This window comes from Acomys russatus, chromosome 7 (genome assembly GCF_903995435.1).
Source record: "Acomys russatus chromosome 7, mAcoRus1.1, whole genome shotgun sequence".
Classification (NCBI taxonomy): Eukaryota; Metazoa; Chordata; class Mammalia; order Rodentia; family Muridae; genus Acomys; species Acomys russatus.
In genome coordinates, this window is record NC_067143.1 from 34,942,254 (window position 1) to 35,083,954 (window position 141,701).

The 141,701-nt window shown below is 49.3% G+C and overlaps 2 protein-coding genes across 6 annotated transcripts; one reads left to right on the forward strand and one right to left on the reverse strand.

Moving 5' to 3' along the window:
- Positions 1–22,292: 22,292 nt before the first annotated feature.
- Znf710 (zinc finger protein 710) lies at positions 22,293–90,937 on the forward strand. 5 transcript variants are annotated; one of them, XM_051148773.1, is made up of 5 exons: positions 22,293–22,414; positions 80,672–82,160; positions 85,932–86,123; positions 86,472–86,646; positions 90,452–90,937. In XM_051148773.1, exons 2-5 carry the CDS (start codon positions 80,700–80,702, stop codon positions 90,619–90,621), a joined length of 1,998 nt encoding a protein of 665 aa, XP_051004730.1. In that variant the 5' UTR covers positions 22,293–22,414; positions 80,672–80,699; the 3' UTR covers positions 90,622–90,937. The 5 variants fall into 5 exon arrangements, with proteins under 5 accessions (XP_051004730.1, XP_051004729.1, XP_051004727.1 ...); XM_051148772.1 differs by lacking the exon at positions 22,293–22,414 and adding an exon at positions 23,832–23,918; XM_051148770.1 differs by lacking the exon at positions 22,293–22,414 and adding an exon at positions 24,917–25,405.
- Positions 90,938–94,969: 4,032 nt separating this feature from the next.
- Idh2 (isocitrate dehydrogenase (NADP(+)) 2) lies at positions 94,970–119,857 on the reverse strand. Its single transcript, XM_051148775.1, has 11 exons — positions 119,690–119,857; positions 104,785–104,876; positions 101,381–101,546; positions 99,619–99,779; positions 99,393–99,536; positions 98,617–98,753; positions 98,284–98,435; positions 96,122–96,234; positions 95,916–96,013; positions 95,728–95,820; positions 94,970–95,326 (listed from the first exon to the last, which is right to left on the reverse strand). The coding sequence occupies exons 1-11, from the start codon at positions 119,802–119,804 to the stop codon at positions 95,239–95,241; spliced, it is 1,359 nt and encodes a 452-aa protein (XP_051004732.1). The 5' UTR covers positions 119,805–119,857; the 3' UTR covers positions 94,970–95,238.
- Between the last annotated feature and the right edge of the window lie 21,844 nt (positions 119,858–141,701).

Below are 141,701 nucleotides of genomic sequence, written 5' to 3' on the forward strand. Positions count from 1 at the left end.
TTCCTGCCCTGACTTCCTTGCATGATGGACTCCCAAGCTGTAACTGAAGCAAACCCTCTCCTCCCCAAGTTGCTTTTGTTCGTGGTGTTTTATCACAGCAATAGGAATCCTAACTAAGGCATCACTCAGTTCCCTCAAAGGGCTTTATGAGATAGGAGGGTTCCTCCCCCTCCATTTGACGGAGGAGAAAACTGAAGCCTACAAGACTGAGGAACTTGCCACCAGCACAAGCTTGTGCGTATCAGGAAGATAGGGCCCAGACCTAGCTGACTCCTGGGTCCAGACCTTTGGCCACCTCTCCACCTTACCAGCTGGGTTCACCGTTCCTCAATTTCTCTGTTTCCGAAGACAGGATGGGGTGCGCAGGCCCAGTCAGCTTGGCCTGGCTTTCCAGGCTCTGTGGTTCTGCCTGAGACTGTCTTTGCTTCCCTGTAGAAGAACTGTCTGGATTTCAGGATGGAAGCCAGTTGACAGCTAGAGTTTCTGCTAGAACCCTGGGAACATATGTGACACATCTATTTGGAGGCACAGAGGAGACTAGAGCTCAGACTATTTCAAAACAGTTCCTTTCTCTTCCATGAGATGTATGTGCAGCATTCATCTTCTAAAAAGGAGGAGGAAACAGCATAAAATCAATGTTGGGGACTCGTGAGTTGGCTATGGAGCTCCCTCACGTAGGGGTATGTGGATGCTAGAGACAGAAAACAGGCCAGGAAGGTATCATTTGGGCTGCAAGCAACAGAAAACCCAGGCCAAACGAGTTCACGCAAAAACATGCATTGATTGACAGAGCAGAAAACTCAGGAGCAGGTCCATCTTCAGGTGTAGACTGATCAAGAGGTCAAGAAGGCACCAAGGCCCACCTTCCGGGTTCCACTCCTGTGCATTGGCTTTGCCTTCTCTCTCAGAGTAAGATGGCTGCCATGTGAGGTGCTGTTTCCTCCTAGTAACCCAAACACCAGCAACTCCAAGGAGGACTGACTTGTTTGAACTCACAGATGCAGACTTCCATCCATGGATGCTTGGGCAAAGCACGCTTGTGGCATAAGCCTATGTAGGCAAAGTGGCTCACCTTAGGACAGAAGGAAGCAGAGAGTGTTAAGAAAGGGCCAGGACAACCCCACCACCACCCACCCACCCAAAGGAAATGCTGTCTTCCTCTGGGTAGAGGTCTCCTCTTCAGGTTTTCAGAACCTCCTAAAACAGTGTCACAAGCTAGGGACCAAGTAGTTACCATATGAACCTGGAGGGATATTTCATGTCCAAGCCTTATCTCCTCTCAGGAAAATGTGTTTCCAGTAAGTAGAGTTTCCCTGGCTCTACGTGTCGCAATAATGAACCAGGAAAATGTGATGTCAGCCAAATATGTTAGCACAAGCATGTGATCCTAGCACTTGAGTCTACATGACCTGAAGCCAGTCTAGACTACATGAGACCTTATGGCGGGGGGAACTCTGCTATTAAGGTCAAAGTCTGGCATCTCTGGATAGCCTCTGAGCTGGGTATAAGATGATGGACTCCCTTTCAGCTGGGTTTTCCCTCTTCGACTGATCTGGGAAACCCCAGATCTTCTAAGGAGCATCATTAGCCCTCAGGGAGATTACAAACCCAACCCTTTCCCAATAAGAAACCTGTTCAAAGCCAGGTGTGGTGGTGCATGTCTTTAATCCCAGCACTCGGGAGGCAGAGGCAAGCAGATCGCTGTGAGCTCAAGGCCAGCCTGGTCTACAAAGCGAGTCCAGGACGGCTAAGATAACATAGTGAAACCCTGTCTCAAAAAAACAAAAAGAAAAAAGAAAAGAAACCTGTTCAGCAAGCACCTGAGGATTCCTGGAAACACCCACCCCATGCTAACAAGATGTCTTGGTGTCTTTAACCATACCTGTAGTCTCACACACACACACCCATAGGATAATTAAGTACTGTGCTCCACTTTGTACAATAGGACTGAAGTATCCCAGGAGCAGCACCTAACTCCAGAAAATCAAACACATTCACCCTCAAGACCCCTCCCACTGCCCAAGATTAGTAAGTCTCTGTTTCACACCAAAAATCATGTGGCACTCATCATTTTTTCTGGAGAGGGAAGAGCTCCCTTTCTCCCTGAAGAATTTGTCACTGGATCCCTGGTGACTGACTGTTCAATTAGCTTCAAGCTTCCACCATTCACCGTGCTACTGCCATCTTCCTAGCACAGCTCCACCCAACCACAGCACCAATCACCAAGCAGCTACCGCTTGCCCAAGTCAGGTAGGCCCTCGTTGCCACCTGGCTCAGATTCCAGAGCCCTGAGCCCCTCTGACTCTGAGCTTCACCATTTTCCACCCAGAGTTTCATTATCCCCCCCCCCCCCCCCCCGCCCCGCACAGAGCCCAGGTTCCCGGCAGAGGGGGGGCGGGAGGGAGACAGAGAGAGAGAGAGAGAGAGAGAGAGACAGAGAGAGAGAGAGAGAGAGAGAGAGAGAGAGAGAGAGAGAGAGGCTCCTTTTTACTGCTGGGCCTGGGTACCTGGGAGTAGGCCAAAAACATCAACCTCACAGGTAACAGGCCTTCGCTGGAATGAGGGAAGTGTTCTCAGACAATAGTAAAGTGCCTTAAAAGAAGCAGGATCAGCCAGGCTCAATGATACAGGCCTGTGAGGCTGAGACAGGAGGATCACAAGTTAAAGGCCTGCCTCAACAGAGTAAGTTCAAGTCTAGTCTAGTCAACTTATCACAAACCTGTCTTAAAACGAAAAGTGTCGGGCTGGAGAGATAGCTCAGTGGTTAAGAGTGCCACCTGCTCTTCCAAAGGTCCTGCGTTCAATTCCCAGCAACTACATGCTGGCTGACAACCATCTGTACTGTGATCTGATGCCCTCTTCTGGCCTGTAGGTGTACATGCAGGCAGAACACTGTATACATAATAATAAATAAATAAATCTTTAAAAGAAAGGCGGGGGGGTGCAGAGAGATGGCTCAGAGGTTAAGAGCACTGACTGCTCTTCCAGAGGTCTTGAGTTCAATTCCCAGCTACCACATGGTGGCTCACAACCATCTATAGTGAGATCTGGTGCCCTCTTCTGGTGGGCAGGCACACATGCAGGCAGATCGCTGTATACATAATTAATAATATTTTTAAAAAGAAAGAAAGTGTGAAGAGGCTGGGGATCTAGGCCAATGGTAGATTGCTTGCCTAGCATGAGGAGGGCCTCAGATTCCATTCTCTCTCACCTCCCTGCACCACATATGCGGAAAGCAGCCGAAAGGATGAGAAGAGGAACATGGAAGATTAAAGGCAAGAACCAAGGAAATAAGGAGAAACAAGGAGAGGGTGGAGGAAGGAGCATAAACAGGCAAGAACTCCACTTGGGATTAAAAGCAAAGTGACAAATGGATTCCACAGAGGGTGTGCTCAAAAGTTCATTTATTAATCTGTTTGGAAGTCAGCACATTTTACCTGTATATGTTGGTGGAAGTGGGGAGGGGAGGCAGTTTTTCATTATAAATAGCCCAGGCTAGTGTGAAGAAATATTTCATCTATAATGTAGTGGAGATATTATTTGCAATGAAAAGTAGAAATCAAAATGTACAAGGCTGGGTGACAAGTTGGAAAACTACTGGGTGGGAAAGTCTATCTGTGTTTGTTTGCAGTGCTGGTGCTCGAGAGATAGCAAGCTTAATTAGTGGGCACCGGCTGGCAGATGGAGGCTCCAGTGGGGACCCGGAGAGGACTTCGGAGCATTTCCAAGGTCTCTGAGGTTGACAGTGGGGCTCTCTGTTACGCAGAATTTTGCCTTCTAGGCTGTGGTTTTGCTTTCTCTTGGTAGAGATGAATCCAGAACATTCCTCATATCTTTTCTTCACAGATGCACTAAAGGAGTCATGACCCAAACCATGACTCCTGTCATTGTGGGTCACAAATGAGATCCATGGAAGGACCAGGAGAGCAGGAGGCTGTCCCACAGCTCCTGAGCCAATGGTGGTGTCAGAGGTGGCAAAGGTCAAGGAGAGCTTTGTGGACCACAAATTGGGAGGGGGCGGTGTAAAAGACTGGTTCTTGCAGGGAACAGCCTGTGTCTGCCTATGGAAGTAGACAGAGCTGTGATGCTCTTCCTCTCTAAAAGATATTCGGCTTGCCAGTGATGGAGCACGCCTTTAATCCTAGCACTTGGGAGGCAGAGGCAGGAGGATCTCTGTGAGTTTGAGGCCAGCCTGGTCTACAGAGAGAGAGTTCTAGGACACCTAGAGCTGTTACACAGAGAAGCCCTGTCTCGGGGGAAAAATTCAAATCCAATCAAGGGGAGGGCTGCTGAGGGTGTTAGTTCAATGGTAGGGCACTTGCTTATCATGTTCAAGGCCCTGGCTGGATATCCAGCGCTTTAAAAAACAAAAGGGCAGGGACAGAGGTGGGGGAGGCTTTTTTATCTGGAAAGGTTATTTATATTGTTTGTTTGTTTTTGTTTTTTTGAGACAGGGTTTCTCTGTGTAGCCTTGGCTGTTCTGGACTTGCTTTATAGACCAGGCTGGCCTCAAACTCGCAGCGATCTGCCTGCCTCTGCCTCCCGAGTGCTAGGATTAAAGGCGTGTGCCACCATGCCTGGCTTATTTACATTTGCTTTTAACCAAAAGACCAAGAAGTGATGTGAGAGGATTTATTTATTTGTGTGCCTAGGCATGTCTGTGTCCTTGTCCATGTGTTTGGCCCCCCTCTATGTGTCTGTGTGTATGTTTGTGTGTGTGTGTGTGTGTGTGTGTGTGTGTGTGTGTGTGTGTACACGTTCATCTGTGTGTGCACCTGGAGGCTGTAGGGTGACTCTGGGCACCTTCTTGCATCACTCTCTACCTTTTTTGAAAACAGACTCTTGCTGAAGCTGGAGCTAGCAGTTTGGGGTAGCCCTTGAGATCTATCTTTACTTCTATCTGTAGTGAGAATTTTGGAATTTTGGATTCTTTAAAAACACAGGCTGGGGCCGGGCGTGGTGGCCCATGCCTTTAATCCCAGCACTCAGGAGGCAGAGGCAGGTGGATGGCTGTGAGTTCGAGGCCAGCCTGGTCTACAAAGCTAGCCCAGGACAGCCAAGGGTAACACAGAGAGACTCTATCTTGAGAAACAAAAACAAAACAAAACAAAAAACATAGACCAGGTGGGTGTGGTGGCGCATGCCTTTAATCCTAGCGCTCAGGAGGCAGAGGCAGGTAGATTGCTGTGAGTTCGAGGCCAGCCTGGTCTACAAAGCGAGTCCAGGACAGTCAAGGCTTCACAGAGAAACACTGACTCAAAAAACCAAACCAAACCAAACCACATAAATATTATAAGAATATGTTTTTGTTTTAATCCCCAAGTCTGGGGATATGAGGCTGCTTCAGAGCAGATGACTATGAATTGCTTCATGCTTTAGCAGGGGCATGATTTGCCAGCTGCAGATATTTTCTGAGATTGTGTGACATTTGGAATTCTGGGGACTTTTTAGAGGGTCCTGAGAGGTGAGGTGGTGGGTTTGTTGGTTACCGTTGCTTGTGGTTTGTTAAGTAATCATGAGCAAAGAAGAAGGAAGAAGAAGAAGGAAGAGGAAGAAGAAGAAGAAGGAGAAGGAGGAGGAGGAGGAGAAGAAGACAACCTGACGGTAAAGATCAAATTTGCCCCAAGGAGCTGGAAGCCCCTAATCAGCAGGAAGTAGTCTAATGATAAAGCTGCCCCCCTTTCCCCTCTACTCTTTTTTCTCTCCTATCTAGTGTTAGGTTAAAAGGGTGGAAGAAAGAGGAACCCACAAAGTAGCTACACTTATGCCCATGGGAGTTATGAACCAGCACCACCCTGCCCAGCTTTTACATGGGTGCTGGGGGCTGAAGCAGAACCTCTGCCAACTTAGCAGGCTCTGTGCTCACTAAGCCCTGAGAAATAGTCTTCAAAATCAGGAGTCTAAACCAGGCGGTGGTGGTGCATGCCTTTAATCCCAGTGTTTGGGAGGCAGAGGCAGGCAGATCTCCGTGAGTTCGAGGCCAGCCTGGTCTACAGAGCGAGTTCCAGGGCAGCCAGAGCTATTACACAGAGAAACTCTGTCTTGAAAAACCAAAAACAAAAACAAAAAACCAGGAGTCTAGGCTGGGGCAGTGGCTCAGCTGGTAGGACATTTGCCTAGCATGCACCACAAGCACACTAGCACCACAAAAGCAGGTCAGGGTGGTGCACACTTGTAATCTCAGCACTCAGGGGGCAGAGGCAGAAGGATCAGAAGCAAGGCTAGCTTGGACTGAATAAAACTATCAAAAAGAGCTGGGCAGTGGTGGCTCATGCCTTAATCCCAGCACTTGGGAGGCAGTCGGATGGATCAATTTGAGTTCAGGGCCAGCCTGGTCTACAAAACGAGTCTAGGACAGCCAAGGCTACACAGAGAAACCCTGTCTCAGGGGGGAAAAAAAAAAAAAAAAAAAAAAAAATATATATATATATATATATATATATATATAACAAAACAAAACAAACAAACATCCAGCACTCAGGAGGCAGAGGCAGGGGGATCTCTATGAGTTCAAGGCCAGCCTAATCTACAAAGTAAGTCCAGGACAGCCAGGGCTGTTACACAGAGAAACCCTGTCTCGGGGGAAATCAGTCTTGGATGTTAAAGAGCATGGAGATGGAGGCTGGAGAGATGGCTTAGTGGTTAAGAGCATTGACTGCTCTTCCTAGAGGATCCAGGTTCAAATCCCAGCACCTACATGTCTGTAACTCTGTGATCTGACACCTTTACACAGATACACCTGCACACAAAGCATCAATGCACATTTAAAAAAAAAAAAAAAAAAAGAGCATGGAGGAGAAGGAGCGTCATGTTTTCAGCTGGTTCTAGAAAGACATTGGTACTACTGGATGAAGCCCAATGTGAGACAGGCTTAGCATGGAAGCTGGCAGGAAGAGGAGAGCTCTGTTTTACACAGTGATTCATCAGGAGAGTGTACAGGTGGAGCGGGCCAGCAGCCAGGAGCCACGAAACTCAGATCTCATGAGCTCTTAGCCATGGCTGAGGGTAGGCCCACGGGAAGTGCCAGCTCCCATCTGGTAGCAAGGCCTGTGTGGTGCCTGAGCCTTAACTGTAGCAGCCCTTGAGGGGCCATGGTTCTCTCTCTCTCTTTTTTTTTTTTTTAATTTTTAAAATTAATTTGTTCTTGTTACATCTCAATGGTTATCCCATCCCTGTATCCTCCCATTCTTCCCTCCCTCCCATTTTCCCCTTATTCCCCTCCCCTATGACTGTTCCTGAGGGGGATTTCCTCCCCCTGTATATGCTCATAGGGTATCAAGTCTCTTCTTGGTAACCTGCTGTCCTTCCTCTGAGTGCCACCAGGTCTCCCCCTCCAGGGGACATGGTCAAATATGAGGCACCAGAGTTCGTGTGAAAGTCATACCCCACTTTCCACTCAACTGTGGAGAATGTTCTGTCCATTGGCTAGATCTGGATAGGGGTTTAAAGTTTACCACCTGTATTGTCCTTGGCTGGTGCCTTAGTTTGAGCGGGACCCCAATGGTTCTCTTTAGAAAGAGAAACAAAATTCAGATAGGTTCCATGATTTCCATCTAGCAGGTGGTAGGTGGGTCTGGATTTAAATCCTGGTCCACTGGATATGGAGAGCTAAGCCTTCCCCAGTCTGTTTGTTCTGTGTGAGCGAACAGTGGGGAATCTGTGCAGCCTAAGGGAAGGTGCCAGTCTCCAGCGGTTGCAGGCTGCACTGCAAGCCTACCTGTCAGGCTGGTGAGGTGGCTTGGCAGGGAAAGGTGTTTGCTGCCAAGCCTGACAACAATCCTTACATCCCCGGAACTCACATGCTGGAAAGAAAGAAGCAATGCCACAGGCTTTCCTCACACCCTGTGGTACTTGTGTGCCCGGATACTTGTACACATACACACACAAACACACACCGTAATTTTTGTTGTTGTTGATTTTTTGCTTTTTCGAGACAAGATTTCTCTGTGTAGCCTGGGCTGTCCTAGACTCACTTTGTAGACTAGGCTGGCTTCAAACTCAGAGCGATCTGCCTACTCCTGTCTCCCGCACAAATGTAATTTTTTGTTTGTTTGTTTGTTTGTTGAGACAGGGTTTTTTTGTGTAGCCTTGACTGTCCTGGACTCACTTTGTAGACCAGGCTGGCCTCGAACTCACAGAGATCCACCTGCCTCTGCCTCCCGAGTACTGGGATTAAAGGCGTGCGCCACCACCGCCCAGCTACAAATGTAATTTTTTAAAGCCACATTTGTTAGCATTAGGGGAGGCAGAGGCAGACAGGTCTTGTAAATTCAAGGCCAGCCTGGTCTACAATGTGAGTCCAGGACACTAAGGCTACACAGAGAAACCCTATCTCCAAAACCAACCAAACAAACAAACAAACAGAAACCAAAACCATTTGTTAGGCAGGCTCTGTGGTGCACAACTATAATCCAAGCACTCCAGAGGTTGAAGATCAGTAGTTTAAGGCCAGTTAGAGATACACAATATTAACTAATTAATTAATTAATAAATAAACAAACAAATGAATGAATACTTAAGTAAATCTCACTGCTCATCTGCCTTAACCATGTTCCCTTCATTTTCTCTGGGGTCTCAAGGAAGCTACAAAGTCAATCTCTTCCTGGAAGGGACACCTGTCTCAGAGTGTGGATGATAGACATGAAGGTCTTTCTTTTCCTTTTTTTTTTTTTCTTTTTTCCTGCAGTTCTCCCGTGCACCCCTGTGACAGAAAGGCCAGGGGAGTGAGGGGCTGGGGATAAGAGAAACAACCACAGTGGAGTCACTAAGGAGACAGCACTGCTGGTTTCTCTACTTTGAAGGATTTGGGTGAGGGATTACTTTTGCTACTGTCCCTTTGCCACTCCCTTCTGTTGTGGGACCATTTCCCAGGTAAGGTGGATTCTAGGGCCCAAATGGGAGGTGGGAAGGAGAGAAGAAAGCAAACAACCGTAGTTTCTCTTGAGCTTGTGATCAGGAAAACTTATTTGGGAGCAGTGGCGGATCTGAGACAGGGTTTTCTATGTACCAGCCCTGGCTATCCTGGAACTCACTTTGTAGACCAGGCTGGCCTTGAACTCACAGAGCTCTGCCTGCCTCTGCCTCCCCAGTGCTGGGATTGCTCTAAATGACCCAGAGTGTATACATTTCCTGTATTTTGTTTTGTTTTTCGAGACAGGGTTTCCTCTGTGTAGCCTTGGCCGTCCTGTACTCGCTTTGTAGACCAGACTGGCCTCAAACTCACAGCGATCTGCCTGCTTCTGCCTCCCAAGTACTAGGATTAAAGGCGTGCGCCACCACACCCAGTGACCATTTCCTGTATTTTTGTTGTTGTTGTTGTTGGGTTTTTTTTGTTTTTCGAGACAGGGTTTCTCTGTGTAGCCTTGGCTATCCTGGACTCACTTTGTAGACCAGGCTGGCCTCGAACTCACAGCGATCCACCTGCCTCTGCCTCCCGAGTGCTGGGATTAAAGGCGCGTGCCACCACGCCCAGCTTCATTTCCTGTATTTTTATTTTCTGGAATTTTCCCTTGAGTAACCCGTCTTGTGGTATTTCTTGATTACCTGTTGAGATTTTACAGTAAATGTGTAAGTGTCTGTGTACATATATGTAGGGGTATAGATGATGTATGTGTAACCTGCGTCTAATAAAAAAGTAGCTTTAGAAATAAAGTAGTCTTCCTTTCTGCTTGTCTTGTCATTTTTGGGGGGCTTTTGATAGAGGGTCTCATGTAGGCCAGCGTGGCCTCAAATTTATACGTTATTGAGGCTGGGCTGTAAGTCCTGGTCTTCCAGTCTTTAACCCCCAAGGGCTGAGGTTACAGGCCTGTAGCGCCACACCCAGATCACCTCCCCCACCTGCTTCCCTCATTCTTCCTCTTCCTCTTCTTTCTTCCTCCTCCTCCCTCTTTTTTAGATTTTTGAGATAGGATATGAAGTAGCCAAGACTGGTCTTGAACTCGTGATCCTCTGTCTCTACCTACCCAGTGCTAGGATTATAGTTGTGTCTCATCATAAACATTTGCACTCTTGTAGAAGACCTAAATTTGGTGCCCAACACCCACATCAGGTGGCTCACAATTGTAACTTCAGTTCTAGAGAAGATCAAATCCCCTTTTCTGCCATCTTTGGGCACCCAACATATGTACACACACACACACACACACACACACACACACACACACACACAAATACATATCAAACACTATCTTCTTTTCTTTTTTTCATTTTGTTTATTTGGTTTTTCCAGACAAGGTTTCTCTGTGTAGTCCTGGCCTTACTTTGTAGACCAGGCTGGCCTTGAACTCACAGAGATCCACCTGCCTCTGTCTCTTGAGTGCTGGGATTAAAGATATGAGCCACCACTGCTTGCAATTTTCTATGATTTACAACATGGCCGTAGTTTGATCTTATGATTATTTACTGTGAATGGAATTTACTTGTTTCTTCTTCTTCTTCTTCTTCTTCTTCTTCTTCTTCTTCTTCTTCTTCTTCTTCTTCCTCTTCTCTCTTTCTTTCTTGGTGTTGTCTGTGTTTTACTTTGTTTTGCTTTGGTTGGTATGGTGATGGGTTCATGCCTTGGTAATCCCAGCACTCAAAGGGGTTGAGGCAAAGGGATGGCCTTGACTGTGAGGAGCTGGGGCCATATGTTGAGAACCTGTCTGAAAGGGGAAGGGTGCAGTGTGCAGTTCAGATGGTGAAGTGATTGCGCAGCAAGAAGGAAGCTCAAGTTTCCTCCCCAGTGCTGAGTAAATCCATGCGCTTGTGTGGGCTTGTGATGCCAGCAGCAGGGAGGTAGAGGCAAGAGGGTCAAGAGTTCAAAGTCATCCCCAGCTATAAAGCACCTTGGAAGCCAAGCAGGGCTGCATGAGACCTTGTCTCTAGAGGAGAAAAAGGGGGAAGTTCTTCATTGCATTTGGATTTTTTGTTTGTTTGTTTGTTTTGTTTTGTTTTTCAAGGCAGAGTTTCTCTGTATAGCCTTGGCTGTCCTGGACTCACTTTGTAGACCAGGCTGGCTACAAACTCAAAGTGATCTGCCTGCCTCTGCCTCCTGAGTGCTGGGATTAAAGGCATGTGCCACCATTGCCCGGCTCTTTTTTGTTTTTTGTTTTTTTGAGACAGGGGTTCTCTGTGTAGCCTTGTAGCCTTGGCTGTCCTGGACTCGATTTGTGGAGGAGGCTGTCCTTGAACTCACAGACACCCACCTGCCTCTGCTGCCATGAGTGCTGGGGTTATAGGCGTGCACCACCACAGCCCAGCTGACACTTTACTTTTGATTTATCTCTTTTATCCCAGAGCTACCTCAGAGAATCCAACAAAACCAGTTCATCACATTAATTTCCAGTTGTAGCATTTTTGGGAACCGGGAATATGGTTCAGATGACATCTGCATTTTCAAATTTATTGGGATTTTTCCCTGTGGTGGAAAATGAGAGCCTTGTTCAAGAATTTTTTTTTTTTTAACTCCAGGGAAAACTTGTCTGGGTAATTTAAGGGTGGGAGCCAACAGCCAAGCTAACAAGAGGAAGTGGAAAGAAGAGAGAAATGGGAACAGGAAGTAAGTTTCCGAGAGGAACTGATCTTGATAGCCCAGGGACAGAGGCTGGTGCATGCTGGGAGGTGGGGCTCTTCGGTGTGGGAAGTGAGCCTTTGGAGGTCACGATAGTTGATTCCTGATAAAGACTCCTTCCTTCTTCCTAGGTGAAGCAAGCTTTTTTTTTGTCTGTTTGATTATTTTGTTTTGGGCAGTCTAAAGAGAAACTGTTTCAAAGCAACGGAACAACCAAAGCCGGAACAAATGTAACAACAGCAAAAACAGTAACCGGTTCTCTGTAGCTTCGGCTGGCCTTGACTCACTGTGGGCCCAGGCATAGCGTCAAACTCAAGGCAATTCTAGATCAGGTGAAACCTTGCCTGTCAGGCTGCGGGTATGGCTCAAGGCCTGGTGGAATGAAGCTCTGGATTAATATCCAGTGCCAGCTGGGCAGTGGTGGCGCATTCCTTTAATCCCAGCACTGGGGAGGCAGAGGTGGCAGGGTCTCTGTGAGTTCGAGGCCAGCCTGGTCTACAAGGGAGTCCAGGACAGCCAGGGCTACACCGAGAACTCTGTCTCAAAAGAGAGAGAGAGAGAGAGAGAGAGAGAGAGAGAGAGAGAGAGAGAGAGAGAGAGAGAGAGAGAGAGAGAGAGAATTTAAGCCAGGCGTGATAGTTCACACCAGTAATCCCAACACTCTGGGAGGCAGAGAGGCAGACGGGTCTCCAGATCAGCCTGGTCTACAAAGTGAGACCAGTTCATCCAAGGCTACACAGAGAAACCCTGTCTCGAAAAAACAAAACAAAAACGGAAAGAGAATTTATATGCAGAGAGTTCCCAAGCCAGGCCTGGTGACTTGTCCTTTAATTCCAGCACAGCTCCAGAGTGAGAGGCTTGTGGGTTTCTGTGGGTTTGAACTCAGCTGGATCTGCATGGGGAGTTCCAGAGAGGGACACATAGTCTGGGAATCAATCTAGCACAGGCAGAACATCTACTGGGGAGAGGCAGAGGCAGGAGGGTCTTGTCAAGTTCAAAGGCAGCCAGGACTGCGTAGGAAAACTGTCTCAAAACCAAACAAAGGATTAAAACCCACAAACAAATCTAAACACTAACAACTGACCCAGAGAAATCCTTGCTTCCTTCCTTTTGATATTTATTTATTTGTTTATTTATTTATTTATTTATTTTGAGACATGGTTTCTCTGTGTAGCCTTGGGTTTGTAGATCCGCTGGCCTCTGCCTCCCAGACTGCAGGGACTAAAGGTATGGGCCACCACACCCAGCTCTCTGGCTTAGGCTCTTATACCACAAGCAATTTGCCTGCTGCACCCTCTTCTGGCTCTCCCCAGCCACCCCTTGTCTCGGATAGAATTTCACTCTGTGGCCCAAACTGGTCCGGGATTCATAGCCATCCTCCTGCCTCAGCCCCCTAATTGCCATGGTTACAGGAGTGAAGCCACTATACCCTCATCTTCAGCCTATTTACTGAGTGGTTTCAAGGAAATGCCGAAGAGTGATTCTAAACACACAGCTTCCTCAAAAGGACAATGACTGTTTACTGCGCCTGTAAGATGGCACAGAGTCCAGTGCTGGCCTGGACTCACAGACCCGGGGGCAGGCTGAGGAGGACAACTTGCTGGGACCTTCCAACCGCCTGGCTTGAAGTCGGCATCGCCCGCTGGATGGCTAGTTCTCAGGCCCCTCTCCGGGAACTCTCTGCCAGCGCTGCCTCTCCCTCCCCCCCACCCTCCCCCTCCCCCACCCTCCAACCTCTTTATCTCCCTTCACAAAAAGCTCCATTCTCTTTTTACACAATGCACTTCCACAATAGATACTCTATTCGATCCAGAGCTTAACTCAGCAACCAAAAGGCTGGTTCCCCTTTTCCGCCCAGTTCTCCAAACATTTCTAAATGAGAAGTAATTGCACTACACAAACGTAGCCTCTATTTGCCGGCCAGCCTGCTTCTCCTGCAAACTGGAAGCTCCCTGAAGACTCCCAGTGGGGCTTTCCCCACTGACTGAAGAATTCAAACGAAGTCTAGACCTTGTTTTCTAAATGTTTAAGCCGTTGTTTCGGAATAATGAAACATGAAAACAAAAATAATGACCATGAAAACGAAACAAGGATAACCTGGTAAGTTCTGGAGGGGACAGATGTGCTTGTGAAATCACCTTGGCTACTACGACCTAACATAGCACACACATGTACAAACCTACCAAGATTTATTCATGAATTATGTGCAGCCTTTATATACCAGTTAGATATATATGGTTTTAGCAAAGCTAGATGTGGGAGGAAAAAAGAAAAAGAAACACCTCAATCCAAATAAATTTTTCTTTCTTTTTCTTTTTTTTTTTTTTTTTTCTTTCTTTTTTTTTTTTTTTTTTTTTTTTTTTGAGACAAGGTTTCTCTATGTAGCCTTGGCTGTCCTGGACTCACTTTGTAGACCAGGCTGGCCTCGAACTCACAGCGATCCACCTGCCTCTGCCTCCCAAGTGCTGGGATTAAAGGCGTATGCCACCACCGCCTGGCAGTAGAAATTATTTTTAATGTACATTTTCTTGCAGGTATATTTTGTATATTATATTACATATTTTTGGATAAGATACATGTATACACAAAATGTTACAAAAATGCAATTCTGATTCATGTGTAATTTGCTGTCTTACTCAGGGTGTTACAAACATTCCCCACTGTTTAGTATTTTTAAAACTTGCCTGTTAGGGCTATGAGTCAATGGCTGCGCATTTGCCTAGGTCCCCATAGTGTGGGATATTAGGCTCTCTCTTTCCTTCAATTTCCTTTTGGTATTTTCCACTTTTATCAATGTATATAACACTTTTTGTTTGTTTGTTTTTCTAGACAGGGTCTCTCTGTGTAGTCTTGGCTGTCCTACACTTGCTTTGTAGACCAGGCTGGCCTCTAACTCACAGCGATCCACCTGCCTCTGGGATTAAAGGTGTGTGCCACCACGCCCGGCTATATCACCTTTATAAAGATTGTTTCCCTGGTCCCCTTTGGTTTTTTGAGACAGGGTTTCTTTGTATAACAGCCCTGGCTGTCCTGGACTCACTTCTTAGATTGGGCTGGCAGCAAACTCCACCTGCCTCTGCCTCCCAAGTAGATTCTTTCTTTCTTTCTTTTCTTTTCTTTTTTTTTTTTTTTTTTTTTTTTTTTTTGAGACAGGGTTTCCCTGTGTAACAGAGCCTTGCTGAAGATTCTTACAAGGAAGATTGATCAATTCTCTCAGTTTTCTAGAACTTTCAGGGCCTGGTGCTGGAGGCCTGTAATCCTAGTTATTAGAGAGGCAGTGACAAGAACAAGGACAGCCTGGCGTACAGAAGGAGTTCAAGGGCATCCTGAGGAATTTAGGATGACATTGTCTCCAGGTTTAAAAGCAAGGGGCTGGAAAGCTTAAAGCAAGGGGCTGGAAAGCCGGTTCAGCAGTTAAGAGTGGTTGTGCTTACAGAGAACTCCCAGTACCCACGCTGTGCAGCTCACAACTGTATATAACTCCAGTTCCAGGGGATCGGAAATCTTCTTTTAGCCTCCAAAGACATCTGCACACGGTGCACATTCAAACACTCAAGAGACACACACAGAGCTGGGCGGTGGTGCACACGCCTTTAATCTCAGCACTCGAGAAGCAGAGGCAGGCAAATCGCTGTGAGTTCGACGCCAGCCTGGTCAACAAAGTGAGTCCAGGACAGCCAAGGCTACACAGAGAAACCCTGTCTCAAAATTCCCACAGACTCTTAGAGATGGAAGTGAACATTCAGAAAGGCCTGGAACACAAATGCTCTTTGCTCAGAAAATAATGACTTTTTTTTCCAAGACAGGGTCTTTCTCTTGAATCTTTTCTGTTTGGTTTGGTTTTGGTCTTGGTTTTTCGAGACAGGGTTTCTCTCTGTAGCCTTGGCTACCCTGGACTCACTTTGTAGACCAGGCTGACCTCGAATTCACAGAGATCCGCCTGCCTCTGCCTCCCGAGTGCTGGGATTAAAGGCGTGCGCCACCACGCCCCAGCTTCTCTTTTGAATCTTAAGACACATCTACCTTCAAATTTTAGCTAAGAGAGACCACTTTGGGCTTCTGAAATACTGGAAAGAGGTCTCCTGCATGTGTGGATTGTTACAGAAACAGCTGGTTGCTCTCTAGGGCAATCTGGAAAGTTCTCTGCTGCTTAGAATAAATCAGGATATTGGGCTAAGCAGTTATATCTTGACCTTGGGCCCTCACTGGGATCTCCTGACATTCAAAGAGCCTTTACAGTTTACAAGACACAGTAGCCCTTGTTGTCTGTCACAACTTACCCGGTTTCATTTGTTCCAGCAACTCCAGGAACTGAGTATTAGTTATTTTAGTTACGAAGGTGTCAGGAATTAAAGGTGGGGCGTCTGGCCAGACAGGTTCTGTCAGGGAGGCAATACATGAGAAAGATAATGGGGAGTTGCTTGTGGTCTAGGAAAGACTGGGGGGATGGTGGCAGGAGGACTAGTGTGAGGCAGAGAGGATCCTGAGGGACCCTGCTGTGACCAGGCCAGGCACAGAAACTCAGGCTGTAAAATGTGGCTTTAGTTATGATAAAGTGCTGTCCAAGCCCAGCACAGAAAAGACTGTGCATCTGGCCAGGTGTGGTGGCTAATGTCTGTCATCCCAGCAGAGAAGCAGGAGGATCTTGAGAGTTCCAGGACAGCCTGGGTTATATAAGTTCAAGGCCAGCCCAAGACACCTAGTAAAACTTTGTTTCAAAAGACACAAGAGGCCAGGCATGGTTGTACACGCCTTTAATTCCAGCACCCGGGAGGCAGAGGTAGGTGGATCGCTGTGAGTTTGAGGCCAGCCTGGTCTACAAAATGAGTCCAGGACAGCCAAGGCTACCCAGAGAACCCTTGTCTCAAAAAACAATGCTTATCATTGAAGTTTCTTTCTTTCTCTTCTTGGTTTTTCTGGGTTTTTTTGTTGTTGTTGTTTTTGTTTTCCTTCAAGACAGGGTTTCTCTCTCTAGCCTTAGCTGTCCTGGACTCACTTTGTGGATCTGGCTGGCCTCAAACTCATGAAGATCTGTCTGCTTCCCAAGTGCTGGGACTAAAGATGTGCACCAGCACCACCCGGCTTTCTTTGGTTTTTCAAGACAGGGTTTCTTTATATATCTTCGTCCTAGAACTCACTCTGTAGACCAGGATATCCCCTTGAACTCACAAAGAGCTGCCTGCCTCTGCCTGCCTCTCCCGCCCTAAGTGCTGGAATTAAAGACATGAACTACCACTGCCCAGCTTCATAGCAGTTTCATAACACTGAAAATGTGCATTTATCCCCATCAGTCCAACAGTTTCTATGCATAGATACCATGGACTAGTACAATTTGTTGTGAATGATACTGCAGGTGTTTACAGACTTTTGGGTTGGAGAGATGGCTCAGAGGTTAAGAAGAGCCTTGGCTGTTCTTCCAGAGGTCCTGAGTTTAATTCCCAGCAACTACATGGTGGCTCACAACCATCTATAATGGGATCTGGTGCCTTTTTCTGGTGTGCAGGCAGAACACTGTATCTGTAATAAATAAACACACCTTTTTAAAAAGGCGTATTTCTTTATTATATTGTAATTTTATTTATTTATATATGTATATGGTATATGCTTGTGTGTTCTTTAGTGTGTGTGTGTGTGTTGATGCCAATTGTTTTCCTCTATAGGTCTCGACTTAAAAAAAAAAGTTCATGTATATGTCACCTGCATGTAAATGCTTTCAGAAGCCAGAAGAAGGCATTGGATCCCCTGGAGCTGGCATTGCAGGTGGCTGTGTGCTGCCAAATGTGGGTGCTAGGAATCAAACTTGAGTCCTCTAGAAGAACAGGATGCCCTCTTAATGACAGAGCCAACAGTCCAGACTAGCGCTTATCTATATTGCCAGTTATTTAATAACATTTATTTTGTGTAGTTTTTTTTTTTTTTTTTTTTTTTTTGGTTTTTCGAGACAGGGTTTCTCTGTGTGTAGCCTTGGCCATCCTGGACTCACTTTGTAGACCAGGCTGGCCTCGAACTCACAGCGATCCGCCTGCTTCTGCCTCCCGAGTGCTGGGATTAAAGGCATGCGCCACCACGCCCGGCGTTGTGTAGTTTTATTATATGCATTTACATGTAAAAATGGGGTATTGAAATGCCTACGGCTATACACTAAACATAATGTCTCTCTGTGGTGGTTTTCATTTTACCCAGTTGATTTTCAACTTCCTCTTCTTCTTTTTTTTTTTTTTTTTTGAGACAGGGTTTCTGTGTGTAGCCCTGGCTGTCCTGGACTCTCTTTTTAGACCAGGCTGGCCTCGAACTCACAGAGATCCTCCTGCCTCTGCCTCCTGAGTGCTGGGATTAAAGGCGTGTGCCACCACTGCCTGGCTGATTTTCAACTTTCTCATAATGTATTTGTGCTACAAAGAAAGAAAAAGTCAGGTTTGGGGTGGCGTACACCAATAAGCCTGGCACTTGGGACAGGGAGTCAGGAGGATCGGAAGTTCAAGGTCAGTTTCAGACCAGCCTGGGCTCCATGAGACTGTGGAGAGGGCAGAGAAGGCTCTGTAGGCACGAGGGAAGAGGCAGTCTGGAGATACTGACTTGGCATGTAGGGGCCTTGAGTTCCATTCCCAGTACTTTGATAAAGTAAACTACAATACAGAAGTGCATAAATATCCATGAGGGAAGGAGTGGAACGCTGGTGTCTGGTCTGATCCCTGGATCCACAGGGCATTTTGCTGCTGCAGTGTTCATCTTCAGTGTTCCTGGGGCACTGGACCCCCGCAAAGGACTAGGAGTCTTAGAGAGATTTAACTGAACTCTAGAGAACTGGCGACTCCCTTTCCACCCTGTGTGAATTGGAATTTGTTTCTTTCCCTGGCCCTGGGCGCCTTTGTTGACTTCTCCCGGCCTGTCCTCCACTGATTCATATTCGCCAGGTAGGCGGGAACGCCAATGATCAGGCTGGCATGGTCCCAAGGTGACACCCTGGCCATCTCGGTCAGATGTGGGTGTCCCCCCATTCCAGCCACCCACTGGGACACAAGGCATCTTTGATGGGATGGTTCTGCCTTTGTAGCCTGTGTGTCACTCTGGTTTCAACCCGTCTTGTCATTTCTAGGTTGGAAGAACACCTCCCTGCCACTCCCTTATTTTATAGCAATAATGAATAATCGCTACTATGTATTGCTGGTGCTTATGCACAAAAGAGCACAAAAGGTGTGGGTTCTTTTAGGCCTCACTGCACACTGGGAAGCAGGTATATATACCCCCGTCTTACACATGACATCAGTGGTTGCCTCAGCCACTGATGTATGGCATGTAAGTCTGGGCATTGGAACATAAAGACAATAAAGCCCATAGGTCTACCCAACCCCACACCCACACAAGCACAATTGGCCCCTCCCTTCAATATTTTGAAACAGGACCTCACTATGTAGCCCAAGCTGGCCTGGAACTTAGATGTGTGTGTGTGTGTGTGTGTGTGTGTGTGTGTGTGTGTGTGTGTGTGTGTGTGTGTGTGTGTGTGTGTGTGTGTGTGTATGGTGGCTCACTCAGTGCTCAACTACTAAGCTGCATTCCAAGCCCTCTTTCTTTTTTTAAAAAAATGTTTATTTATTATTATGTATACAGTACTCTGCCTGCATGTACACCTGCAGGCCAGAAGAGGCTATTAGGTCACATTACAGATGGTTGTGAGCCACCATGTAGTTGCTGGGAATTGAACTCAGGACCTCTGGAGCAGCAGTCAGTGCCCTTAAAACCTCTGAGCCATCTCTCCAGCCCCCAAGCCCTCTTTCTTATATTTTAATTTGGGCATGGTCTCCACAGCTTGCCCAAGTTAGCCTTCAACTTTTGATCCTTCTGCCTGAATCTTCCAAGTAGCCAGAATTACAGTTCTGTGTCTCTCACCAGCAACTTACTAGGCAGACCAGGCTGGCCTCACCAGATCCCCCTGGTTCTCAGTGCTAGGGTTAAAGGTGTGCAGCATCCATTTTTATAAGGCAGGAAAAGGGGGGTCTCAGTTATTTAGAGAACATGCTAATCACTTCAGTTCAGGAAGCCAGCAAGTGAAAGGAGATACACTTTGACCATTTCCCTGCACTAACCCTGTCCCCTGCCTGCCCTGGAAGCCACTCCATTCCTAGCAGGTACTCTATACTGCTTCAAGTACTTGAATTCCTCTTTATTTTTATTTTTCCTTCTGACGGGACTACTTGACATAACCTTGGCTGGCTTGGACTCCTTATGTAGACCAGGATGCTTCAAAGTCAGAGATCTGCCTGCCTCTGCCTGTTTTCCTCAGAGCTGGGATTAAAGGCAGCATGTACCTACCACCTGGCTGTTAGAACTTAACAGTTCAACACTCGGGAGGCAGAGGCAGGTGGATTGCAGTGAGTTCGAGGCCAGCCTGGTCTACAAAGTTGAGTCCAGGATGGCCAAGGCTACGCAGAGAAACTCTGTCTCAAAAAACAAAAACAAAAACAAACAAACAAAGAACTCAACAGTTCTTTGAATTTAGAAGAATTTGCCCTGTAAACAAATTGTTTGCCTGGTGTGGTGGAGCACACCTTTAATCCCAGAACTTGAGAGGCAGAGACAGGCAGATCACTGTGAGTTTGAGGACAGCCTGGTCTACAAAAGTGAGTCCAGGGTGGCCAGGACTGTTATACAGAGAAACCCTGTCTCAAAAAACCTAAAACAAGAAACAAACAAACAAACACAAAAACAAACAAACAAAAAACCCCACAAAAATCTCTCTTCCATGCTTTGTTGTTTTTGAGGTAAGGTAGGAGTCCTGTGTGGTCCTGGCTGTCCAGAACTATGTAGACCAGGGTAACCTTAAATTAAGAAAGATCAGCTGGGCATGGTGGCACGCACCTTTAATTGCATCACTTGAGAGACAGAGGTAGGTGGATCTTTGTGAGTTTGAGGCCAGCCTGATCTACAAGTGAGTCCAGACAGTCAAGGCTAGCACAGAGAAACCCTGTCTCAAAAAACAAAAATAATTCACAAAGATCTGCCTGCCTCTGCCACCCAAGTGCTGGAATTACAGGTCTATGCTACCCCATCATGTTGTGTGTTTGACACGTTTTCTTCATGTAGCTCTAGAACTCTCTAGAAGGAGGGTGGCCTTGAATTTACAGAGATAGGCCTGCCTCTGATTCCTGAATGCTGGGATTAAAGGCATGAACCACTACCGCAAGCCTCTCCCAGGCTCTTGAGAGGCACAGGCCCAGTTTCTAGATGTGACCTCTAGGAGGCCTTCACTGACCAGCCTTGTTCTAGCTTCCTCATATGGCACTCTAGCTGCCTGTTGTCCCCCCCCCCCCCCCCCCCCCCCCCTGCGACAAGGTTTCTCTGTATAACTACCCTGGCTGTCCTGGGCCACAACTTGTTTAGTAGACCAGGCTGGCCTCAAACTCACAGAGATCTGCCTGCCTCTGCCTCCCGAGCGCAGGCCAGGCAGGAACTGGCTGTGTAGCTCAGGCTGGTCTAGAACTTCTAACCTTCCTGTCTCTACCTCCTAGACTCCAGCATTACAATATGGAGCCTCCATTCCCCACCCCCATCCCCCACAGGGTTTCTCTGTGTAGCCTTGGCTGTCCTGGACTTACTCTGTAGACCAGGGTGGCCTCAAACTCAGTGATTCACCTGCCTCTGCCTCCCGAGTGCTTGGATTAAAGGCATGTGCCGTCACCACCAAGCCGGGCTATGCCTTTTTTTAGTTTTATTGAGACAAGGTCTTGCTATAATGGTCCTGGCTATCCTGGTATTGAATACGTAGCCTAGCTGGCCTTAAACTCTCGCCAATCCTACCTCAGCTTCTCACATGCTGGGATTACAAGTACGCACCGCGATGCTGAGGTCCAGCTCTCTGGTTCCTTCTACCAGTTTGCAAGGCTAGAACAATGAACTGCTCTGGCTGGTGGTTAAGTCCTTAGCACCAGGCAAGGGAGCAGGTGCCTAGCAAATTGTGTTGAATGAATATTTGCCTCTCAGTTGTTTATTTTTGGTGTTTTGAGATAGTTTCTCTGTGTAGCCTTGGCTGGCTGGCTTGGAACTCAACTCTGTAGATCAGGCTGGCCTTGAACTCACAGAGATCTGCTTGCCTTCTTGTCTCGGCCTCTCAGAGTGCTGGGATTACAGGGGTGGCCACAGTGCCGGGTTTGACTTTGTGTTTTTTTTTTTTTTTTTTTTTTTTTTTTTGAGGATATGGCTTGGGAGTTCTGAAGAGGGGTAGACCTGTGATTTCCTGCATTTGCTTCTAAAAGGGTGTCCTGGGAAGTAGCTGGGGGCCACTAGAGGCTCAAGGTGCTGGGCTGAAATCATGGGGTCCTTCTTACTGAACCAAACTCTCTGGCTTCTGTTTCTTCACTCCTTGCCAGGAATAAATCATGTTCTGAGTGACTGGAGTCATTGCTTACAGCTCCGTGAGAGAGAGCTGGTGTAGGGTGGGGCGAGGGGCAGTGGCCTTGGGGCTCCTGTCAGTAAAGGCCTAGGCCTTTGGGTTGGGGGGATGGGAAGGAGTGGCTGGTCCTATCCCTGGGAGGCTGCAGTCATTGCTGGGGGGGCTGGGTGGTTGGGGGGGGGGAGACAATGGGGCTCAGCATCTGCTCCTCGCTGGGAGAAGGGACCCTCCAGTGAAAAGCCAGGGAGAGCAGGGAAGTGTGGGAGGAATTGATGAGAAGGGGTGGAGCCAAGGAGATGCAGCGGGGAGGAAGGAGGGTAGGGGAAGGAAGAGCGCTGGGAGGGGAGAGGATCCAGGCTTCTCTTCTGCTCGGTGACCTGGTCCGGAGCCGCAGCTTCCCTCGCTTTGTCTGGGCCCGCCGAGACCCTCACTTTTCTCGCCTAGCTGCAGCTCCAGTCCAGGGGCTAGGCATCCAGCAGGTGCTCAATACTTACTTGGGAAAAATAAGAAATGTGGCCAACTTTGCTCTGGGAACTTTTCCCCTGTGTTGTCTCCACTCCTCCGGAGAAGCCGAGGACAGAGCTGGTCTTGGGAGCACGCCCAGGCGCCCCATGAATAATTGACCCTTGGTGGCGACACTGCCCGGCTCTGTCCGCGAGCTCTGCACCCGCCCTGCGTCGGAGTCGAGCCGCGCAGCTATGAGTGGCGGGTGTCCGGGAGGTTGGAGGCGGGGTGTCCGGCCTGTCCCAAAGCTGAGAGGAGGCCAGCTATGCCGAACCCCAGGCCCTATGGGGACCCACAAGGGCCCAGACTTCAGCGAACGACCACGCCTCGGCGCCTCCCAGCCGTGCACCCCGGGGCCGAACCCAGGCTATGGGCTTGACGAGGCCGCGAGGGGCCCAAACTCCTCTGAACCCCTTAACACCCGGCGATCGCAGCCGGTCCCTCGAGTCTGACTGTCCAGGGCTCTGCGAACAGCTGTTCTCCCCCCCCCCCCCTTACTGTTCAGGGCTCTGCGGCGACGTTTGCTCCAAGCCCCATCTGCCCACTTAAAAAATATTAAGCGAAGAGCACCCCTACCTTCCACCCCTGGCTGGGGAGGGGGCGGACTCAGTTCTACCCGTATTTCGGAAGGAATGGGCACCCGGACCTCCATTCCCAGTGGCTCTTCTTTGGGTTAGGACACCCCAGACTTCCTGTGCGGGGGGGTTGTTTTCTCGGGCCCCCTTTGTGCCTGGCAGGGACAGCCCCCCATTTCCATGCGAGGTTCTGACGCTCCCTTCTCCCCCCCCCCCTTGTTAATCTTTGTTCCCCTTTTCTGCTGAGAGGAGGGGGAAAAAGAGGGAGAGGGAGAAAGAAAAGAAGGAAAAAGGCGTGACTCGATTTTCAAACGAAACTCCCACAGCAAACAAAACCCTTTTAGAGAAATAAGAAAGGAGGAAGGAGGAAGAAAAGAGGGAAGGGGAAGAGAGAAAAAAAAGAGAGAAGCCTCCAGGCTTGCAATTCGAGTAGGAGAGTTGCACCAAGAGAAAGAGAAAGAAAAGAAGAAAAATCCTCTCTGCGGTAGAAAGAGAAAAAGAAAACTTGGGCCGACAAGAGGGGGGTGCTGGGGGGGTGGAAGGAAGTGAGAAAACAAAAGAGAGATAAAAGGCTGCTTTTCTGTCTCTCTTCCTCTGCGAGCCGGCTTAGGAGGAGCTGTTTAGCATCCCTTCACGTCAGCCCTGCCTCATTCCCTTCTTCCAGGGAGGGAGAGCGCGAGCGAGAGAGAGAGAGAGAGAGAGCGAGCGCGAGAGAGAGCAGGAGGGAGAGAGAGAGGAGGGGGGGAGAGAAAGAGAGGAGCCGGAGGGAGGGTGTCAGAGCAGGGCGGGCGCGCGTGGAGGCGGCGCGCAGCAGCAACCCGGGCGGTGGGCAGCAGGAGCCCCCGGCCCGCCCGGCCCGGCCAGCGGAGGGCCCCCAGCGCGAGGAGCCGCGCCCGGAGTCAGGGTGAGTGTCCCGCGCGGCCCGCGGCCCCGCCAGCCCCCGGGGTGGCCCGCGACGGGGTAGCTGGGGGCGCGGGGGTGGGTCGCTGCGGCCGCGGTCGACCCGCCCCCCGCCTCTCCCCGGGGACGGCGGCGCGCAGGCCCGCAGCCGCGCTGCAAACATGTCGTCTTTTCCTTTCACTTCCACATTCCCTCATGCCGGAGAGCTGGAGCGAGAGAGGGAGAGAGCGGGGGAAAGAGGGAGAGATGGCGTCTCGGGGGGTGGGGAGGGAGAAGGGGGGAAGGGAGGAAGAGAGGGAGGAGAGCGCGCGAAGGAGAGAGGGAGAGGGAGAGAGAGAGAGAGAGAGAGAGAGAGAGAGAGAGAGAGAAGCGAAGGCAGAGAGAGACAAAATGAAAGGAAAGCGCGGCGGCGCGGGAGGCCAGGGAGGCGGCCGCGGTCTCCGGCCCACACGTGGGTGTCGCGGCGCTCGGGGACGCTCCCCCCGCACCCGGCCCGGGACTCAAAGTTTCACCCCTCGCCGCCCCGCCCCTGCGGCTGCCCACAAACTTTTTACTCCGGGAGCGGGTGGGGTGGCCGCGCGGCCGGCCCAGCGGGGTGGCGAGGGCGCAGCGCGCAGCTGGGGTGCCGGGCGCCCCTCGAGGGCAGCGGGCGTCTCTTGCCGGGTGCCGGGGACTCGGGCCCCCGTCGGTGGCCCCGGCTCCGACCTGTTGAAGGCGCTCGCCGGGTGCAGGGAATGGGTGGGCAGATCCCCACGGTTGGTCTCGAGCCTCCCGAGGCTCGGCCTCCCTTCCTTGCCGCCCCCTCTCCCTCTCCTCGCGGTCATTTTCCTAATTGGACGGTGCTGTGGGGCGTGATCGTCGGCGTCAGACTGAGGAGGTTCCCCCCCCCCAACCGGGTGGTCTTCCTTCCCCGACTCTCAGACCCCACGAAGCTGGGCTCTGTGCCACCCCCACTCCCAGCTGGGGACTTGCTAACTCGTGCGTAGCGGGTTGTTGGTTTCCTTTTTTTTTTTCAACTTGCCTTTCAAGATGACTTTTATGGTCCCTGCAAATGCTTCCCTCCAGTCTAAACTGTAGTTTGGGAAGATTTAAGAGGCCAGGGAGGTGCTTGTGTGGGCTTTAACTAATCCAAAACGGTCGTTAATGTATCTCTACGCCCTGCGAGATGGTTCCGGCCAGGCCAAGCAGTAGCCTGGGTGTGTTTTCACCCGGACACTGCGGAGTTCCTTCACGGTCTTAGCGGCCAGCCTGCCAGTGAGGGGACACTTGACCTGTGGGCCCTGTGCCCTATCTTCGAAGGGCACCCTGAGCGTCTTTCTTTACGTTCACAATGGAAACTCTCCGACACTGTCCACCTGAAGCCGTAACTAGTCCCCGGGGGTTCCTTGGAAGCTTACAAAACTCCCCCACAGGTGTGCGGAGGACTTTGTGCTTTTGGGGGTCATCCAGCCAGCTTTGACGTTGCCCTCTCAGCTTTGCCTTTGTACGTGTGTAAGTAAAAGCAAAATTCATTTCTGCCAAAGAGATGTTGTGTGGGAATGGGGTCGCGGGGGGGGGGCGGCGGGGGAGGGCATGGATCACCTTCCTAGGGAACTTCCAAGAGCCAGGGAGCTGGTGTGGGAAACTCCGGGGGGGGGCGGTGCGAGGAGGGGAATAGTCCTGTCTTTAGCTATAAACATGTTCTTATCAAAGCTGAGGGGCCGCCTGTCTGCTCTTGGTTTTAAGATACAGCATGAGTGTCACCTTTTCACTTGTTTTAAAGCAGATTTACCTGTGAGACCTTTGCTTAGTGGTTTTGTCCTCCTCTCACCTCACAAGTAACCCAGGGCCAGGCACCTGCTCTTCTTGGAGCACAGCCTTGACTCTATCACTTACAGCTCTTCCCACCTTGCAGAGCTGGCTTTACTGCCTCAGGGCACTGGGTAGAGCTGCTCTCTTTGGGGTAGGGGGAATGGACAGTCTGGTCTGCTTTCCTGCGTGACCATGTGCCAAGAGTGTCAGTGTGACGACGGGGGGGGGGGGGGGGTGGGGGGTCGGTGGAGGACGACGGACAGACTGCTATGTTCTGAGCTGGCCCTTGGTCCCACGGTGTACAAGGCATTTGTTTTGTACTCAGGTCACTTCTGTCACAACCAGGCGTTTTATTTTAGGCTCCCTGTTTAGAGACAAGGAGACAGGCAAGGCCTAGAATATCTTTGGGGTTGGAGGAAAGTAATGGGATTGCCAGAGTTTGCCTAGCTTCTAGTTTAGGTTTGCCTTGTGGCCTAGAGACATTTTGAGCTTGGCTGCTCTCCTGAAGAATACCCATTTCCTTCTCTTTTGAGACAGTGTATCCCTACCTAGCCCAGACTGGCTTTGAACTGCTGATCCTACTGTCTGAAGCTCTTAAGTGCTGAGATTACAGGCTTCTGCCACCATGCCTGGCTCTAGGATAGCTTTTTTCTATGGGTCTTGACCCTTTAGAGGTTGCTTATTAGATATTGTGTATATCAAATATATTCATAACAGTAGCAAAATGAGAGTTATGAAGTAAGTAGTAATGACACAATTTTATGGCTGAGGGGGGGTCAACACAACATGAGGAACTGTATTAAAAGGTCACAGCATTAAGAGGGTTGAGAACCACTGGAATAGTAGAAAACTAAAAGGAAGATTATTATTTATTTATGTTTGTTTATTTGTTTTGCTTTTGAGACAGGGTTTCCCTGTGTAGCCTTGGCTATCCTGGACTCACTTTGTAGACCACGCTGGCCTCAAACTCACAGAGATCCACCTGCCTCTGCCTCCCAGCTAGGAAGACTATTTCATTCCGAAGGAAACTGTGAAAAGGCACACCATTCTCCCACGCCACTGCTGCTATTTGGTACAGGTTCCTCCTTTGGCTTGGTCACCCACAGATTCATTCCCACACTCCTTTTACCAGGGCTTGGACCCAAGGTTGTTACTCAGCTTGTAGGAGAAAGGATTCTGAATCCCCAAGGCCCCTCTGTGAAGGGCCGGTGGACCATTCCTTCCACTCAAACACTAGAAGACCTTCGAGAGACTGTTTAAAAACAACCAAGGCAGGAAGAACACCCTATTGACCTTACAGTCAGAAGTAGGCAAGTCAGTCAAATCTGAGCCTCTGGCATCTGTTTTCAGTACTCTTTCCACAAGGCCATTTAGCTTTGCTGCTCCTGGGGCTCCCCAGCCACACTTAGTTCAAAGAGCGTGGCTATGAGGACATGAAACTATGGGCTGGTAGGACATGTCCAGGCTGAAGAAACACCACCTTATTTTCCAGGCATGCTGGACAGGCCAGGGCAATTATTGGGAGAGCTTGCTGCTATTTTCACACTGACTTCTTTAAAGTCTAGCAGTTCAGCAGGGTAGAAGTTTAGTCATCAGGATGTTCCTAAATTACCGGGTTTTGATCCGGAATACTTTCTTCATACTTTGTACTTGTGAGTGTTTTTTTTTTTTTTTTTTAGGGCTGGCCAAAGGGGAAGGAAGAATGAGGACAGAAGGAAGTGCCTCAGCTAGCTGGTCTCCACTCAACAGTTTGGAGCTGCTAGATCATTTAGTGCGGCAGAGATCTTGGCTATATATGGATTTCCCCCTGCTGCCATCTTATTTCTTTATTTATTTATTGCTTGTTTGCTTTGTCCATTGCTAAGCCCTTGTAAGACTAACATATAGTTGGTCTTCCATAAGTACTTGTTGAATGATGTACTGGGCCTTAGGAAAAGCATTTCCCCTCCTAGGGGGAGCTCAGAAATGACACACAGAGGCAGGGACAGGGAGGTGATTGATGGGAGCTGCAGAGTTGTGCTGTGATTCATTGTCTCAAACAGGCTCCAGACAGGTAAGGCAGGAGGGGGGTTGGGAAAGAGTGGATCCTGAATGGGTGAAGCCACAGGGTGGGGACTTCTGCAAAACAATAGAGAGGTTTTGCATTGGACTCAGACACTGGGAGGAGGTTGTGATCTGGTGTTCTGGGCCAGGGTGATGCTGAGTTATCTATGTCACGGCTGGCCGATAGTCCTCGCAGGTGCTGGCGGGCCCATCGCTGTTCTCCTTTGGTAGCCTGGGAAACGGCACAGAGGCTTTAAGTCACCTGCCCAGGGGCCCGAGCTGCTGTCTTGAGCCTGACTTCCCTAGAACAGTGGTCAGGCCCCTCATGTGAAGGAGCTGAGTCCTCAGCCTTTATGTCCCCCTTAAAGGATATCGGGAAAGAAGCTAAAAGAGAAACTGTCAGTCTGCTGCAGAATGAGGGTCCTCGCAGTGCCTGGTGATGGTTCAGCCAGTGAGGACTGAAAGGGTGTGCTTATTTTCCAGGCCCTAATTACTCCCCAGTAGCAGTACCAGATCAGGACTCATTGTACACGTGAACACAAGGAATGCCAGGAATCAAATCCAGGCTTTCGCACAAGAGCCAGTACCACTGAGCTACACTGCTGCCCTATTGGGATATATTTAAACTGGCGGGAATTTCAAAGCTAAGGAATGGACTGTTCAGGGCTGGGGAAGTGGCCCAGGCAGCACAGTGTTTGCGAGTTAGATGTTCAACACCCGTGTGAGCTCTGTCATGGTACACACTCGTAACTCCAGAACTGGAGCGGTGGAGACCAGGGGTGAGGTGGGATGGGGGGATTTCTGGGGCTCCCTGGCTGGCCAGCCTAAGTAATCCAGGAAACTTTATCTCAAAAACAAGGTGGGTGCCACCTGAAGAATGACACTCTGACCTCCACCTGCATGCAAACATGGATAGGTGCACCTGCACACACAAATGCACCCATAGCAAGGAGGTCTCCAGCAGATGCCCCACACATGTAAAGTCCAGCCTGCTAGCCCAGCAAAGTGCAATCCATAGCAGCTGCTTGTTAATGGGTTTGTGGCGTTCTAGGCCCTATGCTGTCCCATCCTTCTGGAGCTTGCAGTCTGTCTGGGAGAGACAGACATTAAACGAATAATTACACAAATACTCTTTAATTACAGTTGTTATAAATGCTTCAAAGGAAGAGGTTCAGAGGCATAGGAGCCAATAATTAGCGAGGGAGGAGTGAAGGGACAGTTCCTGAAGAAAGGGCATTTGAAAGCCTCCTGACGGGAAGGAGGGCTTTAACCAGGGTGGGATATTTTGTTGCTCTTTTTTCTTTCTTTGGAAATAGAGTAAAGAAAAAGGCACTCTGGGTAATTAATAGAAGGGGTTAGACAGCTTGTACATTTCTAACTCAAAAGCCTTGATAAAACATTTTTTTGTTTGTTTTTCGTTTGGTTTTTCGAGACCAGGTTTCTCTGTGTAACCTTCCCTGTCCTAGACTTGCATTGTAAAACCAGGCTGGCCTCGAACTCAGAGCAATCCACCTGCCTCTTGAGTGCTGGGACTAAAGGGCATGTGCCACCATGCCTGGCGACAAACATTTTGTTACTTTACTATGTATGTGTTTGAGCACAAGGATGCCATAATGCACTGTGTGGAAGTCAGAGGACAACTCATAGGAGGCCACACACGTGGATCTCAGGGGATTGAACTCGGGTCATTGAGCTTGGCAGCAAGTGCCTTAACCTGCAAAACTGTCCTACTGACAGCTTCTCTCTCTCCCTTACTGGTGGGTTTTGTTTGTTTGTTCTTAGTAACTAAGGCTGGCCTCAGCTTGCTTTGAAATACTGACCTTGAGCACCTGAAACTCCTTGAGCCAGCTAAGTGCTGGGGTTGGAGGCATGCAACACCACACTATGCTTGCCTTAAATTCACAGCCATTCTCCTGCCTCTGCCTCCCCAGTGCTAGGATTAACAGGCACCATAGCATCAGGCCTGGCCTGGTCTGTTCACTTTGATATGAATCTTGCTATTCTCGGTGGGAATGGTGTACCAGCACCATCAGCATTACCTGGGAGCTTCGTAGAAATGCAGGCTTCTGGGCCCCTCCGCAGATTTGCTGAGGCTGCATTTTAAGAAGATTGCCAGGGAGGTACGCAGGAGACCGCCGAGTCCTGAACTATGCCAGCAAGGAGTGGTGTGACATGGAACAACTTCTGTCAAGTAGCAGGGAAATTAGGCAAGCTCACAGATCCCTTCTGTCGTCTCTGACCTTTGGCTTTTGGAGCTTTGTGCTATCTCCAAGCTTGTCGCCAGCCAGGGCCTCACCCCTGCATTGCCTTCCTGGGGGCTCTCCTTTCATTTCAGCAAGCACTCGAGCACGCTCAGAGTTTCTGAGGAGTAACAGAGTAAGTTGTAAAATGTTTTGGAGCTTTGTGCCACAGGCCCGCAAACAAGAAGATATAGCCTGAAGTAAGAAAAACCCTGCGGGGTCAGAGGGCTTTAGGGAAGAAAGGTTTCTGCCCCAAGTGGAGGTTTACAGGGGGTGTGTGGGGGGGACCCTGCTCAGTGGTTCCCCAGCTGCAAACTTGGTCTTTTCAGAATTGCACTGGACCTTTGTACCTGGCTTCCTGACTCCACTGTAGGGTAGGGGATAGGCAGGGGTGGGGTTTTAACTGGAAGCCATGCAGGTTATGTGTGTGGTGCGCCATTCTGGAAGAGGATTGTACTCATTAGCTTCAGAGGAGCTCTTGGCTCTAGAGGCACAGCTGTTCATTTTATTTGGTTTTGGTTTTGGTTTGAGACAGGGTTTCCTCTATGTAGCCCTGGCTGTCGTAGACTCGCTTTGTAGACCAGGCTGGCCTCGAACTCATGAAGATCCGCCTGCCTCTGCCTCCCGAGCGCTGGGATTAAAGGCGTGCGCCACCACTATCCTGCCTATCGGATATTACATTACAGTTCATAAAGCCAGGCTTGGCGGCGCATGCCTTTAAACCCAGCGCTTAGGAGGCAGAGGCAGGCACAATTCTACGCATGTTACATATTATCTATTAGCTTACTTTTTTATTCATTCATTCATTTTGTGGGGAGTTTGGGGGGTGGAAATGGAGACAGAACTCCTGTAGTTCAGGCTGTCTTCAGCTTGCTGTGTAGCTGCAGCTCGCCTCAAACTCTTTTTTCTTTCCTTTCTTTTTATATTATTTTATTTTAAATTTTTTAATTTTTGGTTTTTTGAGACAAGGTTTCTCTGTGTAGCCTTGGTTGGTCTGGACTCCTTTGTAGACCAGGCTGGCCTCAAACTCCCAGAGATCCACCTGCTTCTGCCTCCCAAGTGCTGGGATTAAAGGAATAAGCCACCACCGCCTGCCCATCTGGCTTCAAACTCTTAAAACCCTTTTCTACACTTTCTGAGTGCTGGGACTGAAGGCATGCACTACTCTGTGGAGCTCTGTTTAAATATTTAGCTCCCTTAAGTAGAAGAACTTCCCTGAAGTCACCTGTAGCAAGCATAGGAGCAAGCACTGGGCCCAGGTGAGATCCTTTTTAGTAGTGGAGATGGAGGTTACAGGGCATACCCCCCCCCCACACCCCCATTAGAAAGCATCTCCTGGTCCATGTATGTGACATGTGACAGGAAGAATTTTCCTAAGGAAACAGAGCGGGATGGAGCCAGGTTCCCAGACTGGGTCCAACTTCCTCTTATTTGCAAAGCAAAGAATTAGCAAACAAGATTACTGCAGCCTTGAAGACTAAACCTTCTGGAAGGAAAGCCTTTGAAGAATCACACCCTCGAGTTAGGGGAGGGGGCTGCAAGAGGAAATTGGGGTAGATCCCCAAACGGAACAGATTAAAGGGTGTTAGAGCCAAAGCTAGCCAAATGCATGTCAGCGGCATCATAAGGTGAAATAACTGGTTTTATTACCTCCTAATTAATGTGTGGTGCTCCTAGACCTTTCCTTCTTCCCCCTCCCCCCTCCACAGTGCTTTACCCCAGCACAGAGGCCTTTTGTCTCCTCCTTTACTCATTCTAGTGCTATCTGAATTTTCATGCATATGATTTTTCTTCATAACATGTATGTGCATGTTTGCAAATGAGGTCAAATCACTACCAGAAGTGGGCTAGCCTCTAAAGAGGGTTTCAGTTCTGTCTTTCACACACGCCATTGTACGAGTTTCTGGGATTAAATATATATATATGTATGTGTATATATATATATATATATATATATATATATATGTATATGTGTGTGTGTGTATATATATATATATATATGCATGCTCTATTGTGTGTTTATTTCTGGGAGTGCGCAGAGAGCTCTGGGAAATGTGAGGATTTTCTGAGCAGTCAGAACTAAGCATGAGAGATCACTGTGGCCCAACTGTCTTCCCTCCAGTTGGAGTACCCTGGTTAGGAACTACAAAATCAAAAGAAGGTTGGGGAGATAGCTACAGACAGCAAGAACGCCCAGATTTAAATGAGAAACTAACATTGTGATTGACTCTTGTTTGTACATGGATTGTCTGGGGTTGGAGGAGGATGTGTGCCCAGGTACCACCCCGGTGACCATCCCATTTCCAGTAGGACAGTGATGGCCTAGCTTCCTGGTTGTGAAGGCAGTTCTGCATGCCTGATTAAAACACAACAGGCAAACTTGACTGCTCGTATTTTGTGTCACCCAGCATGTCTCCCTACGGACCACTGCCAACTGTTCTCTTGAAAACTGTCAGGTGCCCCTTGGAAGCCAGTGGTGTGGTTGGCTAATCTCACTTTGTGATTCTAATAACTGGACCCTGAGCTTACAAACTGACTTGTTGACAAATGTGACTATGTTAGCTTCAGACAGACCTCAAGACCTCTTGCAGAAGTATCTTGACTTGTCCTCCCTATATACAGCCCTACTTGAGTGGGGCCTGTTTACCCCTGCGCAAGCTGAGAACCTGTGCCTGCCTCCCGAGGGTTTTCTCCCTTCCTTTCCATCTAGTCCTGCTCAGACTGCCTCTGTAGGAGTGGGTGCCCCTCATCCTGCACTCTAGGTTTCTGTTCTGGTTTCCTTTCTGCTGTCACTCCCATCACACTAGAATCCTCTGACTGCTCCAGGCGGTTACTGTCAGGACAGCCTAGCCTGCTCCGATCTGGTTTATCAGTGGTCCCTCTCTCTGATTCTGTTATCTCTGCCGTTTCCTGTGCTGTGCTGCACTTTGGTGCCTTGGCCACAGTCTACGTTCAGCTTTTCTGTCCACATACCCGGTTCCACTGAGTGGGGCTTTACGTCGATCACATGGCCCCATGCACAGCCCACAGGTGGACTGCCTTTGGCTTGTGACACATTTAACAAGTGAGTATAGGGCCGGGCATGGTAGCACGCACCTTTAATCTCAGTACTTGGTAGGCAGAGGCAGGCAGATCGTTGTGATCTACAAAGTGAGTCCAGGACAACCAAGGCTACACAAAGAAACCCTGTCTCGAAAAACAAACAAAAGCAAAACAAAACAACAACAAAAACTTGAGTATTTTTTTTTATATGTATAGCTGGGATCATAAATGTGCCCCATCCAGATACAGTGCTGAGAGTGAGGAGGGGCTTTACATTTTGTGCCTGCTTGCTCTAGCAAGCATTACTGAGCCACGCCCCTGGCCCCTTGTTTTGTTTTGAGACAGGACCTGAACTTACATGTAGATCAAACATCCTCAAACTTGTAGTGGTCTTCCTGTCTGCCCCTCCCCCAAACCTGGCTGTACCTATTTTTCTTTTCTTTCTCTCTCTCTCTTTTTTTTTTTTAGACAGGATCTCTACATAGGCTGAGCTGCCTTGGAATTCATTAGATCAGGCTAGCCTCAAACTCACAGAGTGATGGGATTAGGAATTTGAAAAGCTTTATAGAAAGTCATCACTGTCCCTCTTCACAGTTATTTGTCCCAGTGGTTTAGCTGTCTTTCATTTTTTTCTTTTTTATTATTTAAACAGTATTCTGTCTGCATGTACACCTGCACACCAGAAGAGGGCACCCGATCTCATCATAGACGGTTGTGAGCCACCATGTGGTTGCTGGGAATTGAACTTATGGGCTCTTAACCTGTGAACCATCTCTCTAGCCCCTCTTTTTTTTTAGTTGTTTTGTTTTTGGTTTTTTTAGACAGGGTTTCTCTGCCTGGCCTTGGCTGTCTTGGGCTTGCTGTGTAGACCAAAACTGTCCTTTAACTCACAGGGATCTGCCTGCCTCTGCCTCCCAAGTGCTGGGCCTCTTTTTTTTTTTTTTTTTAGTTTTTCGAGACAGTTTCTCGGTGTAGCCTTAGCTGTCCTGGACTCACTTTTGTAGACCAGACTGGCCTTGAACTCACAGCAGTCCACCTGCCTCTGCCTCCCAAGGGCTGTAATTAAAGGCACTATATAGCCCTGGCAGGTCTAGAGCTTGCTGTGTAGACCAGGATGGCCCCATTCACAGATCTGCGTCCTTCTGCCTCTACTTCTTGAGAGCTAGGATCAAAGGTGTGAACCACCATACCCAGCTTCTTTTCTTTCTTTAATCCCACAAGTTAATTAGGTGCTGTTAAAGAAAAAAAAAGGTGTGTGTGTGTGTGTGTGTGTGTGTGTGTGTGTGTGTGTGTGTGTGTTACAGCTCCAAGGACAACTCCTGTGAGATCTGAAGATTGAGCTCTGGTTCAGGTTACACTTGGCGGCAAGCATCTTTCACTTGCTGAGCCATCCCCTCAGTCTGGGTGCTGTTTTAAATGTGTGGTTATCACTGCTGTGGAGTTCTTTCCTCTAATCTTAAGCATTCTGTTCATTCCGTTTTCTCCTTTCATCTCAGCTCTTTCTAGGATTTTAACATTTTATGATCACATTAAAAAAAAGTTTCAGTTTCTATTTGGCTAAACTTTTATTCTTATATTTAAAAAATAGTTTTACTGGGTATAAAATGTTAGCTTGACAGGTATTTGCATTTGGTACTTAATATAGTAGCGTAGTCTGTGTTTTAGACAGGATATCACTATGTAGCTCCCTGGCTGTCCTGGAGCTCACTGTGTAGGTAAGGCTGGCCTTGAACTCACAGAAATCCTGCTTCTGCCTGTGACTAAATGCTTGTGCCAACTAGTCCTTTCATTGCTGATACAGAAGTTAGTTGGTGGCTCAGTTGCTGTACTTTGTAATTGCCCTGGGGGAAGGACTTTTGCAGTTCATTGAAGGAGTGAGTTTCATGGTATTGCTGTAAGGATTGACCTTAAAACAAGAATTCTGGCTGTTTGTTTCTCTGTCATTGCCTCTTCAGTCCCTTCTTTGGGAATGCCAATTAACTAATTAACTATATGTATTTCTGTAATAAAATTTTTATTTTATTTATTTATTTATTTATTTTTTATTTTTGAGAGAGGGTTTCTCTGTATGTAGCCCTGGCTGTCGTAGAACTCACTTTGTAGCTTAGTCCAGGCTGGCCTCTGCCTTCCAAGTACTGAGATTAAAGGCATATGTCACCACACCTAGCTTTATATAATATTTTCAAAATGTATATTAAAAATTAATTCTATCCTTTGTATTTATCTTCTGTTGTTGTTTTTCTGAGACAGGGTTTCTCTGTGTAGCTATGACTATCCTGGACTGGTCCTGGTCACCTTGTAGACCAGGCTGGCTTGGAACTCACAGAGATCCACCTGCCTCTGCCTCCTAGAATGCTGGGATTAAAGGTGTGCGCCACCACACCTGGCTTGATTTTTGACACAGGGTATCTGTGTAGCCCTGGCTGTCGGGAAAGTACATTCTATCAGGGAGGATATATTTCCTTCTAGCAGGAATTTGAAGTTCCTGTAGATCCATCTATTCTTTGCATACAGTTTTGAGGGGCAGAACTCAACACACACACACACACACACACACACACACACACACACACACACACACACACACACACACACACACACCCCACCCATACTCTGAGGAACTCCCCCTGTTTGGTGCCCCACCCCTAGCTTCCTTCTTTCCTTCCTGTATCTGTTCCTTCCTGACATCCTCCCTTGTGCACCAATGGATACCTTGTTGCCAAATGCAACCTTGAGCCAATGTCCTAGTTTTGTCAGGCCTACTTAAAACTGGGTGTTCAGCCGGGTGTGGTGGCCCACGCCTTGAATCCCAGCACTTGGGAGGCAGAGGCAGGTGGATTGCTATGAGTTGGAGGCCAGCCTGGTCTATGGAGCAAGCTCCAGGACAGCCAAGGATACACTGAGAAACCCTGTCTTGAAAAAAATCAAACCAAACCAAACAAACAAAAACCCTAAAAAATAAGAACCTGGGTGTCAGGTTAGGGAGGCACTTCAATTGGTAAAGGGTCAGGAGGGCCTGTGTTCAATCCCCAGGAAGCATGTAATGGGGCCTGCTGTGCTGTGTGTTTGCAATCTCAGCACTGGGAAGAGCAGACAGGCCAGTGAGAAACCCTGTCGTAGGAAAAAGGGTATCTAAGGACACTTAAGATTGCTTGCCTGCACACGTTCATGTTCACTAGCACTCGCATGTGCACTTACACACGAGCACACACTTTATGTCTTCAGTGTTTTCTCCATACTTTTCTCCATGCCCTCTTATAAAATTAGCCCCTCTATTTCTTTCTATTTGTTTAATTTTCTTTTTTGTTTGCGAAACAGGGTCCCACAATGTAATGCTGGTTGGCCTGGAACTCAGAGAGAGCCTCTTGCCTTTGTCTCCCAGGTGCTAGGACTAAAGTCCTATACCACCATGCCCTGCAGTTTGCTTGCTTTTTGAGACAAGGTCTTACTTGGTATTCTTAGCTGGCCTCACTGAAGGGACTCACTGAAGGTGAGGCTAGCGTCCAGCTTATGGTAAGCTTGAAGCCATGTTACTTATTCCTAGAGTTGGGAAGAGTCACTGTTTAATAATGATTGGCTGAAACACAATGTATGGTAAATCAGTATTACTGTTCTTTAGTAATAATATAATAACGTCATAAGACCTCCTGGCTTGTAATTGTGGATGAGTCCTGCTCCCCTCTTTGGTCCTTCATGTCCTTGGCCATATATTGAAAGGCTAATTTTGGTTTTTCCTGGACTTGCTCTGTAGACCAGGCTGGCCTTGAACTCACAGCGATCCTCCTGCCTCTGCCTCCCAAGTGCTGGGATTAAAGGCGTGCCCCACCACGCCCGGCTACTGAAAGGCGTCTCTTAAGGTCTCCCTCCCACATTCAGTAGTACCAACATTCAGTGCAGTTTATGAATGTTCCTGCAACACCAGGTCTCAACTCTTGGCTCACACACAAATGGTAATGAAGAGATGGGAGGGCTGTGGAGGGAACGAGCACATCCTAGAGGTAGCTGGCCATGAATTGGAAGAGAGGAGCTGGGTGGGGTAGATTGCTGGCTTGGCATGCATAAGGCTCCAGCAGAGGCCGGGAAGGGGCAGGAAACACATTGTAAGATTAGGGCAGCTGTTGGTGATGGCACACACCTTTGATGCCAGCACTTGGGAGGCAGAGGCAAGTGGTTTGAAGCCAGCCTGGTCTACATCGTGATGTCCGGGGAAGTGGACAGGGAGATGGGTGGGAACAAAGACAGAAACCCTCAAACCAGCCGGGCGTGGTGGCGTATGCCTGTAATCCCAGCACTCGGGAGGCAGAAGCAGGCAGATTGCTGTGAGTTCAAGGCCAGCCTGGTCTACAAAGTGAGGGGGGAAAAAAAAAAAAAGACAGAAACCTTCAGACCTCCATCAGCAGTGAACAGGTAGGCACAGCACCCTCCCGACACAGGAAGGACAAAATCCCGCTGTGTGCCAGTGTACATTTGGGGTTGACCTGAGGTGTTTCTCTTGAAGGGAGAAAACAAGGCACAGAATTCCTGGCTGAGCAAGAACTCCGCAGCTAGGAGACTTAACAGTGCTGTCCTTGGGGAGGGGAGCTGGCTTCCACCTTTTGAATTTTGCGCCTTGTGTGTATATTACCTGACAACAAATATTCGTAAAGAAGGAGGTTGGTGTAGACACAGGAATGTGGAGGGGAGGGAAGACTCCCAGGTGTAGTCAGCATTTCAACTAGGCTCTTTTCAGGGACTCCTTCCTGCAACTTTGTGCAAACTTATCAGGTTTGTGTGTGTGTTTTGTTTTTTGGTGGGTTTTTTTTTTTTTGTTTTTTTGTTTGTTTTGTTTTTTTTTTAAGGGATTTTATTTATTATTGGTGTGTGTGGGTGAGAGGTGTTGGGGAAGGGGTATGTGTGCCATCATACACATGTGGAGGTCAGAAGTCAGTTTGATGTTGAGTCTCCTCAGCTCTGTGTGGCCTGCAGCGATCCGGTTCAGGTCAGCAGGCTTGTGAAGGAAGCGCCTTTATCTCTGAGGTATCTCTCCAATCTCTTCAGCCCAAGCTTGCTGTTTTCTAAAGTCTGAAATGACTCATCCAAGTTCATGGAGAAAGACTTGGAACCTAGGATTAAATCTAGTTGGATTCTAGAATTATTGGGCTCTTCTTTCTAGATTCCCCCCTTTCTTCTGTTCCCCTCCCCCCAGTGGACCTGTTTTTTTGTTTTGTTTTGTTTTGTTTTTTGAGAGGTGTCACTCTGTAGCCCAGGCTGGTCTGGAACTCATTATATGGTGGAGGCTCATCTTAAACTCAGCAATTCTTCTTCCTCTGACTCCTGAGTTCTAGGGCTACAGGAATAAACCACCTCACCCATGTGCTTTGTCTGCATGCATGCATGTGTATGAGTGGGACCCACAGAGATCAGAAGAGGGTGTGCAGGTGCCCTGAAGTAGAGTTACAGATGGTTCTGAACTATCTCTTGGGTGCCGGGAATCAAATCCAGGCCCTCGGGAAGAACAGCTAGTACTCCTGGTCACTGAGCCATCTCTCCAGCCCAAGTTCACCTCTCTCTTCTTTTTCCTCCTTCCTCTCCTGTTAGAGGAATGTTAATTCAGAACATGGCTGTTCTGGCAAGAGAACACATCCAAAGATCTAGGTCTGTGTGGTGCAGCTGGAATATACAAACACGCTTTTAATCCAGGAGACAGAGGCAAACAGATATGAGTTCAAGGCCAGCCTGCAATAGAGCAAATATCAGGCAAAGAAAAGCTTAGGGGTTGGAGAGATGGTTCAGAGGTTAACAGCACTGTCTGTCCTGAGTTCAATTCCTGGCAACCACATGGTGGCTCACAACCATCTACAGTGAGATCTGGTGCCATCTTCTGGCCTGCAGGCACACATGTGGGCAGAATACTGTATAAAAAATAAAACAATAAATCTTTCAGAAAAAGAAAAGAAAAGGAAAACTTAGGTCCAGGCCTGGTGGTACATGCCTTTAATCCCAAAGGTAAGGTTAGTTTGTAGAAGGAAATGCCCATGTTTGAAAGTGATGTCTAATTGAGTGGCAGAAAAGGTGACGAATCAGAGAAGATTTAACAGAATAGGATACGTGCAAGTCTAGGAGGCGAGGAAAGGGAAGCTACTTAAGAGGCAGTTTTTACCAGGACAAGAAGAGAAAGATGGGTTGCAGAGAGAACTCAGGTGAAGACAGAATGAGCAGAAAACGAAGAGAAGCCAGAAGATTAGAGCAGCTTGCTGAGTTAGTTTGAGGCCAAGCAGAACAATTCCAGCCCAGGAGAGAAGCCAGGTTAAATAAGTCAGCTGGGAGAAGAGTTTGAGCCAGAAAAGCTGAGTTGAACCAGCCAGCCCAGAGCTCAGAAAGATCAAGTAAAGGTGAACTCATTAAGCAGTAAGTCTCAGAGGCCTAGGCCTAGGTTAGCAGAAGGAGGCAGTAAGCCAACAGTTGAGTTGGGAGAGTAAAAATTACTTTTACCCTCTCCCTTTACCTTCCTCTTTCTCTTTTGAGACAGAGTTTCTCTGTGTAGCCCTGGCTGTTTCTGAACTTGCGCTGTAGACCAGGCTGGCCTCTGCCTCTTGAGTAATGGGCTTAAAGGAGTGTGCCCGCCTCTAGGTTGTCTTCTTTTTAGCTGACACTTCAGCAGTCAAGAGCCTGTGGTCATTCATTTATGTTGGTCTAGACCCAGTTGAGTGTGAGTCTTCTACTCCTGCCTCTGCAGCTGGCCTGTGTCTCCAGGGCCAAGCTCAGGCAGTGGGTGCCAAAGGCAGACCCATACCCTGCCGGCTGCATCAGACAAAGTCAGGGAGATTAGAGACAGCGCGCTCCGCTCCTGACTGAAAGCGTCTGGCTTTCGTCAGAATGTCTGACCTTCAGCATTATTCTAAGGAAGCTTTTACCACTTTCTGCCTCAGCAAGGTGTCAGCCACTGCCAGGTGCCCAGAGAGATCACAGCTTGGTTTCTAAAGCCGATGCCTTTACTTTTGTTTTCTATGGTCAAGAAGTTTTCAGAGCTAAAGGCACTTAACTACTTGCAAGATTCCAGAAGGAAAACTTTTAAAGTATTTTTCTATGATGAGAAAAATCGGGTTGGCATGCCTTTAATTAAAGGGGAGGAAAAGTATATATGTATTATGTTCTTTTTTTTTTTTTTTTTAATTTTTTTTTTTTGTCTCAAAAATAGCTGCATTGTTTTTCAAAGCAGGGATATTGACTGCTTTCGCTTTGCTGAAGGGAATGCTGTGTAGAGAAGAAAGCTAGAGGCGTTGGCCTTATATAATACAAGGCTGTAATATATAGGCAACAACTTCACCCAGGGAAAGAGTTTGATGACTTTAAGAGATACAGAAGCGTCCTATACCAGCTGTCCTGGTGTGTAGTATCATTTCTTTTCTCAGTTAAAGTTGCTGTTTCTCCAGAAAGAGGCAGGGTCCTTTCGTGTGATGCTAACAGGGGTGAGCAGTTCTTGGCATCTGTGTGTCAGAGCTGATGTGCACAGCACCCTGTCACTTGACAGTTTCTGCAGGGACATATCCCAGCAGCCTGCCTTTCCCATTTTTGTGTCTGACAGACCATCTCAGTGCCACCAGCATGTAAATTTTCCCTACCTAGTGATGGAGCTGAATGTGTGGATGGAGAGGAGGCGCCCAGTAAGTGGTCCCCAAATAGATGCGTTTTGATATTTGAGATAGACTTTATAAAGCTTTCAGCTTTTGATCATAACAAGGGCTGGAGCCGTCCAGCCGCCTCCCTTCCTCCTGGGGTTTTCCTGACACTTGAATAATTAACTTTGTGCTGTATGGAGGTATCCTTGGCCTCCCGGACACATCTGAATGAGGACCACTCCTAACATGGTGCTCTCAATATCTACCTTCTTCCGCACCATCGTTATCTGGAGAAACTTTACTGTAGTGTGGGCAGTGTTCTGTTTCTTTCACAGAGCTTATGGGAATGTCTCTGCCAACCCCGACTTTGGAGGCTTGGTTGTAAAAATGAATTCTCTGCCCATAGCTCTCAGCACAGAAACAGCCCCCAACCTTTTAAGATGAAGTCTCCTGTAACCCAAACCAGTCTTAAATTAGCCATGTAGCCCAGGCTGGCCATAAACTCCAGATCCTCTTACCTCCCTATGAAAGATTGACTAGTGCTATGTTACCCAGGCTGGCCTCTAATACCAAGCAATCCTCCTGCCTTAGTCTGCTGAGTAGCTAGCTGGATTATAGATAAACCTAGCGAAAAACTAGTAATTTCACCTTCCTTTTGAATTTACTGTTCACTGTGGTGGCAACTCCCCTTTCTTCAAAAAAGGGCCCAGAGAAACAGGCTACCTCTGATCTCATGAAGAGGGTCCTCAGAGGGGCTGTGTCCTCAGAAGTTGGAGGATTGTGTGGCTCTGTATTGAAGTTCACCCTGGCCACACTGCCTGGGACCTTCTGGAGGATTCCAATTCCTTTTGTTTGGAAAGCACCTGCCTCTTAGCCCTTGGCCCTTGGGAAGACTCAAGTGTACCTCCCTACCCCTGTCTTGTCTTGTCTGGCCTGGCCTGGCCTGGAACTCACAGCGATCCACCTGTCTCTGCCTCCCAGGAGCTGGGATTAAAGGCTCAAAGTGTACTTTGGGCAGGGTGAGGGGGCTGTTTTTGTTTTTTGAGATAGGGTTTCTCTGTGTAATAATAGCCCTGGCTATCCTGGGCTTGCTTTGTAGATCAAGCTGGCCTGGAACTCACAGTGATCCACCTGCCTCTGCCTCCCAAATGCTGGGATTAAAGGTGTGTGCCACCACCACCCAACATGACCTTTTTGCTTATTACAAAGAAGTTTATTGCAGAAAAGTTAGGATTGTACATGGGCAAAAATACTGTTATTAATATTTTTCAAAGGAGAGTATATATACATTCCTTCAGCAAATTTTTAACTCAGAGTATGAGATTGTACTGTTTGTACCATCTTGTTACTTAATTAACACTGTTAAATTAGTTTTTTAATTAAAATCCTCTTTGGCTTAAACATTCTCCCTCCAGTCGCTGCAAAGGATTTACAGCATTCCTTTGAGCCAATAGACTGGCTTTTTAGACAGAGGTTGACACTGGATGTCTTCATAAATTCTGTCTGCCTTATTTTTTTTTTAAAGGATTTATTTATTTTATTGTTATGTATACAGTGCTCTGTTTTTTATGTTAGAAGAAGGCATCAGATCACACAGTATAGATGGTTGTGAGCCACCATGTGGTTGCTGGGAATCGAACTCAGGACCTTTGGAAGTGCAGTCAGTGCTCTTAACCACTGAGCCATCTCTCCAGCTCCGTCTGCCTTATTTTTTGAGACAAGGTCTCTCGTTGAACCTGGAGCTCACGAATGAGCTTGACAGGCCACACCCAGGGACCCCCACCCCTACCCTCTCTCCACCCCATCTCCACCTGCCCAGTGCTGGGATAACAGCGGCTCATCACCAGGCCTGGCTGTTTATGTGAGTGCTGGGAATCAAATTCCAGTTTTAATGTCTATGTAGCAAGCAGTTTACCAAATAAGGCATCCCCAGCCACAGGATCGGGTTTATTTAATATGGTCTCCTGCAGTTAGATTGTCTTCTGGTTTTTGTTGTCATTGTCTTGGTTTTTGGAAAGAGGGTCCTGCCCTGTAGTCCAGAGCAGTCAGTACTCTTAACCACTGAGCCATCTCTCCAGCCCTAGTTAGAAGTTCTAAGACTTCTGTGTCCAAGTCCAAGACCAACAAGAAGCCCTGGATTGCGGGTCTCTGTTGGCCTAGGACAGAAAATTGTATCTTTGTGCCTCCATTTTTGCACCCTGGGCTCCAGGTCTGGGTCCAGAGGCCTTGCCTTGCTTTTTCTAACTAACCTCAGGCAAATAGTCAGTTCTGTGGTTCTCTGAGGAACTGTCTTAGGGCTGAAGGGAGAGAGACTCTCAGGAAACTGAGGCCTGTCTCTTTGCTAGGAAGATAACCTTAAAACAAACATCCTGTCCAAACTCTAAAGGCCGTTGTGGGAAAACACCGAGGCTGGCCCGGTTGGTCCTCTGGGGTGGAGGGAGCTGATGATAACCTGTGCGGGCTTCTGCCCAAAGTTGGGCCCCTCACACCCTAATCCTTCCGTCATCTTCTGGTAAGGGAACAGAGGGAAGTTAGAAGGACTTTCTTGAGGAAGTAGCATTCTTGGAGGCTAAATTGGGGCTTCATCTTCCTTCTCCTGAGTGGCTCTTCCTCTGTTTCTCCCATGACCCCTCCCCCACCCCGCTCCACATGGTCTGTTTTGTCCTGGTAGTTGGTGGGGGGTGGGTTCTCTCCTTAGCTCTTCTTTCTTTCTTTCTTTTTTTTTTTTTTTTTTTTTTTTCTTAATTCTTGCTATGTTGAGGCCTGTTTTGGCTATGTTCGCCAGTCAGAACACTCTCCTTGCCTCCTGTACCTTTCTGTCCAGCTGAGGCCCAAGCCCAGCCTGCTGCCTTCTATCTTCTCTCATGCCTCCTTTAAAGGCCACAGGCTTGAGGAGGCCCAAACTGTTTCCCTCCCGTCCCCAAGAGACCCAATATGCCAGCTGCCACCGCCACCGGATGGGTAACACAAAACAAAAGCACAAAAAACCCAGCCTGGAGAGAAAGAGCATCAGTTCAGTTCATGTGAACTTGAGGACTCAAGCTAGAAAAGAGAGGCACAGGTTGGGAGAGGGAGCCTGGATGTTTCCCCTGGGGTGGGCTTTGTTTAAATTTTAATATGCTCTTCCTTTCTCTCTCCAAGCGCCAGCCACACTCCCAGCTCCTTTGTCACTCTATCCCTGTTATCTAGCGGCTGGATGAGATCTCTTATCTACTCAGTCTTCCCTTTCCTCCTGGAGGGCCCCCCTCCCCCACCCTCTCCCCTCCCCCACCTCCTCCCCCCATCTCTGTCCCTCCCCCATCTGTGACAGACATGATAGAGCCCCTTCTGCAACCTTAGATTCAGATGGAACCTGCCACTTTGCACTTAAGCCAGCTAAGACTTGGGGGGAAATGGACCACTTTGAATGGCGTTGGGCATCATCATCTGAGGAGAGGTGTTCTGGCCCGCCCTTAGCACCGTGGGGAGCCATGAGTCTCTACTGTGGGTGGCTTTGAGATAGAGCCAATGTGATCTAACTTCTGGCTTGGCACTGTCCCGCCTACTGCTGTGTCCCTTGCAGGCTGAAACTGTGTTCAGTGCAAACACGGGCTGTTTTCACACACACTGACCCTGCGGCCCTGGCCTCAGAGAGAAGGAGGACCTGTGCACAGACTCAGGGACCTCAGGGTCTGGAGAGGTTTGCTTTTCAGTCTTAGCTCACTCTCCTCCCTGTTCTCATTTTACAGCTTGGACTGGGCACAGGCACCTCTCTGCACTGGTTCCTGTCATCTTAGGGCTCTCTGTGCTGCCCTGGGTCCTCTGTTCTCTTAAAAGTTTTCCTTTTCATGTCTGTTTCTTCATCTAGTCAGCACATCTTTACCGTGTGCCTTCTCCCAATTGGCTCAACTCTATGACACAAAGGTGAATCAGGGTTTCTATCCACCAGTGATACTGGATATGGGATTTCCACAGGAGAGCTTGTGGAATTGGCTGGGGGTTTGTTGTCGTTTTGTTTTGTTTTCTGGTGTGACTATTTGTTGTTGGGGTTTTATTTATTTGTTTTGTTTTTGTTTTTGTTGAGACAGGGTCTTGCAGTGTAGCTCACAGACAGGCTTTGAACTTGTGGGGATCATCCTGTCTCGGCCTCCCAAATACTGGAGAACTACTCTAGAGCCTCCCAAATACTCTAGAGCTGCCATGCCTGGCTTGCTGTCTGGTGCTGCTTGCTGCCTGGACTGGTGTTTTAATGCTGATGCTGAGCTCCATCCCTGAGTCTGGGAATCAGATCGGCTCTTTGAGTGTGTGCTAGAGGTGGGGGTGGGTGGGGAAAGGGTCCTGGCTTGATGGGAGCGGTGCCTAGCAAGCAAAGGGAGCACTGCAAAGCAAAAGCCCAGGGCACATGAGTAGAGGGCAGTGGTTTGCTGTGAATGGGAGGGAGGGTCTGGGGGTAGGAGATAGCGATGCCTACTGGTGGGGCAAGTTGAGACTATGTCAAAACCCCAGACATCCTCCAGAGTTTTGTCATTGCCGCCAGCACGTTCCGAGCGAAGAAACGGTCTGGTGGATCACTCCGGCATAGTCAGGAACTTGGCCATATCTGTGCATAGAAATCCCCTTGGGAATGTCGTTGGCCTGAGAGTCGAGGTGGAAGTTTTGCTTAAATGCCTTGTCATTTCTCCTAGGATTCCCTCCTGATGTTAATAGATAATTTACAAAAGTACGTTTTCTGTTCTTGGCTACGTTTCCTAAAGCTCGTTGAGAAATTACCCCAACTAAAATGTTACCACTGGGGCATGTTTTGCATACCTGATGCTACATTTAAGAATGTAGCCAGAGCCTTTGAAATGTAGCGTGCGCTTGAGCTGGGCTAGTGTGAGCACTAACTATATATATGCCAGATTATTATTTACTTACATACTGTGTGCGCGGTGGCAGTGGTGTTGTGTGTGTGTGTGTGTGTGTGTGTGTGAAAGAGAGAGAGAGACAGAGACACACACACACACACACACACACAAGCAGAGGACAACTTGGAAGAGCCTGTCTCTCCTTCCACGTGTATCCTGACATCTTGCTGGATTTGGTTGACCACCTTAATCAGTTTCTACAGAAAAGGGCTAGGAGTCCATTTTCCTGATGTTCCTTCTGACTCTGTGGGCCTAGACTGTCCACCACATTGGGTGGGGTCTGACCACCACAGTGAGGAGGTGGGCCTGGTGAACACTGATTGAGGCAACTGGTTACCCCTGCTCCCATCCTCTCAGTTACACCACTTGGCCTCCTCCCTACTTAACCCGCTAGGAAACAACTCAGGACAGAGAGGATGTAGGGTAGGGACAGGAGATAGGTCTCTGTGGGGGAAGGACTTCAGGAAATTGAAGTATGAGGAGGAGGGAGGCCAGGTAGGGGAACTGGAGAGCTGGTCACTTAATGTGACGTAATAGGTCTTCCAGGAACAGAAAGGATGGACTGCCTTTCTCCTCTGTAGTGCCTCCCACACACTTCCCCCCCTCTTTCTGGTGGACAGTGCTAGAGTTAGCTCTAGACCACCCAGGGGTTTTGGCTATTCCCTCTCCAGAGCTGCTGGCCTTAGAAAGAGCAGTGGAGAGCTAGTGGGCCACCAGGTTGAGCATCCATTCCCTTTTCCAGAGCCAGAGTGATGGTGGGTCCCTCACAGGCCACCATCCTCAGGTGTGTCCAAATACAGTTATTTTTGGTGGTGTCCTTAACTCTGGCTGTGGGGAGGAGGATGGTTGCTGAAACTGTTTTATCAGCCATGTTGTGTCTGTTACCAAATCTTAGGAGAAATGAAAGAAAATCATATTAGTCAGCTTTACGGTTCTGTAGGGATTTGAAAAACACATAAAAATGTTAACATTAAAAATTGCTCATAATCTCCTAAACTAAAAATTGTGAATACTGCATGGGCCTCACAGCCCGCCTATGTTTTCAGCCCATGCGCTGCCTTTGAACATGGTCACAAGCACATCAAACTCTGCCTCTTTCTCTTTTACTTTTGACATAACATTATGGCAAGCTAAAAGTTTTTCAAGCACTTGAGCATATGCTCGGCAGACACACTGTCAGCTCCCTTAACCAACTGCAACCAACCCAAAACAAAAACAGTGCCAGTCCAGTGGTTCTTTGATCACCGTGCAGAAAACCCAGCCAAAACACTGCAAGTTCAAACACATTACAGCCCAAATCCGGCCACTCAACAACATGGTAAAGCACGCTCCCGAAGTGTTACTGGATCAAGGAAGAAGTAGAGAGTATAGTGACGAATATTTAGAAAAGCATCCAAAACCAAAACACTACATAGCCAAACCGATGGGAGACAGCCGGCTCTATTCTCATACCATCAAATGCCTTTATTATGAGAGAAAGGGAGAAAAAGAGTAAACCAAGCATTCAGCCTGCGATCTTGGAGGGGTGGGTGCACCAAAACAGCCCCCAAGGAAAGCAAGAGGAAAACCCAGCAAATACAAAGGCAGAAATAAATGAATTAAAAAATAGAAACACTGCAATTAACAAACATGTCCAAGAGACAATTCTGTTTCTAAACAAAGTAGACTAACCTCTGGCAGATTTATTTGAGAATGAAAGGAATTTAAAAAAAAAAAAAAAGCCAATAATAGGAACAGGAAGAGGGGGTGCATTTCAATAGATCTAGAGAATTTTTTAAATGGAAAATTTATACACAGCAATAGGCTTAAATTTAAAAGTCTCAATTAAATGCTTGCTCCTCTGAAAATGTATATGTTGCTAATGGAGGGAAAAAAAAATCATGATCCTTATCAGAGCGCTGCCTCCGCTACCCAAAGATGCCGGTCCCCGGTGCTTTTTTGCTGGTTAATTTAAAATGTGATGGTGCTGATAGCATTACGCTATTCTGTGGCTTAGCAAAAGATAGAGAAGTCTCTAGTTCATTCTACAGAGCAAAAATAAGACTGATATTAAACGTGGCAAGGAGACCAGATTAAAGAATGAAAACTCTAGGTAGGAAATAGAATTCAATAACATATTAAGCAAGTCATCCACCACAACCCAATGGGGCAAGAAGGAGAAATAGTCAGTATTGGGAAAGCTTAATATAGTAACTATGGTATGCTAATGAGTTAAAGCAGCAAGACCATGTTAACTCCATATGTGCAGAGGGAGAATTGATTACATTTCTACCTAATCAATACACCAAAAGAGGAACGGAAGTGTGGGTACCTTCATAGTGTGATTCAAAGTACCAATTAAGTTACTAGCCCGTGTTGCACTCAACATTGGTATTGAAGTCAGCCAACAGCAGCCTAGGAGGCCCCTGTCACCATGACTGCCTAACACTGCTCTTGGATCCAGTCAGTTCCGTAATCCTGAAGCAAATAGCATAAAGGGAGAGGGAAGGTAACAGTAAACCCAGTCTAATTGGCATCACAGCTCAGGCGCGGGGTTGATTTCTAAAGTTCAAAACCAATAAATAGTAAAAGTCAAGAGCCTAGGGGTGTGGTTTAGTGGTAGAGCTCCTGCCTGTATGCAGAGTGGATGAGAGGCTGGTAGTCATGGAGGAAGATGTTTTATCATAAACAGTTTGATATTTCACATCTTGCAGAGAGCCTGTGTAGATCTGCTTTTGTGTTGTCCTTGATGTTGTTTTGGCATCATTGCTAGTTTTTTTGTTTTGTGTTTTGAGACCCGGGCAGCCAGGCCAGTCTGAAATCCTCTGTCTTGTCTCTACATTGGTGTCATTACCAAGCACAAGCGTGCCGCCACTCACATTTTAGATTTGTTTTGCTTTTTAAATCAAGGTTAGTCAGACTTGGTGGTCAAAGCCTACAACGCCAGCAACTCTGGGTATGTGTGTATGTGTTTGCACACATTCATGTTTGCGTGTATGTGACTGTACTGTGGGAGTCAGAGGACAACCATGGGTATTGGTTTTATTATGAGCATTTTTCAAATGTTATTCAAAGTTGAAAAGGAATACTTTTACTGTAAACATTTGCACACCGTGGTCTCATAGGCCAGAGGCTAGTATTTGTCATGTAGACTCCATCTGCCCATTTAGAGGAAGTCATGGAGCTCACTGCAGTCCTTTTTTTTTCTTTTTAAAGATTTATTTATTTATAACATATACAGTGTTCTGCCTACTTGTATGCCTGTACCATGGGCATGAGGTACACCTGTACATCATGGTGCCCATGAGAGGGTACTGGGTCTCATTATAGATGGTCGTGAGCCACCATGTTGTTGCTGGGAATTGAACTCAGGACCTCTAGAAGAGCAGACAGTGCTCTTAACCACTGAGCCATCTCTCTAACCCCTCACTGCAGTCTTCCTTGAGGCGTCTAGAATCCAGCCATGTATGAGGTTTCCACCTGGTATGCAAAGTCATTGCACCATGGCTAGAGGGCAGCCCCGCAGATCTTTCTAGTACCTGAGGAGGTATGTAGGAGTCAGTCATGACCTGATGCACAAGTGAAGAAAAGAAAGAGCTGGGGTTGTAGCTCAGTGGGTCCAGCACCTACCTAGTTCGCTGTCTGCCTTGTGTGGGTACTCAGCTTCAACCCCAAGTACCACAAGCAAAAACTACAAAGTGTAGGTGTGTGTTCCAGGCTCTGAGCGGAGAATGCTACGGGTTTCTGTCTAATCTGCGAAAGGGGCTGTCGTAGTCTCCTTTCTCATCAGTGAGATAAAATACCCTGACAAAAGCAAGGCGAGAGAGAAAGGGTCATTTTGCTCACAGCTCCAACTTACAGTTCATGTTAGGCGTGGGAGTGGGGAGTCAAGGTGACAGGAACTTCTTGGGAGTTTTGAGACAGGCTCACTATGTAGCCCTGGCTGGCCTGGAAAACTCACTATGTGGACCAGGCTAGCCTTGAACTCACAGAGATCTGCCCGCCTCTGCTGCTATGGAGTACTGGGAGCAGCACCATGACGGGCTTGGTGGTAGGAGCTTGAAGCAGCTAGTCATTATGTCCACAGCCCAAAGCAGAGAGCAAGGAGTCTATTAATGCGTGCGTGCTCGGCTTCTTGTCCCCCTCTCAGTCGGTCCAGGGCCGGCCCATCAAGTAGTGTCATCCATATTCAAGGTGGTCGTTCCACTTCAGTGAGCCCAGTTAATACAGTCCCTCACAGGCATGGCCACAGGCCAACCTAGTCTAGGCAACCAACCATTCGTGTAGACTCCCTTCCCAGCTGGTGCTCCATTGCGCCAAGTCACCGCCAGTTAAACCACCCAGCATCAGGACATTATGCCCACGCGGCAGAACGTGGGATTCAGAGAGGTTAAAATCACACTGTGTGGTTCCCTTTTTCAACCTGGGCCCCCGTCTGACCCCATCAAATCATATAACGTTTTCCTTTTCCTCTTCATTCTCCCTTTTCCTGAATTCATCAAAGTGGTCACTTGTGCGGCGGGACAAGCCGGACAAGCCGGAAGCTGCCTGAATGAGTGGGCCGGCACGTGGTGAATAGTCCACAGCTGCGAGCATGAAGGACTATGGACATGTAATGGGGGCTTCCACTTATGGAAAATTAACCAGGGCGATAGATTGTACAAATGTCCATCAGAGTTGTGTGTGGGGGAGGACGCACTCAGGAAGAGAACCCAGGTTATCTTGAGAAGGCCTGTGGATTGCTGTTCTTTCCAAACTCTTTGTACTGGGTAGTTTCATTAGTCCTTAAAGGAGAAGCTGCTTGTGCCCACTTTACAGTTCTGTGAGGTCACAGTGGGGAGGGTCTCCTCTATAAGTTTCTGTTGTTTTAGCTTCTAGGATCCAATCGCATGCGCCTGGCATATTGTGGATGTAATTAATGTGAGTGTTGGACAGATGCCCACTGGGAAACTTCTCAGAAGGTTTTGGCCCAAGAACATGTTTGCAGAGGGGGGCGGGGGAGAGAGACGGAGAGCCCTTCCTCAGCTATGCTCTCAGGGAGCAAGCGCATGCCTAGGATGTGTTACAGGGTCAGCTTTCCTAGCCCGACTGGAAGGGTCTAGCAAGGTGTGGGCACCCTTCTGGTTAAGTGTGAAGCTGCTGCCTGTGACTCAGGGGACGCTTGGATTGGATTGATCCTTAGTGCTGGAAGGGTAGCAGGGAGGGAGGGAGGGAGGAAGGAAGGGAGGGAGGGAGGGAAGGAGAGTGGGAGGGCACGCAGAAGGAAGGTTGATCCCTGCTCAGATGGGGGGTGTGGCAATTCGTACCTTTAATCTCAGCAGTCAGGAAGGAGAAACAGGAAGATCAAGCACTCAAGACCAGCTTCAGTTACATGAAACCCTGCCTCAAAGAAAAGCAGAAATTAAAAACAAACAGAAAAACATAAAAACTTGATAACAGTGATTCCATGAAGTCATTATTTATTGAGCGCTTACTAGAGGCCTGGCTACGGATCCTCATAGCCATTCTCTTCATTAATCTTTGCAGCTGTAAGGATTAGAACTGTTACCATCTGCAGTTTGATGATGAAATAAACAGGGCAGGAAGAGGTATTGGCTTAAGTCTTGGGTTTCCTAGGAATGTTCCACAGGCCACAGACCTTCTGTACCGCAGCTTCCTTGTCTGCACAGCAGCTGGCAATTAGTGGGGTGCTTAGAATATGCCTGGTTCCAGCTACGCACCGCACACGGCCTCCAAGCCTGTTGGCTAAGCACAGGGCAGGCCCAGTAGTGGGGAATGTGAGGCCTGCTTTCCAACAGGAAGGAAAGTCACACCACCCACAGGATAGGAGTGCATCCTTTCAGGTCTGTAAACACTGCTGAGTGGGGGAGGGAGAGCTGGCTCAGCAGTGGAGAGTCCTGGCTGCTCTTCCACATGACTCAGGTTCAGCCCCCAGCTCCACAAGGGGCTTCACAGTCACCTGTAACTCCAGTCCCAGGGGACCCAGGGCCCTCTTCTCTCTCTCTCTCTCTCTCTCTCTCTCTCTCTCTCTCTCTCTCTCTCTCTCTCTCTCTCACACACACACACACACACACCACACTTTTTTTTTAAATTGGTGCATGGCTACACACACCTTTAGTCTCAGGAGGCAGAGGTGGGCAGATCTCTGAGTTCAAGGCCAGCCTGGTCTACAGAGTGAGTTCCAGGACAGCCAGGGCTACACAGAGGAACCCTGTCTCAAAAAACAAAACAACAAAAATTGCTGAGTACACCAAACTATGGTGTCAAACACCTGTGACCTCAGCACTCTGGAGGCAGAGAAAGGCAGGTGGATCTCTGTGAGTGCTAAGTTAGCCCCAGTTACATAGGGAGTTTCTGTCTAAATAAATAAGAAAAAATAAAATAAAGTAGAGTTGCTGAATGGGTTGTTTTTGTAACGAATGGATACCAACAAAAAGCTACCATTGATTAGACTGATGGCTTGGATTTATCTCACGAGGTGTGGGCCTGACGGTTGGTGGTGATGATGACTTCGCTCATCCTTAGGATGACAGCCAGAATGCTTGGGGCACTGAGGGTACAGCATCACCTGGGAACCACCCCCCTTCCCAGAAGCTAATCCAGAGCCTGCATTAAATAATCCCTGAGTAAGTCTGTCAATATCTGAGAAACAATGTTTCTATCCAGACCAGATAGTTGAAGTGCCTTATATCTGGAGGCACCCAGAGAGTTTCCAAAAACAGCTCTGGCCGTTAGACACTGGGGTTTTAGTAGCACTTAGTCCAGTAGAATAAGCCCATTTGGTTTCGTGGAGTTTATTTTGCCTTGGGTCTGCAAAGCTCCTCCCTGTCCTGTCAGTCTTGGTTCTTAGGCCGTGGGGCATCTTCAGGTGAGAGGGGCAGTAGCAGTAAAAACACCATTGCCCAGGCCTAGCCTCAGATGCTGTGGATCCACGTGGAAGCACTCCAGTGAGTACCGCAGTTGCTGTGACCACCCACGAGCTGTTAGGGTGACCTTTTCTGCCTGGGTGGGACCTGCAGTTGTCTGGTTATCATCTGGAGAAGTCCAGTGGAACTGTGAACCAGTTAAGGACTACATGCTCTAACTGTGTGGAGCGTAGGCAAACTTTTCATTCTCATGGAGCCCAGCAGCCCACATAAAATTCATGGAATTTAAGAAAATTAAATATATTGGTTCTTTTGGCATTTTTGAGACAGGATCTGACTATATAGACTTGCCTGAATTTGATAGGTAAACCAGGCTGTCATTGAACTTAGAGATCTGCCTACCTATGCCTGTTTGCCTTCCCAAGTGGCTGAGATTGGGATTAAAGGCATTGGACCACCACACAGTAGCTATTATTTTCTTTATTTTTTCCTTTTATTTTTATTTTTATTATTTTGAAACAGGGTTTCTCTGTGTAGCCTTGGTTGTCCTGGACTCCCTTTGTAGACCGGGCTGGCCTCAAACTCACTGCAATCGCTGCCTCTGCCTCCCGAGTGCTGGGATTAAAGGTGTGTGCCACCACGGCCGGCCTTATTTTCTACTTTTAAAAGAAAGAAGAGACAAAAAGATGACTTTGGAAAATTAAATACCTCCCATCCAAGACTGATTAAATACACATCTGTTTGAAGGAGAGATGGCTCAGTGGTTAAGGACACTTGCTGCTCTCCCAGAGGTCCTGGGAGATTCCTAGCATCCATATGGTAGTTTACAGCTGTGACTTCAGTTCCAGGGGATCTGACGCCCACTTCTGGACTCTGCAGGCACCAGGCACACACATGGTGCACAGACACATCTACAAGCAAAACATTCATACACATAAAAGAAAAAGAAATGTTAAGAAAAGGAAAATACCTAGCCTCAGTTGGTAGATTGCTTGCCTAGCATGCTGGAAGCCTTGGGTTCCATCCTTAGCGCTTGTAATTTCACCATTGGGGGTGTGGAGGCAGGTCCGAGGGCTCATTCATGGTCATTCTCAGACAAATAAGGAGTTCAAGGCCCACCTAGGATATATGTGTTGGGGGATGGTCTGATGTATTTTGATGCTAATTAATAAGCCATCGCCACCTGGGCAGGGCAAAGGAGATAGAGGTGTGGCTAAGATTCCCTGGTTTAGGGGAGAGAGAGGAATTCTGGGAAGAAGAAGAGACCAGAGGAGAGGGTCCCCAGAGGAGAAAGAGAAAGACCCTGAGGAGAAGAGAACAAGAAGGTTGGGTTAGATGAAAGAGAGACACGTGGCCAGCGTGGATGGAGATTTGGCCCACGTGAAGAACATTAGCAAGTATTCGGGATTATGGATGGGAGGTAGCTTGATAGAAGTTATTAGAAGCAGATGGCATAGGATTGGGACAGGTATGGGATACCTGCCCCACTACGGGAAGTGGTTTAGAGGATTAATGTCTGCCCTGAACCAGGTTAACTAAGGCTATTTTAAAATATTGCCGGGCGGTGGCGGCGCACACCTTTAATCCCAGCACTTGGGAGGCAGAGGCAGGTGGATTGCTGTGAGTTCGAGGCCAGCCTGGTCTACATAAGCGAGTCCAGGACAGCCAAGACTACACAGAGAAACCCTGTCTCAAAAAACCAACCCGTGTATGTATGTATGTATACATATATATATATATCGTAACAAGTGTCAGTGTCTTAATTGATTGCTAGCCAGTAATACTAATAATATAATTAAAAACAACATATATGAGACCATGACTCAAAAAAAAAAAAAAAAATATATATATATATATAAAGGACGAACTCTAAAAGGAGTAGCTGGGAGAATACTTTATGTCTTGTGCCCAGACAAATCTGCATTTTAATTTTGTAAAATTTGTTAACTTCCCTTCTTTATTCTTAGGCCAATGTACACAGGAGCTAAATACAAGTACCGGAGTGGTGTTCAGAAGGGCTGGACTCCCATGGCAGAGTGCTTGCCTGGCCTGCTGCAGTCCCTAGTTCAGCTCTCAGCTCACAGGAGGGGCAGAGAGCAAGAATGGATATGAATATGATAATGAAAAAACTTAATTGGGCAGGACAACATCCAGTGGACAGTCGGTAGCACAGTGTGGACACCACTGACTTCATGTGACAGGCCCCAGGATGGAGGACTGCCTGTCTGTGTTAGGTCTGCAAAGAAAATGGCCCAAGCCCCGAGAAGCTGCCTTATGGGGTGGGTGGAGCAGTTGAAGAGCAGGCAGAAGCAGTGGCTTCTATTCTGGCATCTGTCCTCTAGGAGCCCTTCCCCCCTCAGGCCACTCTGTTGAGCTCTTCTGTCTTGTCCCATTGAGACTGGCTGTGAACTCTGGACGCCTACGTGCCCCATGGGTGGAACCAGAAAGCCTGAAATGGCCTTTATCCTCCTGCTGTGTGACCTCTGGTTTAGAATGAAAATGACTGTCACTCAAGGAGGGGCACTTGTGTGAATTGGGTTTGGGCTTCGTACCTGAAGTGGGTTTGGGCTTCAGCAGAGGGAGAATTCCTTGTGTTTATACTTTATTTGAAAACCGTGCATTGCAGGAAGTTGCCAGCACCTTCCTGCTTCCAAGTTCTTGTGTGTTGGAGGCAGCTGGGATTGTCAGGAAGCGGCTTACAGTTTCCTGCTGATTAACTCCGTCCCTGGAGGTGCCCTCCCTAACGCTAAGGGGAACAAGGCCACTAGGTCCTGCTTCCTCCCCAGCCTCTGCCTCATCAGAATGGGAGCTTACTCTCCTCACTCCTTCTAAGAGTCCTGTGTAGGCCCCTGCTGCCAGGGCTCCTCGGTGACACCGTGGCAGGCCTAGAAAGCCTGGCTTTGTTCCTCTCACCTGGGGTCCAGCTGCTCTAGGGTTTGCCTACTGGTGTTTCCTTTGCTCACCTGCCTGCCATGGCAGAATCTGCCAAATCATTCCCCTGGCTGGCCTAAGGGATTTGGGTGGTTTGAGGAGCAGCAAGCCCTTATAAATAGGTGCTGTAAGGGCGTCCTGCTGGCTCAGAACGTATGGCTCCAGGGATTTCAGGGAGCTGAGAGGGAGGTGGATCTGGAGAGCCTCTGGCTTTGGTCTCGGGAGGTTGGGACTGGACTGCACTTTGATGCTACAATAGAGGGCCAGACAGAGATGGGGCATTCTGAGACGGTGCCACGGCCCCGACTCCCGAAGGTGAGGGGGCTGACTGATGAGGTTGTGGTCCTATCCCCCAACAGAGTATTTGTGATTCTCTGTGGCTTTGTGCCACATTGCCACCCAGCAGAGAGGCCCCACTGGCTCAGGACGTGGATATGCTTGCCCAGTTGCTCCCACTGACTGCCGCGAGCTCACCCGGACATCATGGTGTTCCCTTAGTGGAATGCCTGTTTCCCCGAGCACAGGGACTGGTCAGGCCCACTTAGTGTGAATTGCCCAGTGGAGTCTAGCACCCGCAGCCGAACTAGCCCCAGACCCTCAGCTTGGGGGTGAAGCCCTGTGTTTCCTAACACCTGGCGGCTGCATCACCCACACAGGGACTAGTGTTTAGACAGCAAACAGCCTGGGCCCGCCCACAGCCGCAGTCCTCCTGCCCTGCTTGCAGAAATGTCCTCTGGAAAGGTCAGGACTGGCTACATAATTTTCAGGGCCAGGTGACAAATAAAAACATGGGCCCTATGTTTGAAAATGGTAAGACTTTCAGGACAGTCGTGCTGGGCATGAGACCAAGGGCAGAGAGAGTGTCTATACCACAGGCGGCGGGTGGTACAGCCCGCTAGACGCACAATGGCCTAGTCGAGCCTCTTTTTGGTAGAAGAGGAGTTTGGCTTCCCCACTCTGGACCCACCCGACCCTAGGCCATGGACAGCTTTGTTCTAGAGACTTATATTTCCAAGGGGGAAAGATCTTCAACTTCTCCTGTCCTCTCCTTGTCTCGTTCCCCTTTTCTCTGTAAACTCTTAGTTTGAGACTCCTCCCCCTCCTCCCCTCCCAGCTTCCTCTCTTGGCTTCTGCTTTTCTTCCCCTCTTCCCCTCCCCCTCCTCTGCCCTCCCTCCTCCTCCATTTCACTCTTCTCTTCAGTTGCTTTCTCTAAAGAGGAAAATCCTTGACCGGGTTGGTGTGCAACACTTCCCAGCCGTTCATCTGGCGCCATTCGATTTTAATGTTCTTTTCAGTGACACCGGGTTCCTTGGGTTTCTCTGAAGTGGCTGGAGTGAATGTGTCCCTCACCAAGGGGCATGCGTCCCTTCGGTGGCCTCTGGCTCTGTCCAGATGGTCTCTGCCCATTGGGAGCCTGGAATGAATTCTCATTGTTAGCACTCGCTCGCTCCCCTCATTCAGCTGTCAGCCCTACTGGCCACTGGAAAGAAAGCATTGGTGACACCCCGTGAGCCCTGGTGACAAAACAGACCTGGCCATCCTTCTCAGGAACAGTGGCTTCCATGACGGCTGTGAAGCTGGGGAGCTGCAGTAGGGCGTGTGAAAGGTTAAGTAGATAGCCGGAACACTTGTCACACATAGCAACCAGAAAGGTCTTCAGAAGATGCGTGGCACCAAGCAAGGTGGTGCAGACCTATAATACCAGTGCTTGGGAGGAGGACACAGGAGGACTACCACAATTCAGAAGTGAATCAGGGTTTATATGAGGCTCTCTCAAAAACAAAGCCCTCAAAAATAACAAGGCTGTGGATATAGCTCAGGGATAGAATGATTACCCCCAGCACCTCAAGGTTTAAGTGTGTGTGCGTGCGTGTGTTTGTGTGTGACAACACTCCATGACTTTCTTGCCTAAAACTCTCTCGTGAGGATGGTGTCCGGGCTCTCAGCATGACCTCCAAGGTGCTGCCTTCTTAGTGACCCTGTCTCCAGCTCTTGTCTCCAGTTCCACACACCAGGGAATGAACTCTATCTTCCCTCTTGGAAGAGTGACTTGTGTTCCTTGACACTTGAACCATGCTTTGAGGAATGCTGGCATCTGGGGTGTTGGAGACGGGGAGGCCACATCATGAGGAAAGGGCACTGGGTGGTGAGTCAGAAGCCTGGCCCCTTGGGGCAGGAAGTCAGGCTCTCAGCTCCCTCCCTCCCTCCCCCCAGTTATTTGATGGCCATTTCAAACTTCCTGGGGTCTGAGGTAGGCCCAGCCGAAGTGGTTGCATTTATTCTCTCAGGTTCACTGGAAATCCCCAACTGAGGCTTTGGGAAGGTGGCCCCAGTACACTGGGACAGGGCTGATGGGTAGACTGGGAGAGTTCTGGGCAGAGTCAGCTGGAAGGACCCTTGCTCTTAGAGTGCCCTGTACCCAACAGAGCAACGGGTCCAAAACAGTATGGGAATAGGGACACTGTCCATGCTGTGAGAATTGGGCCATGGGATACCAGGTGCTGCCCCTCAGGAAGGAAGCGGCTAACGGCTTGGGGTCACCCCGGCAAGCCTAGGTGACCCGTCCACATGCTAAGCTGAGCACCAGAGCCTACCAAGCTGTGCCCACATTGTGTGTGTGTGCAGCAGCTGGGCTGGGCGGGCCCTGGACAGCTGGCACCCTGGCAGGTCTGAGCACTCTCGCCCGTTCACCCCACTGTTCAGTCCATGTAGCATTTTTGATATCTGCCGTGCAGACTGGGAGCACTGCGGTCTGCTTAACACAACATTGCTTGGCAGGCTGGAGAAGAAACCAAAGCCAGGCCCTGTAGACACAAGGGACAAGTCACAGCCTGCCCACCAGGTCCGGTTACTCACAAGGTTTTATTTTGAAATTTCCAAACCTGACTGACAAGTGAAATACCTTCATGGGGATTCACCCGACATATTGCTGTCCCCCAGAGCCAGGGCTTCCCACTTGGTACCGTGATCACACCAACAGCTCATTATTACCCAGTGATGCCGTCCATTATATCATTCTATGTGAACTGACCCAGTTGTCCTCCAAAAATGTCTTCTGTTCCTCTTTCCTACCCTTGTATTAGGTTTGGTTTTGTTTCTCTAGCCTTTGATTCAGAACAGTGCCCCGATCTGTGTGTGGGGTGTGTACGGGTGGCATGGACTTTGAGGAGTCTATGCAAGGCAGCTGTGTTGTAGGATGGAGTTTTGATTCGTCAGACTGAATGCTCAAGTTGTTTATGGTTCCAAAACTCTGCTGAATATCCCTTCTTTGGATTCAGGAAAACCAAGGGGAAGGGGATCTACAGATGGAGATGCCACCTTTGTTCTTATCTCCTATGGGATGCTCCCTCCTGCATCTTATTTATAGCTGGACCCAGATGACAGGAAAGGTTATCTTGATGGGTCCACAGCAAACCTGGATGTCTGGGCATGTGCTGTCTACATTTCTTTCTTTCTTTCTTTTATTAATTTTTGTTTGTTTTGATTTGCTTTTCAAGACTGGGTTTCCCTGTGTAGCCTTGGCTGTCCTGGACTCAATTTGTAGACCAGGCTGGCCTTGAACTCACAGCAGTCCACCTGCCTTCCGAGTGCTGGGATTAAAGGTGTGAGCCACCACCGGCCTACATTTCATGGATAGGATTCTAAGAGGTTGAAGCTGGGCCCACATGCAGCCTACAAGGCCGAAGTGGACCAGGGCCCAGTGATTTGACACAGGTGGGGTCCCCTACAGGGACAGCTGGGAACTGGGAACATCACTCCAGCACAGCCCTGAGCCTGAGAGTATTGAATGTAATCTAATGCAAATTAGCCATGGTTTCAATCTTTAGTGACTGAAACCAGGTACTGGGGGGGGGGGTACCCACCTTGATATGCCTCCTCAGGCCATTTTGTAATTTATAACCCTGTGCCTTGGCCATCAGCTGCCATACCCCTTCCATGCACCTGCTCTTCCGACTTGCACCTTGCACAGTCTGAGATCCAGGAAGCTAAGAGGGCCACACCTGTTAGAGCTGGGTCTACAGACTCCCAGCCAGGCCTGTGTCCCTCAGAGGACCCAGAGGTACAGCCCAACAGCTCTATGCTCCCCGAGCTTTTTGGTGCACTCTGCTCCTTTGGCGGAACTTGGGGTTGTGGGCAAAGAGATATGACCCAAGTGGAAAACTAAGTACGTTTCAGACTTAAAATGGGAACAGCCTCAGCCCTAGCATAGTGGCTGGCAAGGAAGAAGGTCCCTGTGAGAGGTGAGACCCAGAGAGCCAGAGCCTCTTGCGCACAGTGGCCATGATGCCAACCAAACAGGCAAACTCCCCTGGGGCTTGTGAGGAACCCCAGACCTTGGGCATAGCTGTTGCCTAACCTGCAGCTGTCATGGGGAGGTCCTCAGTGTCGCTAGCACTTCCAGCACTGCTGAGGATCTGGTTCCAGTGTGAACTGAGGTCTCTAGCCATGGGTCTTCCTTCGAGGGTGACACCCCTGGGCTTCAGTCTCTTTGAGAACACATGCCCACACTTAGGCTTTCCCGGACTGCTTCCTCTGGGCGTATTCCACTGTGCTGCCTTGGGCAGGAGCCTCTGAGATCCAGCCTCTCCCGCAGGCACGAGCAGCCCCCTTTTTGCTTCTCTGGAGAGCCCAAGGAGTTAGGTGTAATCTTGGTTTGATTCAAGAGCAGCTCCTTTACAAGGCTTTCCCCTGCTCTTTTTTTTTTTTTTTTTTTTTTTCCCCTTTTCTTTTCCTGTCCTTTTCCTTTTTTCCTTTCCTAGACAAGGTTTTCTGTAGCTCAGGCTGCTTCCACCTGCCCCACTTTGCAAGTGCTGAGATTACCGCTGTACACCACCAATCCCAGGGCTTTTCTGTTCGTTTGGCTGGTTATGTTTTGTTTCAAAACAGGGTCTTCAAGTGGCACTGGCTGTCCTGGAACTCACTATGCAGCCCAGGGTAGACTCAAACTCAGAGATCTTCCTGCTTCTGCGTCCTGAGTGCTGGGATTAAAGGGGCGTGCCACTATACCCCGGTCCAGGTTTGTTTTAATCAAAGCTCTGCACATGTACCTCTGTTTACATCAGACCCTGCTGATGAGCTTGAGAACCAAGCCGTGTCAGGTGCTAAAGGATCTAAAGATGGGCCGGGCATGGTGGTACACACTTTTAATCCAAGCACTTGGGAGGCAGAGGCCAGAGGCAGGTGGATCACTGTGAGTTTGAGGCCAGCCTGGTCTACAAAGTGAGTCCAGGCTACACAGAGAAGCCCTGTCTGCAAAAACAAAAACAAACACAGATCAAAAGATGCTAAAGGGTGTCCCCAACCCCAGCTCTTCTTGACTCTCAATTCACCTCCATGTTTTGAAAGAAAATCTCTTACTGTTCGTTCACCAACTTTGGACATTATCTGAACACTCTTCCCCCACATCATGTAGCTGAGGACTCTCCGTGGCATCCTGTCCATCACTTCTTCCTAAAGCCACCCTTGCTTTATACTGCTCACTGCTGAACTGAGTACCAAGCTGTAACTACTTTATTACTCCTTTCAAAAAGGGACTAAAGGGCTGCTCAGAGGTTAAAAGGACTGGCTGCTTTTTCAGAGGACCCTGGTTCAGTTCCCAGCACTCACATGGCAGCCAGTTCCAGGGTATCTGACACCCCTCTCTGTCCAGGCACACATGTGGTGCACAGATATGCATGCAGGCAAAACAGCCGTACACAAAATATAATAAAAATAATTTTTCAAAGTGTTGATTACAGATGGTCTCTGCTGGTCTCACCAAATGACGATTTTTCTGTCCCTGTCTCAAATTCCTTGCACACCATGAGGTCAGGACCCATCCCTGGGATGTTTTCTCTGTCACCTCAGCAGTAGTTATGTTTTTCTAAACACTGGTGCCAGTGTATATAGCCTGTCAGCAGATTTCCTTAAAGGCTTTTCAAAACAAAGAGGAACTTTGTTATTGTTTAATTATTTATTTATTATGTGTATGCATGCCTCTGTGTGTGTGTGCATGCATGCGTGCATGTGTGCGTGCGTGCGTGCGTGTGTGTGTGTGTGTGTGTGTGTGTGTGTGTGTGTGTGTGTGTGTACACGTATACAGGGCAGAAGAACATCAGGAGCTGTGTTCCTCTCCACCTTATTTCCTTGCTAGGATCTCTCACTGACTGAGTCTGGCAAGCAGCAGGCCCCAGGTAGCCTCGTATCTCCCCATCCCCTCACCCCTGCTGCTTCTTACGAAGGTTCTGGGTTTGTTTGTTGTAAAGATTTACTTATTTTATGTATATGAGTGCTCTACTTGCATGTACTCCTTCATGCCAGAAGAGAGGGCATCAGATTTCATTATAGATGGTTGTGAGCTACCATGTGGTTGTGGGGAATTGAACTCAGGACCTCCAGAAAAAGCAGACAGTGCTCTTAACCTCTGAGCCATCCCTCCAGCCCGGTTCTGGGTTTTTAAATTCAGGCCCTCATGCTTGCACAGTAGGTACTCTTACACTGAACCATCTCCCAGCCCTACTTTCGCCCCCCCCCCCCCAAGACAGGGTTTCTCTGTATAGCCCTGGCTGTTCTGGACTCACTTTGTAGACCAAGCTGGCCTCGAACTCACAGCAATCTGCCTGCCTCTGCCTCTGGAGTGCTGGAATTAAAGGAATGTGCCACCCACCACCGCCCAGCTCCCAGCCCTGTTTTATTTTGTTTGTTTTTGAGACAGGGCCTCACTAGTAGTCTAGGCTAGCCTAAACTCACTATGTAGCCAAGGATGACCTTGATACCCCATCTTCCTGTCTTTATCTCCCACATGCTGGGATCACATTCATCCTACAAATAAAAGTTTACCTTGCTTTGTTGTTTAACATATAGTATTTAATATTTAATAAAATGATTCCATGCAGCCCCTCCCCTTGTTCGCATTCCTGCACGTCCTCACCACAGCATAACTGGCAGTTTTCTCCCTTGTTGCTTCCGCTGAGCCACACAGATCTTGCTTACTATCACCCTAACAGTGTATGAGAGCTGGCTAGCACACAGTAGGTGCCCATCAAATATATGCCAGATTTGCATATCACATCAAAGTGCAAGAGTGGCTGCAGACTGTGGGCCCATCACGTTTCTGCTTTGCCCCACGCCCCTTCCTTCTATAGCTTCCTTGTTGGGTTTGAGGTTTGGAGCCCTCCTGGGCCTATCCCCGCTAGCCTTTCCAGGTGAAGATGGTAAAGAAAGGGTTTCTTTCTCTGGTCTATTTTCATCTCATCTGCATCCCTCCTGGCCTCTAGCATCACCAGGCCCCATTGGTCCACATCATTTTCTAATTCCAGGCCTACAGCACTGAGCTCCGCATGCTCAATAGAGAGGAAGGGGGAGACTTGCTCGGTCAGTCAGTCAGTCAATCAATCAATAAGCCAGTCAGTCTTTTCCTGATGCCTCTCCGCTCCCAGTGCTTCTCAATATTCAGCATTAGGATGATCAGAAGGAAAAACAGCCGTTGCGCAAAGGTGACCCTGTCCTGGGTCCTGGAAGCTAAGAGGAGGGAGAGAAGAAAAAGAAGGAAAGGGAGCCAGGGACATTGACCTGCTGTCTCTGAAGACAGTTGGGAGCCATTTGGATACCGGTGTGTGAGCATTGTCTCGGCTTGGAGCTGGACACCAGCCAGGCACTGCCCAGTGCATAAGTGTGACCTGGGGCTCGGAAGAGAGAGGCTCCAATCCAAGCCCAGGGCAGGCATGCTTTCTTCTCTCTCTTCTTCCCTCCTTTCTACCAAGATTGGGTTGTGGCTGTGTTGCCCAGACTGGCCTCCAACTCCTGTGCTCAAGTGAAACTTCTGCCTCTGCCTCCCAAGTAGCTAGCACCGTGCACTGTATACCCCATACCCAATGCGAAGTGGCAAGTCTGTTCTTTCTGGTTTTGGGTCTTGGATGACTGGGAAAGTGCAGGTTTCCAGTACATGAAGGGCAAGCCTCGACCCACAGGGCCTTTCCATCCTGCGAGACACCAACAGTTAGGTTGGTGTCCAATGCAAACAGCCAACCTACCTTAGCCTGCTGGACTGAGGTCCAGTCCAATCACCTGGGGTCTCAGGGCTGTTTCTCAGTCATTGCACACAGTTACCCCTGACAGGGCGTCACCTCTCCGTGTGCTACCCTGTAGTTGGAGTAGGCAGACAGGAACTGGAGAAGCAAATGCCCTCAGGCCCTTCTCCTGTGTGTCCTGTATCCTGGGACAGGGGACAGTGTTCACAGATACCAGGCCACTCACTGGCAGGACTGCCCAGGAGGGAGGCCCATCTCACCCTTGAGGTCCCACTCACCCAGGACTCCATAAGGGGTGACCACAGCCAAGGTCCAGGCTTAAGGGCAGGGCCAGCCAACCCTTCATTAGAATTGATGGCTGCTCGGCCACCAAGTGTGAGGGGGTACTTGGGGGGGGCGCTATGAGTTCAAGGGAGCCTTTGCAATGCTCTTCTTTCCTCAGTGGGGCAGAATGTGTTCACACACTTTCAGAAAATTAACTTGCAGCTCTCAGACTTTCCGCCCCCGGGAAGGAGGGAAGGAGAAAAGGAGAAAGGGTGTGCATTGTCCCCGTGATTGGCACCTTCAGTGAATAAGGGGTCACCGCTTTGGGCTGCTCTTTTTTTCAAGCGCTCCTCTCTCCCCTGCAAGCTGTATTCACGCTGGAACGTTTCCTCTTTAAAGCTCTGTCTCTCTCTCCCAGGATGCTTTGTCTCTGCTCTCCTTTCCTTCGCTCTCGCCTTTTATTCTGGGCACTCCCCGCCTCCCTGGGGATCGCTCTCGTCTCTTCTCAACCTTTTTTTCCTCCCTTTTCTTCTATTCAGTCCCTTACTTCTTTTCTTTTGCCTCTCCTCTTTTTTTTTTTTTAATTCTTCTTTTCTCTTTTGAATAGCGCCTCTGTTATCAAGGGATGGGAGAAGTGAGAGGAGTAGGTTTGTGAGGCTTTCCCCCCTCTCACTTCCACTGTGCTGTGTGCACAGACCTCCCTCTGCAGACACTGGTGTGTGCTAGCCCCCTCTCAGAGAAGGGAGGGAGTTTGGAAAGGTCCTGCATCGGACAAGACATACCTGGGTACCTGTTGTCACAGATAAGGAACCCCAAATCCTTCATGTTGGAGAAGTCTAGCATGGTATTGAGACTTCCTTTCCTGCCTTGCCTGAGTTGAGTTGATACTGAGGCAGAGGTCAGAGGGAAAGGCAGATTCCCCCCCCCCCCCAAACCTCTCTCTTCAGTGGGAGCCTGCTGTCAGCTGTCTTGGCCCAGAGTGGGCCTTGGTGGAGCCACAGGACCCTCACTTGGACTGGGCTCAAGCAAGAAGGCCAAGTCACATGTGCACAACAATGTTGAGTTCCATACTACATCAGCACTCTGTAGAAGCAGTTGGACCCATATTGGCTATGGCTTGGGATGGTAGAGAAGATCACGTGGATAAGTGGCTCCGTAAAGATGTGTCACGTGGGAGCTAGTGGGTGAGCATTATGGTTAGGTTCCCACAAGGTTCTCTCTGCAGATTTCCGTTTCCCTAAGATGAAGATGGGCCCCCTCCTGAAAGCTATGTGTGAGTAGGTTGCAGTTCCCTGTCTCTGGCCTATTGCAAATCTAGGTTCTTGGTTTTGTTTGTTTGTTTGTTTGTTTTGGTTTTTCGAGTCAGGGTCTCTCTGTGGAGCCTTGGCTGTCCTGGACTCACTTTGTACATCAGGCTGACCTTGATCTTCCTGTCTCTGCCTCCCAAGTGCTGGGATTACAGGTGTGCGCCACCGCACCAAGGCTGTGGTAGTGATGCTTCTACTGTGGCTCCTTGAGGGAGGGTGGGGCTGCCATCTTGGCCTTTCTGAACTCAACAGAAAAAAGAACGTTGTGTCATCCATGTTTGGCCAATCTCAGTCAAAAGTGACTTTTTAAAAAGTTTTTGAGCTGAAAGTGATGCGTGGCTTCAGGGACAGGCGGCAAGTTGGAGTTTAGACAGCCGGTGATGGTTGACGGATAGTTGACATTTAGATCAATGGAGGGCCCCTGAGGTGACCTCAGCAGAGAGGTGAGTGTGGAAGCTGCTGAGGTAGCTTCCCTGAGGGAACCCAGCAGGACAGAGGAAAGGCCTGAAGCTGGGACCCTAGGGATGCCGGAGGCGGCGAAGGGCCAAGGGAGAGGGCACAGGAGCCAGCAAAGCCTGCTTGGCTAACAATAGTGGCCTTCCAGAAGGACAGAGGTGACAGAGCCCAGTGCAGGAGGCAGTGGTCAGCCCCTGGTCATGCGTTAGAAGGGAAGTTGGGCATTGCCTGGCTGTAATGTGGTACTAAAGAGAACCTGGGTATGGGGTAGGGGTGGGCGTGGGGGCTAGGGCTGAGGGATGGGTGTGAGTTAAACAGGCTGGCTGAGGCAGGGGAGAGCAGCTGGCAGAGAATGCCTCTGTCAGCCCCCCCCCCCCAAGGTGCTACCTCTTCTGGATCCTGTGGCCTGGGGCGTGTGGGTTGGGGGGGGGGGTACTCAGTCTGTCCAGTTTGCCAGAAAGAGGAGCTGTTTGGAGGACAGAAGCTTGGGCTGCTATAGCCAAGGTGACATGAGGGAAGGGGTTGGCCAGGATGTCACCTACCTACTGCCCAGCCTGTGGGTCTTTCTTTTCCTCCCAGCCATGGTTTGCTGAAGTGTGAATTGAATTCATCATGGGCAGAGTAGACACAGGATACTGGGTACTGACCATGACCAGTTTGTGTGAGTGACAGTGCCTCATGAGGTAGGGCCCATCCTTATCCTCAGGCCTTGAGTCGCCATGGAGTAGGCCCCACTGAAGAGCAGAGCAGAGCTGAGGAAGAGGGGTAGCAGAAGCAAGAAGGCACAGGCAGATGTCACTCAGGTGCTGTAATGCAGAGAGTGGCACCTTGAGGACTGCTGAGTCCCTACTGTGTGCAGGTTCTGAGCCTATTCCCAGGACAAAGCAGGCTATGTCCCCACCAAGTCTGAGCTGGTTGCTCACTGTGGGGACAGGTGTGTGTTTCCCTAGGGATACTCAGGGTTTGTGCCTCAAGGAATTGATGAAGACAAATGTGGCCAGGGCCTCCCCCTCCCCACAGTGGGATCCTGCCACAGGCTTTGCAGCAGGGACTGAGTAGGGCTGCCACTGCTTTCTGGTACTTCTTGGGACACCTGCTGGCAAATCCCACACCAGGGCCGGTGAGGGTGGTCTTTAAGTTATTCAGGTTTGGGCAAAAACATTTCCTGAATCCAAGCAGGGTGCCTATACGGCAACATTTTTTTTTCTTGAGTGTTGGAGTGGGGGGTAGGGTGGGGGTAAGATGGCACACTTGTGGAGGCCAGAGGACAGTTTTGGGGAGTCTGTTCTCTCCATTCTGGCATGTGGGGATCAAGTTTGGGTCTTTAAGTTTAGGCAGCAAGTGTCCCCCCCCCCCCCCCCCCAAGCCATCTCACTGGCCCTCCCTGCCTCTTTAAAAACTGGCGCCAAGGAAACAGCTCCTCCAGGAACTGGCTGGAGTCAGCAAAGTCAATAGCTGCAAACACACACAGGTGGGGGTTTGTTCTCAGCGCCTGCCAAGCAGGTGTTCCTGATACCCGGGCTTCGGGAGAGCTGAAGGAGTCAGAGGCTTTAGACTCCACGTGAAGCCAGGGCTCAGTGCTGCACAGTGGACTGGGATTGTTTGCTTGCTTGTCGATTTTTGGTTTTTTCAGACAGCTCAGCTAAGTAGTCTAGGCTATCCTAGAACTCAGTGTGAGGCCCAAGCTAGCCTTGAATTCTTTTTTTTTTCCCCCTAACCCCTAACCCTAACCCTTAACCTTGAATTCTATCCTTCTGCCGTAGCTTTCTGTGTACTCAGACTACAAGTGTGGGCTACCACACCTGTCTCCAACCTGCTTTTACAGTCGCACCACCGTCTCTGTGGGGAGTTATATAAAATGACGTGGTGCTTGCACACAGCCCACACACATCTTCCATCTGATTTAAAGCATCTCTAGGTGACTTATAATAATACCTAACACAATGTAAATGCTGTGTGAGTCGCTGCTATGCTGTGTTGTTTAGGGGATAATGACAAGAGGAAAAGTTTGCTTGTGTGTGACACAGATGCAAACATCTAGGACTAAGTACACGGCACACATCTGACAACAGAATGGTTTTTCTCACCCTAATTATTGTTTCTGTCTCCTCCTCCTCCTCTTCCTCACCCTTCTCCCCTTCCTCCTCAGGGCTACAAGTACACCATGCCAGCAGTATACTCAGTATGTAGCTGAGGATGAATTTAAACTTCTTTTTATTGTTATTTATTTTGTTTTGTTTGTTGGAGACAGGGCCTCGCTAGCCTGGAACTCAATATGTAGACCAAGCTGGCCTTGAACTCACGGAGATCCTCCTGCCTCTGCCTCCAAGTTCTGAGATTACAGAGGGGAACCACACTTTGTTTTGCTATTTTGAGACAAGGTCTCTGTAGCCCAGGCTGGTCCCATATTAATGGCCATCCTGCACCAACCTCGAGTGCCAAGAGTACAGGGGTGAGTCTTCATGCACAATTTTTTTTTTAAACAAAGTAAACTTTAAAAGAGTATCCTTTTCAGCTGGGCGTGGTGGCGCACGCCTTTAATCCCAGCACTCGGGAGGCAGAGGCAGGCGGATCGCTGTGAGTTCGAGGCCAGCCTGGTCTACAAAGTGAGTCCAGGATGGCCAAGGCTACACAGAGAAACCCTGTCTCGAAAAACCAAAAAAAAAAAAAAAAAAAAAAAAAAAAAAAAAAAAAAAAGAAAAACCAAAAAAAAACAAAAACAAAAAAAAAAACAAAACAAAAAAACAAAAAGAGTATCCTTTTCTCTAAAACTTTATACACTTCTGTACAATCTCACAGGCAAATACATCTTGATCATATTCATCCCTGACTGCGCCCCGCCCCGCCCCACCCCACCCCACCATCTCCTTCCCCTTCCCCATCACTTCCTCCTGCCATCATGTTCTTTTGTTGGGTTCGTTTTGTTTACGGTTTGCAGCCCACCGAGTTGAGTTAGTGCAGCCTTCGGGAATGCTGACCAGTCCTGCCCTGTGACCCTCCGCAGGTGACCACTGCTACAGTGAGTTCATGGACACAATGGCCGTGTGCGTGTGTGGGTGTGGGTGTGTGTGTGTGTCAGGACACCCTACAGAAGTCAGTTCTCTCCCATGTGTGGATGTGTGGTCTAGGGATCGAACTCAGGTCATCGACAAGCTCCTTTATCTGCCCAGCCATCTCACCAACCCTCTGAATATTTTCAATCCATTGTTCCATGAGCCCTCCCATGAAGATACTATGACACATGCAGAGCCAACTCTACAAATGGCTGTACAGGCTCCTAAAAGCCGCCCACATCCCTCAAGTCAGCCGCCCAGGAGACCAGGCTCTGAGAAGCAATGCTTGAAAAATGCTCTAAAGCTCTCTGTGCCTCTGCTTCCCCGCTTGTGATATTAGTAATACCAACCACAGACTAGTCAGGGCGAAGCGAAATAATGCATTTAGAGTGCCCCGGCTGGCACTGTGTTTCTTAGGGCAGCCAGCCAGTCTGCTACCACCAGCATTGGCGCTTTGCCCCAGAACAAGAGCCATGTGTGTAGGCCAGGCCAGGCCAGGCCAATGCAGCCCCTGGTGGGGAGAACCCAATGGTACCAGACCTGGACAGGAGTTTGTAAACTGTGGTGTACTGTGCCCAGGTGAATGGATGCGCTCGTTCCTGTCTTTCTGTGTATGTGGTTGGGGTGCTGTGTGGAGACCAGACGCTGATGCTGAGTTTCTTCTTCAATCACTCCTTACTGTTTTTTTTTTTTTTTTTCCGAGACAGGGTTTCTCTGTGTAGCCTTGGCCATCCTGGACTCACTTTGTAGACCAGGCTGGCCTCGAACTCACAGCGATCCGCCTGCCTCTGCCTCCCGAGTGCTGGGACTAAAGGCGTGCACCACCAGGCCCAGCTCACTCCTTACTGTTTTGTTTTGTTTTTCCACCTTCTTTTTTGAGTCAAGGTCTCCCTCCCATTGAACCTGCTCATTTGGCTAGATGGCCAGCAAGCCCCAGGGATAGTCCTGACTCTGTCTTCCCAGCACTGGAGCTACATGTGTCCACTACTATGTCTGGTTCTTGTTTGTTTTAGGGTTTTGGTTTTTTTGTTTTTTTTTTTTTTTTTGGGGGGGGGTTGTTTGTTTGGTTGGGGTTTTTCTTGTTTGTTTTGTTTTGTTTTTTGCTTTTTTGAGACAGAGTTTCTCTGTGTAGCTTTGGCTATCCTGGACTCAATTTGTAGACCAGGCTGGCCTCGAACTCACAGCGATCCGCCTGCCCCTGTCTCTCCAGTGCTGGGACTAAAGGCGTGAGCCTGGTGCTTTATGGGGCTCCTGGGGATCCAAATGCATGTCCTCACTCTTGCACAGCCAGCACTTCCAGGCTGACCCATCTCCCCGGTAAGCCCCACCCCCACCCTGTCCCTTTGTGTACTGGAAGCTGAACTAACTTAGCCATCAGGCTGCCCCAAGGGTCCTCAGACCCCACAGCAAAGAGAGCCTGTGTGCCATCCTTCGTGATGCAGACAGAAGAAACCAGTTCCCACACACATCCACCAGCCCGCCTTCCTTCGTCCAGGGGCCTACCCTCAAGGCTGTCTCCTGGGCCTTGCCTACTTCTGGCTTTCTGTCTCTTCTAAGATCCCTGCTTACCTTTCTGCAGCCTGCAGCAGCCAGGCTCCCTTAGCCTCTTCCTCTGTTAGCATTTGGTACCTGTAGATCCAGCAGCCCACAGTGCGCATGCCCTGATAACATGAACCGTCCCCGTCCCCCCCCCCCCCCCCCGCAACCCCCGGCTCTTTCGTCACAGAGACGATCCGCGCACGCACACACGTGTGTCCCTCTGCAGACTGTGAGGTTGAGGGCAGAATATAAGGACTTGTGGCCTTCCACCTCTTGTACTAAGGCTCCCCTTCATGTCAGTGGCGAAGGAAGGTCTGTGCACTCTGCCCCCTATGTGGCCGGTGAGTGTGTGTCACTGCCCGTGTATAAACCAGCTGTCCCTCACCTCGCAGACCAAATTATGCTGCTTCTGGCATAAATCCAGACCTGACTTGGATGTGTGGGTGACGGCCAAATAAATGTTGATTCCAGTGCCGGCTTGGCTTGGAGGGGTAGCGCTGTCAGGGGCTGCTCAGGGATGGAGGCCGTGGGATGAGTCACCCTGGCTGCCAGGAGTGAGGAGAGGGAGGGCTCCGCGCCAGGCCACACTCCTCGGCCTGCCTTCCAACCTCAGGACTTCTCTGCTGCTATTCTGTGATCTTTACCTTCCTTTCTCCACCCCGTGCCTTTGCTCCAACCTGGGTCCGCCCTTGCACCAGCAGCATGTATTTGAATGACAGCTTCCTGAACGCCCACCTTCCTGTAGTGTGCCCCTCATCAGCCTCATTCATCCAGTGGGCTTCATTTCTACCTCCTGACCACCCTAGAAAGAAGAAATCATGTCCCGTGCCATAGGTCAGGTGATGGGCCCCCCCAGACGCCAGCACGGCAGGAAGGGGCAGAGCAGCCTGATTGTGCAGCTCTGGTTAGGTCTGTTCTCTCCTATAGAGCTGGTTTATGTGGAGAGAACGTTCCCAAGCCTTGGGGGATGCGGGAGGCAAAGTTACTTCGCGGTGGTGTTGTCATACCCACACTCATGCTCAGTCTGATGTTTTGTACTTCTGTGTTGTGTCTCTTAGTCTTGTCTCTAAAGAAACTGTGAGGTCTCTGATACTGAAGATCTCTGTGACCTGCCAGCGCCCAGGGAGCATTCACCTGGCCCTTAGAATAGATGACAACATAGGCAGTAATAGTAAAAGCAATGGCTCCCATCCCAGAGTCCTCCCTGCACACAGCCCTAACTGCAAAGTGCAGCCCTTTCCCTCACTGCTTTCATTTAAAAGTGTAGGCATGAGGCTCAACCAGCTCAAGGTGGTAGAGCTTGGATCTCTCCTCCTGTTCAGTTAGACGCAGGAGGAGGCGGCCCTGGATTTCCGGGCTCCTTCCAGAATGTCTCCCCTCGCTTCTTTTGGGCCCTGTCCGCTGGCCAACATTTTAGGAGTAGTGGTAGAGCCCTTGGCATCTCTGTGGGTCCCACACTCTGTCACTTGCCAAGTCGTGGAGAGAACCCCGTTGACTGCATTGACAGGACAGAACAGGTCTCCATCTGGGCCTTGAGAGCCCGCGACTCAGAAGCCAAAGCCTCTCAGCCACCTTCTTGGTGTGCAGTGTTTCTCGGCTACTGCTAAGGCCTCTCATAGTCCCTGTGCCCCTTCAACCTACTCTATGTCACCAACCTCCTATCCTGTTGCCTTGAGACCCCGAGGCCTACCAGCAATATAGGCTTGCTTTCTTTTCTGTGGTAAATTTGTGCCTAGACCGTCTTTGGTTGGGTTGGTTTCCCTACATAGCGTGAATTCCTACCTTGGCCAGCGAGGTGAGGGAATCTGCGCCTTGCTCAGGCTACTCCAGGGGCCCTTTCCAGGAGCCCCCACCCCCAACTGTGTTTTCTTCTTTCCACTACTGAGGTCAAAAGGAGGCAGAGGGTCCCTTCTGGGAGTTTTCCTTCCTCCTTGCAATCCTGGACCTTTGACCCTTTGGCTCAAGGGAAAGCCAAACAGACTGGGGCTCTTCTCTCTCTCTCTCTCTCTCTCTCTCTCTCTCTCTCTCTCTCTCTCTCTCTCTCTAAGCAAGAGATAAATAAATGTCACTCTGAGATGACAAGAGAACGCTGGAGAAGATAAAAGGAGAGTAAAAGGGAGCAAAAGGCCAGAAGCAAAGGACATAGGCGAGATCTGGACTCTACACTGCGATGATGGGAGAGATGAAAGAGGAGGAAAAGAGATGAGATGGGAACACAAGACCGAATGGCAGAGCGGAGGATGAGGTTGCCATGGAAACGGAAGAGGGGAGGAATGGAGGGAAAGGAAGGCAGGATGGGGAAGGTAGAGGGACTCTGCAGAGGGAGGGGCCTGACAAGAGGCTAGATGACAGAAGGGAAGGCATGAGAGGGCCCTTGGTCCAGATCTGAGTTGGAATCCCCTGGGAAGCCTGCTTCACCCTGCCCACAGGGACTGCTTAGACTCTGAATCTGTCAGATGAAAATGTCCCCTCACTACAGGACCGCTCATGGGTTAGACCCAGTGAGTGTCATGCTGTCCCCTCATTGGTGATTCTTATCTTTGTCCTTGCACTTGTGAGCCAAAGTTTTGTTTGTTTTTCCCTGTTTCATTAAGCTGGGGGTCTTGGGTCCAGGACAGACAGCGTCCCTGTCGGAGAGACTGTGTGTGCCTTTTGCCTCTGGAATCAGAGGAAAGACAAGGAGCCATCCAGGAACGGTGGGCCTGTTGTCCCTCCCTCTGGGAAGAGGAACTGGTCCTGCCACGTGGGGAAAGGGAGGCCAGGCCGGGGCTTTCCACGTGGCAGCTTTCCAAGCTGTGCTCCCCTGCAGCCTCCTCTGTCTCCTTGAGTCTGTGTTCTCACAAGGATCTGAAGGGATGCTGGGGTGAGCCAACAGGCCAGGTGTCCGCCCCTGCAAAGTGTCAGACACAACTCCAGTAATTGACCTAATAAATAGACCAACAACAAGACCTTAAATTAGGATAAAGTACAAAAGAGAAAAAGAATTTCCGCATTCTGTTGTTTTTTTTTGAGACATGGCTTTGGTACGTTGGCCCTGTGATCCTGTAGTTCATACAGAACCCAGAGGCTACCCTCTAACTCCCCGGAGCCAGGACTACAGGTGTGCAAGCACCACACCGGGCAAGGAAAAGGGGGTTAAACTTGAACTTGCTGAGAACTTAAGAGTGGGACCTTGGCAGGTAGGGTGGCATGGGCAAGATTTCCTGCAGATGTGGCAGCTGCACTAAAAGTAGAGGGCTGGGGGACAAGGAAGAGCATCCTGGGCGTGTAGAACTGCATATGCCAAAAAGTCGCTTGCAGGCAAGGTCAGCGATGGAAAATGAAAGTACGGCCAAGCGGCACACAGGCATGGGTAATAACCGGGCAGGCTCATGGGGGCCTTTGACCGGGAGCACAGTGGGAAGTGAGTGTAGGGATCCAGATCAGGGTTGGCATCCTGCCCTGCCTGATCTGTGTTCACTTGACTAGTTTAGGATTTGAGGGCGAGAGACTGCTGTCCTGGCAGAGTTCTTAAGTTCAAAACATGGCCTACAGGAAGTGTTATGATCTATAATGATTACTCGGGGGGGGGGGGGGGGTGGAGGCGCCGCGGCGACACACACCTGGCTCTCTGCAGTGGCAGCTGATGGCATAAGCAATTGCTAGGTCCCTGAAGGCAGGCCAGCCGGATCGCCTGGACGGTAACAGGACGGTTGAGTGCTGAAAACCTTCCTCCCCATATTTAGACCTTACCGCCCTCCGTGTTGGACAGCAGTGACCTGCCGTAGGGCTTTGCTTTCCACCTCTGTTAGGAGTTCCACTCTGCAGTGAGAATCCTAAAACCAGGCAAAATGGTTAAAGAAAAGGGTCTGTCTGGGCGGTGGTGATGCACGCCTTTAATCCCAGCACTTTCTGTAGGAAGGCAGAGGCAGGCAGATCTCTGTGAGTTCAAGGCCAGCCTGGTTTACAAAGAGAGTTCCAGGACAGCCAGGGGCTACACAGAGAAACCCTGTCGCAAAACAAAACAAAACCAAGAAAAGGGTCTCCATCAGAGTCTACAATGAGGTGTGAGTCCAGCCTGTACGGTAAAGAAAAGGGTGCATGTGTTGAGTGGGTAATGTGCGCTGTCTGGTAGATGAAGAGTGAGAGCCTGTGGCTTCCACGGGCCTGGTAACTTCAGAGCCGGGCCATGTACTGGTGAGCATCAAGGGTCCCTTGGTATCATTTATTCATTCATCCATTTCCTCCTCTTCTTCCTCCTCCTCTTCCTCCTTCTCCTTTTCTTTCTTTTGTTTTTAAATGTGTGTGCCTGGAGAAGCCAGTGGGCAGCATCAGATCCCCTGGAGCTGAACTTACAGACTGTTGTGAACCATCTTGTGGGTGTTGGGAATCAAGCCTGTGTAGTTCCCTTGGGAGAGCAGTCGCCATCTCTCTCCGGCCCCCAATTCATTCATTCTTGATCCCAGGTGACTGTTCTTCCCAACAGAGGAGTTAGCACATGGGCAGAGGCCCCAGTCGTGAACCATCAAGTGTGAGGGGGCTGAGGGCCAACAGGAGAGCAAGGACAGCCTCGGGCAGCAGGCCACAAGCCTAGACAGGCATCCAGGCTGGAGACTTGCAGTCCTGCCTTGCCCTCTTACCATCATGGCTCCTCCCTTTATGGCCTCAGTGACCTTATTAAAAAGAAGCAGCTGCAGAGGGACTGGTGCTGTGGTACAAACCTATATGCCTAGCTCTTGGGAGGCTGAGTGAGGATAGCAAGGGCTGAAAGAGAGCTAGGCTGGACTACAGAGTGCTAGGGGTGGGGGCGGTTGTTGGGGGTTGGGAGAGGATGTCTGAGCCATGCATATGTGTGTGGTTTGTGCTCAGGAGGCTGAGATGGGATGATCTCCTGAGTCCACAAGTTCAAGACCTGTCTGGGCACGTCCAAACAGAGCAGGGGTGGACCTAGATCAGACCTTTGTGGCCTGTGGCCCAGTCTAACTGGTGGGGTTGGATCCCAGGAAAAGGGAAGCCGAGGAAGAGAAAATACAGCTACATTTCCGCTGCCCCCTCCATGCGGTGGGTGGTCTGGGGCTGACAGAAATGAGACTGTGGCAAGGGACCGAAGGTTTGCACAAGCTTTGGGCTTTCGCTTCCTCTTCTCTGAGGATCTGAGCACTTTACCATTCTAACAACAGAGGGAAGCCAAGAGGGATGTTTTGCTACCAGGTGAATTCCCAGGAGTGTTTCTTCAGCTGTGTGCCAGGAACTTGCCTCCCTTTCAGGCTACCTGAGTTGCCCCACCCTGGGGCCTACCACTTCAGCCCCACAGGGCCTTCATAGCACAGTTGAAACAGCTGGTCTGAGCGCAGAACGCTGAGAGCCTGCCCCTCCCACATGAGGCCACACCTCCTGCTGCTCACTGAGCTCAGGGTCCACCTGTTGGTGTTAGCTTTATTTCTGCCCCTGCTGTGTACACCGGCAGCACCTGGGAGGGGTTTGGAAAGCGGATTGTTTCCTTTGAGAAAACTTGGCCTCCCAGTATTAGCCCTGGTTGCTGCTCAGGTTGCACTGGGGAGAGGGTCCTCTTGGTCACCAAATTAAGTCAGTTGAAGTTGTGGGCACAGGCCGCCTGCAGGACCCCCCTGATTGTGGATGGCTTTATTTTTTGTTTTGTCTTGTAATTCACTATGTGACCGGGCTGGCCTCGAACTCAGAGTAGTGGGATTAAAGGCATGTGCCACCACCTCCCCAGCCAAGCCTCCCTTTTAGCAAGGGGGTGAGATGGTCTCCATGGAGGACAGGACCTGCTGGAGCCCTGTGTAGTGCGGGAAGGTGCTGTAATGGGAGGACCCTGTGTGGTGGGCAGATAGGATGTGGGCTGTAGATTTTCATAACCCTGAGATTCTAAGTAGGTCCTTGTGTCTGTTTCATAGCTAGAGACACTGAGGCCCCAACGTGTCAGGTGGCTTGCCCATTGGTCCTTGAGCTTCTATCAGTCCTCACGGGAGCCAAAGAACAGACACAAAGCACTTTTTGGAGTAACAGTGAGAAGCCTGGGGCCCTTTTTGGGGTAGGGAAGCCTGCCTCTGGGTCTCAAAGGGGAGACTTTACTCCCTCCCCAGAATCACGCCTGCCCCTCTGGCCCTGAGGTGATGCTGAGCCCTGGGAAATAGGGCAGCCCCGGGCTTCTGTGCCTCTCTGGGTCCCCTCCCCCTCCCAGCCTTTGTTTCTTGTCCTCCTTAGCCTCTCTCTCCCTCCCCCTCAATCTCACTCCTCTTCTACTGTCTTCACTGCCTCCTCCCCTCCCCCTTCCCTCCTCTTTTCTTCTTTCCCTGCGTCACTGCACTTCGGAAGCAGCTACTCTTAACATTTACTTTTTCCACACCCTGGGGAGAGAGGAGGGTGGGTGAGAAGTGGGAGGAGTTTAGCAGAGGTATACTAATGGATGCCCCCACCCCCCTGTCATTAGCCATGCAGTTTGGAAGAACACAGGGCCCCCCAAGCTCTTTTCTCTTGGGCACTGTCCCCACCACAAGTGATACAGAAAGGCATTGCCTTGAGAAGGGGGGTGTCCCTGGGGGCCTGCAGCATCCCTGTGCCACAAGTGGTGTGGTCCCCTGTGGGCTCTTCAGCCTTGAGCAGTCTGGGCCAGGGCATCCAACAGAACGGTTGTGGCCTGTGAGAAGGATCCAGGGGACTTGGGGACAACTAAACCGAAGGACTGGTCCAAGACAATGAAAGGGACGCTGGGCCCGTGGCCCGTGGCCCGTGGCCGCCTCCCCTCCACTTACTTGTGCACATCAGACCGACAGGCAGAGCTACAAGACACTTAGAACCTGCCATTCACTCCACCTCAGCCTCAACAGGGCCCCTTCAACCCACACGTAAACACACACTTGGGAAGACACAATACACACTCGTGCAAGCACAGCCACAGGGCTGTCTCAAGAGAGCAGACCACAACGACCACATGGAGGCCAGTCTTTGCCACCAGATTGCAAGCTCCTGCTGGCCCCAGGTAGCCCTGGGCAGCTTCTGCACTCAGATTTGGCAGCCTTAGAATTGAAGTCCCTTTGGGAGCTGGAGGTACCTGGTGTAACCCGCCTCCAGCCTGCTAATTAAGAACTCCTGTCACTGTGGCTGAGGCACCATTCCCTGGGCTGTGGAGTCAGGTTGCTGTAGGGTTAAACGGGGCCTGGAGCCTTCTGCAATGAGATATAGAGCCAGTGGCTCATGATTGACAATTCTTAAGCCCCTACCCTGGGCCCTCCAAGAGCTCTGACTGGGTGAGCCCCCTTTGACAGCCAGAGCAGGCTCCTGTCAAAAGCACCTGTTCCTGGAGGAAGAGCAGGCCCTGGTGGCCTGGGATAGGCTTAGTTTGCATCCCAAATAATGTGACAGTAAAGGGGTGTCTCCTTGTTGGAGGGGACCCCAGTTTGGAAGGTTAACCGTATGATTCTCTCACAGCTGAGAACCAGACCTAAGCTCCTGCTCTCACGTTGAGCAGGGTTGGCCTGTGGTCAGTGGTCACACTCTAGTCCATGTGTTCAGTAGGTTCTCTTGAGGTTATGTGTGTGTGTGTGTGTGTGTGTATGTCTCAACTGGGCTTCTGAGGAAAGCCACACCATCTCATCTTGTGTCTGTTCCAAGTCAGAAACCCTCCATAGGTATGAGATGAGAAACCAAGCTTTGGGACACAATAGGACACGACAGATCTAGCTCTGACCTCAGCAGTACTCAACTCAAGTTCTTTTTGTTGTTCTTATTGTTTGTCTGCTCACAACTCAGTATGTAATTGAGGCTGACTTCGAACTCCTAAACCTAGGCTACCTCTCAAGTGATGGGATTACAGGTGTGTGCTTTCGCACCTAGTTTCCTGTGCCAAGTTCCAAGCATAGGCTCTGCCATGACTGATCCCTCCTCCCACATGTGTTCCGCCTTAGGGCAAGTCTAGAAAATTTGCTGTATATATTGTTTGCTCAAAGCCACTGCACACACTCGGGCTGCTGCCTGGTGCTGTGTCTGGGATAGGCTGGTGTTAGCAGGCAGTGACATTCCCCAGAGTATTCAGGAAAACCAGCAGTGGCTCATGGGCACTGGAGATCGTTGTGATGGGCCCAGCAGGTCTCCTGTGTGTGCTCCACCGGGACAGAGCCCCTGTCTTGTTCACCTTCTCTAAGCACTAGACCTACTTCTCAGCTGGGAGTCAGATATATATATATATATTATTATTTTTTTTTTCTTCCCCCTTCATGAGTTCTTAGTTCTTGACAGTTATCTTTGCAATCACCAAAGCTTTGCTGAATTTGGGGCCTAAGGAAGGAAAGTTTTTTTTCATCCCTACCTATGACTGTCTTCCGGGAGATCTAGGATGCCAAAGCTATTGATCTTTACTCTTACTTAGGTCTTTGTAATTACCTAAGATCCTTGTTCTGCATTCTGCTCTGTGGGGTCCCATGCTTTCCTTGTGTGCTTTCGTTCTTCTACTTTTAGATGGAGAAGCTGGGGGCACAGAAGTGACTTTTTTGTAATCAATTACAAGTGACTGACATAGGAGATCCCTAGTTAAGTGAAGCCGGGCGTGGCATAGAGGGTGTCCAGAAGTGAGCTTAGCCCCCTGGACAGTTCCAGATGGACCTTGAAGCCCCTGGCAGGACGCCTATGTGACCCCTTCCACCAGAGCCCTGCTCTGAGCTTAATAGTTTAATCTTTCGTGTCTGTTGCAAGGAGGCCGGATTCCTGTCTGGGGTATTTTTAGCTGGCCTCCTCAGGAAGAGGAAGCTCCACTGAGTGCTGCAGGGGGGAAGGGCAGTACCAGGCTGGACTGATTTCCTGAGGAAGGGCTGTCCACTGGCCATGTGCCTGACCCTGGCCCCAGGAGTAAAGCAGGCAGGAGTCACCCTGTTAGTGTCACTCCTCTCCTGGAGTGAGTCGGGAACTGAGACAGGGCAGGGCGTGGGGACAGGAGTATCTGAAGCCCGGGAGGAGGTGCCCACACCACAGGCCTGTCGTTGGGGAAACTGCCTGAGCATGAGAGCAGGCCAGGAGACTAGTGGCAGAGCACGCAGGCAGTGCTGGGGCAGGGGTACCCAAGTAGGGGTCACCTTGTCCAAAGGTGTGGGGTTCACAGTGCTTGTGAAGTCAGGGGAGAGGAGGATGCCTTTGCTGGTTGTACAACTGGACAGGAGGTACAGTAGTGTTGTTTACAAGAACCTGGAGCCAGTTTTAACATTCAAGTCAGTGGTCGCTTAAGCCTTAGCTGTCAGATCTGCCTTGCAACGCCAGTGTCATCTAAAGCTGCCTTTCTTATCAGTATATTTGGGTATACATACATATGGCATCTAGTTAATCAAGACAAACAATGGCCTGCATGATAGACCTTATCAGGGCTGACCGGTGGTAACCCATGTTGGAAACCAGCCTCAGAGCCTAATTTAGCTTTGTGTGTTGTATTGTTTTCCTCTGTATATATCTTTTTTAAACCCTCATTCATGCAGTCATCACATCGCTAATGGCAGCAATTGTTTAACACCTCATACTGCATTCCCAGGGTCTGTGCAAAATTAATTACTCCAGCAGCACAGCCAGGAGGACTCTTGGCGTGCTTTAGAAACCTGGCACGTTATATTTTGAGTAGGTGGGTATTTTTTTTTAATCAGTTCTTAAAATAATGGAGTAATTAATTTCTAAAACAGAAGGGCTGGGGCTATGGCTGCGTGGAAGAGTGCTTGCCTAGCATGCTCAGAGCCCTAGGTCCAATCCCCGGCTCCGCAGAAAGAAAATAAAAAAGCTACTCAGTTTCATTCATAAATCACCAGGCTTGGAGACACATGTCTGTAACTTCAGCACTCAGGAGGGAAGGCAAATTCTGAAATTCAGAGAGCAAATTCCAAGCTAGCCTCAGCTACATATCGAGATATCCTGTCTTTAAAGGAAAAGAAAGAAAGAAAAGTAGAGACATTCATGCATTTGAAACAAATTTCTGAGGACCCATGAGACTTGGTTTAAGACCCACTGAACATAGATTAGGGACATGGCTCTGTGGCCAAAGTGCGTGCTGCCCAAACAGTCGGACCTGACTTTGGTCTCCAGCACCCAATTAATGGCAGCACAAAGCTCTAGCTGGAAGGCAGAGTCAAGAGAATCCCTCAGGTTTGCTGGCTCCAGGCTTAATTAGAGACCATATCTTAAAAAAAAAAAAAAAAAAGCCTGCACCTGTTCCATACACCTGCGCATGCATGCATTCTCCACAAAAGAAAGAAAGGGGACAAAAAGGAATCTCTGAACAGCTGGGTGTGTTGGCACACATCTGTAATCCTAGCACTGCAGCAGCATTTGGGAGGCTGAGGATGATGAGCTCTCTAGGCCAGCTACAACTACAAAGAAAGAGGATTGCAGATGAAAGCCCCCCCCCTCCAACAGGGGGAGCGGTAGTGGCACACACCTTTAATCCCAGAGGCAGAGGCAGGAGGCTCTCCGGGAGTTTGAGGCCAGCCTGGTCTACAGAGAGAGTTCTAGGATGGCCAAGGCTGCAAAATCCACCCTCCTCCCTGTTTTACAGATGGAAAGACTTAGGCAAGCAGTGGGTGGTGCTTACTCAGGGCTTCTCAGAGAGACTGAGGAGATGGTTACGTACACAGAGGTTGTCATTGCTCCCCATAATCTCAACGTGAAGGTGTCACAAGATATCAGGGCCACACACACCCCAAATTAGCTGGACCCTTGTCCTCGCTGAGTACAGGACTCAGCATCTAGCTAGCAATATTAACCTTCCCCTTTCTCCCACAGAAATGCCCTCGTAGCCAGACACCACGGCATGGAAGGCTTCATGGACTCAGGGACACAGACCGACGCTGTGGTGGTGCTGTCCTTGGCTCAGGCTGCTGTGCTGGGCCTGGTCTCAGAAAATGAGCTCTTTGGAGCCACCATAAGTGCTGAGGCCTTCTACCCAGACCTAGGGCCAGAACTGTCTGGGACGGGCATGGGGGAGCCAGGACCACCAGGACCCGACATCTATCAGCTGGCCTGTAATGGGCGGGCCCTGGAAGAGGCCCCAGAAGAGGAGGTGCTGGAGGTAGAGGCAGCCTTTGAGAAGCACACCCGGAGGAAGACACGCCCTCCTGTGCGGCTGGTGCCCAAGGTCAAGTTTGAGAAGGCGGAAGAGGAAGAGGAACAGGAGGTGTATGAGGTATCTGTGCCTGGTGATGACAAGGACTCGGGCCCTGCAGAGGCCCCTGCTGAGGTGGCCAGTGGTGCCTGCGAGGCCCTGGTGCAGAGCAGTGCCGTCAAGATGATCGACCTCAGCGCCTTCAGCCGCAAGCCCCGGACGCTCCGGCACTTGCCCCGAACTCCAAGGCCAGAACTGGACATGGTCCCATTTGATCCTCCTTTCCCGGACCCAGCCCGGGATGGCTTTCCCGAGCCCAGCATGGCACTACCTGGACCAGAAACTTTGCCCACTGAATGTGGTTTTGAGCCGCCCCACCTGGCCCCCCTGAGCAATCCTGAGCCTCCCAACATGACAGCGCCAGAACTCGTCAAGCCAGAACAGGGCTTCGTGTGGCAGGAGTCCAGCGAGTTCGAGGCGGACACGGCAGGTTCCACGGTGGAGCGCCACAAGAAGGCACAGCTGGACCGCCTGGACATCAACGTGCAGATCGATGACTCCTACCTAGTGGAGGCTGGCGACCGCCAGAAACGCTGGCAGTGTCGCATGTGCGAAAAGTCTTACACGTCCAAGTACAATCTGGTGACGCACATCCTGGGCCACAACGGCATCAAGCCACACTCATGTCCACACTGCAGCAAGCTCTTCAAGCAGCCCAGCCACCTGCAGACGCACCTGCTGACGCACCAGGGCACACGGCCCCACAAGTGCCAGGTGTGCCACAAGGCCTTCACTCAGACCAGTCACCTCAAACGCCACATGCTGCTGCACTCTGAGGTTAAGCCCTACAGCTGTCACTTCTGTGGCCGTGGCTTTGCCTACCCCAGCGAGCTTAAGGCCCACGAAGTAAAGCACGAAAGTGGCCGCTGCCATGTCTGTGTTGAGTGCGGCCTAGACTTCTCCACCCTGACCCAACTCAAGCGCCACCTGGCCTCCCACCAGGGCCCCACCCTCTACCAGTGCCTCGAGTGTGACAAGTCCTTCCACTACCGCAGCCAGCTACAAAACCACATGCTCAAACACCAGAACGTGCGGCCCTTCGTGTGCACTGAGTGTGGCATGGAGTTCAGCCAGATCCACCACCTCAAACAGCACTCCCTCACCCACAAGGTAAGGCCACCAGCCGTGGCTGACCCACCTGTCAATCTCCCCAGCCCTGGATGGGATTATTTAGGCAGTACACAGGTAAACTTTTTTTAGATTTATTATTTTATTTAATTTTTTCGAGACAAGGTTTCTCTGTGTAGCCTTGGCTGTCCTGGACTCACTTTGTAGACCAGGCTGGCCTTGAACTCAACAGCGATCCGACTGCCTATGCCTCCTGAGTGCTGGGATTAAAGGCGTGCACCACCACTACCTGGCTTTTAGATGTACTTTTTATTTTATGTATTTTATTTATGCGAGTGTTTTGCCTGCATGTGTGTCTGTGCATCACAGTGTGTGCCTGATGCCCTTGGAGGCCAGTAGAGGGCATCAGGGGCCCTGGAACTGGAGTTACAGATAGTCACGAGCTGCCATGTGAGTGCTAGGAATCAAACCTGGGTCCCCTGGGAGAGCCATCTCTCTATCCCTTACTTACTTTCATACTTAGAAATTTTGGCACAGGCCTGTAATCCCAGCACTCAGGGAGGCAGAGGCAGCCAGATCTCTGTGAGTTCTAGGCCAGCCTGGTCTACAAAGCAAGTCCAGGACAGCCGAGGCTAACACAGAGAGACCATGTCTCCAAAAAAAAAAAAAGGAAAAAAAGGTCAGTGGATTACCACTGCACACTGTTGTAAGAGTCGCCTTTTAACATGTTTTGGAGGCCTCAGGAGATGGTTCAGTGCGTAAACTGCTTGCCGTGTAAACATGAGAACCCAACTTAAGGTAAAAGCTAGGTGTGTGGGTGTGTGTGACCCCACAGTGGAGAGGGAACATAGGCGGGTCCCGTGGACTCACTAGCCAACTGGCATAGCCAGTCAGGCGTGGTGGCGCACGCCTTTAATCGCAGCACTCAGGAGGCAGAGGCAGGCGGATCGCTGTGAGTTCGAGGCCAGCCTGATCTACAAAGAAAGTTCCAAGACAACCCTGTTTTGAAAACAAAAACCAAAACAAATGGCATAGCCATAATAGTGAGCTCAGTAAGAGTCAGAGAATACGGTGGAGAAGCAAATAAGGAAGCAGACATCCTGACATCAGCCTCCGGCCCCCACCTGTGCTTGCACTTGGGCAATTGCACACACACATACTGCACATATGTACGCACATACCACACACACATGCTCGCACACTGGCATACATATATACAGGTACATGTGTACACATACTCACCACACACATGCACAGATGAGGAATTTAAAAGTTTCTGTGTGAAATGTTTGTGGAACTCCCTCAGGACTCAGGTCCCTCCCTGTTTCCTGGATATACGGCCCGAGAGAGCCAGGATGCTATGGCCAGAAATGCAGAGGATCACAAAAGTGTATCAAAACCTTTGGTTTCCCTTTAAGAAAAGGCAAACTATACATGACACAGGGATAGATGGGGCTGGGGAAAGCAGCGAGGTGACTCAGCAGGTAAAGGCACAGCTACCAAGCCTGAAACTTGAGTCTGATCCTCAGGACCCACGTGGTGAAAGGAGAGAGCCAACTCCCATTAGCTGCAATTTGAGACAGACACACACACACACACAGACACACACACACACACAGACACACACACACACACACACACACACACACACACACACACACACACACACACACCCCTGAGGTCAGTCCCCTGCCCCTGTGTAAGAAGCTAGGCGTGCTGACATGTGTTTATAATCCCAGTGCTGGGGGTGTAGGCAGATCTTGGAGGTCTCTAGCAAACCAGCCTAATCAGTGAGCTCCAGGTGCCCAGGAGACTCTTGTCACAAACTGGGACAGCTCCTGAGTGTAGTAGCACAATGTGTTTTTCCTCCTGGCTCCAAGTTCCCAGAATAATGACTCATGAGACTCAAAATATATTTACAAATAAATATCTAGACCATATAGCTAGCCTCTTCTCTGACTAGCACATAGCTTAAAAAAACAAACAAACAAAAAACCCCAAAAAACCATTTATACTAATCTACATTCTGCCATATGGCTGGTTACCTCTGTTCAGGTACCATGCATCTGTCCTCCTCACATCTTTGCAGGTAAATCTCCCACACCTGGCTCAATCCCAGAATGCTCTCTGACTACTAGATGTCCCACCCTCTTCTATAAGCCATAGGGGTTTTTTTTTAATTGACAAGAAATGCATCCATATAAAACATAAGATAAGATAATTCTCTTTATACCTGAAAATCAACCCCTGAGGCTGACGTGGCCTCCACATGTACATGTGCACATATGTGCACTTGCACACACATGATCACACATGCACACAGAAGAGCTGGAGAAATGGCTCAGCAGTGAAGAGCACTTGCTGCTCTTGTAGAGGCCTCAGGTCTGGTTCTCAGCTTCCACATCCAGCAACTCACAATTTCCTGTCACTCCAGTTCCAGGGGACTCCACAGCCTCCGTTTGCACCAGCACATGCATAGTGCACAGACACACACTCAGCTACAACACATGCACATAAAATGGGACCTATAGTGTCTGGCACATTAGACACTGCAGTGAGCCTGCCAGGCCAGGGCAGGAACCCAAACTTCTCCACCCCCAGGACTTTCCTGCTAGAGCAGGTTTCCCTGCAGAAGCTTGACCCATCAGTTGTAACCTGTCAGGCTGCTAAGTGTATAACCTTAAGAAGGATTCTGACACTGAGTCTGGGCTTCATCAGTAAAGCTGTACAGTTGAAAGTGTGTGTCGGTGTCTTAATTTGTACCCCAGGCACATCTGTGCATACAACTCTTGAATGGGGCCCCCTGGTGGTCATGTGGCCTTTGGTGTCTCAAGGATAAAAGAGAGGGTGTGAAACATGAAAGAGAAGAGACCCAGGGTCTGCTGACGTATCATAAATACCCTAGATTCAAGTCACCAACATGCACGCACGTGCGCGTGCGCACACACGCACACACAGTTATAAAAATTTAATATTAAATAGTTGGGACCGCAACTGTGACCGTAGACATGCATCTGTTCCAGTGAGGTTCTCTCTTCAGCAAAAGTGGAACAGCACCCAACTGTGACCCCTCCTTCTCTCACAGTTGTGCCCACAGCACCCTATTCCAGTGCTGAGTGAGTGTCAGCTCTGGGCCGGAAAGGGGGATGCAATAGTCCAGACCAGATAGTTTGCTCAGGAGCCAGTGTCTCCTGAGGTGGAGTGTCTGATAAGAATTACCTGGGAGGATGGTTGCAACTAAAAATTCTTGGGCCATCCATCCTAGACCCCATTGAATGAGCCTCGTGGGGAGGGGCCTGCAGCTATCTACTGGCTAACAGCTACAAGTGGCTCTCATCTCCAGGAGATTTGAGAAACACCTTCAAGGGGTCTGTGGAAGAACACGAACTAAAGTCTTACAACTCAGAATTTTGTTGTTCTTGTTGATTTTCAAGGCAAGGCTTCTCTTTGTAGCCTTGGCTGTCCCAGAACTCTTTCTGTGGACCAGGCCAGCTGCAGCAGACACACATACACACAAACAAATTTTGTTTGTTTATTTTTGTTTCTTGAGATTTTTGTTTTTGTTTGTTTTTTTGTTTTCTTTTTTCGGTTTTTCCAGACAGGGTAGCTCTGTGTAGCCCTGGCTGTCCTGGACTCGCTTTGTAGACCAGGCTAGCCTCGAACTCACAGAAGATCTGCCTGGCTCTGCCTCCTGAGTGCTGGGATTACAGGTGTGTGCCACCTCGCCTGTCTCAACAAATTTTTGTAAAAAAGAATTTCCCAAAGCTGCACCTCTTAGTGCCTCAGCCCTGAGTGGTGCCTCTACCCCCACAGGGTGTAAAGGAGTTCAAGTGTGAGGTGTGTGGCCGGGAGTTTACCCTGCAGGCCAACATGAAACGCCACATGCTGATCCACACCAGCGTCCGGCCCTACCAGTGCCACATCTGCTTCAAGACCTTTGTGCAGAAGCAGACTCTCAAGACCCACATGATTGTGCACTCGCCCGTGAAGCCGTTCAAGTGCAAGGTATGGTCCGGTCCCCAGGGCCAGCCTGGACTTGGAGGCGCTGGGAGGGAGTGCAGGTGGGGAGCAAAGCCTTGGAGCTGCTGATGCTGAGGGGTGAAGGGTGAGGTGCAGCCACCACAGGGGCCTGGTTAGGAGGACCCTGCAATAAGATGCAAGCCCCAGTTTCTTCCTCCAGCTCAGAACAAGCAGAGGATGCGAGGAGCAGCAGCCAGCAAGAGAGCTTTCCTTTTCCTCCGTGGTCACACAGGAAGGGACAGTGTGCTGTGTGTAGTGGGGGGAGGGGGGAGCTCAGGAAGTGGAGCAGATTGGCCCACCCCTCTCAGCCCTCTGGTACCCTCCCTATTCCAGGTGTGCGGGAAGTCCTTCAACCGCATGTACAACCTGCTGGGCCATATGCACCTGCACGCAGGCAGCAAGCCGTTCAAGTGCCCGTACTGCTCCAGCAAGTTCAACCTCAAGGGAAACCTGAGCCGGCACATGAAGGTCAAGCATGGCGTCATGGACATCAGCCTGGACAGCCAAGGTGGGTGGGCTGTGCGCAGTGGACAGAGCAGGAATGACAGCAACATGGCGCACTCAGGAGTCTCCTGTCCAATTAGGGGCATAGGGAGGCTGGCCAAGGCTGAGACTTCAATGAGGTGGGCTCAGGTCTGGGGAGAGGGGGAGCCTGGAGAGCCGTCATGGCAGTAATGGGGTGGTGGGTATTTATGTCTTCTTCCAAGGACTTACATGGGCTCACAAAACAATAATAATAATAAAAACAATAACTTACACATGTCGAGTGCTGTGTAACTCATGTGACCCTCCCAGGGAAGCTGGCTCTGGTATTATCCCTATAGCAGAAACTGCAGGGCAGAGGATGAGGGTGACTCAGTCACAACACTTGAGAGTCATAGATGTGCCATCTCTCATCATTATCATGAGAGATACCCTGATAATGTCAAGTAAGTGGGTGGGAAAGTGACAAGGAGGCCACACCTCCAAGTACACATGGAAATTCTCAGACCTTCAGTGAGTCATGGTGCCTGATGGAGAGAATGCAGCCACATATGTTCCCGTCATTAAGTTTGATGAGAGAGAAACATAAAATAAATGTAAGAAAAGGAATTAAGACTGAACCCAAGGCCAGGCGTGGTGGTGCACCCCTTTAATCCCAGCAACTTGGGAGACAGAGGCAGGCTCAAGGACAGCCTGGTTGGTGGTCTACAAAGTGAGTCCAGGACAGGCAAGGCTACACAGAGAAAACCCTGTCTCCAAAAACAAAAAAGAAAAAACTGAACCCAAAGTCTAGGAGTGCTGGGTATGGTGGTGGTACACACTTGAAATTCTAGCACTCCGCAAACTAAGGCAGGAAGACATGGCTCCATTGTGAGACCCTGAAACAACAGCAACAATAATAATAATCTGAAAGAAGTTTCCAGAGGGGCTAGGTGCAGCTATACGTGTTAAGCACAAGTACCTGGGATACAGAGGCAGGGTTGTGACAAGTTTGAATACTAGAAATGAAAGACTTTTCTGGAGGATGCTACCTCTGGGAGCCTGGTAGACATCTCAGCTGTTATGAAACATTCCCATTGGTCTACAGTTTCATGGGGGCGGAGGGAGATGATGGCTTCAGACTGTACGGGCAGGAGGCAGCTGCAGGTGCACTTGAGGCTCTTTCCTAGGCCTTCTCCACGAGATAGTGCCTTGGTCACAGTTAGGGGAGTGCATTAGAAATGCCTGGTGACTTTGGTTTTGGACCATCTGGCCAGTAAATGGCCTGGGGTTTCAATAGTCCTACCAAGGCGTCTGTCAGTAGGTCAGAAGGAACCCTATGACCTGCACCTGGCTGCTCTCTGGAGCCCCTTGACACACATAGTCTGGAGCAGACCTGGAGCTTAGCTTTGCCTCCGACCTACTGAGTTGAGTGGGGCTCTGCGGTACCAGAGGCTCTCTGTTCCTTGCCTAATGTATCTCCCCAGAACTGGCTTAAACTGCTGGGCTCCTAGCAGTTTCTGGGATGGGGTAAGGGAATTGTATTTCCAGTAGGCTCCCTTTGAAATAGGCCTTACAGGATGGGGTCCCAAGTTAACTGCCCATGGGAGTCACTTGAGAATTTTCCCTTAGCATTTAATTTTCTGTGTATGGGTGTTTTGCCTCCATGTATGCCTGGGTACCACGGTGATTGCCTAGTGGAAGCCAGATGTGGCCGTCAGATCCACTGGAACTGGAGTTACAGTTACGAGTCACCGTGTGGGTGCTGGGAATCAGGCTGGGGCCTCTGGGAGAGTCCCAGTGCAGTAAACACTGAGCCACCTCTCCAGTGCATTGGAAGGACAGTTGACGGCTGGGGCTGGATCTGAGGTGCTGGGCTGCAGTTTGGACTGTTCCCTGTGCACGTATTTGAGAGCTTTACTACAGCGGACTTGCCTTGTCACCAGCAGAGACCATAACAGGAGCCATCAAACCTGGCTCTCTGGGATGAAGGGAACAGTTTCTTTCCTCTTTTCTGGAATTAGCATTGGTGCTAATCAGCTGGACACCCGCATACCTCTTCCATGAAGCTGGAAAGGGCACCTTCATTCTACAAACTACCTCACAGATGTGGTTGTAATTTAGGGAGGTGGGTCAGTGTGCACATTTAAACTGAGGGTGGGGCACACCTATAAATAAATAACCAGCACTTGGGGCACAGGCTAGGAGCTTAGTACTGTCCTCAACTACATTCTGAATTAAAGGCTGGTCTGGGCTACTTGCCTGGACATAATGGAGATGAGGTGGAGACATGAAGTTTGGCTTGTTTTAATAACCAGTGGTGGAATGTGATGGCGTGGCAGTAGGCTTAGATGGGAGAACAACCTAGGCCTGGCTCGCTGGGACAGTTAACCTAGTTTTCGAGGTTGGGAGGGTTTTGTGCCCAATACACCAACTCAACAATTTGAGGGAATTGGAGATAGCTCAGCTGGTAGCACTGGCTCAGTACCCCATCAGCCAGATGTGGCGGTGCACCACTACGATCTCGGCGTTCTGGAGGCGGAGATGGGAGGACCCAAAGCTCAAGGTCACCTTTGACTATATAAGTTGGAGGATAGTCTGGGCTATGTGAGATGTAGTCAAAAAAGAAAGCGAATGCCATGCATGGTGGAAAACATCTTTAATCCCAGCAGTGAGGAGGCAGAGGCAGGCAGTCCTTTGAATTCAAGGCCAACCTGGTCCATATATAACAAGTTCCAGGACAGCCAGGATTATATAAAGAAACCCTATCTTGCCAGGTGGTGGTGACATATGCATTTAACCCTAGCACTTGGGAGGCAAAGGCAAGCAGATCTCTGAGTTTGAGGCCAGCCTTGTCTAGAGAGTGAGTCCAGGACAGCCAAGGCTACACAGAGAAACCCTGTATCAGAAAAACAAAAAACAAACAAAACCCCACTAACTTGGGAGCAGGCATTGCCTGTTCCTGAGCCACTTACTGGCTAGGTAGATTGACCCCCAGGTGCCATTTGGATATTGTAGCGGGGAAGATGCTACTGGCATCAGATGGGAAGAGTGCAGGATACTGTGGTGTCCTGAGGTGGGCAGGATGGCCCCACCACAAAGGATCACAGCCCCAGAAACACGTAATGGCAAGGCTGAGATGTCCACCTACCAGGGTGAGCTCTAGGTTAGGTCTGTTTCCCCCTAAACACCAAATTTCTTTGGTGGGCAGGGGCAAACCTACTTAGCTGGTGAGCCTTGGCTCCTGAGAGCCTCCCGGGTCACACCAACCCAAATCTCCTCCGGAGGCATCCAGCTCCGTTGCAATGCAAACTTTATAGTAAGATTTCCATCTGACAGAATTACAAGGCACCTCTCAGACTTCCCTTCTGTCTCCAGAGATGCTCTGACAACCTACCTTGGCTGAGTTCGTCCTTGCAGAACCCCAGACCAGGGTGGGGCTGGTTTGGTGCACTAATGTAGAGAAACTGCTCCCACACCAGTACTCTCAGGTAGAGCTTTGGGTTCCTGGGAATACCTGCTGGATGACCTTGGAAAGCTGACCAGCCCTGTGACCTGCAGGCTAACATCGGATGAGCTGAGGTCTAGGAGGCACTTGGCATGTGGTGGGCGCGGGAGGGAAACCAATGACAGACATTGCAGAGGATGACCCAGATGGCTTAGTGACCTAGCACGGGCAAGGGGGCATAGCCCAGAAGTCAAGGAAGGCGCTTGAACACCCAGCAGTGGGGTCCTTAAATGCCCGATGCCAAGACTGAGGAAACAAAGGCTGGACTTGAAGGTCCCCCACTTCCTGCAGGACAGTGGGGACGGCCAGTGTTTAGGCCTAACTGTGCCCCCCTCTCTTGTAGACCCCATGATGGAGCTGGCAGGCCCTGACCCCTCTGAACTTGACAGCCAGCAGGAGATGGAGGACTTTGAGGAAAACGCCTACACCTACACCAGTGTGGACAGCGGCACGGAGCCCAGCGCCCTGACAGAGCAGGCCATGAAAGAGATGGTCTACTACAATGTGCTATAGCAGGGCCAGCCGCGTGGGTGGGGAGGGCACAGGGTGAGACCCACATCCTGAGGGCTGCGCCTCTGCAGCCCAGAACCAAGCTACTGTCCACTGCCCAGCCCCCCCCCCCCCATCCCCACCCAGCCTCAGTCATTTGCACCACTAGGGACCTTTAGACCAAATGGAGACTGTACTACTGTCCTTGCAGGGAGCTGGGCACAGGCCTAGGCATCCCAGTGAGGGAAAGGTAAACTAGGAGGCCCAGATCTGGTTCTCCTTGGCCTGCTGCTGTGGGTGGGTAGGAAAATGCTAGAGAGGCCTGTTCCAGGCAAAGGGGCATAGAGGTCTTTTCCAAGCCACCTCAGGCCCAGAGGGGCTCTTCTGGAAGAAAATGCTTGAGCCGGATCTTGTCTCTCTTCTGCACCAACTCTGGCCTTTAAGGACATCTGAGCTCCTGCACTGGTCAGCACTGCCCAACCCCTCCACCCCCCTGCTCAGACCCAAGAACCTCTTCCCTTCCCCTGTCACTCAACAGCCAGGCAGGGCACTCTGCCTTCTACCTCCTGGGCTTCCCCTCGCTCCATCCAGGCATGCATGCGGCCCTAGCCCTGGCCCTGCCTGAGGGAGCCTGGGAGCCCAGCCTAGCTTCCAGAGCACCTTCCCCCTCAGCCCTGTCTGAAAGAGTGTCCCCAGTGTGCATTTCAACAACTTTCATCCAATTCTGTCCCAAGCTAAGGTACCAACCGCAGCGTCCTCACTGAACAAGATCAGGACATGCCCTATATCTGGCACACATTAACAAAGTCAGGTGGAGGCCCCTTGAGCCAAGGGGAGGGGAAGGGTGACAGACCTCTGGGACCAAGAGAGGCTGTCCACAGGAGAAGCCAGGGAAGACCATTTGTGTGAAGTGGGGGGAAACTAGAATGCTGTTTTTGTTTGTTCTTTTAGTGAGCAGGTGCGTGAGGTATGGGTGAGCTGAGGTGCAGGCTCCTAACGAAGAGCAACATTTAAAAAGAAAATTGAAAACCATGGGGGGGTGGGGTGGGGGTGGAATCTGTTTTGAGCAAGTAAGGTTATTTTGAAGGTAATTTCCAACTCTCTTTGATGGAGAGGTGGTTGTGGTTTCTTTTGGTTTTTGTTTGTTTGTTTGTTTGTTTGTTTGTTTTTTGTTTTGGTCCCTCCAAGCCTAAGCTTTCTGTGTGCTGTGTGTGTGCTTCCTGCTTCCCTCACCTAACCAGGCCTGATGGGACCCTGGCCCAGGAGGTGTGTCACGAGCTGGGAGCCTCAGGGAGAAGGGGAAGTAGAGAGCCCATGTGGCCCTCTCCAGCCAGTGGCTCTGTGCCATCCATGAGGCCAGCTACCCCCTCTTCGCCTGTCCACTGTCTTCCCCTCTGTCCTCCAGGTAGTGACGAGCACATTCAGAAGCCCCAGAGCGCCTGAATCCCTGCCCACAAATCCAAGGGCCCCCAAGGGGAAGAGCAGGTGGGGATAACCCTGAAAAGGCACAGATGAAGCCACCAGCTTTGGCTGAGAAACCAAGATGGGGAATCAGCTGGGGTGGAGGGTGCTGATTTGAAATGCAACTGCCCCCAAGCCTGTGTCCCCGAGTGAAACACCAAGCCAAGCCAGGCCTCGGGGTGAAGGGACACAGTGGCCCAAATGTGGTTTCCCTAAGGCTCCTGGCCTCCCAGATGCCCGTCATGATGACCCTCAGGTGGCAGTGATTAGGTGTCACTGTACAAGACATTTCTCCTGCTGAGCAGAAGGCATCACCCCTGCAAACTACCTCTTCCCACAATGACTTTCTCCCCTGGTACCAAAAAGCAGCCTGTACCTCCTCCTCCTCCTCCTCCTCCTCCTTCTCCTCCTCCTCTCCTGCCAACGCCAGTGGCCTTGGTCTTGAAAACAGAAGGGAAAAGTCTGGCCTGGGTGGGGTCTCTCATTGCCTCCCAGTCTGCCGTTGGCACAACCCTCTGAGGGGTACCACACTCAAAACACCCCTGCCCTATGCCTTGTGCCTGGGCAGTGTGGAGAGGAAGGCACAACACAGTGCACAGTTTGGAGCTGGGGGTGGTCCTGGCAAGGCTCGGGCCTCAGCCCTCCTAGCCTTCCAAAGGGTGGCTCAGAAGCCCTGGCCGAATTCCACTCTAACTTATTTTGACTTGTATACAAACCAACTGTTTAGCGAGTCCACTTGTGCAGAGCTCTACTGTGTTTTTATGTTCCTGTTTAAAAGAGAGGTTTACTTAGCAATAATTATAAATAAATGAATATTCTTTAGTGAGGTGACTGTACACGCTCCTTCCTTCCTGATGCTCTCGGAGGCCCCAACAAGGTTCCCCAGTCATATACCAGACAACACCCCTCTTTGGAACTACAAGACAATCCCAGCCACCTGACCTGCCAGATGGTTAGGGGAGCACACTCCAAGCCCCTAGGGTGGGTTTTATTGGTCTTGTGGAGAGCTGGGTTACAGACAACAGTTTTGAGGTATCTACCCCTGGTTGGCCTGGAACTCAGCTGTCCTCCTGCCTCTGTTTCCTGACTGAAGCCAGATTACAAGTGTGTGCGCACCTGGTTTTTCAGATTTTTCTGCCTCGGCCTGCCAAGTGCTGGGATTACAGGTACACACTGCTACACCTGATTTTCTCCCCCCCCCCCCAAATTCCCACTCTGAGGTTGGTTAAATCTACAAATACGAAACCTGTGGCTGGAAGTGGGCAAGAGGCCAGAGAGATGGGCAATTGGTTAAGAGCACTTGATGCCCTTCCAGAGGACTTAGGTTCAGTTTCCTGCCACCAATGTGGCAGCTCACAACTGTCTCTAGCTCCAGTTCCAGGGGGTCCAGTGCCCTCTTGTGACCTCAGTGGGCTCTGCATGCATGTACACAGACATACATGCAGGCAAAATACTCCTACACATACAAGAAAATTAATGAGAAGTTTTTTGTTTTGGCTTTTTGAAGACAGGGTTTCTCTGTGTAGACTTGGCTGTACTGGACACCCTCTGTAGACCAGCCTAGATGTGCAGGTGCATGCCTTTAATCCCAGCAGGCAGAGGCGGGTAGATCTTTGTGAGTTTGAAGACAGCCTGGTCTACAGAGTGAGTCCAGAACAGTCAGAGCTCTGTTACACAGAAAATCTGTCTTGGAAAAAAAAAAGCAAGAAGAAAAAAAAAAAAAAAAAATGGTGCCCAGCTAAAATAGTTTTAAAACCTGTGGCTGGGGCTACAGATGAGGCTTAGTTGTAGGAGGCTCTGGACTTGGACACCCAGAACTACACACATAAAACCATAAAACCATGCCTTAAAAAAAAAAGCAGATGATGGGGGCCTGAGAATACAGCTTAGTGATCTTAATAATAAAATGCCTAGCAAAACTCAGTTTCCAGCACTGCCAAAAATAATAATAAATCAACTCTGGGCACAAAGAACTGACTTATTTACAAAAGAAATTAAAAAATTGGGAATGGAGAGATGGCGCAGAGGTTTAAGAGCACTGTCTGATCTTCCAGAGGTCCTCAGTTCAATTCCCAACAACCACATGGTGGCTCACAACCATCTACGCACGCAGATGTATATGCAGATAGAGCGCTCATATATATAAATCAATCAAAAAACATTTTTTTAAAATATCCAACTCTTCAACAAGACCAAGAAGCAGAAAGAGGAGTCACTGCACAAGGACAGTGTGTCTGTGGCTTCGGAACAACTCTCAACACCTAGTTTTTCTAGAACTCCATACACACAGCAGCCTGGGTAGCCCTACACAGCAGGGACTGGGGATATGTTTCTGGTGCGTACCAGGGCAAGTGAATCTGAGTGTGACAGCACAGGCCTCGATCTCAGCCCTCAGGAAGCGGAGAGGGGGTGGAGGGGTGTTGTGACCAGCCCATCCATATCCTGAGTTCCCAACTGGTCAGGACTACATAGTTCATGGGGAGACCGTGTCTCAACTAAATTAAAGAATGGGGCTGGGGGCGGGGGAGGTGTGACTCAGTGGTAGAATGTATGCTCAGTGCTCAAAAGGCTCAGGCTTAGAGCCTCTACTAGAAAAGGCGCATGTGTTAATAATATCTAGAATATCACAAACTGCTAACCCCTGGATGGAGGGGGTAGGTAGAGGGGATCAGGTTAGGAAGGTCTATGAGAGCCTCTGCCCCAGCTGCCTCCTCCTGCTCACAAACACTGCACACAACTTTGTGAAGAACCCATGGCCTTATGCGCAAAATGTAGCAGCCCTCAGGCTGCCTTGTTCCCTCTGAAAGGTGGCCCTCGGGCTGACCTACGAACAGCTTGAGGCACCCCAACCCTGTCCCTGGGGCATCCTGCCAGCTGCTTCTTCCCACTCAGGGACAAACTCAGCAAGACAGTTTTTCGAAGAGCCTTTTAGTAGCTAAATATGGCACCAACGTGATTCTGAGCAATATAAATTACAGTATGCAAAACACACTGGCTGAGGTAAAGCACACCGATCTTGCCTCGTGTCCACCGTGAGGGAAAACACTCACATACTTTTTAAAAAACATCATCGTAAAAAAAAAAAAAAAGTCCCCTAGAAAGGCCACCAGAGAGAGGGGCCGTGGGGCTCACCCTCTATCATGTATGGAGCACCCACTGCTTGCTGGGTGGTGTCTGCCCCTACTGCTTGCCCAGAGCTCTGTCCAGGTTGCTCTTAATGGTGTCCAGGAAGTCTGTGGTGTTCAGGAAGTGTTCATTCAGCTTCACACTGCCAAGAGAACATGGGGGGGGGGGGGGGGGCGGGAGACTCAGGCCTCCAGAAGGCCATCAACCGAGCCCTTCCCAAGCACACCGATGAGGCACGGGTCAAGTTTGCCAGTAGCCCCACTGCTTGAGGGCCACAAGGACTTCACTGGAAAGTTACGAGTGACAAGCCACTGGACAAGGTTTGTAAGAGTTTGAAGAGGAGATAAAAGAAATTGAGCAACTCCCAATGGAGACCAACTCAGGCCTGGTCTAGGGAGGCGTGGCCTCAGCCGGTCCTCGGGACTTGTCCTGGCCTGGACCCGAGGCAGCTATACTGACTCTCAAGAGGGACTCTATGTGGGGTTCCCCTGGCTTCCTCCCACCTGCTCTGAGGTCTCAGGCCCTGTTTCCCAAAGCACACACTTGCTGAGGCCATGGATGCAGCCAGCCAGGTCCTTAGTCATAGCTCCGCTCTCCACAGTCTGCACGCACACCTTCTCCAGAGTCTGCGCAAACCTGCGGGCGATGCGGTGGAGTAAGGGCCCCGCTGCCTGCGCCATGCTGGCCAGAGCCGCAGGCTGCAGCAGCTTCAGCCCTCCCCGTGCGCTCACCTGATGAGCTCCTGGTTCCCATCCAGCTTCCCTCGATGCTCCAGACCTCGCGTCCAGGCAAAGATGCTGGCGATAGGGTTGGTACTGGTGGGCCGGCCCTGGGGACAGGCCACAGGATCACCAGCTGAGCCGGACCGACAGATTAGGCCCATCCTCCCAGCCATCAGGGCCAGCGGGGCGCTGGACCTTGAGGCGCATCTACTTACCTTCTGGTGCTCTCGGTAATGGCGGGTGACTGTCCCATGAGCAGCCTCAGCTTCAATTGTCTTCCCGTCAGGGCAGACCAGCACGGATGTCATCAGGCCAAGAGAGCCAAAGCCTGGGGGTGGGGCAGATCTCCCCTCAGAACCCTTCATCTTAGACCGGAAGTCTTCGCATCTTCTGACCCCGCCCCGGCCCACTGCAGCTGACCCTTACAGTTGTCAACATGCCAGCACGTGTGTGTGTGTGTGTGTGTGTGTGTGTGTGTGTGTGTGTGTGATCTCTTCCCAGACCCCAAAGCCTGAGGTGGCAGTCCTGCGGCCTCCCACAAGAGCATTTCAAGCAGAAATAAGCTGCCATCAGCTATTTTGCAGCCGTCCCTGGATCTGCTGCTGTTAGAACACTTTCAAACTTGGTGATTTATTTCCAGATGTCCCCAAACTCCAAATTTCTGCTGGAATCTGTTGTCAAGGACCCTGGGGAAATAAAAAAAAAAAAAACCTCCCCCAGACCCACTAGGAGAGTGAAGGCCTAAGGAAGAAAAAGTGGGGAACTTTCATAAGAAAAAGATTCGACTCAGTTTTGTTTTCTGTCTTTGGTTTTGTTTTGTTTTGTTTTACACATTTATTTGTTTTTATTTTGTGTAAAGGACGGTGCACATGCGCACATTTCGTGAGTAGAGGTCAGAGGACAGATTGCAAGACTCAGTTTTCTCCACTGTGTAGGTTCCAGGGATCAAACGCAAGCTATCAAGCTTGGTGGCAAGTGCCTTTAGCCACTAAGCCACCTCAATGGTCCTTTTTCTGTCTTATTTTATTTGTGTTTGGCCTGGAACTCACTATGCAACCCACGCTGGTCTCGAACTCATAGCAGTTTGCCCACCTCGGCCTCATGAGCGCTGAGACTGCAAGTGTGAGCCACCTGTACTGAGCAGCCTGCATGCCTTTCTAGAGATTAATAGATTAAGACAGCCTTGCGACACACCAATCTCTGGGTCCCTGGATGCTCCAGCCAGCGAGTCTGCCCTGTCTCAAAAACAAGGCAGAAGGAAGGCATGACAGCTCAGCTGGAAAAGGTTCTTGCCACCAAGGCTGTCAGCCTGAGTTTAATCTCTGCGACCCACGGGGCAGAAAGAGAGAACCAAGTCCTGCAAGGCACTCCAACCTCTGCGCGTGTGCTGTAGCACACTCACAAACACACATAAATACACAAAGGCCCGTGGCTGGAGTTCAGTAGAAGTAAACTTGCCTGGCTTTCATGAGGCCCTTCCCCAGTACTGCTAGGTAGACAAATAAATAAGTAAGTAAATACGTAATATATAAGAATTGTTAGCCAGAGTCTACCATGTAGTTCTGGCTGTCCTAAAACTTACTATGTCCTGTAAATCAGAGATCCAACTTCCTCTGTTTATAATGCTACTACGTCTGGCCTTATAAAAGTGATTTTTCTTTTTTCTTCTTCATTTGGTTTTTTGTTTGTTTGGTTGGTTTTTGTTGTTGTTGTTGTTGTTGTTGTTTTTTCGAGACAGGGTTTCTTTGTGTATCCCTGGCTGTTCTGGAACTCGCTCTGTAGACCAGGCTGTCCTGGAACTCACATCTATCCTCTTTGTTTCTGCCTTCCTGGGTGGTGGAATTACAGATGTGCACCACCACACCTGGCTTAAAAATGTGATTTTTAAAAGTATATGTTAAAAATAATAATGTGGAGCATAATAGAAGGCACCTAACACAGGGGAACATGTGTGCGCGTGCATATACACATCCTCTGATGATGAACTGATGAGTCTGAGGAGTCCATGCCCATGCTCTTGGGTGTGTCTTACTTTCCTCCCCAGAGCCTCTCTTTCACTTAACCCTTGTGCTTACAATCATATTGACATTTTTCAATTATACACACACACACACACACACACACACACACACACACATATATATATATATATATATAATTTTTTTTTTAAATCAAGCCGGGCATGATGGTGCACGTCTTTAATCCCAGCACTTGGGAAGCCGAGGTCAGCCTGGTCTGCAGTGCAAGTGTCCTAGTCTACAGGACAGCCAGGGAGGGCTACATAGAAAAACCTTGAGGGGCACAGGATGGGGGGCGGGGGGAGATAATTCCGGTCGTGGAATACCAGCAGTCCCTCCCGCGGGTTGTGGCAGCGTACCTTGAGCCAGGATGTCGGACTGCACATCCCCATCATAGTTCTTGCAGGCCCACACAAAGCCACCTGAAGACTTGAGCACCTGGGCCACCATGTCGTCGATGAGCCGATGCTCGTACCAGATCTTATTCTTATCAAAGTCAGTCTTATAGTGCCTGGGGGCAAAAGGGCTTGTTTCGAGGAGAGGACAGGAGGAGGCTGGCGGCTTATGGAACCCTCCCTGAATCTCAAAGCTGAACCAAGCACACTGGGAGAGCAACCTCCCCAGGCGAAGCAGGGGCGGCACAGGGGAGCTGGGGGGCTGTGGTGCCCTCGGGAAGCATCAGAGGTTGTTACTTGTCAAAGATCTCCTGGAAAATGTCCTTGAAACGCCCGTCATAGGCCTTCAGGATGGTGTTCTTGGTGCTTAAGTACAGCGGCCACTTCTTCTGGATAGAGTACTGGAAACAGCTGTGTGCGAAGCCCGAAATGGACTGTGGGGAGAGTGGGCACAACATGAGGACCGCCAGTCCTATAGTCGCAGGGCCAACATCATCTCTGTATGACTCAAGCCCTGCCACCAGGAAGTGAGCCTCTGTTGCTTTGGCTGGCCCGTCTTCTCCAGACTTCAGGGAGCACGGGCACCTACTGCCAATTTCACTTTGGACAGCGCTCTCTCTCTCTCTCTCTCTCTCTCTCTCTCTCTCTCTCTCTCTCTCTCTCTCTCTCTCTCTCTCTCTCTCTCTCTCTCTCTCTCTCTCTCTCTCTCTCTCTCTCTCTCTCTCTCTCTCTCTCCCTCCCTCCCTCCCTCCCCCCCCTTCTCTCTCTCCAGATATTTACATTACAAATCCTAGACCTTATAGCTAGTGCAGGCCTAGATAAAGCCACCTGCAGCTAGGCTTGACTTCGAGTCTAGGAATTATCCAATCAGAACTCTTTCTCTCTGGTCATCAGCGATTGGCTCAAAGGCAGTCATGTGACCCAATCCCCGGCCAACACAGTAGGCTCGCTTTTCTGGCCAAGTGGTCTCTTCCACCTCTTCCGGGCCGAGAGTTAGACAAACAGAAGCAAAGAAAGCTACAAAATAGGTAGAGGTGGAGATGGGCAGGGGAGGAGGATGGCCAGGGCCTTACCTCGTCGGTGTTGTACATCCCCATGCCCACGCCGCCAGCAGGGAAGTTGTACACCTCCCACTCCTTGGCACTGCTGCCATCTTTCGGGGTGAAGACCATCTTAAAGGTGCCAGCTCGATCTACCACAAAGTCTGTAGCCTTGTACTGCAGAGAAGAGAGGCCGTTCGAGCCAGGGCTTCCCACGGGGAGGCTGAGGCAACATCCTGTGTCGCCACACCGGGCCTACCTGGTCGCCATGGGCGTGCCTGCCAATGGTGATGGGTTTGGTCCAGCCAGGGACAAGGCGGGGGATGTTTTTGCAGATGATTGGCTCTCTGAAGACGGTTCCCCCAAGGATGTTCCGGATGGTTCCATTAGGGCTCTTCCACATTTTCTTCAGCTTGAACTCTGTAAGGAAGAACCGGGCAACAATAGATCCACCACCACACCATCTTTCAATCAGAATGTACCCCAAGCTAAGTAAAACACAGCCAAACAGGGGGCCCAGATGTCATCCTGGAGGAGGCAGAAGAGTCTATAGACTCTTCAACAGTGGTTCTCAACCTGTGAGGTTCGAAACGACTAAGAACATTGGAAAACACAGATATTTATATTACAACTCATAACAGTGGCAAAATCAATCATGAAGTAGCAATGAAAATGATTTAATGGTGGGGGGGAGGTCACCATAAATGTGAGAGAGTGTATTAAAGGGTCCCAGCAGTTTGAAGGCTGAGGACCGCCGACATAGAGTTTAAATAGGTGGTCTCTGAAATCTTCCAGTTTTGACTGTGAGGCTTGCAACGGGTCTGAGCTGTGAGATGAAACCACTGATAAAATACCAAGCATGCTGGGTTGTCCTTAAATAAGTTGTCCATAAAGTGCCCAGAACAGTGCCTGGCTGCCGTTTTACCAAGTCCACACGGTGAAAGGCAGCTTCCCTCCAAACCCACCCTGGCTAAGATACTAAGACCTTTTCCATAAAAGAATGAACTATAACCCCCAGCCCTGGGCTGGAGGCAGAGCTCAGTGGGACATGCTTGCACAGGTCCTGGTTTCACTCTCGGTACTTTCATAATAATTTCTTGTTTTCATTCCAGGATCCAGGAGCATCAAGGAAAAGAGTCAGGACTAAAACCCACCCTAGTGTGTTAGGGGCGGGTGGGTGATCTGGACACTCGGCCGATGTTTCTTGGGTTTTTCTTTGTTGTTGTGTTGCAGTGCTGGGAATTGAACCCAGGGTCGTATGCAGGCTAATGCTCCGTCACTGAGCTACACCCTCAGCTCTGAAGACTATCTGGAATGCTTGTTCCTCCTAGCTTCCTCACACTGCAGAAATTAGGGAGGAAAAGTCCCAAAGCGTATTCTTCTGCTGTTGCTGTTGTTTTCGAAGCCTGGAGACTATTTTATTAGCGTTTAAGAGAAAAATAACAAGACAGCCAAGCTGTACACCTCAGCAGCTGCCAGGAGAAAGGAAATAGAGAAAGGAAGAGAAAAGGCCATGTTGTGTGCAGTGGGGGTAATCAAGCAGCCACATGGCAAAGTCTTCAGAAGGTGCCAACAGTTCCGGGGAAAGCAAGTTCAGCCTTTAGGCAGCCCTGTGGCCCCCTCCCCCAGGCTTCTGCACAGCCACTGAATATTAGGCTGTCAAACAGGCCAAGAGGCGGGCTGTTAAAGACCTCCACTGTCACGAGAGCAGCAGCACTGACTCCTTCCTCCCTGTAACCACCGATGCCATAAGGCACAGCAGGGACGCCAACTTGCTGGCCTGGCCTGGCCTTGAACATGAGGCTGGTCCCTAATCATACCTCCCCCAGCAGCGTCACAGTGACCTCAAAGGCCCTGCCGCACAGCAGGCTTTCTCTGCAAGACTGGGCTGTCTCTCAGTGCCCATCACCAGCCTCAGGAAAGCACAGCTCTGGAAGCTCCCGTGTCCCCGTCCTTATGAGTGCCATAGCCAACCGGGTCCATCTAAGTATCATAGCCCGTGACCCCACCGCACCTCATACCTTCCACGCGGGCTTCATCAGGGGTGATTGTGGCACACTTGACAGCCACACTGTACTTCTGGGTGGCCAGAGCAGAGTCAATGGTGACCTGGTCATTGGTCTGGTCACGGTTTGGAAGCCCGAGGTCAAAATACTTGAGCTGGACATCCACGTGAGGCAGGATGAGCTAGGGAAAAGCACCCGAGCGAAGTGTCAAGCCAGACGACTGACTTGGGCAGGATGCAGAGGCATAAGAAGTCACTTGGTCTGAGCCAGGCAGTGGTGGCGCACACCTTTAATCCCAGCGCTTGGGAGGCAGAGGTAGGTGGATCTCTGTGAGTTCAAGGCCAACCTGGTCTACAAAGTGAGTCCAGGACATCCAGGACTACAAGAGAAACCCTGTCTCAAAAAAACAAAACAAAACAAGAGTAATTTCCATAACATATATCAGGTAACCACCTGTAACTACAGGGTGAGGGAATCTGTCACCTCTGGCCCTTGTGAAAGCTGGCACTTGTATGTCTACATTCACACAGGCATGTACACATACACATATTTTTTTTAAAAGATTTTATTTATTATTATGTATACAGTGCTCTGCCTGCCTGTACACCTGCATGCCAGAAGAGGGCACCAGATCTCATTGTAGATGGTTGTGAGCCACCATGTGGTTGCTGGGAATTGAACTCAGGACCTCTGGAAGAACAGTCAGTGCTCTTAACCTCTGAGCCATCTCTCCAGCCCCCAATAATTGTTAAAAAGTCTTTGTTGTTGCTGCTGCTGCTGTTAAGACACGGACACGGTCTCACTATGTAGTCCTGGCTGGCCTAGAACTCACGGAGATCTGCCTGCCTCTGTGCTGGGATTAAAGGTGTGTGCCACCACCCCGTATATGTATATCTGTCTTGCTTGCCTGTATGTCTGCGCATATGCACGCCTGGTATTGGACAGTTGTGAGCTACCTTGTGAGTGTTGGGAATTGAGCCCAGGTCTTCTGCAAGAACAAGTGCTCTCAACTGCTGTGCCATATCTCCAACCCTGCCAAAATATTAAAAAACAAACAAAACAACAAAGCTGGACAGTGGTGGTGCATGCCTTTAATCCCAGCACTTAGGAGGCACAGGTAGGTAGATCTCTATAAGTTCGAAGCCAGCCCGGTCTACAGAGCAAGTTCCAGGACAGCCAGGACTACACAGAAAAACCCTCTCTCAAAAAACAAAACAAAACAAAAATCTCCATCAAACTCCCTGTCTCATAGCCGGTATGGTAGTGCACGACTATGTAATTCCTGCATTCAGAAGGGCGGGGCTGGAGAGATGGCTCAGTTGTTAAGAGCACTGCTTGCTCTTCCAGAGGTCCTGAGTTCAATTCCCAGCAACCACATGATGGCTCACAACCATCTATAATGCGATCTGATGCTCTCTGCTGCAGATAAAGCACTCATATGCAACAAATAATTTTTTTTTTAAGTTAAAAAAAAGGGGGGGGGGAGCTGGCTGGAGAGATGGCTCAGAAGTTAAGAGACTGACTGCTCTTCTAAAGGTCCTGAGTTCAATTCTCAGCAACTGCATGGTGGCTCACAAGCATCTACAATGAGATCTGGTGCCCTCTTCTGCTGTGCACTGTATACATAATAAGTGATTTAATTTTTTAAAAAGTAATTTAAGGCCGGGCGTGGTGGCACATGCCTTTAATCCCAGCACTTGGGAGGCAGAGGCAGGCGGATAGCTGTGAGTTCGAGGCCAGCCTGGTGTACAAAGAGAGTCCAGGACAGCCAAGGGTAACACAGAGAGACCCTGTCTCCCAAAAAAACAACAACAAAAAAGTAATTTATTTAAAGGAAGTAGGTTGACTGTAGAGTAGGCTCAGAGGTTACTAGCAATTGTGTCTCTTCCAAAAGACCCGGGGTCAGAGCCTAGCACCCACATGACAGCTCACAACCATCCATAACTCCAGATCCGGGGATCCCATACCATCTTCTGACCTATGAGGGCACCAGACACACATATGGCACACACACATATACACAGATAAAATATTCATACGCATACAATAAATAAACCTAAAAGAACTTTTTTTTTCCTTTGATTTTTTTCAAGACAGGAATTCTCTGTTTTAGCCTTGGCTGTCTTGGCTTAGAACTCACAGCGATCCTCCTGCCTCTGCCTCCTGAGTGCTGGGATTAAAGGCGTGCACCGCCACCACCGAGCTCTAAAATAACTTTTTAGTTAAAAGAAGAAGAAGCTGAAGTAATGGCTCGGTGGTTAGAGTGCCTGCTGCAAAATCACAAGGGGCAATTTGGATTCCAGCACCCACATAGCAAGCAGAGCATCTTGCACAAGTAACCCCGGATCTGGAGGAGGGATGGCTGAAGCTCCTTGGCCTCCAGGCAACCAGAGAAAACACAAGCTCCGAGTTCAGGGAGAGCCAGCCTCGGTGAACTAGCGACAGGACGCCGAACACTCTCTTCTGAGCTCTGTGCACACACACATTCATTTATTTCATTTACATATTTAGTGGGAGGGGGGTTGCCTGTGCCATGGCCGGTGTGTGATGGCAGCAATGTGTTCCTTCCTTACTCCCAAGAGATAGGGTCTTCCTGTGTAGCCCTGGAACTCAATCTGTAGACCAATCACTCAGAAATCTGCCTGCCTCTGTCTCCTGAGTGTGTGCCACCACCACCTGGCTTTTTTCTTTTCTCTTAAAAAAAAAAAAAAAAAAAAGCCAGCATGGTGGCTTGCACTCCTGTGATCCCAGCACTCAGGGAGGCAGGTGGATCGCTGTGAGTTCGAAGCCAGTCCAGAACAGCCAAGGCTACACAGAGAAACCCTGTCTTGAAAAAACAAAAAAAAACAAAAAGAACAGATTTGGGATTGATAAGGTGACTCACTGGGAATGGCTCTTACTGCCGAGCCTGACAATTTGAGTCTGACCTCTGGGTCACATGGGAAGGGAGAACTGACAAGTCCTCTGACCTCCACGTGTGCACCATGGCACACTTGTGCACACAAACAAATAAATGAATAAAATGCTTTTTCAAAGAATAAGAAACAAGGCAGGTGTGGTGGTGCACCCCTTTAATCCCAGCACTTGGAAAGTAGATACAGATGGATCCATGAGTCCCAGGCCAGCCTGGTCTACAGAGTGAGTTCCAGGAAGGCCAGAGCTACACAGAGAAACCCTTCTTTGGGGTGGGGTGCAGGAGCTTGCACATTTCAGCACCAGTGAGAGTAGCAGAGTACTCAGGACAGGCACCGGCTGACAACAAGAGACTAACAATTGCTAATGCTGTTACATTAGGAAGGTGGGGCAGGAAGTGAAAACCAGGACTGCTGTTCACCAGGGAACCACAGGCCTCATGAGGCTCTGGTATCCTGTGGGACTGACCCTCTACCTGCCATCCCCTGAAAGAGGGCAGGTGCTACCTTCTCCTTGATGAACTGCCAGATGATGCGGGTCATCTCATCGCCGTCCATCTCCACCACCGGCTTCTCCACCTTGATCCTCTTGTCGGCATCTAGGGTTGGGCACACAGCACATCACATCCCTTATTGGGGGTCAGAGGGCAGCAGGGGAGACCTCCTCCTCCCAGCCAGTTCAATAAGTCAAGAAGGGAGACTGAAAACAGGAAGAGCCCCAGTGGCCTAGCAACTGCTCCCTTTCTGGCTTTCTAGATCTGCATTTCCTCACGCAGGATGGCCATACAGAGCTACTGTATCCTAGCCTGACGAAGGGGCTGGGGCCAGCCGGGCCAGTCAGATCTCCACCCTTAGAAGCTGAGGAGGCCAAGAGAGAACCGCAGCCAGACGGAGCCACTCAGTTCAGCAGCTGTCAAGGAGAGACTGTCCAGATTCCTGCCCATAAAGCCTCAGGCTGCCCACTTCTGCAAGTCTCAGCTCTTCTCTTTGCCCTGCAGTCCCCTGTCCCTCTCACAGGCCTCTCACAGTCACAGTGAGAGCCCAGCATGTGCCTGACCACATACCCAGCCTGCTTATCCTAGTCACCATCAGTTGCAAAACAACCCAAGGGAAGCGGCCCTTGTTTGACTATTTATTGCTTGATTGGTTGGTTTTTTTTTGGAGACAGGCTCTTCGACTCTATGTAGAGCCAAGGGCGACCTTGAATGTCTGATCTTCCCATCTCTACCAATTCCGGTCTGGGAGTCACTGCCACACTTGTTTGTTTGTTACATAGCATCTGCATATGTAGCCCACTCTGGCCTGTTACTCACTGTATGGGCAGGCTAGCCTCAGCCTCTCTTTGTTTGTTTGTTTGTTTGGTTGGTTGGTTGGTTGATTGGTTTTTGGGACAGGGTTTTTGCTGTGTAGCCCTGGCTGTCCTGGACTCACTCTGTAGTCCAGGCTGGCTTTCGAACTCATAGAGATCTCCTTGCCTCTGTCTCCCAAGTGCTGGGATTAAAGATTGTGCACCACCACCACTGGGTTTGTTTTGTTTTGTTTGTTTGTTTGTTTGGTTGGTTGGTTTTTTGAGACAGGGTTTCTCTGTGTAGCCTTCACTGTCCTGGACTCATTTGTAGACCAGGCTGGCCTCGAACTCACAGTGATCCGCCTGCCTCTATCTCCCAAGTGCTGGGATTAAAGGCGTGTGCTGCCACCACCCAGCTTAGCCTCAAACTCTTAATCCTCGGCTTCCCAGATACTAAGATGACAGGTGCAAGCTACAATACTTAGTTCATTGCTTCCATTTTATTTTATATTTTTTATAAAAGTTGGTTTCTGGGGTGGGGGGTGGGTGTTTGTTTGTTGTTTTGACACAGGTTTCTCTGTGTAGCCCTGGCTCTCCTGGACTCTTTATAGACCAGGCTGGCCTTGAACTCACAGAGATCCCCCTGCTTCTGTCTCCTGAGCACTGGGATTAAAGGCATGCACCACTGGCCAGATGGTGGTGGCGCACGCCTTTAATCCCAGCACTTGGGAGGCAGAGGCAGGCAGATCACTGTGAGTTCGAGGCCCGCCTGGTCTACAAAGTGAGTCCAGGACAGTCAAGGCTATACAGAGAAACCCTGTCTCGAAAAACAAAAAAAAAAAAAAAAAAAAAAAAAGGCATGCACCACCATGCCCACCCTTATAAAAGTTTCTTTTTTCTTAATCATTTTTAAAATTTTACTTTTATGTGCATTGCCATTTTGCCTGCTCGTATGTCTATGTGATGATGTTAGAGCCCCGGGAACTGGAGTTACTGACAGTTCTGAGCTGCCATGCGGGTGCTGGGAACTGAACCTGGGTCTTCTGGAAGAGCAGCCAGTGTTCTTAACTGCTGGGCCATCTCTCCAGCCTCTCATTGCTTCCATTTTAAATATGAGGAAACTGAGGCTCAGGAAGATATGCGGCTTATTGCTCCAGGCTGCAGGAACACAAGGCCCAGAGACCTTGGATCTTCCTCAGTGGGAACACAGGCTTCTGGCACCTGAGAAGGGAACTCAGTCTCAAAGCCAAGCAGCCGAAGGTGATTTGGTCATTCCAGAAAAGTATCAAAACCCCAACAAAGGCAGGTGAGATGGCAAGATGGCTAAAAGAACTTGCCATCAAGACTGACCACCAAGTTTTTCCTCTGGAACCCCCCTAGTGAAAGGAGAGAACCCGGAGCCAGGCGTGGTGGCGCACGCCTTTAATCCCAGCACTCGGGAGGCAGAGGCAGGCGGATGGCTATGAGTTCGAGGCCAGCCTGGTCTACAAAGTGAGTCCAGGATGGCCAAGGCTACACAGAGAAACCCTGTCTCAAAAAACCAAAAAAAAAAAAAAGAAAGAAAGAAAGAAAGAAAGGAGAGAACCCATTTGTCCAAGTTGTTCTCTGACATATACAAACACACCCATTTGGTTATGTATATGAGTGCTTTGCCTGCATGTATGTTGTGGGATCAAGAACGGAGGTGGGAGCCGGGCGTGGTGGCTCACGCCTTTAATTCCAGCACTTGGGAGGCAGAAGCAGGTGGATTGCTGTGAGTATGAGGCCAGCCTGGTCTACAAAGCGAATCCAGGACAGCCAAGGCTACACAGAGAAACCCTGTCTCAAAAAAACAAAAAAACAAAAACAAAAAAAGAACAGAGATGGTGGAAGGGGGGCGAAGGGGAGTGAGTGAACAGCAACTGAGCCCACACAGAATCCTGGGAATCAGAGTCTCAATACCAAACACAAAGGTGCAGATCTAGCTTTATTGCTCAGCGTATAAGCCTCAAGCACCAATAGCAATCCATCAGGTTGGTGTAGCTATGAGGAAGCTGGGGGAGGGAGGTCACCTCAGGAGACTTCCGGAAAGAAGGGGAAGCCGGCACAGCCCTAGCCTCGGATCCATTTTGAGACTTCACTAGGGTGCTAGGAGTCCCTAGTAGATCATTCGAGGAGTCTTAGGAGCCGCTGGTGCTTCACTCGCCTTTCTCTGTGGGCCTCCAAAAGGCTTATCTCAACGCTCCCCACAGTGTGTGCACCACATGCTCGTAGCGTCAGATTGCCTGGACCTAGCGTTACAGGTGCTTGTGAGCTGCCACCTGGTTGCTGGGAGCCAAACCCGGGCTCCTAACTGCTGACTGATCTCTCTTGCTCCTTAAAAATATTTTTAGGACTGGAAAGATGGCTCAGACAATAAGAGCACTGCCTGCTCTTCCAGAGGTCCTGAGTTCAATTCCCAGCAACCACATGGTGGCTCACAAACATTTATAATGGAATCTGACACCCTCTTCTGGTGTGCAGTTGTATATACAGGCAAAGCACTGTATATATAATAAATAAATATATCTTAAAAAAAAAAAAAAAGACCACTAGCTGCTCTTCCAGAGGTCCTAAGTTCAATTCCCAGCAACCACACAGTGGCTCACAACCATCTATAGTGGAATCTGGTGCCCTCTTCTGGTGTGCAATTGTACATACAGGCAGGGCATTGTATATATAATAAATAAATATATCTTTTAGAAAAAGAAAAAGAACCACTGGCTTCTCTTCTGGAGGTCCTGAGTTCAATTCCCAGCAATGGTGGCTCACAATCATTTATATGAGAACTGGTGTCCTATTCTGTCATGCAGGCAGGACACTGTATACATAATAAATAAATAAGTCTTTTTTTAAAATCCAAAAATATTTTTTAAAGAGCTTCAGCAAGTTTGGTTGTGGCAACTCAGTTGATTAAATGCTTTTTAGCATTCATGAAGCCCTGGGCTCAATCTCCAACTTTCCATCTACTGAGGTGGTAGCACCAGCAAACCCAGAACTCAGGAGGAGGTAAAATTGAAGCAAATTCGAGGCCAGCCTGGGATACCTGAAAGTTTGTCCAGAAAGAAGAAAAGAAAAGAAAAGCCTAACTGGACCTTAACTGTATTTCTGCCCTACAGCTCAGCCAGGACTCACAACACCCTCGAATGCAAACTGCACACAATACAAACTGAGTTTGTGTGTGAGAGAGAGAGAGAGAGAGAGAGAGAGACAGACACAGAGAGAGAGAGAGAGACAGAGAGGGGGAGAGAGGAGGGAGGACAAGGACAGACACACACACAGAGAAAGAGAGGGGGAACAGAGACAGACAGACAGACACCGAGACAGAGAGAGAGAGAGAGAGAGAGAGAGAGAGAGAGAGAGATATCTTAGAGATCTTTTAGGGAGGAAAAGGAGAGCTAGAGCTAGGGAGTGTGGTTACTGTCCAAGGCCCTGGATCAGTGTACCTTGTCCTCATGGGTCAGATGCCAAGAATCCAAAAGCACAGACATGAACTAGCTTCTCCCTGGGAACTAAAGGCAGGTGTGGCTGGCTTTATTAACATACCCAAGATCTCATGGGGATCTTCAACCCAAGCTACAGAATTTCCCTTTGGTCTAAAGCTTAAGTGAGAAGGGCCTGAGACAGTCTGCTGGACAGAAGGACGGCTTGTCCAAAAAAATAAAAATAAAAATAATTTTTTTTTAAAAAATTTAAGCCTATATCATAAGACAGCTCTGAGGGTCTCAACCTCATCACAGATAAACACAGCCCTCTGAGCCACACAGTAGTGGTACACTCCTTTAATCCCAGCACTTGGGAGGCAGAGGCCTCTGTGAGTTCAAGGCCAGCCTGATCTACAAAGAGAGTCCAGGACAACCAAGGCTACACCCTACCTCGAAAACCAAACCAAACCAAAACCAAAAAAACAAAACAAAACAAAAACCCACAGCCCTCTGGCAGCAGCTATGTGGATTCCTCACGACCTCATCTGGGAGGTGGGGGGAGGATGGTAAAAGTCCAGCTCACACCCTGGTGTACAGGGTGATTTGTTCACATGGCAACCTGATGCTAACTAAGCATCCTTGACACTAGATATGAAACCACACAGGAAGGGAGGGGGAGAGAGGAAGAGAAAAGAAGAGGGAGGAGAGGAAAGGAACAGGGAACAGGACAAACCACACTATTGTCAGACTCCAGGATGCTAAGCCTTCTCAGATGAGCTAGGTCAGGGACCTGAGCCCACGACAGCTAGGCCCTCTTGCTTTGCCATAGAAATTGGTGTGTTCTTTCCTGATACCAAAGACTGAACCCAGAGGCCTTGCATAATCATCCTAAATTCTCATCTACTGCACTACACCCCTGTGGTAGTTTGAATAATAATGGCTCCCAGCAGGGAGGTAGTGACCTGTGTAGCCCTGGCTGGCCTGGACTCACTTGGTAGACCAGGCTGGCCTGGAACTCACAGAGATCTACCTGCCTCTGCCTCCCCAGTGCTGCGATTAAAGGCGTGCGCCACCACCGCCTGGCCCTTCCTTTGTTTGTGACTGGCACAGCATGTCAGGCAGCTCACAACCTCCTGTAAGGACTAGTATGTGCTCAATACCCCATATATACGAATACACATAATTCAAAATAAAATAAATCAGGAGAGCGGGGTTGGGGCTGCAACTCAGCTGGTAAAGTGCTTGCCTAGCATTCACAAGACCCTGAGCTCAGTCTTTTTGTTTGTTTGTTTGTTTGTTTGTTGTTTGAGACAGGGTTTCTCTGTGTTAGCCTTGGCTGTCCTGGACTCCCTTTGTAGACCAGGCAGGCCTTGAACTCACAGAGATCCACCTACCTCTGCCTCCCACATGCTGAAATTAAAGGTATTCATCACTGTGCCTGGCCCTGAGTTCAGTCTTTAGCACTGCATAACCTGGGCTTGCAGGATCAGAAATTCAAGGCCCTACATATAGAATTCAAGGCCAGCCTGGGCTCCATGTGACCCCGTCTCAACAAACAAGCCAACTAGGTGAGATCACGTCTCATTCTTTTAGTGAAGATGAAGTATAAAATACCAAGAGATTGAGCCAAGTGTGATGGTATAGTCCTGTGATCTCAGCACTCGGGGCTGAGCCCAGCCCAGGAATGCGGGTTAATGGTACAGTATTTGCACACTCTGGGCAAAGCCCTGGGTTCCGCTAACAACACCGCCAAAAATAGCCAACCAAACAAAGAGAACAAAAGCCAGAGTCAAATTCAAAGCACACCCATATTCATTGAAGCATCATTCACAACAACCAAAAGGTGGTGTCTAGCAAGGAATGAATGAATGAATGAACAAATGAAATATGGTCTGTATATCCATGAAATATTCAGACCTAGGAGAAAAAGAAGGAAAAGATATCCTGTCACATGCCACATAGGTGAGCCCTAATGTAGCGGGATTTTAATTCAGAGCATGGCTGCTCTGGCCAAAGACCTTCTAGGTGGAATGCAGACATGCTTTTAATCCCAGGAGACAGAGGCAAGCAGATCTCTGAGTTCAAGGCCAGCCTGGTATAGAGCAAGTTTCAGGTAGAGAAAAGCTTAGGTCCAGGCGTGGTGGTACATGCCTTTAATCCCAGCACTACAAGACAGGGACTTGCAGATCTCCGAGTTCTAGTAAGTTCTGTTCAGGCAGTCCAGAAGGGTCAGTGAGTTGAGAGGCGGCTCAGTTTGTGGGATTCAGAGGCAGTTTTTACCTGGAGAGTTTGACAGAGACAGGCTGAAGAGAGAACAGACTAGACACAAGTAAAGACAGAACGAGCCAGAGAATGAGAACGAGCCAGATGATTAGAACAGATTGCTGGAGTTAGTTTGGAATGAGAAACTGAAAGAAGCCAGATTGAATCAGTCAGCTTGGAAAGGAGTCTGAGCCAGAACAGCTGAGTTGAACCCACCAGCATGAGTTCAGAGCGAACAAGAAAGGGCGAGCTTACTCAGCAGTAAATCTCAGAGGCTTGAAAACATTCTAAGTCTGGATTAGACTGTATGGAGACTCGAAGCTTCCAGGACTAGGCCTAGGTGAGTGGACGGAGGCAGTAAGCCTCTGAGATGACAATTAAATCTGGCAAATAAAAGTTACTTTAACATCCTAATGACAGTATATAAGACAAAACATGACAGCTATGCCAGTGTGATGGGGCACGTCTTTAATCCCAGCACTCAGGAGAGAGAGGCAGGTGGATCTCTGTGAGTTCGAGGCTAGCCTGGTCTACAGAATGAGTCCAGGACAGCCAGGACTACACAGGGAAACCCTGGAGAGAGAGAGAGAGAGAGAGAGAGAGAGAGAGACAGACAGACAGACAGACAGACAGACAGACAGACAGAGACAGAGACAGAGACAGAGACAGACTGTAGGATTCTACTTACACAGGCACCTAGCAAAGTGAGCAGTTCTCAACCTTCCTAATGCTTTCATACAGTTCCTGACCTTGTGGTGACCCCCTCCAAGCACAAAATTATTTTTGTTGCTACTTTGTAACTGTATTTAGTTACTGTTATGAATCATAATGTAAATACTTTTGGAGTCAGAGGTTTGTCAAGGGGGTCCCAACTCACAGGCTGAGAACTACTGGCTAGAGCATTAAAGCACAGAGAAGAGACAGCTGGTGTCGGCCAGGGGCTAAGGGAGGGGGAAAAGGAAGGTACTGTTTCATAAATACAGACTTTCAGTTTTGCTGCAAGATGAAAAGGTTCTAGAAATGTCTGGGGACTAAGGGCGACAGTGTAATAACGGGGAACACTACAGAAGTAGTGGAAGGGGAAGGGATACAAATGATAACGATACATTGTATGATGTATGGCTTTGTCAAAGAGTAAATTTAAATATACTGTTAAAATAAAAAATAGGGCAGGGCCTGGTGGTGCAAGCCTTTAATCCCAGCACTCGGGAGGCAGAGGCAAGTGGATCGCTATGAGTTTAAGGCCAGCCTAGTCTACAAAGTGAGTCCAGGATAGCCAAGGCTACACGGAGAAACTCTGTCTCAAAAAACCAAAAAAATAAAATAAAGATATTAAATAAAAAATTAAGAAATTCTCTGGTGCCTCACATTTGACCAAGTCTCCTGTAGGGGGAGACCTGGTGGCACTCAGAGGAAGGACAGCAGGTTACCAAGAAGAGACTTGATACCCGATGAGCATATACAGGGGGAGGAAATCCCCCTCAGGAACAGTCATAGGGGAGGGAAATAAGGGGAGAATGGGAGGGAGGGAAGAATGGGAGGATACAAGGGATGGGATAAACATTGAGATGTAACAAGAATAAATTAATAAAAAAAAAATTCAAACCAAAAAAAAAAAAAAAAAAAAAAAGAAATTGCCAAAGATTAAATAAAAGATATTCTAGGGCCAGGAACAGCCCAGTCTGACCACCTGAGTTCAATCTCTGTATTCTCCCTGGTGGTAAGAAAGATCCACCTCCAGCAAGTTGTCCTTCTACATATGGGTGCTGTGGCAGGCTTGTACACACACACACACACACACACACACACACACACACACACATACACACACACTAGTGTTAACAAAAATTCTAAGAAGAAAAGTTGGCATGGTTAATATCTTCACCAAAATAAAAATAGTAAGGATGTCAACCCACCCCCCGCCCACACATATACACAGTCTGAGCTCACAGGCTGTCTTGAAGAAAGAGTTCCCACTAACAGTGGGCAGACTCTACTCACTAGGAGCAAGCAGAGCTGAGCTGAGGGAGGGCTTCCTTTTCTAGGCCTGAATAGCACCTTCTAGGACACCCCAGGTCTGGAGGATGAGATTTTTTTTTGTTTTGTTTTGTTTTTTGTTTTTCAAGACAGGGTTTCTCTGTGTAGCCTTGGCCATCCTGGACTCACTTTGTAGACCAGGCTGGCCTCGAACTCACAGCGATCCGCCTGCCTCTGCCTCCCGAGTGATGGGATTAAAGGCGTGCGCCACCACGCCCGGCTAAGGATGAGATTTTTTGTTGTTGTTGTTTGTTTTGAGACAGGGTTTCTCTGTATAGCCTGAACTCTGCTTTGTAGACCAGGCTGGCCTCGAACTCACAGCAATCCTCCTGCCTCTGCCTCTCGAGTGCTGGGATAAAAGGTGTGTGTCACCACCTCCAAGCGAGACTTTTTCCTATTGTTTAGTTTTGCAAACAAACCATGCTCTGCCCCTATCTCAAAGAGACAAGGGGCAGGCAATAAAGCAAACTACAAGAAATGGACTGGTGGGGGGGGGGGATGATGGCACATAGGTGAAGTGTTTATCACATGAGATTAAGAACCCAAGTTTGCCCAGCACTTGGGAGGCAGAGGCAGGTGGATTTCTACAGAGTAAGCTCCAGGACAGCCAGAGCTATACAGAGAAACCTTGTCTTGAAAAACAAAAAACAAAAAGAATCCAAGTTCAAAATCCCAGAACAAACATACCTTTAATCCCAGAACCCAGGGAGGCAGGGGCAGAAAGATCGCTGTGAGTTCGAGGCCAGCCTGGTCTACAAAGCAAGTCCAGGACAGACAAGGCTACACAGAGAGACCATGTCTCCAAAAACCAAAAAAAAAAAAAAAAAAAAAAAAAAAAAGAGTGAGACTTAGTGTCCGTCACACAGTGAACCAACCAACTGTCTCAAATCAGGTGGAAGGGGAGGACTGAAACCCAAAGTTGACCTCTGACCTCCACAATGATACCTGCCCATGTCAGGAGGGAGAGGGTCATGAAAACACAAGACACAAGAAGCAGTACCCACTTTCTGAAAACTTCCAAAGTGACAGCCAGCTTGAAGCTCCCAAGAGCCCAGGTTCTATGCCCAGCATTGCAAAAGATAAACATGACGGCTAAAGAGGTGACTCAGAACATAGGACCTAAACTTGATTCCCAGCACCCAAGTCTGTCAGCTCACAACCAACTAAAATTTAAAATCTGATTATAATACACCTTGTTCCTGTAGAACTTTCTTCTTCCCTAAAAATAAAAACCAAAGTCCTCAAAAAGGCCTACAAGTTGAGGGTGTTTTGATTGTCAGCACCAAAACACAAGGGAGGAGAGAAAGCTGAGGGGTGTGACTCGGTAGAGGGCTTGCCTAGCTTACACAAACCCCAGCATTACATAAACTGAGCATGAGGGCATGTCTATAACCCCAACATTTAAGAGATGGAGGCAGAGGAATCAGAAGTTTAAGGTCATCCTCAGCAACATAGGAAGTTCAAAGTCAGCCTGGGACACCTGAGAGCATCTGAGTCAGACCATAAACTGAAACCCGAAACTGCCCTCCACCAGGGTTCTCAGAGGGGGATTTTTGTTTGTTTCTTCTTTTTGTTTGTTTGTTTGTTTGTTTGTTTGTTTTTTAGACAGAGTCTCTACACAGCTGTCCTGGAACTCACTCACTATACCAGGCTGGCCTCGAACTCAGATTTCTGCCTCCATAGGGCTGGAATTAAAGGCATGAGTCACCACCATCTGGCCAGAGTGGGGTTTCTAAAAGATAGGACATACAGGCTGGGCGTGGTAGCGCACACCTTCAATCCCAGTACTTGGGAGTCAGAGGCAGGCAGATCGCTGTGAGTTCGAGGCCAGCCTGCTCTACAAAGTGAGTCTAGGACAGCCAAGGCTACACAGAGAAACCCTGTCTTGCTCGAAAAACCAAAAAAAAAAGGACATAATAAAAGACAGCATCAGCAGTTGGGGAAAATGGTGGTGGTACAAATGGTACAAAATGGAGCCCTTAAGTCCATTTGTCCATGCTACTAACCTATGGAAAAGGATGTAAATGAAGACACACAGATCCCCACTTCTCCGTAAGGGATATATTCTCCAGGAACCCACAGTGGGCACAGTGGATAGCTCTAAACTTTACATGTAATGTACTTTCTCCTGCACACACGTACTATGATAAGATTTACTCTACAAATCAGACAGAGCTAATGATTAACAGTAACTAATAAAACAGGACAATCATAGCGATCTACTCTAAGTAGATTGTGTTCCTTTTAGAAAAACAAAAAAATCCTGCCACTGCCCCAGACCTCATCACCCCAGTGCCAGCAGCACCTGCACCTGCAGGCCCCCGACTCCCTCTCTGCTATTTAGAGTCAGCTTTCTCCCTTGCTCCAACTTCACTCATTTGGGTCTTTTCTGTCTGCCCCATTCAAACCTTCCCACACACCCTATACCCTCTTTACTTCTTCTCCTTAGCTCTCTGTGTGTTTGTTACTTCTATCTAGTCTGTGTGTGTGCCCAATCTGCAGTGTGCCTTTGGAGGTCAGAGGACAACTAAACAGCCTGTGGGGGATCAAACTCAGGTCACCAGGTTTGGCAGCAAGAGCTGTTGTCCACTACGCATCTTCTTGACCCTCCTCCTTAGTTCATGACTATATGTCACACTGGCCAAACACCCTGTTCAGTGCTGTCCCCTCCACTCTAGAATTAAAGCCCAAAGGCAGAACTCCTAAACCCATCTCTGTCCCCTACACCTTGCATAGCGTCTGACCTACAAAAGGAAGAGCACATGCTAAAGTCATAAATGAAGGGCAAGGGCACATCAGGGCTGCCTGGGCTCACTTCCTGTTTTGATGAATGTGTTTCCTGCCTCCCCGCTGCCCAGGGCCACTGCCACAAATCAGCAGGGATCTCTCCCATGTGCCAGTCACCCTGCCCAGAGCAGTTCACAGAGTAGATGAGGATGAGTAATCTGGGCTGGAAGTGTGACTCGGTGACCGAAGGCATAGCCAGCACCCGTGACTCCCTGCGGAGGTCTCAGCACCCTTGATCCTGCGGAGGTCCCCAGACCTACCTGTGACTCCTGCAGAGGGTCTCTCCATCACCTGTGACGTCCCATGCAGAGGGTCTCCAGCACCTGTGACTCCTGCGGAGGGTCTCCAGCACCTGTGACCTACTCCTGCAGATGGTCTCCAGCACCTGTTACTCCCTGTGGAGGGTCCTCCACTCCCCGTGACTCCTGAGGAGGGTCCTGCCATCAGCACCTTTACTCCCTGCAGAGGGTCTCCAGCACCCGTGACTCCCTGCAGAGGGTCTCCAGCACCCGTGACTCCCTGCGGAGGGTCTCCAGCACCTGTGACTCCCTGCAGAGGGTCTCCAGCACCTGTGACTCCCTGTGGAGGGTCTCCACTCCCGTGACTCCCTGAGGAGGGTCTCCAGCACCTGTGACTCCCTGCAGAGGGTCTCCAGCACCTGTGACTCCCTGCGGAGGGTCTCCAGCACCTGTGACTCCCTGCGGAGGGTCTCCAGCACCTGTGACTCCCTATGGAGGGTCTCCAGCACCTGTGACTCCCTATGGAGGGTCTCCAGCACTTGTGGAGCAACGGAGGTTGCACCAGGTGTGAAGATACATGCTGATAACCCTACCCACTCAGAAGGTGGAGGCAGGAGGATTGCACAGTTCGAAGCTAGCCAGAGCAATATCATGAGACCAGCTCAAAATTAAGTTTAGAAAGAGCTACTAATGAGGAGCACTTCCATGGGAGACCCCGACACATTTTGAGCAGTATAAACTGCAAAGCAAGCCACAGATCCTGTCTTCAGACAACAAGCAGCTGTCCTAGCAAAGTGAAGGGTAGAATGAACCCAAAAGGCCACAGCTAAAGGTGGGAAACTTGGGGGCAACCAAGTCTTTCTAGAGCAGTGGTCCCCAACCTTCCTAACACTGAGACCCTTTAATACAGTTCCTCATGTTGTTGTGACCCCAATTCTAAAATTATTTTGCAACTACTACGAATCATAATGTAAAATCTGATATTCAACTCCCAAGGGGGCTGAGACCCACAGGTTGAGAACTGTTGTTCTAGAGTTTTCCCTCAAAACCTCCTGGGTCAAACATTAGCACCCAAACCAACTCTAGGGGCAGCTGATACAACGCAGGACCCAGATACAGACATACAGATAAGAACTAACTCCTGGGACTTAGTGGTCAAGAACACTGTCTGTTATTCCAAATGACCCAGGGTTCAATTCCCAGTACCCACATGACACCTCACAACTGTCTATAACTCCAGTTCCAGGGGATTTGACACATTTACACAATATAAATTAAATTTTACACACACATATATGTATATACGTGTGTGTGTGTGTGTGTGTGTGTGTGTGTGTGTATAAACTCCTAGGTCTGCAAAACTTGATGAAGGGCCTATGAGATGGTGGGTAAAGTTGAAAGGAAAAAGCCAACTCCAGGAGGTCATCCTCTGATCTCCATACATGTAATGTAGCACATAGACACACACACACACACACACACACGTGCATGCACACATCAGTCGCTTATAAATATATAATAATAAAGTTTTTAAAATGAAAAAGAAACCTGATGATCAGCCATTTATTTACTCTTGAATTTTTTTGGAAGAGAAGGGTTTTTTTTTAAAGATTTATTTATTTATTTATTTAATGAATATGAGTGCTCCGTTTTCTTTTTCTTTTTTTTAAAGATTTATTTATGCTGGGCACAGTGGTGCACGCCTATAATTCTAGCACTTGAGAGGCAGAGGCAGATGAATTGTTGAGTTTGAGGCCAGCCTGGTCTACAAAGTGAGTCCAGGACAGCGAAGGCTACACAGAGAAACCCTGTCTTGAAAAAACCAAAACCAACCAAACAAAAATAAATAAATAAAATAAAATGTGTATCCAAATTCAGGATACCAACGGAGCCTTATTTTCTTGTTAGTGTGGTTCCTTAGGGTAGTTTTTGTTTGTTTGTTTGTTTGCCATTACTATTTTACCAGACCGCGCCCCCTCCTCCCGAGAAAAGATGGAAAGGAAAAACTAAAGCACTGATGCCTTCGATTTCTATCATATTTTTTCTGCAGGGCTGCCTATTGTGTGTCCTGGAGGCCTGAGGCCCTTGATCCGGCTTCAGGGCTCAAAGGCAGATCCCAGAAGCACAAAAGCAGAAATGTCCCTTTCTCCTTGGCAAAGGGGAGAGTCCGGGGCCCCGCCCTCTCCCTCCTCCTGGCCCCCAGCTCTGGTCAGCTGCTCTCACTCTCAGTTAAAGATTACCACTTAGGCAGGACAAACCCCATAGCCAGACCCACCCCTTCTTCCTCATTCTCTTGGCTAACCCCAAGGGGCTTTGAGCCAGGTCCGGATAGAATTTCCGTGGCAACGGGCATCAAAAAAAAAAAAAGGCCACCAACATTGTTCCCTGCCTTTTTTAACAGGGTGTTGAGTAGCCAGGGTGTGCAAGATGCCCACATGCCGGGTTGGGCAGTCTGTTGGTAACGGAGACTCTAAAATCTGCTTATTTTGCCTCTGAGTTGCGTCTTCAAGTCTAAGAAGCAAGCTTAAGACAATGCAGACCTCGCGGGAACCACTGACAGATAGATAGATAGATAGATAGATAGATAGATAGATAGATAGATAGATAGATAGATAAAGTGCACTGCATCTTTCCACAGCTTGTATGCCAGGCAGAACCCCCTCACATGCAGTGGGTGGCGGGCCCAGCAAGAAAAGGCCAGGAGAGGGCCCAGACTGAGCCTCCATAGCAGGGAAAGCTGGGGGAGTGGCAGCCAAACAAAAGCGGGAAAAATAGAAGGGCATTCCTCTAGCTGTCGAGTAAAGGTTCCAAAAATAGCTGACGTGGGCCTGCTGGAGAGGAGGGACCAGAGTGCGCGGGGATTGGAGCAGAGGGGAAGTGGAGGCCTCTCCTCCCCGCCTTTGTCTGAGCCGAGACTGCGAGGTGACCCTCCCCTGCCTAGGGCAGTAGCAGGCCGCTCCAGCTCCTCTGGGTCGCTGGTCCCCTCCAAAGGCGCGGAACAGTCCGGATACCCCACTCCGGGTCCAGTCACCCCCAGAAACGCTCCCTCGGAATACCTGGAGAACCCCAACCCTGACAGGACCCAACAATCATGCCCCAGGCCACCAGCTGCCACTATCCAAGCCCCCCTACGTTCCCACCCCTGCTTCTGCAGCGGCCTGGGCGCGCCCGGCGCAGGAGCCCGGAGAGAAGCCACCTCCCGGCCATTTGTAACCCGCACGCCGCCGTTCCCGGCTGCTACCGTGTCGCAAGTGGCGCTCCTGGGTCCCCCTCCCGGGACGTCGCCACGTCGCAGCGCTGCATGCGCGCCCGCCACCCCCCCCCCCCCCCCCCCCGGCCCCCAGTGAGGCACTCACAGTGGCGCCTCGGTTGCTCTTGCCAATTGGGGACAGTCAGGGCGGCTGGTGCCCAGGTCCGCGCCGAGCCAGGGGCTCCGCAGAGCGAGCGCACGGCCCTCAGGTAGCCGGCCATCCCGAGCACGCTGGATCCGAGCGCGCCGCTGCACCGAGCTGTGCGGCGGGGACTCTGCTGGCCCGGGTGGCTGGGACCCAACCGGGGCGGAGCTGCGGAGCCCGCCGCCCCATTGGGTCTCACCCGGGAGAAGGCGGGTCCAGGGCCGGGGCAGTAGCCTTCCCGACACCCTTGGGCCTGTTCCAGAGCCCGGGCCGCCCCAGCACTGAGCCCGCGCTTTCTGGGGGCCTCAATACACCCCCCAAAGACCATTCGGGCCGCGAAGGCTCAGGGCTGCACGACGCCCAGCTTCCACTAGGATGTCAGCGGCGGACATGTTGCCTTAATCCCATGCGTCCTTCGCGTTTGGCTACCTGACGGACCTAGGAGCGTTCTTCAAGCCAATTGACAAGTTTTGCGTTCTTGAGCCAAAACCGTGACATCTTCGGTCTTCTCCAGGGAGTTTCCTGTTGGGTGGACTAACCAGGATCGAGAGTTGAAATCCCGAGTACGGTCGCGACAGGATTCAGGAGTTCGGCTACATACTAAGTTCACGGCCAGCCTGGACTACGTGAGACCCTGTATAAAAAAAGAAAAAGAAACGCCCCCTTCTGCTTCTCACTAGACCAAACTTCTAGCCCCAAAGCCCTTCAATTTAGTTGAATCTGTTTCCCCTGGGTATAAGAGTGCTGCCAGGAGACTTATGTGACATTGGGTATGTAAAGGTTTGAGGTGCAGGCACCCTCCTTGGCACAACCACCATCCAAGTCAATTGTGTTCTATGCCGGTAGTTATGCATGCCTGAAGGAGAGCCCAAAGGTCCAGCCACAACCCAGCCCAATAGCTCCTATGTTGACTGTTTGCATGGAAAAACAAACAAAAAACCTGGCACATGCAATCTGAATCCGTCGCTGCCCGTTTTCTTGAAGTAAGGCCCAAAGAAGCCTGGGTTCCGCGTACTAGAATCTCACAAACCCACCGCAGCTTTCCCAATCAAAGCAGTTCGCTCCAAACTTGAGCCACCTTCCTGTCCTGTGCTCCCAGTTCTCCCTACAGCTTCATGCTCGGTTTTGCCAGATGGAGCTGGACCTGGAAAGTGACCTTGAACTGCTAACATCAAAGCTCGCTTCCGGCAGTCTGTCTGTCCAAGCCACAGCGCCAGCTCTAGGATCCAGTAGAGAACATATGCAAGGAGATGTTCCTTTGGGCCCCTCCAGGGTCTGAGGAAAGGAAAAATGAAAAGCCTGGCCTGCAGCGGCATGTTCCAGAAAAGACTGAGTCCTTTTACAGTGTCCCACCTTCTCTTGCATAAAACCATGGTAAAGACCGTGAGGGCCGCTGCTGCCGCCACCACCCGCTAACCCCCCATTTTTAAGTTAAACTCCATTTCATAACCGAGTCTTAGCTACATACTAGTTCTCTGTGGAAGGACAAAAATTACTCTATCTTCGCCCTCTTAGAATACATGTATAGACACAGTCACCACAGATCCAGGGACAAGAAGAGAGTCCCAGGAGAAGCTTCTTATGCCAGTTGGTGGTGGCACAAGCCTGTGATTCCAGCACTTGGAGGACAGAGGCAGGTGGATCTCTGTGAGTTCGAAGCCAGCCTGGTCTGCAAAGAGAGTTCCAGGACAGCCAGGGCTTATTACACAGAGAATCCTGGAGAGAGAGAGAGAGAGAGAGAGAGAGAGAGAGAGAGAGAGAGAGACAGACAGACAGACAGACAGACAGACAGACAGACAGACAGACAGACAGACAGTTGTTTTTAAACAAGGTCTTGTGTAACCCAGGCTGGCCCCAAACTTACTGTGTATTAGAAAATGACCTTGAACTACTAGTCTTCCTGCCTCTACCTCCCAATGCTGAGATTGCCCTACTCCAAGAGAAGTTTTGATGGCGCATGAGACATGCAGCAAGAAGAAAGTCCTCTGTGCTGAAGAAGCATCCCTGGGGAGTATGTATGTGGGTAGGATATCCACCAAGAGTGTGAGAGTCCAGACCGCAGGCTGACAAATGTGGCATCTACACTCAGCCAGCCCACACTCTAGGCATGTGTGTTGGGGTGTGCTTGTAAGCGGAGGGTAGGCCCCCAGAACAGAGATAAAGGTGTGTTGAGAGGCAGGGGCTCACACTTGGAAGAGAGACCAGAGTCCTTGGACCAAAGACAGGCCAAACAGAGGTCCTGCAAAGACTTCCAAAAAGGACAGGACCGCAGAGGTAGTTTAGCAACTGCCTGAACACAAGCCTGGCAGGAGTCAGAGTGAGTCAGACCTCCCCCTGGAAGGCTGCAGAACGGCAGTGCCATTATTAGAAAGTGGAAAACAGGAGGCGAGTGTTGATAGCCGAGTGTGAGCTATTTATGGTGATCTCCCGAGTCTGTCCTGTGCCTGTTTCCAGCACCTTCTCCCTGAAGCCTAACTCCAGCAGTTACTCTGTGGCTCAGATATACTTGCAGCAGCTCTCCCATGGACTAGAACAATCACAGCTGGCTAGATAGCTCTGTTGCCTGTGTCTGCACTGCCTCTTACCAAGTCAAGCACCTGTTTGCCCTGCCTTAGCCCAACCCAACTTCTGCCTGGTGGCTGCTTTGGCCTGCATGCTTGTGTCTCCACAATTCAGATGCTGGACACTTATTCTCTTGGTGATGTTGCCTGTTGCACAGAGGACACATGCTGCTCCATACAGGCTTACTGGACCTCTGTGTCTTGCCAAATCTGACCCAGGGATAGATCAGAGAGCACATTCCTTCCTGAGAAGGCCTTAATCTTCAGGAGTGTGGCAAAGATGGCCATGCAAACAGTTTATTTCAAAATAGAGTGAATGGGGTACAGAGAGTGGTTCTGGAAGCCAAAGCTAGCCTTCAAGCTGAAGCAATCCTCCTGCTTCTGCCCCAGAGTCCTGAGATACCAGGTGTGAGCTGCCAGGCCTGGCTTCATGGCTTCAGTGTCAACTTTATACTGTCCTGTGGAAGCTGAACATCTGTCTTGGCTTTAGCTAGAAAAATAAGGACCACCCTGACTATGTCAATTCATACCTGTAATTCAGCACAGGACAGACAGGCAGACACACACACAAACATACACACACACACTCATGCACCATGTACACACACTAACTTGAACAAATGGACACTTTAACTAAAGTACTGTCCAGCATGCACAGCACAATTTAACTTGTTTGTTTGTTTGTTTGTTTGGAGACAGGGTTTCTCTGTGTACCCTTGACTGTCCTGGACTCCCTTTGTAGACCAGACTAGCCTCGAACTCACAACGATCCACCTGCCTCTGCCTCCAGAGTGCTGGGATTAAAGGCGTGCACCACCATACTTGGCAAGCTCCCTTTAACTTAAAGGCATCTCCATGGACTTTTCTGTCTTGTATTGGGGGGAATGAAGACTTAAAGGGCTTCTGGGTGGGAGAGGAAGTGAAGTCAGGGAAAGAACTTGAGGGCCCCAACACCCTCAACAAACAGAAAAGCAGCTGCAGCAGCTGGGACTAGCCACACCCACAGCTGTGGCTGCTTGCTGGAAGAACAGCCCCAAACACACCCCAAATCCCCATCTACACCCCCCACAGCCCCTACTGCCCACCCAGTCACACCTGCCCTTCCCTTGCGTGCTCCTGAAAGAGCCACCGGGTTTTGGTCTTGGTTTGGTTTTCTGGGGACTCAAGAAGACAAGTGAGAAATTAGTTGGAGATGGAGACAAGCTATTGTGACCCAGAACAAAGGTTCACATGGTGTGGTCTGAGGCAAGAGAACTTGCTGAGCCAGGAGCAGTAAGTAGCGCACGCCTTCAATCCCAGCCCTCAGGAGGCAGAGGTAGGTGGATCTCTGTGAGTTGAAGGCCAGCCTGGTCTACAGAGTGAGTCCAGGACAGCCAAGGCTACACAGAGAAACCCTGTCTAGAACAAACAGATAGAGAGAGAGAGAGAGAGAGAGAGAGAGAGAGAGAGAGAGAGAGAGAGAAAGTGTACTTGCTGACCTTGCAGAGGAGTTCAGTTCCCAGAACCTTCAACAGGTGCCTCACAACCACCCGGAACTCCAGCTCCAAGAGATGCAATGTCTCTGGCCTCTCTGGGCACCTGCACTCACATGCACAAGCACACACACACACACACACACACACACACACACACACACACACACACACACACTTCAAACTAATATAAATAGGATGACGAAAGTAAAGGCTAGTCTAGAGGCTACAGAGATGGCTGAGTGGTTAAGGGCACTTGTTGCTCTTGCTAAGGAACAGAGAAGGAACAGAGTTTAATTCCCAGCCTTGCAACCATCCATAACTCCAGTTCTACGGGGTCTGATGCTCTCTTCTGACATCGATGGGCACCAGGCATACACACATAGTACACACACATACAAACATATAAAATCTTTTTTTTTTTTGAGACATGGTTTCTCTGTCTAGCCTTGGTTGGTCTGGACTCTCTTTGTAGACCAGGCTGACCTTGAACTCACAGACATCCACCTACCTCTGCCTCCTGAGTGCTGGGATAAAACTGTTTTTTAAAAAGATTTATTTATTTATTTATTATGTATACAGCATTCTGCCTGCATGCCAGAAGAGAGCACCAGATCGCCAGATGGTTGTGAGCCACCATGTGGTTGCTGGGAATTGAACTCAGGACCTGTGGAAGAGCAGTCAGTGCTCTTAACCTCTGAGCTATTTCTCCAGACTCCAATAAAGTTTTTTGGTTTTTGTTTGTTTGTTTTTCGAGACAGGGTTTCTCTGTGTAGCCTTGGCTGTCCTAGACTCGTTTTGTAGACCAGGCTGGCCTCGAACTCAGTGATCCGCCTGCCTCTGCCTCCCGAGTGCTGGGATTAAAGGCGTGCACCACCACGCCCAGCTGGTTTTTGTTTTTTTGACACAAGTTTTCTCTGTGTAGCCCTGGCTGTCCTGGAACTGGTTGTGTAGACCAGACTGGCCTCAAACTCAAAGATTCTGTTGAGATCTGCTTCAGCTTTTAATAAAGCACAATTAGCATAATTGTAATAATTGAAGCCATTTTGGTTTTGTTTTGTTTTGTTTTAGTTTGTTTGGTTTTTTGTTTTGTTTGATTGTTAGGTTTGTTTTGGTTTTTTCAAGACAGAGTTTCTCTGTGTCGCCGTGGCTGTCCTAGACTTGCTTCATAGACCAGGCTGTCCTAGAGCTCACATCAATCCTCCTGCCTCTGCCGCCGGAGTGCTGGGATTAAAGGTGTGTGCCACCACGTTCAGCTTTTTAGTCTCCATTTTGATTATAAGGTACAATTAAGTTTTCAGCCTCTACCTTCCAATGATTCTGTCTCTATGATTTCATTTCTCAAACTTTGTGTACTTTATTACCTGGATACTCTGTGAAGCCCCCAACTACAGAACCAATCAAAGTAAAGATCAGTTAAAAATGCTTTGTCCTGCTACTCAAAATGACGTAATGTTGGGTCCTACACCTGGATACTTGGTTGTTACTTAGTTGCAATTTTGTTAGTTGGTTTATTACTTGGTTACAGTTTTGTTGGTTGTTACGTGGTTATGGTTTTCTTATCTGGTTGTTACTTGGTTTCGGTTTTACTTATAAAAAGCCTGCCTTAGAAGAGGACCAATGTAGGTAGCTGGGCGTGGTGATGCATACGTTTAATCCCAGCACTCAGAAGGCAGAGGCAGAAGGATCACTGTGAGTTGGAGGTGAGCCTGGTCTACAAAGCGAGTCTAGGACAGTGAAGGCTACACAGAGAAACCTTGTCTCAAAAAAAAAAAAAAAAAAAAAAAAAAAAGAGGACCAATGTTAGGGTCTGATTCCTAAATTCCGACTGCAGCCCTGGCTGGTCAGTTCTTGTTACCTATGTCACACTTTGGCTGCCAAGTCCACTGTGGCCCTGACCAGTCAGTTATAGTTAAGTGTTCAAATAAACTTCCATCAATCTGAGTCTGGTGTTCAAGTAGTCAGTGTGTGGCTATTCTTGAACCCTAACACCTAACAATTCAACTGCTTGTGCTTCCCAAGTGCTGGGATTAAAGGTGTGCACCACAACATCTGGCTCTTTCCTTTTATTTATTTATTTTGGTCACATTTTCTTTTTCTTTGTTTTTGTTTTTGTTTTTTTGTTGTTTTTTTCGAGACAGGGTCTCTCTGTGTACCCTTGGCCATCCTGGACTCACTTTGTAGACCCGGCTGGCCTCGAACTCACAGCAAATCCCCCTGCCTCTGCCTCCCGAGTGCTGGGATTAAAGGCGTGCGCCACCATGCCCGGCCTGGTCACATTTTCTATATGTATGCACTTATAGCTGAGTGGTTGTGCTGCTCCTTTATTTGTCAGAGCCTTGTGTCTGCTGGGCAAGTATGCTACTCCAGAGCTAAATCCCCAGCCCCAGAGATCCATCATATCCTTGGCCTCCCAGTACTCAGATTAAAGGTGTGCACCGGCACTCCATACACTTTACTTTTATAGAGTAGGCTCTCTGTTACCCAGACAGCAATTCTCCTGTCTCAGTCCTCCAAATCCTGGGATTATAGGAGTGAAAAATTAAATCTGGCTTTTTGTAGTATAGTTGTTTGAGTTTTTTGTTTGTTCGGTTTTTTGGTTGTTGTTGTTGTTGGGGGTTTTTTTTTGTTTTGTTTTGTTTTCTGTTTTCATTTGTTTGGTTGGTTGGTTTTGGTTTTTCAAGAGACAGGGTTTCTCTGTGTAGTCTTGGCTGTCCTGGAACTCTCTTTGTAAGACTAGGCTGGCCTGGAACTCACAGAGATCCAACTGCCACTGCCTCCCGAGTGCTGGGATTACAGGCATGTGCCACCATGCCTGGCCTTTGTTTTTTGTTTTGTTTGTTTTGTTTTATTGAGACAGGGTTTCTCTGTGTGGTCTTGGCTGTCCTGGAACTTGCTCTGTAGACCGGGCTGGCTGGTCTTGAACTCAGAGTTCAGACTGCCTCTGCTTCCCTGGGATTACAGGCCTGCGCCACCGCTGCGTGTTGTTTGACAGAGTGGGGAGTTTGGCCTCTTGCTCTGGAGCTCAAGCAAAACCGCTGCCTCTGCCTCTCAAAGTGGAGACTATGCTTCGCAGGAGCACCCCAGGTTACACTTCGGTCTCTCTTTTGTTCGCACGCTGACCTGTTGTGAGGCAGGTCTCCCTATGCAGTACTGGCTGGCCTGCAGCTATGTAGACAGAGTAAGCCTAGAATTGACATTGATCCTCCTGTCTCTGCTTCCCAGTTGCCAGGATTACAGATAATATAGAGGTTACTTCCCTGCCTGGCTGGCAACGTCCACTGAAGCTGACACAGGCTTGGGAGATAGCTGAGTGGCAGGGTTCTTGTTCAACACTGGCGAGGACCCAAGTTCCACCCTCAGCATAGGAAAAAACAAAAAGCTTGAATGTGTTGTGATGGTACCCACCTTGAATCCTAAGCGAATCTGAGGCCAGCCTTGTCACACAGAGAAGCCCTGCCTCAAAAAACCAAAAATACTAAGTACCCTAAGCCCACTGATATACTCCCAAGTATTACCCAGAAAGAATCCCGAGAATCTAGTCAAGAATGTGGCATAGAACTAGAAAGGCTGGGAGTGGTTACATGCACACAAGTCAAAGTGCTGATCAATTTGTTGTTGCTGTTGTTTCGAGACAGGGTTTCTCTGTGTAGCCTTGACTGCCCTGGACTCACTTTGTAGACCAGGCGGGCCTCGAACTCATGGATATCTACCTGCCTCTGCCTCCCAAAGTGCTGGGATTAAAAGCATGTGACACCATGCCTGGCTGCTCCCTTCTTTTCTTCCCCATCCCATTCCTCTCTCTCTCCCTCTTCCCTCTTCTCCCTCTTCTCTTCCTCTCTCAACCCCTCCTCCTCTCTCTCCTCTTTTTTTTTTTTTGTTTGTTTGTTTTGTTTTGTTTATTTTTTTTGAGACAGGGTTTCTCTGTGTAGCCTTGGCTGTCTTGGACTCCCTTTGTAGACCAGGCTGGCCTCGAACTCACAGCGATCCGCCTGCCTCTGCCTCCCGAGTGCTGGGATTAAAGCCATGTGTCACCACGCCTGGCCTCTCTCTCCTCTCTTTATTCCCTTCCTGCCACCCCCCCACACCCCCCCCCCCCCCGTCTCCCTCCTTTCTCCCCCCCCTCCCCCCCGTCTCTCCCTCCTTTCTCCCCCCCACACCTCCCCCCCCCCATCTCCCTCCTTTCTCCCCCCCCACACCTTGCTGGTGCTTAAATTGTTCCTTATCTCTCCTTAATGACTCTGCTGCACCCTGACTTTTGTTGGAATTCTGCAGCACAGCCAGGGCGTCGCTAAAGGTGAAGGAGTTTCCGGGTCTCCCGTGGCGGTGATAGGGTCCAGTCCCCTCAGTCTCATTCTTGCAAACATTGTCTGCTCTTTTGCTCTCTGAATGATGTATTTTACTGTAATGTTCTCAGCTGCACTGGGTTGTGGTGGTGCACACTTGTAGTTCAAGCACACTGGAGGTGGAGGCAGAGGCAGGAGAATTGCTGCAGTCTGGCTTGCACAGTGTGTGGAAGACCAGCCTGGGATAGCAATACCTTGTTGCAAACAAAACCAAACTTACTGGTTCTCCAGATGAGACAAGCCAGCCTTTAATCACATCACTATCTCTAGGCAGAGGCAAGTACATCTCTATAAAGTTTGAGGCTAGTCTGGTCTACATAGCAATTTCCAGCAAACCAATAGGAGAGAGAGAGAGAGAGAGAGAGAGAGAGAGAGAGAGAGAGAGAGAGAGAGATGGACTAGAGAGAGAGAGATGGCTCATCCCTTTAAAGGTCCAGTTCACACCCAAAACATTGAGAGTTTGCCTCAAAAATAAAACAATACAGGGCATTGTGGCGCACACCTTTAATCCCAGCACTTAGGAGGCAGAGGCAGGTGGATTGCTGTGAGTTCAAGGCCACCCTGATCTACAAAGTGAGTCCAGGACAGCCAAGGCTACACAAAGAGACCTTGTCTTGAAACAAACAAACAAACAAACAACAAACAAAAGAAAGAAAGAAAAACCTTTAAAAAGAAATTGAAACCAAAAACAATGCAGCAACAAGAAAGAAAGAAAAACCTTAAAAAAAATTTGAAACCAAAAAACAATACAACAACCCTACCTCACCCTCCCCCCACCCAGAAAAACTCTGATAGGTTCAATAAGTATATCTTTGTAGGAGAAAGTTGGGTGTTTTTATAAATTAATTTATTTCTTGTTAATTGGCATGGAGGAATGCGTGCCATGTCAGACAAACAGAGGTCAGAGGACAACTTTGTAGAATTGATCTCTCTTTACATATGGGTTCTGGAAATCAAATTCAGGCCAATCCACTAAGCCATCTATCTCCACAACCCAAATAAGTGTATCTTTAAAAATATGTATAGTGGGGCTGGAGCGATGGCTTAGAGGTTAAGAGTGTTGACTGCTCTTCCAAAAGTCCTGAGTTCAATTCCCAGACACCACATGGTGGCTCACAACCATCTATAATGAGATCTAGTGCCCTCTTCTGGCATGCAGGCAGATACTGTATACATAATAAATCAATCAATCTTTTTAAAAAATATGTATAGCAGCCAGAAGTGGTGATGCAGCCAGAGATGGTGTGCCCACCTTTAATCCCAGCCTGGTCTGCATATTGAATTCCAGGACAGCCAGGGCTGGGCATAGAGACCCTGTCTCACACCAAACCAAACAAACAACTAAGTAAAATAAATAAATAAAAATTGTTTGTTTTTCTGAGACAGAGTTTCTCTGTGTTCCCTTGGCTGTCCTGGACTCACTTTGTAGGCCAGGTTGGCCTTGAACTGGGATTAAAGGTGTGTACCACCATGCCCGGCTCAAATCAGTAAAATTTACTGCAAAGTAGCCTAGCCTCGCAGCAGGACATTAGAATGAGTTCTATTGCAGTTCACCCAGGGTTAGGGACTGTATTAATTTGCCACATAGCCACAGCAAACACCCACAGTCTTTGTGGCCTCAACAGCAAGAGTGTGGGTGAATGGTCCTGGGCTGGCTGGTAAGGTTGGTTGCCCCAGTTCAATCTCTGGCTGTCATTTCTCTGTGTCACTGCCTTCATGTGGCTTCCCTTTGGATTTATTAAATATTCTTCTACTTTTTAATTAGAAATTGACAAATTTGGGCTGGAGAGATGGCTCAGAGGCTAAGAGTACTGGCTGTTCTTCCAGAGGACCTGAGTTCAATTCCCAGCATCTACATGGTGGTTCACAACCATCTGTAATGTGATCTGATGCCCTCTTCTGGTGTGCAGGTGTATATGCAGGCAGAGCACTGTATACATAATAATAAATAAATAAATCTTAAAAAAAAAAAAAAAAAAGGCCGGGTGGTGGTGCATGCTTTTAATCCCAGGGAGGCAGAAGCAGGCAGATCGCTGTGAGTTCGAGGCCAGCCTGGTCTATATCATGAGTCCAGGACAGCCAAGGCTACACAGAGAAACCCTATCTTGAAAAACCAAAAAAAGAAGAAAAAAAGAGAAATTGACAAATTTGACTTGTGGCTGGAGAGGACTACACTTTGTCCCATGCTTGTCTTACCTACTCTGCATCTGGTTTTATCATCAATAAAATAAGTAGAGCAGCCAGACCATGGAAGTGCACAGCTTTTGGTCCCAGGACTCAGGAGGCAGAGGCAGATGGTGGGTCTCTGTAAATTTTTACAAAGAGGGTCCAGGACAGCCAAGGCTACACAGAGAATCCCTGTCTCAAAAACAAACAAGCAAAACATAGGTAGAGTGATAGCTTACACCAACCACCTGGTAAATGCTGCATGCTATCAGATCACATTGTGAGCCCTGAGATTGTGTGCTGGAATAACCTGTTTCTGGTTGTGGTGTGGCTCAGCCCTAACACATACACCTTTAATCCAAGACCTTTCCGTAAACAGGACTAAATAAAGTCAACTTCAGGTCAAGAGGCAGAGCAAGCAACCAGTTGACAGGGAGGACAGACAGAGACACAAACAGGAAGTAGAACAGAGGGACATTGCGTTTCAGGGCTTTTTAAGACAGATTGGAGGAGAAGGGTGTTTTTTTTTTTTTTTCCTTCTGTGATGTGAGCTGAGTAGGAAAGTCAGCTAGGTGCGTTTTCTGCCTCTCTGAGCTGGCAGGCTTTCACTCCAGCATCTGGCTCCTGAGTGCTCATTGGTAAAAGTGAACATTTGAGATTTTGTTTTAAAAAAAAAAAAAAGATAAATATGTGAGCAGTGAATGAGAGCTTCACAGGGAGGGCATGACCATCGCTACACCCTAAATCAAGATTCTATCATTCTCCCCCAGGGCAAAGTGTAGGATCAGTAAGGTTTAGACATTCAAGCCAACTCATTTGGACACTGGACTGAGGAGACACAAAGGCCTGTCCACCCAGAACATGTGGAGAATACCAAAACTTGTAGAGGGCAGACAAACCTCCTGGGATGCATTGGTCTCCTCCTGCTGTCCCTTTCCTCACTCCACCTTCCTTCTTCTTCCTCCCAGTCCTGCCCCCAATAGTCTCCACTCCACCTAAGTCTCCTTTCCTCACTTCAGTTTAAACATGGTCTACTAAGCCTGACTTCAAACTCACAGTCTCCCTGGATAAACCTTCCTGAGTGCAGAGATTACAAACACTTGCCAGCAGGCTGTAGGGTTGGCTCAGCGGTTAAGGGCACTTGTTGTTCAAAGGACCTGGGTTCCATTCCCAAATCCTACTTGGAGGCTCACCACCTCCTCAGGCACCAGGCAGGCTTGTGGTGCACACGCAGGCAGAACACTCACACACATAAAAGTAAAAAAAAAAATCTTTAAAAAAGCACAGCCAGGCTTTAATCCCAGCACTCGGGAGGCAGAGACAGGCACATCTATCTCTGTGAGTTCGAGGCCAGCATGGTCGACAAAGTGAGTCTAGGACAACCAAAGCTACACAGAAACCCTGTCTCGAAAAACAAAACAACCCACAGCTACTTAGCCCTTCACCTTTCAAAGGTCCCATCTAATCCCATCTGAAGGCTTCACCTGGGGATGGCAGTCAAAGTGAGGGACCTTAGCCACAGCAGAGGCACTTAAAGACAAGTACTCGGACTTCTGTTTGTCTTGAGACAAGGTCTCATTATGTATGTATCTCTGGCTGGCCAGGCACTCACTATACATCAGGCCAGCCTCTCCCTCCCAAGTGCTGGGACTAAAGATGTGCACCACCACACAGGACGGCGGCGGCAGTCAGACTTCCGGAGAACAGAAACACCAGCTCTCCTTCCTGCACAGTGGGCTCTAGCCACCGCTCACAACGCAGAGGCTCTCCTCAGGAGTCAGTGGTCACGTGGAGTCTCAGCCTTGTGCACTGCAGGACCTGGCAACTGGAGAGTGCCACTGGCAGGCTTCACGTGCTTAAGCACGGGTGGGGTGGGGGTGAGTGCCCTTCCCCTGAAACACAGCACAAAAGGTGACCTTTTTCTTTCCTGGCTCCAGAGCAGTTTAGCGGTCCGATTATGGCACCTCCCCCCCGGCCCCCCCCCCCCCCAGCAGAAATCCCAGCAACGCGGAGACTTGCATCACGGAGAGCTCTAAGGGCCAGCCGCTGGCCAAGTCCCCTTGTCAGGTGTTCCCAAGGGCGTCCAGACGGCCAGTGTAGCAGTAGTTGGGGGACGGACGGCTGCTCCAGCTCTGGGCCTTAAGATACCTGCATTCTCGGGTGAGGAGACATGCCCTCAGCCCTATGGTGAGTTTGTGGTCCTAGATGCTAACCACCGACCCTAATCGCCACCCCCATCTCTCTCTCCCCCTCCCTCCCCCCTCCATTTCACCCCCCTTCCTCCTCCACTGTGTCTCTACAAAGGTCCATAACTAGGGCCTTGTTCCAGAATAATCTCACTTTGGCCTCATAAAAACTCTCTGAAGATGAGACTGTTCTTCCCTCTGAAGATGAGACTATTCTTATCCTAGTCCGTTCTGTGGCTGAGAAACATGAGCCTACCACCAGAGGATGTCCCAGACTTTAACACATGACCCAGCTGTGGAAATAAATTATCATCGACTGGCAGCACTTCCCATCCACCCCACCCCCACCCCCATACAGGGTTTCTCTTGTAGTCTGGGCTGTCCTGAACTACATAATAATAAATAAATAAATCTTTAACAACAACAACAACAACAACAAAAAGACAGGGTTTCTCTGTGTAGTCTTGGCTGTCCTGGACTCGCTTTGTAGACCAGGCTGGCCTCAAACTCACACTGATCCGCCTGCCTCTGCCTCCCAAGAGCTGGGATTAAAGGCATGTGCCACCATGCCCAGCTCTTTTTTTTTTTTCCTTCAAGTCAGGGTTTCACCGTGTAGCCCTGGCTGTCCTGAAAATTGCTCAGGAAACCAGATTGGCCTTGAACTCAGAGATCTGCCTGCCTCTGCCTCCCAAAAACTGCCACTGCTACTGCTGCCACTACCACCACCACCTGGCTATTTGCATCCCCACCCCCACCCCACCCCGAGACAGGGTTTCTCTGTGTAACCTTGGCTGTTCTGGACTTGCTTTGTAGATCAGACTGGCCTCAAACTCACATAGATCCACCTGCCTCTGCCCTCCCGAGTGCTGAGATTAAAGGCATGGGCCACCACCGCCCAGCCTATTTGCATTCTTTTTGTTTGTTTGTTTGTTTCTTTTTTTCAAGACAGGGTCTCTCTGTGTAGCCTTGGCTGTCCTGGACTCACTTTGTAGACCAGGCTGGCCTCGAACTCACAGCAAGCCACCTGCCTCTGCTATTTGCATCCTTGATATGCTGTTTTAAACATTCTCAGGGGAGCCACAACAGCAGGAGACATGTTCTGAAAGGATTGCTGTGATCCCGTATAACCTCAGCGATGGAAGGGCGGCCTCCACCATCTTACAGCTGATAGATGATCACAAGGGATCCCAGAACAGGAACCTGGAGACCGGAACTGCAGCGAGAGGCCACCAAGGAACACTGCTTACTTGGCTTGCTCTCCAGAGCTCTCTCAGCTTGCTACAGGACCATCTGCCCAGGGGTAGCATGGGCTACCTGCCCACACCAATCACTAATCAAGAAAATGCCCCAACCGACACTTGCCTATTGGCCAATCTAATGGAGACATTTTTCCAGTTGTGGTTCCCTTTTCTCAGATGATCCTAGGTTGTGTCAAATTGATAAAACCAAACCAAACCAGCTCATACCCAGAAGCAACTGGAAATGTGGGACAGTGCAGACCAGCATCAGAGCCCACATCCATGCATAGATTTCTTGAGTGCCAGCTAAGTTTCCTCGCTTTATTGCTGGCTTTACCACCAGGGGGCGATGCTCTCTTTTTCTGGCTCTGGGGACGCTCCCCAGGCCCCCAGCAATTCCAAGAGGGGTTCTTTCTCATTGTCATTCTTTCTTCCTTGTGACCGGTGCTTGGGCCCACTCATCTGCAGCCATTCTGCACACAGTGACCTCACCTGCAGGATGAGTTATTTGGCACCAAAAAGATGAGGATTTCCTGATCCTCCTGGTCAATGGTTTTTCTCTTTTTTTTCCCTCTCTTCATGTTACGAGCCCTCTGGAGGTCTCCTTCATTGTTGGAAAGTGGGGGAATCCATGGAGTTGCCCCCCTAGTATTCATTCCAAGTGTCTTGTCCCTATTTGCCTGTTTGTTTGTTTTGTTGATTTGTTGTTGTTTTTACTTTGGAGACAAGGCCTCACTATGTAACCATGGTTGACCTGTAACTCACTCTGTAGACCAGGCTGGTCTTGAACGCACAGAGATCCACCTGCCTCTTCCTCCCAAGGGCTGGGATCTGCCTGTCTCTGCTTCCCAAGTGCTAGAATTAAAGGCATGGGCCACCATACCCAGCTACTTAAAAGTTTTAAAGACGTGTGTGTGTGTGAGAGAGAGAGAGAGAGACAGAGAGAGAAAGAGGGGGGGAGGGAGATATTTCATTTATGTTTTTATGTTTATGGGTGTTTTACTTGCATGTATTTGTGCGTCATGTGCATGCATGGTACTCATGAAGACCTGAAGAGGGGGCCAGGCGTGGTGGCGCATGCCTTTATCCCAGCACTTGGGAGGCAGAGGCAGGTGGATCGATGTGAGTTCAAGGCCAGCCTGGTCTACAAAGCGAGTCCAGGACAGCCAAGGCTACACAGAGAAACCCTGTCTTTGTTGTTGTTGTTGTTGTTAAATATTTATTTATTTATTATTATGTATACAATGTTTTGCCTGCATGTATACCTGCACGCCAGAAGAGGGCACCAGATCTCAGGATAGATGGTTGTGAGCCACTATGTGGTCGCTGGGAAATTGAACTCAGAACCTTTGGAAGAAGAGTGTCTTAACCTCTGTGCCATGTCTCCAGCTCAAGAGAAGCTCTGTCTTGAAAAAAAAAAAAAAAAAAAGACCTGAAGAGGGCATCAGACACCTAGACCTGGAGTTACAGTTTTGAACTGCCATATGGTTGCTGGGAACGGAACCTGGGTCGTCTGGAAGAACAACCAGTGCTCTGAATGGTTGAGCCATCTCTCCATCCCCAGGACACTTGTTTCTTTATTTGTATGTGTGCATGTATGTGTGCAGGCACACATGTACACATGTGGAGACCAGAGAACAACATTTGGGAATTGGTTTTCTTCTTTCACCATGTGTGTCTCAGAAATTAAACTCCTTTTTAGGCTTGGCCAGGGGCACCTTTACCAGCTCAGCCGCCTCTGAACCATATTTTCCTCTATCGTAATTTAGATCTGAGTTGTGTCAGGAGGCAAATAGGCTTCATCTCTGACCTAGCAGTAGTGTGGGCACAAGTGCCTATAGGGAAGGAGTTCTGTGATCCACTAGTCACGTCTGTCAAGGGCAAGACAGAGGAGGAGTTAAGGCCTGTGTCCTATTTGCCCAGATTCCTAAGAGGCAGGATAGATGATAGAAAGGATTATCAGCTTTTCAAATAGGAAATTCTATGGAAGAGTTAGTGGTTTTTCCACTCTCTGCCATGTATTTTAATGTTGTAACTAAGAACACTATATTTAGGCTGGATGTATAGGTCACTGCAGACCTCTCGTCTAGCATGCAGGATGCCCTGTGTTCCATCTCCAGCACTGCAAAAGGAGGGAAGGGATCATGTCTATATTAGTCAAGCAGAGTTAGAGAAACTGCAAACTGCAGCTGCTAGTGTTTAGACATCTCTCTCCAAAATCCAGGCCCAGCTGACGGGACAGATGCCAAGATTCTCAGACAAGGCCTCTTGGCATGCAGACCCACGAGGGTGGGGGAGGGGCGGAGCTTGGAAATGGCCTGGCAGGAGGAACGCTGAGTTTGTTTTCTCGCCAGAGGCAGGCACAGGATGTACCCAACTCACCAAGCTCCCCACTTGAGTGCAAATGGACAGATTCTGTGGAGCCCGAGACGTCCGTGGCTGATTGGCAAGGCAGGGAGGTGTGTCTAAGAGGGCAGAAGCAGAGACAGAGCCTGGAGGATGAGCTTTACGTGGGGGAAGGAACTTCAGCTAATCCTCAGACAGGCTAGCATGATGCCTCACCAGGTAAATGCACCTGTATCAGCGTGGTCATCCGAGTCCAACCCTGAGGACGCGCGAGGCTGAAGGAGAGCCACTTCTGCACTCCTGTTGTCATCCCCCCTCAGAAATAAGAAGTGCTTTAAGGTTCTTAATTGCTCAGACAGGCAGGCCTTGAGCTACAGGTTCTTCTGTCTGAGCCTCTGGAAAACCTGGGAGTCTTGACTCAGGCACAGATGCCCCAAGTGAGGACGTAGCAGGAGGAGGAGGAGGAGGATGTCCAGAGCCAATGGGCTGTGAACACGCGGGCTGGAGACGTGCCTTGCTAGGATGTGCCTAGCATGCAAGAGGCCCTGGGTTCACACCTTAGAAGCCCTTAGAATTGGGTATAGTGACATATTCCTGTGGTCTTAGCATTAGGAAGACGGGGCAGGAGATTCAAGATCATGAAGCTGGAGAGATGGCTCAGCACCTACATTGTTACCACAACTGCCTGTAACTCCCTCATTTGGTCCTCATGTGGCGAACACACACATACGCTGATGAATAAAAAATGTCTCGAAAAGCCAAAAAAAAAAAAAAAAAAAAAAAAAAAAAAAAAAAACCAAAAAGCCTGGGCATGGTGGCACATGGGAGGCAGAGGCAGGTGGGTCTCTGTGACTTCAAGGCCAACCTGATCTACAGAACTAGTTCAGGATATGAAGGACAGATAAACCTATTTTTTAGGATCCCAAGTGCAGGATTAGAATGGTCTTGTTAGAGAACAGGTGAGGTTAATCCACTAGAAGACTGACCACCTCGTGCAGGAGCTTGATTGTTGCCAGCTGAAAAGATCCCGTGACCAGACTCTGGGAGGAGATAGATAAATAAGCCCAGGACTGGAGGCTGGACGTTTTGGAGACTTGGGATAGATTTGGCTGTTCATCGCTGCACTTCAAGACGCTTCTAGAGAGAACAGCTAGAGGGAAGGCTTCGGGGCTCCAGCTCCTGCTGAGGTTCTGGGTTCTGGTTACCCCAGGTTCCAGCAGAAGAAATCCTGCGGCTCACGCCCAGAGAATCGTTCCTCGAAACTGATATCCTTAAGGTTTTGTTATTGTGTCCATTAATCCTCATTTCCTATTGTTTTGGTTAGTCCGGTTATAAGTGACGTATGCTTGGTCACTAAGTTGTTAATAAAATATATTGGTTAAGAAAATTGAGCCTACAAGGACATCTAAGACAACACAGAGAAACCCTGCCTCAAAAAAACAAAACAACAAAAACAAAACCCCACATATTTATTATTTATTTATTTTTGTTTGTTTTTTAAGACAGGGTTTCTCTGTGTAGCCTTGGCTGTCCCAGACATGCTTTGTAGACCAGGCTGGCCTTGAACTCACAGCGATCCACCTGCCTCTGCCTCCTGAGCGCTGGGAATAAAAGTGTGCACCACCACACTCGGCGCTTTTTGGTTTTTCAAGGCAGAGTTTCTGCGTAGCCTTGGCTGTCCTGGACTCCCTTTGTAGACCAGGCTGTCCTTGAACTCTCCAAAATCCACCTGTCTCTGCTTCCCCAAGTGCTGGGATTACAGGTGTGTGCCGCCTCACCCCACATTTAAAAAAAAAAAAAAAGTGTTTTTTAATCTTAAAAAAAAGAGGCAAGAAGCCAGGCATGGTGGTGCATGCCTGTAATCCTAGCACTTGGGAGGCAGAGGCAGACGGATCGCTGTGAGTTCGAGGCCAGCCTGGTCTACAAAGTGACTCCAAGATAGCCAAGGTTAACACAGAGAGAGACCTTGTCTCAAAAAAAAAAAAAAAAAAAAAAAAAAAAAAAAGAGAGAGAGAGACAAGAGATAAAAAGTTTGGATTTTGTTTGTTTGGCTGGTTCTTTCTTTTCTTTCTCTCCCTCCCCCCTTTCTTTCTTTTTTTCTTGGTTTTCAAGATATTTTCTTTGTGTGGCCCTGACAGTCGTAGAAGTCTCTCTGTAGATCAGGCTGGCCTAGAACTCAGAGAGCCACCTGCCTCTGCCTCCTGAGTACTGAGATTAAAGGCGTGCACCGCCATCACCTGGCTCAAAAGTTTCTTTTTGCTTCAGTGTTTTGTTTGTTTTTTTGAGACAGGGTTTCTCTGTGTAACAGCTCTGGCTGTCCTGGAACTCGATGTGTAGACCAGGCTGGCCTTGAACTCACAGAGATCCACCTGCCTCTGCCTCCCTAGTGCTGGGATTGTTTCAGTGTTAATTTGAGCATTGGGTGGTGTTTGGTTCTGAAAGAATTCCCTGTATAATTCACACAAGGAGGAGGCTGTGTGTGAGCCAAATGGGTCCTTCCAGGTTTGCTAGGCCTGACAGAGTCCCTGGGAAGAATACAGCTTCTGGGGGCTGGAGAGATGGCTCAGTGGATAAGAGCACTGTCTGTTTCTCCAGAGGTCCTGAGTTCAATCCCCAGCAACCACATGGTGGCTCACAACCAGCTATACTGGCATCTAATGCCCTATTGTGGCCTGCAGGTATAGACCAGGCTATTTATGCAGATGGAGCACTCATACATTAAATAAATAGATAGATAGAATTTTTAAAAAGATTTTATTTATTATTATGTAAACAGCGCTCTGCCTGCATGTACACCTGCAGGCCAGAAGAGGGCGTCAGATCACATTACAGATGGTTGTGAACCACCATGTGGTTGCTGGAAATTGAACTCAGGACCTCTAGAAGAGCAGACAGTGCTCTTAACCTCTGAGCCATCTCTCCAGCCCAGATAGATTTTAAATAAATAAATAAATGAAGAAGAAGAGGAAGAAGAAGACAAGGAAGCCATTCTCATCTGCTGGACTTGGGTCTATGGAGCTTTGAAGTTCAAGGTCAGAAGGGCATGCTTCTAGCACTCCCAGCACATAGGAGGCTGAGACAAGAGAAGTTATGAACGTGTGAGTCGTCATGTGGGTGCTGGAAGTAGATTCCTCAAAAGTAACAAGTATTGCAGACCACTGAGCCACCTTTCCAACCCTGTTGTTGTTTTGGTGTTTCGAGACAGGGTTTCTCTGTGTAGCCTTGGCTGTCCTGAACTAACTTTGTAGACCAGGCTGGACTCGAACTCAGAGATCCACCTGTCTCTGCCTCCGAGTGCTGGGATTAAGGGGGTTCACCACCACCGGCGGCTTGTTGTTTTCTTGAGGTAGAGTCTCATGCTGTCCTAGGCTGGCCTTGAACTCATTATTTGCTGGCCTCAGTAAACCTAAAAGCAAAACAAAATACCAACAACAACAACAAAGAAAGCCCCTGGACCAACTCTTACAAAGCATTTAACTTGGGGCCAGCTTACAGTTTCAGAGGGCGGGTCTGGAGTGAAGCAGCCAGGCACAATGCTGGAGCAGTAGCCAAGAGCTTTGCATGCTGTTCTGTAGGCAGGAGGCAGAGAAAGAGACTAGGCCTGGGTGGACGTTTGTTTGAAACCTCAAAGCCCAATTCCAGTGACAGGCCTCCTCCAACAAGGCCACACCCACTACAAACAGGCCAAACCTCCTAACCCTTCTCAAACAGTTCCACTCCCCGGCTATTACTCTTATGGGGACCATTTTTATTCGAACCACTATACCCAATATGGCTGCCAGATGTTCTGGAAACAAGGGTGTTCAGCCCCAGAGGCCCTGGAGTTGTCAAGGGCACTTTGATGTTAATCTTCTATGAGCTTGACCACTCACCTGTCGGGAAAATATTATCAAGTTCAACCTTCCCTGGCTGCGCAGCAGGAGTGTGTGTCCCCCAAGAGAAGTGCACACTCTAGTAGAAGATCTCTTTTTCCCACCTGAATCCGGCCTCAGTGATGTTCCAGCCAACTAGCTCCCTCTTGCATTGATGGCTGCTGATGCCAACACTTCTATTTAACCCTTTAAACACAGACTTTTCTTTGTCCGGTTTAACCCTTTGATAGGAATGACAATACATTTCTTTTACTTACGTTCCCCACAGTGCCCGGCTGGGACAAGACACCAAGCAGCTCGTATATCCTCCTCAGTTTGCCTTTGAGGATTAGGAGGCAGAGGCAGTCAAATCTCTGTGAGTTCAAGGCCAACCTGGTCTACAGAGTGATAGATACAGCCAGGGATACACAGAGAAACCCTGTTTTGGAGGGAGAGGGAGAGAGGGAGGGGGAGAAGGGGAGAAAGACAGAGACATAGAGAGAGAGAGAGAGAGAGAGAAAGAAAGAAAGAATATCTAATTAAATCTTTTGCGTCTTGGTCAGTAGCAAAACTAGTGTTGGGTCTACAAAGCGCACCCAGGACAGTCAGGGCTGTAACACAGAGAAACCCTGTCTCAAGGGGGGAAAAAAAGTAAAGAAAAGAAGTCTGGTCGGTCATGACTCACGGCTGTAATCCCAGCACTCCGGAGGCAGAGGCAGGCAGCTCTCTGAGTTCGAGGCCAACCGGGTCTATAAAGGGAGTCCAGACAGACAGCTGGGGCTGTTAACACAGAAAAACTCTGGAAGAAAAGTAAAGGAAAACTGTCATTGAAGGTTGTGAGTTGACAAAGAGCCAGAAGGTGGCAGTGTCTGCCCAGGGAGGGCCAGGCTCCTTCGCTCTTCCCAGGCCTGAGCTGCCCCACGTCATTCCTTGCAAAAGTCCCAGCCTACCAATTGCTATTTCTAGGCCTGGGCCTCAAAAAAAAAAAAAAAAAGTTAGTCAGCCTGGGAGAACAAACTATGAAGCAGGACAAAGGCCCGCGTGGTGTGGCTGCAGGCCGGGTTCTAAGATGTAACAACAACAATCTTCTCCCATGAGTAGTGGGGGCCCCAGAGTCCTGCCTCTGTCTCCAGGCAGCGGAGAGGTTTGTTTCCCGGTCTCCTGGCCTGGATGCTGGCTGACCCCCCCTAGCATCTGTTCCCCCACTCCCCACCCCCACCCCTGCTCACCTCATCCCAAACTCAGCCACTTCCTCTCTTTAGGTGAGACTCAGCTTGGGCTGAAAGCCTAAGCCGCTGAGGCAAACCATCTGCAATATGCTGTCTTTACACTTTTCATCCAGCTTTAAAGAATGAAGCTGGGCGTGGTGGCCTTTAATCCCAGCACTTGGGAGGCAGAGGCAGGCAGATCACTGTGACTTCGAGGCCAGCCTGGTCTACAAAGCAAGTCTACAGCCAAGGCTACACAGAGAAACCTTGTCTTGAAAAACCAAAAGAAAAAGAAAAAGAAAGAAAAAACAAAAACACCTTGAGACCAACCTTGGCTACATAGCAAGACCCTACCCAACCCTCCTAACAACAGGAGGAAGAGAGAGGGAAGGAAGGGACACGCCAGTGAGTTGGGTCAGTGATAAGGGTACTTCCTGCCAAAGCCAACAACCTTGGTTCTATCCACAGAACCATAGGGTACGCAGGAACTGACTTCCCTAAAGCTGTCCTCTGACTCCACATGCCACAAGCACTCTGTGCACACACATCTACATACATGCAAAGTAGATAAATAAATGTATAAAACAGCCATCCAATCG

Excerpts from the sequence above, each read along its gene's own strand:
- Znf710 (XM_051148773.1), top strand. The coding sequence starts at position 80,700 with ATGGAAGGCTTCATGGACTCAGGGACACAGACCGACGCTGTGGTGGTG. Across the intron at positions 86,124-86,471 it reads TGAAGCCGTTCAAGTGCAAG|GTGTGCGGGAAGTCCTTCAA; the intron begins GTATGGTCCGGT and ends TCCCTATTCCAG. Across the intron at positions 86,647-90,451 it reads CATCAGCCTGGACAGCCAAG|ACCCCATGATGGAGCTGGCA; the intron begins GTGGGTGGGCTG and ends CCTCTCTTGTAG.
- Idh2 (XM_051148775.1), bottom strand. The coding sequence starts at position 119,804 with ATGGCCGGCTACCTGAGGGCCGTGCGCTCGCTCTGCGGAGCCCCTGGC. Across the intron at positions 99,780-101,380 it reads TGATGAAGCCCGCGTGGAAG|AGTTCAAGCTGAAGAAAATG; the intron begins GTATGAGGTGCG and ends TCTTCCTTACAG. Across the intron at positions 99,537-99,618 it reads GGCACGCCCATGGCGACCAG|TACAAGGCTACAGACTTTGT; the intron begins GTAGGCCCGGTG and ends TCTTCTCTGCAG.